The 110,910-nt window shown below is 44.4% G+C and overlaps 17 protein-coding genes across 20 annotated transcripts; 8 read left to right on the plus strand and 9 right to left on the minus strand.

Annotated features, from left to right (window-relative positions):
• Positions 1-1,773: 1,773 nt before the first annotated feature.
• Positions 1,774-7,494, minus strand: LOC133842296 (flagellar attachment zone protein 1). Its single transcript, XM_062275343.1, is given in 6 exon segments — positions 1,774-4,215; positions 5,141-5,395; positions 5,397-5,762; positions 5,819-5,963; positions 6,022-6,239; positions 6,294-7,494. Coding segments are annotated over 6 exon segments (3,795 nt in total). The 5' UTR covers positions 6,897-7,494; the 3' UTR covers positions 1,774-2,007.
• A 2,728-nt stretch (positions 7,495-10,222) lies between these two features.
• On the plus strand, positions 10,223-14,180 carry LOC133840120 (DNA-directed RNA polymerase I subunit RPA2). The gene is made up of 3 exons (XM_062271784.1): positions 10,223-10,583; positions 10,640-12,139; positions 12,286-14,180. The coding sequence occupies exons 1-3, from the start codon at positions 10,506-10,508 to the stop codon at positions 14,083-14,085; spliced, it is 3,378 nt and encodes a 1,125-aa protein (XP_062127768.1). The 5' UTR covers positions 10,223-10,505; the 3' UTR covers positions 14,086-14,180.
• Positions 14,181-14,691: 511 nt separating this feature from the next.
• LOC133850956 (AP-2 complex subunit alpha) lies at positions 14,692-21,873 on the minus strand. Its single transcript, XM_062287227.1, has 8 exons — positions 21,554-21,873; positions 20,484-20,890; positions 19,099-19,310; positions 17,987-19,032; positions 17,000-17,918; positions 16,647-16,930; positions 16,377-16,581; positions 14,692-16,310 (listed from the first exon to the last, which is right to left on the minus strand). Exons 2-8 carry the CDS (start codon positions 20,545-20,547, stop codon positions 16,233-16,235), a joined length of 2,808 nt encoding a protein of 935 aa, XP_062143211.1. The 5' UTR covers positions 20,548-20,890; positions 21,554-21,873; the 3' UTR covers positions 14,692-16,232.
• A 305-nt stretch (positions 21,874-22,178) lies between these two features.
• On the plus strand, positions 22,179-25,482 carry LOC133850959 (F-box-like/WD repeat-containing protein ebi). Its single transcript, XM_062287232.1, has 3 exons — positions 22,179-22,576; positions 22,663-23,948; positions 24,010-25,482. Exons 1-3 carry the CDS (start codon positions 22,519-22,521, stop codon positions 24,853-24,855), a joined length of 2,190 nt encoding a protein of 729 aa, XP_062143216.1. The 5' UTR covers positions 22,179-22,518; the 3' UTR covers positions 24,856-25,482.
• Positions 25,483-25,611: 129 nt separating this feature from the next.
• Positions 25,612-26,925, minus strand: LOC133850962 (ribonuclease H2 subunit A). The gene is given in 3 exon segments (XM_062287236.1): positions 25,612-25,884; positions 25,886-26,080; positions 26,082-26,925. Coding segments are annotated over 3 exon segments (1,026 nt in total). The 5' UTR covers positions 26,697-26,925; the 3' UTR covers positions 25,612-25,668.
• A 123-nt stretch (positions 26,926-27,048) lies between these two features.
• On the plus strand, positions 27,049-27,809 carry LOC133850968 (large ribosomal subunit protein P1). Its single transcript, XM_062287243.1, has 2 exons — positions 27,049-27,250; positions 27,399-27,809. The coding sequence occupies exons 1-2, from the start codon at positions 27,179-27,181 to the stop codon at positions 27,663-27,665; spliced, it is 339 nt and encodes a 112-aa protein (XP_062143227.1). The 5' UTR covers positions 27,049-27,178; the 3' UTR covers positions 27,666-27,809.
• LOC133850967 (uncharacterized) lies at positions 27,091-28,533 on the minus strand. The gene has a single exon (XM_062287241.1). It carries the CDS (start codon positions 28,459-28,461, stop codon positions 28,057-28,059), a length of 405 nt encoding a protein of 134 aa, XP_062143225.1. The 5' UTR covers positions 28,462-28,533; the 3' UTR covers positions 27,091-28,056.
• A 674-nt stretch (positions 28,534-29,207) lies between these two features.
• Positions 29,208-29,986, plus strand: LOC133850966 (uncharacterized). Its single transcript, XM_062287240.1, has 2 exons — positions 29,208-29,665; positions 29,719-29,986. Exons 1-2 carry the CDS (start codon positions 29,314-29,316, stop codon positions 29,946-29,948), a joined length of 582 nt encoding a protein of 193 aa, XP_062143224.1. The 5' UTR covers positions 29,208-29,313; the 3' UTR covers positions 29,949-29,986.
• A 64-nt stretch (positions 29,987-30,050) lies between these two features.
• Positions 30,051-33,166, minus strand: LOC133850727 (tetratricopeptide repeat protein 8). Its single transcript, XM_062286903.1, has 4 exons — positions 32,605-33,166; positions 31,681-32,068; positions 30,592-31,619; positions 30,051-30,532 (listed from the first exon to the last, which is right to left on the minus strand). Exons 2-4 carry the CDS (start codon positions 32,066-32,068, stop codon positions 30,314-30,316), a joined length of 1,635 nt encoding a protein of 544 aa, XP_062142887.1. The 5' UTR covers positions 32,605-33,166; the 3' UTR covers positions 30,051-30,313.
• An 8,323-nt stretch (positions 33,167-41,489) lies between these two features.
• On the plus strand, positions 41,490-62,095 carry LOC133836523 (protein expanded). Its single transcript, XM_062267061.1, has 6 exons — positions 41,490-42,867; positions 49,807-49,943; positions 50,011-50,156; positions 55,038-55,117; positions 55,174-58,810; positions 58,872-62,095. Exons 2-6 carry the CDS (start codon positions 49,852-49,854, stop codon positions 59,579-59,581), a joined length of 4,665 nt encoding a protein of 1,554 aa, XP_062123045.1. The 5' UTR covers positions 41,490-42,867; positions 49,807-49,851; the 3' UTR covers positions 59,582-62,095.
• On the minus strand, positions 44,001-44,674 carry LOC133836598 (uncharacterized). The gene is made up of 3 exons (XM_062267182.1): positions 44,579-44,674; positions 44,347-44,515; positions 44,001-44,267 (listed from the first exon to the last, which is right to left on the minus strand). Exons 2-3 carry the CDS (start codon positions 44,513-44,515, stop codon positions 44,089-44,091), a joined length of 348 nt encoding a protein of 115 aa, XP_062123166.1. The 5' UTR covers positions 44,579-44,674; the 3' UTR covers positions 44,001-44,088.
• LOC133836565 (protein croquemort) lies at positions 60,811-64,927 on the minus strand. 2 transcript variants are annotated; one of them, XM_062267139.1, is made up of 5 exons: positions 64,629-64,927; positions 63,013-63,174; positions 61,851-62,953; positions 61,702-61,792; positions 60,811-61,634 (listed from the first exon to the last, which is right to left on the minus strand). In XM_062267139.1, the coding sequence occupies exons 2-5, from the start codon at positions 63,139-63,141 to the stop codon at positions 61,479-61,481; spliced, it is 1,479 nt and encodes a 492-aa protein (XP_062123123.1). In that variant the 5' UTR covers positions 63,142-63,174; positions 64,629-64,927; the 3' UTR covers positions 60,811-61,478. The 2 variants fall into 2 exon arrangements, with proteins under 2 accessions (XP_062123123.1, XP_062123130.1); XM_062267146.1 differs by lacking the exon at positions 64,629-64,927 and adding an exon at positions 63,486-63,592.
• Positions 64,928-65,374: 447 nt separating this feature from the next.
• On the plus strand, positions 65,375-66,906 carry LOC133836588 (dnaJ homolog shv). The gene is made up of 2 exons (XM_062267171.1): positions 65,375-66,579; positions 66,640-66,906. Exons 1-2 carry the CDS (start codon positions 65,556-65,558, stop codon positions 66,693-66,695), a joined length of 1,080 nt encoding a protein of 359 aa, XP_062123155.1. The 5' UTR covers positions 65,375-65,555; the 3' UTR covers positions 66,696-66,906.
• A 62-nt stretch (positions 66,907-66,968) lies between these two features.
• On the plus strand, positions 66,969-70,526 carry LOC133836547 (uncharacterized). 3 transcript variants are annotated; one of them, XM_062267112.1, is made up of 6 exons: positions 66,969-67,482; positions 68,087-68,264; positions 68,316-68,495; positions 68,559-68,749; positions 68,814-69,461; positions 69,540-70,526. In XM_062267112.1, the coding sequence occupies exons 2-6, from the start codon at positions 68,115-68,117 to the stop codon at positions 70,297-70,299; spliced, it is 1,929 nt and encodes a 642-aa protein (XP_062123096.1). In that variant the 5' UTR covers positions 66,969-67,482; positions 68,087-68,114; the 3' UTR covers positions 70,300-70,526. The 3 variants fall into 3 exon arrangements, with proteins under 3 accessions (XP_062123096.1, XP_062123105.1, XP_062123112.1); XM_062267121.1 differs by having other exon boundaries at positions 68,090-68,264; XM_062267128.1 differs by having other exon boundaries at positions 69,527-70,178.
• A 778-nt stretch (positions 70,527-71,304) lies between these two features.
• On the minus strand, positions 71,305-87,141 carry LOC133836531 (uncharacterized). Its single transcript, XM_062267073.1, is given in 3 exon segments — positions 71,305-77,784; positions 77,786-77,949; positions 86,727-87,141. Coding segments are annotated over 2 exon segments (4,617 nt in total). The 5' UTR covers positions 77,942-77,949; positions 86,727-87,141; the 3' UTR covers positions 71,305-73,323.
• A 683-nt stretch (positions 87,142-87,824) lies between these two features.
• Positions 87,825-91,022, plus strand: LOC133836537 (mediator of RNA polymerase II transcription subunit 15). The gene is made up of 5 exons (XM_062267101.1): positions 87,825-88,065; positions 88,143-88,803; positions 89,299-90,025; positions 90,083-90,225; positions 90,283-91,022. Exons 1-5 carry the CDS (start codon positions 88,013-88,015, stop codon positions 90,850-90,852), a joined length of 2,154 nt encoding a protein of 717 aa, XP_062123085.1. The 5' UTR covers positions 87,825-88,012; the 3' UTR covers positions 90,853-91,022.
• Positions 91,023-91,909: 887 nt separating this feature from the next.
• On the minus strand, positions 91,910-95,542 carry LOC133836581 (Krueppel-like factor 11). Its single transcript, XM_062267159.1, has 2 exons — positions 95,177-95,542; positions 91,910-93,876 (listed from the first exon to the last, which is right to left on the minus strand). The coding sequence occupies exons 1-2, from the start codon at positions 95,246-95,248 to the stop codon at positions 92,596-92,598; spliced, it is 1,353 nt and encodes a 450-aa protein (XP_062123143.1). The 5' UTR covers positions 95,249-95,542; the 3' UTR covers positions 91,910-92,595.
• Positions 95,543-110,910: the final 15,368 nt, after the last annotated feature.

The following is a 110,910-nucleotide window of genomic DNA, read 5'->3' on the forward strand; positions in this document are numbered from 1 at the left end:
TTTAATAAATTAGATTACGCAGCCCAAAATCCGAAGAGACTCAGAGTGAGAGAGAGAGAGAGAGAGGAGGGGAGAGAGCGAGTATCTCGGCGGCGCTTGCTTAGCGCGAACTGCATAAATCTTGCAGGCCAAGAAGACTCGTAACGAAAACTAAGCAGAGCTGGAAAACACTCTTTGGTCTGGACTTTGGGACACGCCATGGCCAAGATTGCTTTTTCACAGCTTGTGGTACGTCCGGCTGTTTATTAATTTGACGTTCTGCAGCAGTTGCAGGCGCACAGCCAAGAACAGCTTTGCAGTTAACACCGCAACAATTTGTATACAATTTCTTGCCTGGTAGCCCTTTTTAGTGAGTGGGCGTGTCACCACCTCCCACAGCAATTAAGCAACGATGCTCGATTTCAAATACGTTTGGCTTTCATCTAATTATGTGCCAGCTACCAAAGCTCTGCGTAGCGCCATCTACATCCCAACATGTGCTCTACAACAAAAGCTGGCAATAGTGGACTTGTTGGCCAACAGATGGCGCCAAACTCTTATACGCTGTAAAGTATGCAACACTTTTACATCGGTTGCAGTTCGCTGCGAGTTGTATGAGCTCAACATCCTGTTAAACATGTTCGAGCCCCACTTCGTCAAACGTGTTGCTCGCTAGCACTGGAAGTGTTCATTTACACAGGGGTAAATGTTAACAGCAACAGAATGAACTGCTAACAGACATGTAATAACTGGATGACAGGCTTTACAGCGCGCTGTAAACGCAGGATTAACAGACATGTTAAGGCAGGCAATGCTTAAAGTTTGAACTCAGAGAAGATAATTGATAATATATTAAAATTTAATCAAATAAATGAATATTACGATTTTTAGAGGTTAAATTATAAAATAAATATTTAAAAAATCAATTTAAGCTGACTCTAACTAAAATTGAATTTTCATTTAAGTGAATAAAACTTCAACTTTTGCCAGACAAATTTGCAATTATATTGCACAAAGTCCCACTGACAGCGGCATCCTCTTATTTCATGTGAGGGATGTTAAAGGGCGGCCAAGGGCGGGACAAACTGTTGACAGTGAATGCTGAAGAAGACGACGACGACGACGGATAAGTTAATGTAGAATCTCTGTTCGTTTTAAAAGCATATGAACCTATGTTGTTTTTATGCCTGAACACTTTCGACTGCAAGCCGTAGAGCCAAGGGGGGATAAAAAGGGATGCGGACGCAGTACGTGGGGTTGTTGGCGTCTCTGAATTTGCATAAAACGAAGCAGATTTCGCTAACTAAGTAGTTAGCGGACTTGCAGCAGCATTTTCACTTGCATATGCACTGACGATAATGCGACACATGCCCCCGCTTCCCCTCCCCCTTCACTTACTAACCACGTCCAGCCAAAGAGGATGAAAAGGGGAGGGGCCACAATGTCATGGCTGCATGCGTGTCTAAGTGAGCACATGAGTCCCAAAGAAATCTATGCGAAATCCCGTCAACTGCGCGCATCTAATACGATGTGCAATCCCATCGCCCGTCTAAAATTAAGCTATTTTATTAGCTGGCTTATCGTAGAGCTCTTTGGGGATATGTTACTTTTCCAATCCAAAAAATATATGCCATCGAAAGAGATAAATTAGAGAATATAAGATGCTTGCTTGAATGATAAATTCGATAGTTAATCAATAAGTCTGTAATAGTTATAAATAAATACACTTTCTATTGTGAGTGTTGCACCAAGAGAGCTATCACCGTATAAGTAAATTGATTATTCACATGCTAATTTATATAGAAATAATTATAGAAATAGTTTATTTGGCAATTGATTGAATGTGACGCAGTTTTAAGAGCGAGTATTCGTATTCGTAATTATAAAGTAAATTCTAATGAACATATTCGTTTTGGGTATTGCAAGTATTCTTCTTGCTAAATTCATTCTTAAAGGGGTTTGCTGCTCGTTCTTTCTCATTCTCATTCATCTCTCTACAGCTTCGATTCCTTATTCACAGATTAACTCTTATTCTTCCTTAGGGCATTCATCGTTTTTTCCATCTTTTGCTTCGTTGTCTTCGGAGTCGTTCTCAGCTTTGGCATCTTCTTTAAATGCCTCCTTTTCTGTTTCTTGTTCTTTTTGCTGCTCACTTTCCTCCTTTTCCAGTCCTTCTGCTGGATAGGGAATCGCTCGTAGTCGTTGCACCATATCTTCCAGGGATTCTGCTTCATTCTTCGGCACATCGGAGACCTTTTCCTGGTCCGCTGTAGTGCTGCTGCTCCGCTTTTTGGTGGCATCATCGTGACGCAGTGCTGCACACAGCTGAGCAACCGGCTTTGAGCTGTGACTCCGATTAGAACTGCTGGTAGTTTTGGGTATAGCACCGGTGGACTGTTGCTGAATGGCCAGCTGACTGGATGTAGTGGTGACAGTCACACAGCAGGCAGCTTCATCGGTAACCTCGCCCACATTATCCACAATGCAACTGCTAGCAATGCTGCTGCTTGTGGCCTCCTCTGTGGGCATCGCTTGCTCCACCAGTTCCGCCTCCTGTCTGCGATTTGCTTCCCGTTCAGCAATGCGATTAATCATTGCAGTGCCACGCTCGGAAGTGTTGCTCAGGCGTGCGATTAACTCATTGCCTTGCTGCTCCAGACGTCGCAAACGCTCGGCACGATTGGCAGAGACGCGCTCAATATCCTCCAGGCGCTGTTCGACAGTCAAAGATATGCTGTTCACCGTTTCAGGTGTCGCTGTTGGAGTAGTTTCTCTGACCTGAGGCTGCTGCTCCCCATTATCATGACGTTCGTGGAGGGTATCCAATCGGTTGGCTAGACTTTCGCCACGTTCCGTATTCCTAGAGAGTTGTGTCAACAGTTGTTGGCTCTCCTGCTCCAGGCGCTGCAGACGTGCAGCTCGACGGGACGTGTAGGCTTCCTCCTCGGCGGTGAGTGGCGACTGCGATGTTGAAGGCTGCTCTTGGACGGCTGCTGCTTCCTCCTTGGGTTCCTCCTCGGTGTTGCTCTCAAAGCTAGCCTCGCGACTTGGTGCACGGCGTATGCGATCCAGTGATTTTTTAAGGTAATGTCCACGGTCCGTGGTGCGCTTGATCCGCGACAACAACTGACGAGACTCCTCCTCCAAGCGACCCAATCTCTCCGAGCGCTTGCGTGTGTATTCCTCTTCGCGTGGCGTCAAGCTGCCTGTTGCTGGTGCGGAGCTAGCTCGCGTCATGCGCTCCAGGCGCTTGCGATTGATGAACTCATCCAAGGGCACAGCATGTTGGGCTGGTGAAATTTCGTCCTGGAAGCGACAGAGCTGAATCTCGAGACGTTCACGATTGCCGGAGGTCTCTAACACCTGCTGAATTAGCGACTTGCACTGCTCCTCCAGCTTCTGAATGCGACTAGCGGTGCCAGCATCGGTTGCAGGGCCAGGCGAAGATGAGTCAAACTCAAGCTTGCCCCGCTGCCTACTGCGTGAACTGTGCGTAGCCTTTGGCACAGCGCCGCGGGAAGTCGACGCAACATCCTCCGTGTCATCGACCAGCTCGTCATCATCAGCTACATTCTCGATCTCATACTCACGCCAGCCACAAGTGGGTGGAGCGCTGTTCCAACGCAGCACAATCTCCTCGCCATCATCTTCTTGGGCAGCTGCCTGGCGTCCCGGAGATGTGCTCTGCATGCGCTTGATTTTACGTGTGTGCTCGAATTGATCCCTCAAGTGCTTGCGCCGGCAATGGCCAGATGAAGAGGGCTCCACAGCTGAAGCAGCTCCCACTGCAGCAGCTATTTTATCACCGCCCGCAGCGCGAGCGGAATCCTCATCGGACTGCGGCCCAGAGTCACTGTAACCGCTTTCCGCCGAGTGATTGGCATCCTCGAGCTTACGACGCGCAAACTCGCGACGCCAATCGTTGCACAGCTCCTGGCTCTCATCGTGCTTGACCCGGGCTAAGGCCCACTTGCGACGACAGTACTCCAGCTCATCCTTAAGCTCGCTAAGCAAGCGTCGCTTCTGCTGCAATTGATAGCGCAGAATTTGCTCCTGGGTGTGCAGCTGTCGATGCTGTCGCTGCATTTTCCCCACCAGGTGCCAGGTCTTTGTTAGCTCTAAGCTCACGGCACTCAAACGTTTCTCCTGCTCGTTGAGCCTGTTATCCAGGTGGCAGTTGAGAGTCTTGAGTCGATTCGTCTCCTTCACCAACGACTTTTTCTCCATAATCAGATCCTAGGTTGAACAAGGTCAAACGACAAATTAATTGCAATTCATTCAATAAAGTGCTGAACTATTGAGCGAGCTTCATATCATTTACTGTTTCTGCTACTTGTAATCTATCTCTTGAAAACTGAAGTATTTTTGAAGAAATATATAGATTAGCAACCTAGTTGAATGTCTTGGTGTTCGGTTTATAGTTTCCTAAGAAAAACTTAGCTAGTTTGAACTAAATTATATTAAATAAAAATTAACTCCGCTTCATAACCTACGATAGACTCCGATTAGATTAAATTTCGTTCTAAACTTTACTTTACTTTACCAACGTTTTCTTTATAAATCAGTATCTTTCCACAGGAATTTTGCTTTAATATTATAAGCCTTGCTAAGCTTATTTCTGAATAATTAGTTAATTTGTGAAGGCTTCGCTACGGAGTTTACTAGCTTATCAACCGACTGACCGCTCAATGCATTGCTGCTAATCCACAAGCCTAAAAGTATGCAACATGTTTTATGCTTGCCAACTGACCGATAAATTCAATTATGCGCACAACAAAACTGACTCCCACTTTCACTGCCTGTCTGCCTGCCTTGCTCTCTATCATCCATCGAGGGCAGCAGCACAGGACGTCAGCAATAATGAAGCGACTGCAGGTTAAACTGCTGCTGGACTCCCGCAGCCTGCCTGCCTGTCTGCTGCACTTCACTAAATAAAGCGCTTAAGTGAATAATGCAAAACTTTGCAACAGCCTCGGTCTCGGCGTCGGCCTCGGACTCGGTTCTAGTTTTGGTGGCACGTTCAGCGCCAGAGCAGGAACTGCTGAGGGCATTTGGGGGGAATGCTGCACTTCATCAGCTAACCGGATACGACAACTAACAAGCCCGATTGTCCGCAGCACTTGAGCGCAACACAGTAACAACATCGCTCCTCCCAACTCACCTTCAGCTTGATGTAGGTCTTGCTGACGCTCAGCTCTCCAGCCTTGGCTCCTGCTCCCACTCCCACTGTTGATGCTGCTGTTGCTGTTGCTCCTGATGTTGTGGCTGACACAGCTGCCGGCAGCTCTTCAAACTGCACGCGCTCGATTTTGTGGTGACTCAAGAGCTCCATCAACACTTTCCAAACTTTTGGCAAGTTGCCAATGATTTCTTGCGCCGTGGCAACTTTGCCCATAATTTCGGGCTCATGGCTTTTTTAACGAAGCCGCAGCTCCAGCTCCAGCGCCTCCGCTCTGCCTTCTCTTCAGCTTCCTGGCGCTAGGCTCCCGCTTGACACTGTCGGTGATGTCCTCGTTCATGACCTCAACAGCAGCAGGTTCCTCTCCTGCTTCTGGAGTTGGCGTTGCGCTGCGGCTTTTGTCGCTTTCCGCCGGTTGTCCGGACTTAGCCGCCTGTTCAACTAGCTCAAAGAGTAATTTGGGCAGTGTGGCACCATCGCTGCAGCTGCCTTCGGCTTGGGTCATTTCATTCAACAGATCGCGATTCTCCTCCAGCATTAGGGTCAAGCGATCGATATCCATATTATGCTTGCCATTGAAACCCATGACCAGCTGACTAAAGAGCTGAGAGAATTGAAAATGAGTTGAAGTCCGCATTGAATTGGTTAAACTATTCCTACCAGATTAACGGCGCTCACTTGTTCCTTGAGCACGCGCTTCTCGAACTTGTGTTCACCGCATTCCTCGCGCAACTTGGCCAGCTCCTCGTTGGCTGTTTCCAGCTCCTTGTTGAGCAGCTGATTGCGCTCCTCGAAGCTCTTTGTTCTGTAAATTGAATAAGACAACTCAGTGGAGGATTCTCTCTTTCTTATTTGCCACTTACTTCTCCTGCTCGGCAATCAGTTCGTCCTTCTTGATCGAGATCAAACGCTGGAGATTCTCGTACTCCGCTGCTGCGACTCTCTGACGCTCCTCGTACAGTTGCCTCAGCTGTCGTATGTTGACCAACTGACGCTCGTATTCCTGCCTCAGATTGTTGGACATAATCTTCATCTCCCGCTCACTGAACGAGTTCTCAATCTCCTGGAGCTTCATCTTGAGCTAAGAGTAACGTATTTAGTCAAACAAGTTTCCACATTCACTTGGCTAGCTAACCTGTGCACACTGCTCCTCCTTGACGCTGAGCATCTGCTTGCAGCAGCAGATGACCTCCTTGAGTGTGCCCACCTGGCGTTGCACCACCTCCACTTCACCCCGCAGCGACAGATTATCCGCATTGGCTAGCTGCAAAGCAAGTTGTGCATTGGCTAGTTCAATATTGGCATGTCGACTGCGACTGCTCGGATTCTCATCATCCTCATCCACAGTCTGCGACTCCGTCTTCACTTCCGGCTCTTCCTCTGCCTCTGTGGCAACCTTGGGCGGCTCTCCCGCTTTGTGCCGCAGTAGTTGATTCTCCGCCTGCTCAGCAGCCAATTGCTGACGCAATTTTGCCATCTCCTCGCGCATATTCTGCACTGCACTCAGTCGAGCCTCTCGCTTGCTTTGCAACTCCTCCTTGAACTCCTCAAGCGATTGTTCACGATCAGTTTCAGCTATAGTTTCTCCTGCTGACGCCTCATCCATGTCCGTTGTTGGCTTCTCCGTCGGCAGCTGCTGTAGAATTAGATTCTCATGCTCGATCTCAGTCCAGCGCGGCTCGTCACTCGACGTTGGCGCTGATTCATTCGATGTCTGCGTGGACTCGGCATTGCCCATTCTTGCCGAAGAACAAAGAACAATCCGCTGGTATGTGAAATGCAGTCGATTTATTGCACTTGTTGTTTACTTTGTGTTGATCGTTTGGTTTTAATGCGACTTTTCTTTTAGTGCCCCCCAAAGAGGCAGATCGAACACAAAGAACTGCTGCCAGCTGCGTTCTCCTTCTTCTTTGGTCTCGACGATCAGTTGATCCCACCGCGGTTCGTTTTAACTTGAGCACAACAAAAAGAACGCAACGCAACGCAATCTTGGCACAAACACACGCGCTATAGAATTCGTAGTACAATAATTCTATATATGTTTGATCACACGCGCGATTTCGCAATATTTATTGACTTTCACTTTTTACTAGCCAACAGCCAAAAACTTGGCCACATTTCAAAGAAGTCGCCCCCAATTCAAAACTCTGCGACTTCTCCAAAGCAACTATATCTATATATGTATGTATATATAGAGTATAGGTATAGGTAGAGGTCTTAGTTTGGCTGTTTAAGTAAATCTATAGTATACATATGATAATGTATATATATGTATGCTTGCGCGTCGTTGGAAAATTTTCAATTTTCTATCCGTCGTTCGTAGGAACTTTTCACACGGCCAGCTCGCAGAAAACTGAGCGCTTTTCTAATGTGTTTGGCTATTTTTAACCAACCAAGAAAAAAGTATTTCTCCCTCTCTCTCTCTCTCGGAAAATGCTTTTCTCACTGCACTATCAACACAAAGCTCCCCATCGATCTTGCTCAGTTTTATTTCAACAGGACTCTCTCTCTCTTTACTAATTTATTCCCGAACTCCTTGAATTATGTGTCCAAGTCGAGAGCCTATGCTATGCATTTTAATTAAATCAAATACTCAACATGTCACATGCATAAAATATGTTTAAATTTAGATGGACACGTCAAGTCGATCTAGAAGCATTCTGACTAACAGAGAAATAAAACAGTTGCCACATTTGATCAAAACAAAATAAGTTCTGAAGCGTGTCAGCATTTTTTTTTTCTTCTTTTCAGTTTTCTGTTTTCTTTACCTTGGCACTGAAATTTATGCAGAAATGCTGCAGCGATAGATTAAAGATCATCACATTGAGGCTACTAAATAAATATTATTATGATGAGAAAGTTCTTGGGAACGATGAAGCATGTGTGTATTTGCTTTTCAGAGCGTATCCATTGATACTCTATCGAATGTCAGACAAAGTCACTTTGAATTGTCTTAGAAACTAAATTTCTTATTTAGTATAAACATCAAACTGATCTAAATTTAACTATTTGAATTAAATATATTTAGAAAAAATACTCACCTTTATTTGGGAATTCCCAATGAAGAAGCTGTTGAATATTATTAATCCTTAAGGGAAATCTGAAGGAAATATAATATTAGTAATATAGCATTATTGCAAAGCAATTCTTAAGAGTAAGTCATTTAATTTCGAAATTAAAAATGATGAGGAAAGTAAACACATTTTTAAAACATCAAGGGTTGAATATAGCTTTGAGTATAAAGGGCTTTTTTTATATGAGACATGCTGTGATGCAGCTTGTGTTGTTTGCATTGTTTTTTCAGATGCGCTCGCACTAAAGTTTGGCAAAAGTTTCAAATGAAAATGCATTTTGCAACAGATTTTCCACTGGCAACGGCAATTTTTTGTTTTTTTCTTATTTTTTTTTATTTCAGGGTAACTTGGCCATTGTCGACGGCATTTGGAAAAAGTGGGAAATACGCAGCAATGACTTTGAATGAGCAAAAGAGAGTGGGACACACATTTGCTAGGGTTTCCTGACGCTAAGTGTCGCCCTCTCCCGCCGCAGCCCACGCAGCATTGTGTTGCCACCGGGAGGCGACACACGCAGCGAGCGAGGGAGCGGCGAGCGAAAAAGAGACAAAAGTGGGAGACACTCGAGGAGACAGCTCAGGCTTGAAAATGAAAATCAACAATGCAATTTGCCATGTTGCCTCTTTGTTAGCCCAGCCAGAAAAAAAAGCAGCTAGGAGATGGTTGAAGATCTGCTTAGCGACTGCATTATACCCTTTCCATTGTAATTAAAAATAAATGCATAATGAGTTTGGAAATAAATAAAATAATAATAATAATAAGCTTTTCAATGACAATGTCAAAGTAATAAAAGATCTAAACAAATCAAAAATATATTTTGAAGCTGTTAATAACCCAAATTGCAAATTCCAGATTTTTTATTAACTAATATGTTAATATATCATTTGATTATCCTTTATTCTCCCGTCGCAAACACAATGACAAACTCAATTATCCCTTTTCGTATTTCAATACAGGAAGCTAAAATAAAAATAAAATGTATGCGACCAAAAAACTTGCGCAACTTGCTAACCAGCCACGCCCATCGCCTGCTGCCGCCTCCTGCCGCTCATACTCCGCCTGATATACTCTTGATGTCTTTATCATCAAGTTTGGCCGAGATTGTTGCACCAGGCAATGTGCAGCAGCGAAAGTAACAAGCAAAGGAGCAAGGACAGTGCCAGCAAAAAGTTGACGCCACACAGTGGTGAGCATGAAAGAGGGAGGCAGAGAGAGAGAGAGAGAGAGAACTTAAGAAAATGTGCATTGTGTTCATTATAATGGAATAATAAACCGAAGCGCCGTCACTGCTCTTTGCTTGCGAACAAAAACAACAACAAGAACTTGGCTTGGCTTGTCTTTGACTAGCTGAAGTTAATAATAATCAGTAGGAGAAGCTCTCAGCGTCGTAGAGAGAGACTCTAGTAGTTAATTAGAGCTCCTTTCGAACGAAAATCAGTGGCAGCTAATACACACCTCACAAGCAATTGAACAATGTAAGCTAAAGGACTTTTAGAGTTATAAATAATGCAACAAACTTGCGCATATTTTGTGGCTGAACAACAAGACAACGAGCTGACTTCATTAAGGAGCAACACGTTGAGACTTCCGACTTTTGCTTCATTTCCGTTGCATACATTTTATACATACAAATCGTTACAGGACTTACGTGCTTCTGTCGACAACTGCAACGCGCACTGGGAAACACTTGAAAACACTTGCACATTTACATAATAAGCACAATACGAAAAAAATATAACAAAAAAGCACACAACACACACTTTTCACTTTGCACATTTTGGCGCGTAACACTTGTTGGATTTCCTGCAGAAAATCTCGCTAGCAGAAGGTAACGGCTGCATTTTAAGCAATACCTACATCACTGGAAAACACTTTAACGCACTTGCACATTTACATAATAAGCACAATAACAAAAATGATAACAAAAAAACACATAACATACACTTTTCACTTTGCACATTTTGGCGCCTAATACTTGTTGCATTTCCTGCAGGAAATCTCGTTAGCAGAAGGTAACGGCTCAAGTTTAAGCAATGCCTACGTCACAAATGTGGCACAACAATGCTCGCAAACTCATAATAACGCCGTGTGACGTCATAACGCTATGCCAGTGGCGCAACCTTCTATAATACATCGTGCAACGCAACACAAGTTGGCAGCTCTGTCGATAAGTTTCAACCGCTTTTATCGATTACATGCACAGCACGTGCAACGGACGAAAGCAGCAGTTTGATTTTTTGTTTATGCTGTTTTCTCACATAAAATATTAAATAATGGACAAGATGAAGGAATATCCAGAACTGACAAATGCGCGACCCGTATTCAAACAAATACCCAAGTCGCTGAACAAGGTAAATAATGAGTGCAGCCACGAAACGTAAACTGTAATCGCTTCTTCTATTGGCAGCATCTAGCGAACTTGGGAGCACCCCATGTGGACTCATTTGATGAGATGTTGAGTGTGGGCCTAGACAAATTGGCCAAGCACATTATACCACAACAATTCCAGTCACCTGCTGGAGAGCGCGTCTACATTCATGTGGAAAACATTTGGATTGCGAAGCCGGCGGTGCCAATGGACGTAATTGATGTGCGCACCCGGGAGATTTATCCGACAGATGCACGCCAACTGCATGCTACATATGGAGGCATGTGCAGCATACGTCTAGCTTGGAGTATAAACGGTTTGGAAAAGACGCCGATCAACATGGATTTGGGTGAAGTGCCCATTATGCTGCGCTCCAGCTCCTGTAACCTGCACAAGGCCAGTCCAAAGGAGATGGTGAAGCATGGCGAGCACGACAGCGAATGGGGCGGCATCTTTGTGATACGTGGCAATGAGAAAATCGTGCGCATGCTCATCATGACTCGACGCAATCATCCCATTTGCGTTAAGCGCTCCTCGTGGAAGGATCGTGGCCACAACTTCAGCGAACTAGGCGTCATGGTGCAGACGGTGCGCGAGGATGAAATGTCGCTGACTAATGTGCTGCACTATCTGAACAATGGAACCGCTCGCTTCATGTTCTCGCATGTCAAGCGTTTGTCCTACGTCCCAGTTTGCCTGATCCTCAAGTGCCTGATGGACTACACCGATGAGCAGATTTACAATCGTCTGGTGCAGGGTTACGAGTCCGATCAGTACTATCTGAGCTGTGTGCAGAGCATGCTGCGCGAAGTGCACAACGAGGGCGTCTACACCTCCGCCCAGTGTCGTTCCTTCATCGGCACACTTTTCCGATCGCGCATCGCCGAGGTGCCCGAGTGGTTGCCCGATGAGGCAGTCACTGATTTCATAATACGCGAACGCATCATGGTGCATCTGGACACAAATGAGGAGAAATTCCAAATGATTGTCTTCATGGTACAGAAACTCTTTCAATGCGCACAGGGCAAATACAAAGTGGAGAACGTCGACTCGGCCATGATGCAAGAGGTGCTGCTCCCAGGCCATCTCTACCAAAAGTATCTAGGCGAACGTATCGAGATGTGGCTGCTGCAACTGCGCAAATGTCTGCTGAAGAAGCTAAACACCCCAGACACGCTGTTGACCAGTAGCATTATGACTCAGTGCATGCGACAATCGGGAGGAGTGGGACGCTCCATTGAATCCTTTCTGGCCACAGGCAATGTGAACACTCGCACAGGTCTGGGACTGATGCAGAACAGTGGTCTGGTCATCATGGCCGAGAACATCAATCGCATGCGTTACATGTCCCACTTCAGGGCCATTCATCGTGGCTCCTACTTCACCACGATGCGAACGACTGAGGCACGTCAGCTGCTGCCCGATGCCTGGGGCTTCATCTGTCCGGTGCACACACCCGACGGCACGCCTTGTGGTCTGCTCAATCACTTGACGCTAACCTGCGAACTGTCCAAGCGTCCCGATCCAAAGCTGGTTCAGGTGAGTGACACAAGTTAAGGCAATGCCTGACTACGGAAAACCTCTTTATAGCGGACGGACATAACGAACGAGATGGGAGATAATTCCTTAATAAGAAATACGACTCTTTAGCTTACTAATATCATAATTTCCTTTCCCCTCCTTAGGCCATTCCCAAGCGTCTCTTTGAGATGGGCATGCTCCCGCTGACGCACCACAACTATCCGGATGCCAAGCTGTATGTGGTGTTCCTTGATGGTAAGCATCTGGGACACATCTTCCAAACCGATGCCACCAAAGTGGTTGAAGACTTGCGCTATGCCAAGATCACAGGCGCAGTGCCGGAAATGATGGAGATTGGCTACATTCCCTTCAAGAAGAATGGCCAATTCCCGGGATTATACCTGTTCACCGGCCCCGCACGCATGATGCGTCCAGTGTGGAACATCAAGTGGAAGAAGGTGGAGTACATTGGTACACTAGAGCAGGTGTACATGGAGATAGCTATCGATGAGAAGGAGATCTATCCAGAGTTCACCACACATCTGGAGCTCTCGAAGACACACTTCATGAGCAATCTGGCCAATCTCATCCCGATGCCCGACTACAATCAGTCGCCTCGTAACATGTACCAGTGTCAGATGGGCAAGCAAACGATGGGCACGCCCTGTCTCAACTGGCCCAAGCAGGCGGCCAATAAGCTCTATCGCCTGCAGACGCCAGCGACGCCGCTCTTCCGGCCCGTGCACTATGACAACATACAGCTGGATGACTTTGCCATGGGCACCAATGCGATTGTGGCTGTAATTTCGTACACTGGCTACGACATGGAGGATGCCATGATCATCAACAAGGCGGCCTATGAACGTGGCTTTGCCTATGGCAGCATCTACAAGTCCAAGTTCGTGGAGCTGTCCAAGAAGCAGAGCTACTTTGCTCGCCATCCGCACATGCCGGAGCTGGTCAAGTACCTCGACACCGATGGACTGCCGCATCCTGGCACCAAGCTGAGCTATGGTTCTCCCCTTTATTGCTACTTTGATGGCGAGGTCTCCACATTCAAGGTGGTCAAAATGGACGAGAAGGAGGACTGCATTGTGGACAGCATTCGTCAGCTGGGGAGCTTTGACTTGACTCCCCGCAAGACCGTCTGCATCACGCTGCGTGTGGCACGTCCTGCGACCATTGGCGACAAGTTCGCCTCACGTGCCGGTCAGAAAGGCATCTGCTCGCAGAAGTATCCCGCCGAGGATTTGCCCTTCACCGAGAGCGGACTCATACCGGATATTGTCTTCAATCCCCATGGTTTCCCCTCGCGTATGACAATTGCTATGATGATCGAGACAATGGCGGGCAAGAGCGCAGCACTCCATGGTGGCGTCTACGATGCGACGCCGTTCCGTTTCTCCGAGGACAACACAGCCATCGATTACTTTGGAAAAATGCTCGAGGCAGGTGGCTACAACTATTATGGCACAGAACGTCTTTACTCTGGCGTGGATGGACGTGAAATGACGGCGGATATATTCTTTGGCGTTGTCCATTATCAGCGACTGCGTCACATGGTGTTCGACAAGTGGCAAGTGCGCTCCACGGGCGCTGTTGAGGCACGCACCAATCAACCCATCAAGGGAAGAAAGCGCGGAGGTGGCGTACGTTTTGGTGAAATGGAACGCGATGCCCTGATATCGCATGGCGCCGCCTTTTTGCTGCAGGATCGTCTCTTCCACAACTCGGACAAGACGCACACGCTGGTGTGCCACAAGTGCGGCAGCATCTTGGCGCCTGTCCAGCAGATTGTCAAGCGCAATGAGACAGGAGGTCTGTCGTCCAAGCCAGAGACTTGTCGACTCTGTGGCGACAGCAGCGGCGTGTCCATGATCGAAATCCCATTTTCCTTCAAGTTTCTGGTCACGGAGCTGAGCTCGGTCAACATTAATGCCAGATTCAAGCTGAATGAGATCTAGGTACGCGGCTTTAGTTATCCATTTGTTGATATCCTTACTATAATATCCATTATACAATTATTTTTAATAAAGTTAACTCTTCTGATTTCAATTTTTGATTAACGGAGTAAAAGGAGGAAAATTTTAAAAGCAATAGAACAGAAGTTCTAACTTTGGAATGCTAATAGCATAAATTCAAGTTAGTAACTAACTATGAAAAATAATCGAAGGTTGCTGATTAGTTTATTGTTCATAATCAATGAATTGATTTAAACAAGAAACCTACAAGTCTATACAAAGGCTATATTTGGTATATTAATATAGCACTATATTCTAAATATACCAAAACGTAAACAATTTTAAACAATATTCCGATCGCGATTTTATCATTTGAAATTTCGATAGATTTTATTTATTTAAATACATGTTTCATTAATTTTACAGTTAAATTCCTGCATTTGCTATATGTAGTTTGTTTCTGTTTTTTTCGTTTTTCACTTTTTTGTTTGTTTTTTGTATTTGTTTTCAGTTAGTTGTATTTATTGTGGAATTTATTTAACAATTTAACTATTGCACCGTTTTAGAAAATCAATTTTCCAATTTGCATGCAAATAAAAGCTAGAAAAATGTCTTTGTATATTTTGTTTATTTATTCAAGTTATTCACGAATATTACTCATCATATTTGTATTTGTTCCTGTTGTGTTTTTCGTTATTTGCTTGCAACATTGTATGGCGCGCTTCATTGATGCACATTCGGGGGAATAGTTAATACTTGCTGATTGATATACATATACATATTATGCATTAATTAATATGATTATGTCAAACAAAATTGCAATTTGAATTTGAAGTCGAATTCGAATTTGAATTGATTTAAATTCCGAACAATATTCTCATCATAATATAGTTTATGTTTTTTTTTTTTGTTTTGTTTTTACATACATGTAGTATTCTGTATTTTTGTATAGTGTTTTATCTATGGTACATATATACGAAATAATACATAGTACAATGCTCAGGATCAATCGAAAATTTTCGCTATACGTATAATAATTTGTTTTCTTGTAATTTTTTGTCCCTTTAATATATCATTATTTTGTTTTATTATTACTTTTAGTTTGTTCAAGTTCAACAATGTATAATGTCATATATGTGTATGTGTTTGTTTATGTTGTGTGTTATGTTTAATCGAAAAATTTGTATGCGATTTTCACCGTCTAATTATTTGTCTATCATTTAATGAGATTTTCTGCGCATCTGCTGCTGCTTCTTCCTTCTTTTTGCTCCTTCTTTCGTTCTCTCCAATCTCACAATCAAAAAACACTAAACATTGATTCAATTATTTTTGTTTTTCGTTTTTGCCTTTATGCATTAATAATTTGTTGTGGTTTTTGTTGATAACATAACGAATTGTGTATTTATATAGTAGTTATTATTTCATTCCATTTATAAATCGTTTACTGCTTTTCGCTTTTATTACAACAATATAGTGTGTGTGTTTGTGTGTGTATATACTAGGTATATATATGTATGTACGTTCATATGAATCCGATCTATATATGCATATGTGTGTATATATATAGTAATATCCAACTGCTACTGCTTGTCATACAACATAATCTAATTATGCTTTTCTAATGAACTTTTTTGAGCTTAACATTTACAAAAAATTATCTCTCTCGTTAGCAAATTACAAAAAATAATAATAATTATTATAGTATTGGAAATAGGGGGGGAAAATCAGACGCATTCTTTAACAACTAACGCGATCAATAAGAGAAATCATAAACGAAAGAACATGTGAGGGAGAAATTCCTTTGAAACTGCAGTGTGCTGAGAGATGCAGCTTATAGTGTATACATGTGTGTGCGCGGGGTGTGCGGGTGTGTGTGTGAAGAGGTAAACATGTGGTAGTAGGCGTAGGGTGTGTGGGCGTGTCACGGAGCACATTGAAAATTAAGTCGCGTATATAGGTCGAGAGTTTGAGGAAACATTATGTCATATACTTTGCTTAGTTTTCATTTTTTTGGTTTTTGATATTTTCTCTAGGTGAATTTAAGATTGCGATCGTGGATTGTGCATTGTGTGTGTGTGTTCAAATGGTTCTCGCTGCAGTTGCTCCAGTAGACATGTCTCCACATGCATCGAAAGTGATTGCGCAATTGCTTAGAACTGATCCGACAATAGGTCGCAGATTTCTCGAGTCACAGTTTCCTTGCTGGCGCGAATGGTTAATCGGAACATCTGCAATCAAAATGTAAACATCGATTTTAGTCGAGAACGTGGCAAAAACTTGTGTAGGTGACTCACCTGTGCCTGCTTGTTGGGCTCCAGTCGCAGCAGACAGCCCACCTGCTGTGATTGCGTGTGTATAATGCCCGCACAGACCATGTTGTCGGGATTGGGATCCACCTGATCCAGCAGCTGCATGCCAAAGCCCATCAGCTTGTTGCGTGCACCGGGCAGATCCAGCGGCTGTGCCGCCTTGAACACCTTTTGTGCCCGCTGCTGTTCACTGTGTAAGCAAAAGTACGATGAAATTATAAGCGAAAATAGTTCAGTTATATAATCCAAGCTTACCCGCTTAGGTTCTTCCATCGGGCAAAGAAGGACTCGGCATTCATTTCGGTTGGCTCAAAGAACTTGTTCACCGTCAGCGGCAGCTTGATGCTGAACTTTTGCTGTGTGCCATTGTAGCGGAAGCTGATGTCAATGGTGGGTGCATCGGCGTAATCCTCGATGCACTCGGCCGTCAGCAGCTGCTGGATTTGTGCGCCCGCCTCGAGCGTTGGCTCTACGGCCTTCATTTGCACATTCAACTTGAGTCCCTCCTCGGCATTCCACTGCAGCACAGGATTGAAGTTCTGCAAGGGGTATACAAAAGGGAAGATCATTAATCCGACTACAATATTTGGCTAGAAATTTTAACTCACCGTCAGCGGCACTTGCGTCTTGTTGCCGTAGAAGAGACCCAAGCGGCCCAGATTCTGTCGGAACTCGGACTTGACGCCAATCTGCAGCATTTCGTTCTCGAAGAGCACTCCATTGTTCTTGAACAGAAACTTCTTGGTGTTGTACACCGCAGCAGCATTATTGTTGCCATAGATATCGCCCAGGACATCGATCAGTGTCGAGTTGCTGTTGTTGCTCAAGTTGTTGATGTTGTTGGCGGGCGGCGTGCTGAGGCCCAATAGATCGGCATTGGCATTGCTATTCAGTTTGTTGCTGTGATTCACATGCGTGTTGTTCTGCGTAATCGATGTGGGCGCCGGACTCTTTGATTCGCGTATCTCGTTCTCGGGCACACGACCCGGCTTCTTCTTCTTGAGCACGGCAAGAATGGAACTCTCGCGCTCCGGGAATGAGGGCATCTCCTCCAGAACTGTGGCCAGCACATCTGTCGATGCCACAATGCTCAATTGCAGATACTCGCTGGCACGCTGCTGCAGCTCCGCATCAGCGGAACGCAGATTGCTATGTTGCCTGAACACCTCCTGGATGTTGGTGCGTATCTCGGGGAACAGATTGATGAACTTGATGTACGTGGAGAGCAGCAATGCGCGCGTCATGGGCGAGCACAGATGATACTTGGAATGCAGCAGCTTGAACTGCACCAGCGGCGCCGAACGGGAGTCACCCGCAATCAGATTGCCAAATTCGCCCAAAATATAGCCGCCCACCTTGACCATGTTCTCATGGCAGGCGGGAGCCTGCAGTGCTTCGAAGACTGTCTTGGCGGCATAGCCCTGGACCTCCTCACGATTAATGACGATCTGGATGACACGATACCAGACCTCCTCGGACACATAGTCGCCAGCAATGCGAATAAGATTGAGTATGACATCGACGTACCTAGGAAAATTAAGAATTTATATTAGCAAAGAATTCTCTGGGGAATTAACAGCAAAATGATGTCTTACCAGGTATAATCCGTGGCGTACTTCTCGGCGAGAATGGCCACCTTGAGCACCATCTCCTCGCGTATGGAATAATCGGCCGTCTCCAAATAGTTGAGCATCTCCTGCACAATCTCCTCGGCATTGCCGCGATCGCACATCGCATACAACAGATCGACGGCCATCTGACGCACCGACACATCCTTCTCCATCTTCATCGACAGTATGACCACCTCCTGGTGCTTCTTGACCTCCTCGTGCGAGAACTCCGACGTTGCCAGATGGCACATCGACTCCAACGCCAAGTAGCGCAAATTTGTCTCGCGATTGCTGAGAAACTGGCCCAACTGATTGCAGGCACGCACCAAAAGATTCGGCTCGCTGTCGCTGTGTATGATCAGATTGATAGCCTCGAAGAGCACCGCATTCTTGGCGTTCGAATGCTGCACCTTCTTGCTCTTCGGTGGCTCCTGCGCCTTGTTCAATATGGTCTCCAAAGTCTCATTCAAACGCGCTCGCACACCAGCCTCCTCGGTCACCGGATTGTAGTTCTGCAGCAGGCGCAACAGCTTCACCGACAGCCATGGAGCTGGCACAAAGTAGTACGTGTAATCCTGCAGATCGGTGTAGCTGGCGGTGACGATGCGCGAGAGACGCGACACGGCCAGATTCACACAACCCTTGTACTCATCCGGATTGCGTTTGACGAGCGCATCGATCAACGAGGTGGCCGCCGTCACCACGCCCATATGCTGATCGTTGAGCAAGTGAATGATGCGCGAGGTCCACTCGCCGCCTGGAATGATGTCCGGCGAGGAGCGGAAGAGACGCAGCAGACAAAGCGCTGCCGATTGCTTGACCACATCCATGGTGTCCCCAGAGACCAACAGCTTGGGTATCTCATTCGAGAAGGACTCGGCCATGTCGCGGCTGCCAATATTGGCGATGCATTGGAGCGCCAGATTCACGTGCACCGGATTCCTCGACTGCAAGTCGTTCTTGATCGACTGAATGATCAAACGAATCAGATCGCTGTTCGTATTCACCAGCACCGAGATGAATAGATAGCCCTGCAAAAGGAATAAACGAATATTGAGTATCGATTATATAACAAATGTGCATAGCGATCAACTTACGATCTGCTTCTCTGAGTATTTGTTGGAGGACAGCAGATTGACGGCCTCCATGTGGCCAAAGTCAATGTCGTGGCCCAGCAGGAATATGAAGAGCAGCTTACACACATATTTCTTCTTCTGATAGCCATCGAGTGTTTTATCTCCTTTAAATTTGCTGCGTATGTTGGCCAGTTCTTTATTTATGCGCTTCACCTCCGCCTCTTTGCTTTTGCCTGTTTAATAAAAACAAAAGAAATTAATAAAGATCAAGATAACAGATTACAGATTTCCATTTCAATTAAAAGGAAATTAGCTAAGTGAGACCTTTTGTCAGCGACAAAATTAAAGTTAAGCTCTATATAGAAAGAAATATGTACATATATTAAATTTTCAGATAAAATATTTAAACAGAAAAAAATTGAAATATTCATTATAGACAGAAATAGAGATCGGCATAACATGTAATGTAACAAGTAACGTAAAGCGAAAATGCCCAAAAGTGGGATATTTATTTTGAGATCTTTTAAATTAAGAACGTACTGCAAAAATCAATATTTAATGAAACTTAAAATAGTAATCGACAGGATCAGCTTAAAAAATGTAGACTTTGTAAATGATAGAAGCTATTTATCACTTAAATTCGTTATGTAGTCTGAATGTGTGTAGAAATAGTATTGTTGACTAGATAGCGCCAATTAAAAATAGATTAGCGCTTTAATGTTGTTACTAACTCAGAGGGAGTTTTTTTTGGGAGAGAAAAGTAAAGTGTCAATGATCGAGTGTGAAGTGTAGACTTCAATTATAATTCATATGCGTGTAGTGTGTAGACTTGGTGTCCAATTGGAAATTGATTTGTTATTATTTTGTTGTGAGTCAGAGGAACTATTTGCCCGACACGATCCGCCGGAAGCCCCAACTCTCTCTTTCTTTCGTTCGCCCTTTCTAGCTTGGAGTACGCCCCCCTCTCTCTTCACACTCTCTTCCCCTTTGACGCGTACCAGTCTCCGCTTAACGCTCGTGGGAGAGAGAGCGGCCACGCAATAGATATGTCTGGACAGGCGAGTAAACCAGTAATGTGGAATGGTCCGTTATGTATTGTATGATAATCGAATGGAAGAGCGAGAGTACAAATAATTTGCGCCACACACACACGCACACATGTATATTTACACACACAGAGAGAAGTCGAGTTATAATATGAAAGCCGCCCCGCTTTGCTTTGCGGTTTGTTGTTGTTGTGGCTTCTGCTCATAATTGAAGAAGAAATGAAATGTCGACATTGACGCCCCTATATATCTCATAGTGAATTTTTGTATGGGGATAAGAAGTCTAAATAAATTGAATTAACTATTTCAAATGCTCTACTTACATTACAATAGTATATAGCATGTAATTTGTTTACTCACAATTTCTTATATCCGATATAAAGACGGCCAGGCCTCTCATGCCATCCCCCCGCACCGGCGCCATTGTAGTTAGCTTGTTAATTTTCGCTGGTTTTATGCAAACTCGGGGGGCGAAGAAAAGATCTGCTGCTGTTTCTGTGTTCTTGTTGAAGTGCTCTTATCGCTCAGCAACAACAACAGCAACGACGAGAGCGGACACGACAACGATTACGACGACAACGACGATTTGGAGGCAACTGGGCGACGTCGCCACTTGCAGCAAGCTTCCAAGTTGCGATGCTGCGAATTTGATTTACAAACTAAAATCACAGCAGCTTCTTTCTGTTTTTATTATTCTGCTCTCTCTCTCGACTTTTGGCTCTCTTTGCACTCTCTCTCTCTTGCTCTTTCTTTGTGTTTTTGGAGACCTGTTGGATAGATGAGAAATTGTTGTTTGGCAATCAATTGATATTGATATCGATAACAATTAAAATAGGCAAAAAAGCAAAAAGCTCTTGGGCGCTATTTGAACTTTTGACATTTGGCAAGCGAACGTTTACGCCCCTTCTCCTTCCCTACCGCCCACTTTTGACATCCGCCCCCACCACTCCGTTATATATTTGGCAAACGCGAGTTGGCAGCAATTGCACTGCTCACACACACACAAACACAGAGTCTCTCACATACACATACAGCAATAACAACATTTGTCTGATAACATTTTGCTTGCGGCGACCTCAGCACAACTTTTATCGCACTTTTCACTTGTTTTTAAAATAAAATATTAAACTTCAAGTCGAGTCTTATTACGAGACCACGATCAGTAGCTGCACCGGCTTTAGTTGCTTTTTGTTGTTACTGCTGTTGTTGTTGTTTGCTTTCATGTCACGTCTTCAGTCACTGACACGGTTGCAGTCGACGTCGACGTCAGCAGCGACGTCAGCTTTTTTTCAGTCTTCACAAGAACGACAGCAGCAGCGCCGCAAGATGACGAAGTCGTTTTATTTGCACAGACCACAGAGTTAATAAATACATCAGCGTATTCGTGGTATTTTTTTCAACAAATATTTTTAACACGTTGCTACTCTTACTTTTATTTTTTTTGCAATCACAAAATTATTGGCAGAGTTTGCTGGAATTTCGTGTCGAGTTGTTCGTTGGTCGTTTGGCTTTCTCACGGTTGCGGTTTCGTTTTGCTGCTTTTTGGCTTTTCTTTGGGTGTTGGCCGCGGAATGTTGAAAGCCCGACTTATTGTAGCACTTGTATGTAACGCGAGCGATTTATTATTCGATTTGCTGCTGCTTATTTTTAATTGTAAACTAACGCAAAACAACCAGAGCAGCCAGGCATTTCACGAAATGAAAATTTCTATTGATTTTTCCTCTACTCTCCTCTCCATGCAACAGCCATCTATCGGACGCAGTGCTGCAAAATGTGGCATAACGCCGCGCATTTTATTTGGCACAAGTGTTGCACAAAGTTGCCTGAATAACAGACAGCAGTGTGGCTGCAGCTCATCGAACTTAACAAAATAAAATTCAATGTTTTTTTAAAAAATTATATTATTTAGCAAATAAATAAAAAAATATATATACACAACAACTTTTACTAATTGTTTTGCTTTTCACACGACTTTAATTGGAGAATATACCATCATGTTTAAAATATACCACAACAGGCTAACCGCTAGCATTTCACAGCACTGCCGATTGCGACGCCGCCATTTTTACAGTGTGCCGAGTGCTCTGCGACTTATTTTGTGTGATTTTTAGTAGCGCGATTTATAAAATGCTAACGCGTTTTAAAGTTAATTAAACCAAGGACGATAAGCATTTGAGCGCGTAGAGCAAATAAAGTGCATGGATAACTGGCTAACAGCTTAGCTACGCATGTGTTACGTACTCTGCCAGCGGCGTGTTATCAACCGAATCAGCGCAGCCGCCATAAAAAAAAATCGACTGTTTTAATACATTTTCTAGTGACCCAAACAAATATAGCGAAGACGGAAGAAAATTGCAACAACTGCTGGGTGTAGTGGGCGTGTTAGCCAAACAACATGAGTTTCTCCAGCGACGAGGTGAACTTTTTAGTTTTCCGATATCTACAAGAGTCAGGTGAGCTCATACCCGCTTCCCCTTTGCCCTGCATCCCTGTCTCCTTCTCTTTCGCACTCACACAACTCATTTCAACGACTTTGCAGGTTTTTTGCACTCCGCGTATGTGTTCGGCATCGAGTCCCACATCTCGCAGAGCAACATCAATGGCGCCCTCGTGCCTCCTGCCGCCCTGCTCACCATATTGCAGAAGGGTCTGCTATACACCGAAGTCGAGTGGAGCGTGGGCGAGGATGGGGAAATGGCTCGTCCCATTGAGGGATTGAGTCTCATCGATGCCGTCATGCCCGAAGTGAAGCCGCCCAAACTGACTGTGAAAACGGAGCCGGGAAAGCCAGCTGTGGATGCCAATGCAGCGGGCGGCGGCAATGGGAACAATGCGAATGCCAAGGCAGAGATTAAGATCGAGCCGGGCACAGGCAATGCAGCGGGCGGTGGAGGAGGTGCAGCAGGAGCAGGTGGCGCTGGCAAGGCGGGCAACACAAATGCAAACAACACGCAATCCACAACGGGCAGCAATAACAATGGCAGCAACAACAACAACAATGCGGGTAACGACAACAGCGAGGTGGACTCGAGTGCATCAGCGAACAACAATGCTGCGGGCATAGCGGGCAATAACAATGGTGCGACTGGTGGAGCAGCCGGTGGCGCCACAATAGTGACAGGCGGTGGCAATGCGGACACAGCTGCGGCAAATGCAGTCGGTGGCAACAAGAAAGCGGAGCAGGGCACGGCGAGTAGTACAGGAGGTGGCAATGGAGCAAATGCCAGCAGCACAGATGATGCTGCATCCTCAACGTCCACAAATGGTAACAGCAGCAACGCCAGCAGCGTGGAGCAGCCCTCGAGTGGCGTGACGCCAGCGCTGCCAGCAGGAGCTAGTGGAGATGCTGCCAATGCAGCCAACGCCGGCCAAGCAGGAGCTGGCGTGGGCAACAAGGCGCCAAGTGGTGCAGCGGGCAACGCAGCAGTTGGACGTGCGCCCAATAGCGTGCAGGCATCGGGACCAACAGCGGCACAGAACGCTGTGCCCAGCAGCACCACATCGTCGGCAGGTCCAGGAGGCGGAGGAGGTGGCATTGCAGGTCCAGCTGGCAACGCAGCTGTCGAGGCCATGGACATTGATCAGAGCATTGAGATACCTGAGTCGAAGGCGCGCGTGTTGCGTGGCCATGAGAGCGAAGTGTTCATCTGCGCCTGGAATCCCAGTCGGGATCTGTTGGCCAGTGGTTCAGGAGATAGCACAGCGCGCATTTGGGACATGTCCGATGCGAATGCCAACTCCAATCAACTAGTGCTGCGGCACTGCATACAAAAGGGCGGCGCCGAGGTGCCCAGCAACAAGGATGTCACCTCGCTGGATTGGAACGTGAGTAGCAACTTTAAGTTATTCCCTCTTAAACACATTTTAAACCATGTTTACTTTACAGTGCGATGGCTCGCTGTTGGCCACAGGCAGCTACGATGGTTATGCACGCATTTGGCAGACTGATGGTCGCCTCGCCTCAACGCTGGGACAGCACAAGGGTCCCATTTTTGCACTCAAGTGGAACAAGTCCGGCAAATACATTCTGTCCGCGGGCGTGGACAAAACCACCATCATCTGGGACGCCTCGACGGGACAATGCACACAGCAGTTTGCGTTCCATAGTGCGCCTGCTCTGGACGTGGACTGGCAGTCGAATCAATCGTTCGCCTCGTGCAGCACAGATCAGCGCATCCACGTGTGTAGGCTGGGCATGAATGAGCCCATCAAGACGTTCCGCGGTCACACCAACGAGGTGAATGCCATCAAATGGTGTCCGCAGGGTCAGCTGTTGGCCTCGTGTTCGGATGATATGACGCTAAAGATTTGGAGCATGACACGAGATCGATGCTGTCACGATCTGCAGGCGCACTCCAAGGAGATCTACACCATCAAGTGGTCACCCACCGGACCGGGCACCAACAACCCGAATACGAATCTGATTCTCGCCTCTGCGTCGTTTGATTCCACAGTCCGGCTGTGGGATGTGGAACGTGGCAGCTGCATACACACGCTAACGAAGCACACGGAACCCGTTTATTCGGTGGCCTTCAGTCCTGACGGCAAGCACCTGGCCTCAGGCAGCTTTGACAAGTGCGTGCACATCTGGAGCACGCAGACGGGACAATTGGTGCACAGCTATAAGGGCACTGGCGGCATTTTCGAGGTGTGCTGGAACTCAAAGGGCACCAAGGTGGGTGCAAGTGCTTCGGATGGCAGCGTCTTTGTGTTGGATCTGCGAAAGTTTTGATCGTCATCGGCAGTAGCAGCATCAGCGGTGGAAACATTTGCCAGCTCCGCCTCCCAGCTAATTTTAGGTTACGTGTATTGAAGTAATCCTATCCCCCCGCCCTCCCCAGAACAGAAACCTGTTTCCCTGTCGAGTCAAGCATGTTGGGCGTGTTGTGTGTGTGGGGGCGTGGCAAACCGAGTTTCAATACGCCCCCCACCCAAGGCCCGAGTAATGATGAAAAACGCTTTCAACTTAGTCATAAGCTCCATATGTTTCTAAGTATTCATTTTTATACACAACTCGTTTAAGTATAATCCCTATCTTAACTTAATGCATTTTCTGTTATGCTCCTCCCAAAAGTTTCCCCAACACAAAATAAGTCTTATATTCGAACATCCTTTTTTTTTAATTAAACTAGACTTTAAGCGTAGAGCAAGAAAATGTGCATGCAAATCACGAGTAGTTAGCCGACAACTCTGAAGATGCCTCCTCCAGGCGTCCAGAGTTCGATTTCAAACCCGATTCACGCATACATTCGTAACAGTGTAACTGCATCCCAACGTAGTGTGTAAACGAAACTTATTGTAATGTTGTAAAGAATGGCGAGGACAGCTACAAATTAATTAAAGCTCAACAAAAAAGCAATTCTTTATGTGGCAGTTACTGGTTTGTGTCTTCGCTAAGCACTGATAGAAATACCTGCTATGGTTTGTGACTTACATAATTTGACGTTGTCGAATTAATTTGAAATAGTTACACGATGCATAGGAATGGTTTAATATAAATAGAGTTGTATATTTAGTTGCATAATTTTACAGAGTATATTAGATTCTAAAACTCGACGACATTGTCCAGATGACACTGCTTGAAGAAGCGACATTCCTCGCGCTTTACTTCTCCAGTCTTCGTAGTGCCTTTGAAGAACTTGGTCAGCTTGGTCCCTGCATATTTGGGTTTCTCCGAATCGGGCTCATCGAACTCCATTTCATAGGCTTTGTCCGCCAAAGCATTCTCCGCCGTGGACCAACTGAAGCGCACCAGACGGGGGGAAACCAAAGACCAGATCGATGTTCTCGGTGAGGAAACGTTTAGTTACTGGATCACCCGGGTAACCGCTGCCAAAGGCATTGTCCTTGATGACCAATCCCTCGGGAAACTTCCAGACTTTGAGAGCATGATCTCTGGTCACCTTGGCGCAAATACTCGCCGCCGACACAATTGGATAGGTGGAATCGGCCTTTTTTGGCCACAGTTATTTTAAAATTTGGAAAACGTTTGAGCAGCTTCTCCTGGTACTTCTCTGGAGGACCCACGGTGTCCACATAGACCTCCGCAATGTTGACGCCCGCATCGATGGCATGTTGTATGAGGCCCATGGCAGAGTCCATGGAGACCTCATTCAAGGAGCACTTTGTCCGTCGATACATGCTGGTGCTAATCACATTTGGCGATATGATCTCCACTGCCCAGCCAATGCAGCTGTTGGCGTATTCCAGCGTATTCAGTTCATTGAAGATGATGTCGCGCTTCTCCTCAGTCAGCTGCTTCGAATCCGCACAGCCCAAATCCACGAGTGCCTTCTTGCTCTCCAGAGGGCAGTAGGAGATGCCATAAACCATGGGACCCAGCACAGGACCGCGACCTGCCTCATCCACGCCCAGCATGCAAGGCTGCTCCTTGCAAATTGAAGGAACATCACTCAGGTAAACTGTGTTCTTGCTGTTCTCGCGCGCAGCAATAAATGGACCGAGGGACTTGAGTGAGGTAATTTTATCGAGGTTCTCCTTGGTGTCCTCATCTTTAGTTTCCTCTGCTTCAATTATAGTTTCGTTTTCTTTCTTAATTTCTACGTCTTCCATGTTGCGCGCGGTTTTTTGTTTACGTTTGCAAAATATTTATCGATAGACTTTGTTTATGTTTTGTTTGTAGTGCTGGTAAAAGCGGGTAAACGGTTTGCGCAGCCAACTTAACGTTTTAGATTTGTTTTCGCGCTCAGCCGTAAATGCGCCAAGTGTGATAATTTTGGTATATTATTTTTGTGAACTTTCTCATGTTGATGTTGTTTGCTTTTGATAATGACTAAACAGTAACCACCAATTTATATTACCAGCATTGTTTATGTTTACTTACAGTGTTGATAAGCGTAACGCGTTACAGTTTTTGACATTCACAATGTAACGCGGCTGATAATACGACAACCACAGCCAACTTAGCGTTTTGCGTTCTTTCCGGTTTAGGATTTTGTCCAGTGTGCTTGTTCTCCTTCGAGCTAAGGCCGATTATTGAAAATATTAATTTTTGGCAACTTGCACCAAATATTAATTAAGCTTACAGTACAACAATGACCACTAAAGCTGAGCTCGCATGCGTCTACGCCTCCCTCATCTTGGTTGATGATGATGTCGCCGTCACTGTAAGTTTGTGTTCTGCCATGTCAAAAACAAATCTGTAAAAAATAAACGCAATCAACAACATATTGTTATTGGTTGTTGCTTGCAGACTTGATTTAACGACTAATGAACTACACTCGAAACGTATTTAATTGTTATCGTTGCTTGCAGGGTGAGAAAATCTCGACCATCTTGAAGGCCGCCAATGTTGATGTTGAGCCCTACTGGCCCGGTCTCTTCGCCAAGGCCTTGGAGGGTATCAACGTCAAGGACCTGATCAGCAACATTGGCTCCGGCGTTGGTGCTGCCCCAGCTGGCGGTGCTGCTGCTCCTGCTGCCTCTGACGCTCCTGCCGCTGAGGCCAAGAAGGAAGAGAAGAAGAAGGAGGAGGAGTCTGATGTGTCTGACGATGACATGGGCTTCGGTCTCTTCGATTAAGAAGCAAGCACTTGTAACATACCTAAGCAACATCAACATCCCCTGCGTATGTAAAGTGAAGTTTTATCTTTCCTCAACTTTTTCGTACACGTTTTAATGTACTAAGAATGCGGCGTGGAAATATAATTGTTTACTAAAAAGTGACTCAATTTCAATTTGTATTTATTGTGGGTTCTGTGTTTACTTAAACTAAGCCAATCGATTTTGCGCGCTTTATGAGTGGTTCATTTGCATCAGCCCTGGTCTAATGGGCAGCGATACTATTGTGGGTTATGCTTAGAGCATGTGTGTGTGAGCTTAAAATACGTAATGATCCAGCCCTGGCGAGTCCGACTGCTGCAAGCCTTGTCCTATTGGCAGTTTAGAACATTTGTGACTAATATGTGTGAGCTTAAAATACGCCTTGATCCAGCACCTTGGCAATTTCTCGCAGCCCTGGCGAGTCCAGCTGCTTAAGCCCTAGTCCTATTAGTAGTTCTGTGGGGCACTTGTTGAGTGTCGTTTCATTGACCAAAAACTGTATGCCACCGCGTATCTCATCCGAGTCCGCACCCATGCAACAGTTCATGGTCACAGGCACGGAAACGTGCATCTCGGGGCTGTGAATTGGTCCATGGAGCATGGGAATAACACGCTCGTCGCGTCCCACATCGAATTGTACATTGTAGAGCGCCGGAAGTTTGCCCAGCTGTGTGATGAGCAGCATCCACTTGTTATCGAAGACGTGAAACACAAACTCTGTGTTTATGCCATTTATGTCGATGGCAAATTGCTTCTTGAAACCAATTTCACTCATTTTAAAAGATTTTTTAAATTTACGAAGTGTTTTGCCTTGTTTACAATGATGCGGCAAAAAAACAAAGTGACCACAGCTTGACGAAGGTGGAGAACGGTTGGTATGTTTTATTATTAAAGGTGGGCATAGTCTAGCACTGCCAATTGGTTACACTTAGCAGTATATTTTCAAAGTGCATATGAAGTGAGACGGGTCATTTTAAGTGGCTTGTTTTTGTGCGGTTTTAAGCGAAAAATTGACGGAGTATATGTTTTTTTTTTTATTTTTTAAGTGTTTAGTGTCCAGTGATATTATTATCGCTCAAATGTATAAGCAGTTTGCTTACAAATTGGAAATCGCAAATTGAGTAACGGCATTTTTGCACACACGAATGGCGGTGAAAACAGCTTGGCTTAGTAGTATATTTTCAAAGTGCGCTGAAAATGAGACGCGCCTTTTTAAGCGGCATGTTTTTGGCCGGGTTTACGGGAAAAATATACGAAGAGTGTGTGTTTTTTTTTTGTAATAGTTCAGTGTTATTTTTTCTTTAAAATACAAAACAATTTGCATACAAAATGGAAATAGAAAATTGTGTAACGGCATTTTTTCACATCCGAATAGCTGTGAAATGAAGTTTGGTAAGTGACAGCAGTTAAAAATTCATTTTTAGTATTTTTATACCAAATGCACATATTAGCCAGGGCTGTATAGACAAAAGCAAGCAGGGCAAAGCAGTGCTAATTGAAATATAAAAAACGCGTCAACTTTATCCGGTAGATGGCGTTGCTAGGACGCGCGTATTTAAAAAATGGTTGCCAGGGCGTTAAAGTTTGTTAAATCAATGGCTAGATTTTTGGGTATTAAGTTTTAGTCATGTCGTGCATCTGCTTGGGTCCCAAACGTGCGGGCAAAACGCATCTGCTAAAGGCACTACAAGAGCCAGACTCCATTGATGAGACGAGCTACTCCATGCCCACCATCGGCACTGGAATCTACCGCATACATTTTCCCGAGAAGTCTCCCAATGGCGACAAGCCGCGTCCGCCCGCCGATGCAGCTGCTACTCAAGCAACTCCACCTGCCAAGCATGCGCCAAAGTTTATTCAAATTCTGGAGATTGGAGGCAGCATGGCGCCGCTTTGGCGACAGAGTCAATACTTTGAGGACGTGAAGAAGCTCATCTATGTGGTGGATGCATCCAATCTCTGTCAGATCTCAGCAGCGGGTGAGTGGAGAGACATTTTGAAAGAGGTTGCCCATTAATGGATCACTTTGAAGGCGTGCTCTTCTACTCGATTCTGACGGAACCGCGACTGCAAAAAGTGAAAATACTGCTGGTGCTGACCAAGATGGATTATTCGTATCGCCAGATGCGCAACGAGGCGCTGCTCATGCTGCAAATGTCCAAGCTGCAGAAGCAAATACGCCAACAACTGACAATCGCAGAAGCCAGCGCAGTCACCAAGGTGGGATTGGACACCATTTACGAGTGGCTGAAGCGACCATAAGATGAGGTTGGGGATTAGGAAGGGCAAAGTTTAAATAAAGATGATGATACTGAATTTTAACTATGCAAATTGTTTTTGAAATAGTTTAATAACCACTTCTAATGTAATTCTTAGAGTCTCAATTCTAATGCCATTCTCAAGGCTTACAATTACTCTTACTATTCTCTCTTTGTTGTTTTGAGAGGCGTCAGGGGCGTGGTCATAGTTTTAAGCTGCTTACTGATTACATGAATATGCTCATCAAATCTCAAAGACCTAGCTCCTATAGCCTCCTACATCTAGCTGTTCAAACCAACGGACAAACAGACGTTCAGACCTAACCTAGAATATCCTGCTATTCAGTTAGCGGGTCTAAGGACCTTCAATTACAGCTTGTAGTGCAGATCCATGTATTGTAGATTGGCCACCACTTCGCTGCTATCAGGCTGCACATCCTTGGCAGCATTAAGGTACGACTTGGCGCCTAGAATGTCGCCGCTGTGGGCAGCGAGCACTGCCAGATTGTTGAGAGCGGCGCCATCGCGGGCATCGGAGGTGAGGCAGAGCTGCAGACAGCGTTTGGCCAGACTAAAGTCGCCCGATGTCTGAGGAAATAAAGGGAATTAAACATGGAGCAACTGCATCCACTGGGGAATATACTTACAACCGCAACAAAGCTTAGATTGTACCAAACATCCGCCTTCTGTTCCGGCTGCGTAGCCATGAGAAGCGCACGCTGAAAACAAGGCAGCACCAGATCTATCTGTCCGCCATACAAACAGCAAAGGGCAATGTTGCAATACAGCTCCACGGTGTGCACTCCCAGCGAGAGAATGCGGCGGTAATACATCAGCGACATCTCCGGATTGTTGTCGTAGAAGTAGCCAACGGCAATGCTGGCCAACGCCTCCACATTAATCGGTTGAAGCTTTGCCGCCAAGCGATACAGCTGCAGTGCATCCTCCTGCTGTGACATGGCCTCGTGGATGCGCGCCTGCTCCAGACGAAACGTCACATCGAAGGGATGCTGCTCCAGGGCCTGGCCAATCAGGAGCAACGCACGCTCCGGCTGCTTGAGACGCTGATAGAGTCGTGAGAGCAGCAGATAAGTGTCCGGGTGGGAAAAAGCTGCTAGGGATTGTTGAAGCGCGGGCTCCGCACGGCGTGGATAGTGTAGAGCCAACAAACACCTGCCCAGCTGCTGTTGCCACCACCAATCGGTGCGTGCGGGATTCGTGGGCGTGGCTAGCGAACCTTGCGCCGGACGCTGGCGCTGCACATCGGTCACCGCCTGGCACAGGGAATACGCTTTCTGCTCATCCGCCTCGTGGTAATACAGGAACTGAAACAGCGCCTTGACAATCGTTTCCCGCTCCGCATAAATCGTTGGGTTGAGTCGAGAGGCCTGGTAAAGCTTTGAGGTAGCGTCACCCACATTGAAGGCGGCCGCCGAAGTTGCGCGCACTCGGGACGCGGTGCCGCAGCGGGAGGCGGGTCGATTGCCAAGCGAGGAGCCCGGACGACTCAAAGCGGAGCCAGGACGCGCACTATTCAACCGTCCATCGCTGGAGTGCGTCACACTCGAAGGAACCCGTCGTTGGCTGGTGCTGGGACGCGGCTGAAAGGCGGTCTTGATACTGCTCCCGGGACGCGCCGCCGTTGCAATGCGCTCAAACTCCACCTCCTCATTGACTAGGGGGAGGAATTAGAAGTGAATTAGATTGTATAGTCAAAATTTCTTGACATTTCTTACCTCCTGCATCTGCTTCATCCACTTCGAGATCGTCTAAATAGACGCGTTGGGTCAACGCCCGCATCTTGAGTTGCCACACGCTCTCCATCAGCCACGTGGGCATAATTGAGTTGCTGCCCATGCTGCCTCCAGCTCCTGATCCCTCTTGATCCCGACGACGTCGCTGTCTGGGTCCAATGCGTTGCAAGTGCTCCGCTTGCTGTTGCTGTTGTTGCTCCTGCTCGTCATCTTCTCCTTTGGCAGCGCCGGCAAACATCTGCACATGGTTTTCGTGGCCAGCTTGGAGCAGCGCGTTGCAAACTCCGACGCAGGGTTCGTAGCTGCGACGACGGTAGAGCGAGACAGCCTTGAAGTACTGCAGCTCTAGGGTGGCCAGCGGTGAAGTCATCTGGAAATCGGGTAGGTAACGGAAGGAGAACAATAAGAAGCAGCAGGAGAAGAGTATAAAGCAAAGGAGCAGTCAAAGGAGTTGCCTAAAGAAGTGTATGAAATCGTCTGAGTTCTTTGATTCTAAGAGAAGTCATGAGAAAGGTGAAGAAAGTTTAGGAATAGTCAATGTGAAGGTAACAGGAACACTAATGAATTAAGGAAGAAATATAACTAAATGGAATCAGTATTGAAGGAACAGTCACAGGAGTAGTTAAAGAAAGCCATCGAAGTAAGGAACAATCCTTGCCTTAGTCGCAGTTCTTCTTAGTTAAGGTTCTGCTCAGTTCTCGAGTACTCAAAATTCAAAAACTCCGCTCTCAGTTCCTCGCATCTCTCCCTCTCTCTGTCTGCCAACTACTCTGGAATTTGAAAACCGGATGCGAGTCATTCCTTTGCCCCGTCTCGTCCCGTCCCGCCTCTGAAACTGCTTCGGTGCTTCCTGAGCTGTCCTCTGCCTGGCTTCTAATTTGTTCTATGCCCATCATTTGTACCTACCTTTTTTTTCTTCTTGTCCCTTTCGCTGTCCTCTTCTTCTTGTTTATTTTTTTGTGGTTATTTCTCTATTTTTTTGGTTTTAATTTTCAAGATGAGGTTTAATTTGTGCAATCCTTTCGCTTTGGCGTTCTTTTTTGTTGTGGCCCTGGCCGTGACTAGGTTGCGCTTTGCTTTGCCTACAACATTTTACCATAGCTCGCCGCCCTTCCGGCTTCTCCGTCTGTCTGGCTGTCTACTTGGAACTGCGGTTGCCATGACGGCTAATAAGGCCACAACAAATTAATAACCTGGCAGCTGACTCAGCCGCAGTCGGAGCCAAAATGAAATGAAACGAAAACCTTAACCCTAGCAACCAAAACCGCAAGTGTAGGGTCATGATTGACGCTGATTGAAGCTCCACTGATTGCAATTTAATAGACTCACAGTCATTACCAATTGCTATTAATGAAAAATGTTTTATGTTTTTATGTTGCAGAGACAGCAAAGTGCACATGATTGATGACGATTGAAGCTGAATTTAAAGGAAACTTAAAGCATATTGAGTGTTGCTTAATTATTTATGTATAAAATTCTAATTTACATACGTATAATTGAAGAAACTTGAATTGATTGATGTTGATTGATGCACGACTGACAGTAGTTAAAAAGACTTATGATATTTAGTGAGGATATAATTTAAAGAAAGTACTTGATTTTTTAAGAAATAATGTTATCAATCTTGATTGACATATGATTGATCTTGATTGATTCTTGAAATATAGTATTTAAAATGACTGTTGATAGATATTGCATGTGTAATTAGAGCATTTAAACGTACTACTTGTTTTTTTATTCTTGGAAATCTAATTGATTGATGGAGATTGACGTGCCAAATAAAAAGACTATTTGGCTCAGTCAACTCAGCACCGTGAAAAACTTTGTTTTCAATTCTAAGTAGTATCTTTTTGGCATTTGCACACTTTTTAAGCTTTGGGCTCAATCAAGAGGCTTGATTGAAATAGCTTGAGGCTCTCACTTTTTTCCCTTTATAATTTGTCAGTATTTCCCCCTCTGACTCCGCTTGACTCTAGCAATTAGCAGTCAGCAAAAGACAAAGGCAAGAAGATGTCGACTGAGCAAACGTTATGCAAAATTTGACACAGAATTGAAGCTGGGATTGAAGCAGTAAGGAGGAAGGTGAAAGGCGGAGGAGTGGGAGAAGGGGGGAAAATCAGCGAGAGCAAAATGCGGCTACCGGGCGGATGGCGTTGAATGGAGCAAGTTACTCAGAGGTAGCTGTTGTTGTTGTTGTCGCCGGTGTTTGACTCGAACAAATGATAAGCGCCAAATATTTGTTGATAAATGTTTGGAAATTAAATGAACGGCAACAACAACAACAACAACGACAACAGCAACGGCAACGGAGAAGCGACAACAACGTTGACGTCGACACGTTGAACTCATCGCGCTGGCATGCAAAAGCCAAATATTTATCAGCCTAGCCGAGGAGAGGGTGTATGTAGATACAGATACAACATGCTATAAGCTATATATCTACTTAGATGTATCTGTATCTGTATCTCTGCTATATCTATAGCTGTTTCTATGTGCGTGTCTCAGAGTGTTGTGATCAGCTTACAACTTGATGCGATCCGATGCGACTTGAATTTGGCTCCCACGGCTGCCCCCGGCATGCTAATTAAAATTTGAATAATTTTTGAATAGAGATTTCAAGAACTGTGTTTTTAGCAGGTTTTTTGTTTTCTGTGTTTGTCGTATGTTATTTTTGTTTTGTATTTTTTCTGAATGATATACAAAACGATATGAATACGAAATGCGTTTGCAATTTTCGGGGCAAAACTTATGGCTCATTATCTACTGACAAGATACATGTGTATCTTGTATCTTGTATCTCGCATCGAGTATCTCATATGTCGTATCTCGTATCTCTCGAGTCGTCGCAAGTCGCGAGTATTCGTATTCGAATTCGTAGCCAAGCTTGTGGCGCGTATCTCTCTCGTAGTTCTTCTCTCTGTTTCACTTTTAGCCAGTTTCCGTTGCCGTTGCCATTGCCGGCGTTCTACAACAACTACTGCAGCGTGTGCTCTACGAATAAGTGCTCTAGTTGAGCATGCGCAACTAAAGAATACCCTGTAGTTGAGATAGTTATTAAGAAATTGATTTACATGCAGTTAATGTAAGGACTATAAGGATTTTGAATAATTTACAAAGTAGCGAACATTTGAAATGTAAATTATTATTAATTTTACACTTTTTGTTTCTTTTCATACCGGCTACCCACGACTACATACTAAGTGTCTAAGCCGACTTTGGCTGACAATCTGGTATATTTTGTACTCTATAGTATATTTTAAATTAGGTATTATACTTGTTTCCATTCTGACTATAAATTTATTCAACAAAAACTTTAATCAATTTTGAACTCTTTTAGTTCTGCCCTCTATGGTATATTTTGAATGGTACTATATCAGTATACCAAAAATATAACCTTTTTTAAACTACAGTATTTTTGCGGTATATTAGATATATTTTAGGAATAATTCCGCATTGTTTTTACTTTCTTACATGTTTTATTTTAAATTTACAACTCTTTTTCTTAATGTAAAACCTTTCATTTAGAATTGGTTTAAATTTATAAGATCAAAAATCAAAAAATATAAAAAAAGTATATTTTTGGCCTAGTTTGCTTGTCACCTTGTCACTCATCTGCCTACAGGGTATTTCAAGTTGTATGCTGCATTTGCGTGCTTATCAGTTTGCCAAAATGCGTCAGCAGCCATTGAGCCTTTATCAGTGAGCCAGCTCAGCTCGTCAGACGATGACGCTGACAGTGACACACACACATTCACACAAACACACACACTAAGTGTCAGCAGTTTAAGCTATTTGGGTTTTTGACGTAGTGTTAATCATACGCCCCGTAGACAGCGTCGCAGCAGACTGGGCCACACATTCCACAGCCAGTGACTCGTGCGTCGTGCAATTCATAGTCGTAACTCTTAACTGGAGTCCCATTTCCATTTCCATCAACTCGAACAGCTGTCAGCTGGCCGCAATTTGGGGGAAGCTGCAACTGCAACAGCAACTGCAACTGGCGCTAGTCGCTAAGTCCATAAACCTGTCAAATGCCCAAACGGCGCTCGTAACAAATTCCACGCCAAAACTATTTCCTCGGACACATGTGAGAAATGGGCACGTAAACATGGGAACTTTTCTCCGTACTAGGGAACTCAACCGACAATTATTTCCTCGATTCCCTTCCAAAAAAAAAGGGCGTCTTTGGTTTCAGCAAACAGAACAGAAAACAGTTGAACTGACTTCTTGTGAAAACTATGATATCATCTTAGGAATTACTTTAGCAATATTCGATTTCAACAGACTTTCCCAAGTGTATCATAACTATTAAAAAAATCAATATTTATTACTACAAATATAAATAGTTGTGAATATTTCGAAAAATATTGGACTTATAGGTTTTATTCCTTATCCAACTTTGCTCTAGATCTGTTTTTGAATTCAATAAAATAATATAGAATAGTTTTTATTCTTTGCAATACTAAATTAGTAAGTTTTACATTTAATTTCAACAGCCAAAAAACTTTTAAACTTTAATTTTCGATAAATTCAGTATATTTAAATACCATATATTTTAAATAATACCTTAAAACCATTTAAAATACTTTTCAACTTGATTTCGACCTCGGCCAAAAACATTTAATATTTAATTAGAAATGTACACGAGTTATTGAGTAAATATTAGCAATTTTTGCATAAAAAAGCTTCGCTTTTAGCCGTGGTACTATTCAAATAGGCCAAATAATATTCAAATAGTTTTGGAGTGCCTCAAAACAAGCGTCATAAGTCGCATTTGTTCACACATTTTTGCCCACAAAATCAGCATAATGATCAAAGTGATAATCATGATGATGGGAATGATGATGACGATGATGATGATGATGAGGTTGCCAACTATTATTATTATGATCACATAGGTTATTTACTCAAGTGTTTGTGGTTTGTCGAACACGGAGATGGAGACGGAGACGAAGTTGGAGATGGAGATGGAGATGAGAACAAAAAGGAATTTGGATATAAATTGAAGAGTTATGAATATGGGAAGTTCACAACCACAACAGCAGCAACATCAACAAGAAGAAGAAGAAGAGAGGAGAGAGCAGAGGGCAGAGGGAAGCCATTGCGCTGGGATGCCAATCCCGAGGCTCTTTCGGCCATGTGGCCTGGCCCCATGTGCAATATAAACGCTCATTAAAAGCATAAAAAAACGCGGCAGCTACTGTACGGGAATTGGTTGATTTTGTCGATTTTTGCGAGAGACTCGCTTTGGCGTAATGCGAGTGAGCGAGATGGACAGACAGTCGAGTGGGGTAGCCAAGGGAGCGCGAGCGAGAGCGGGCATGCATTGAACTGTGCTGGAAGCTGGAAGGAGAGTAAGAAAATGTGCAAGAAAGCTGCAAGCAGCCTGCAGCCTGCAAACAGGTAAACTGACAACAACAACAATAGCAGCAGCAACAACAACAACAACAACAACAACAACAACAACTACAGCACTCGCCAGACATCCGTTGAGACTGCGCACGCGCGACGTTGACGTCGACGCTGACATCGCAGTCGCTGTCGCAGTCAGCGCTCGTTCGTCCCGTGCCGCATGTTCATTGTTGTTGCTGCTGCTGTCGCTGCTGCTTCCACTGATGACGATGCTAAAGATTGCAATCGCGTTGCGCTGCGCAGAATTTGTATCGCTGGCGAGTGAGTTACTTGTACATCTGCGCCCCCAACCCCAGCAGCGATGAGTGCGTGACACTCACGACTCACGACACCAACTCACGCGAATATAGAAACAGACATAATGGCAAAATATACTAAATACAATGAGCATAACACGCGCTCATCTCTAAGTGCAGCTTCGATTCTTTCATTTCATTGGAATTTATTTAGAACACATTTCAGAGGCAGCTTTTTTTTCTTGCTGCGTCGTTGTTGTTGTTATGGGCTTAACGCAGCAGCCACAAGCAGCAAGAACAACAACAACAACAACCACAACAGACACGCTGCATTCCAATGCCGAAAAAGGCAAATCCCCCAACACAAAGCAACAGCAACAACAGCAGCGCAGTCGAAATTTCATTGCATTTTATTCATCCCCTTCTTCTCCCCTTGCCTTTCCACCCACTTGCAGCTACAACTACAACGGCGCCAGTTTGCAGTCACCATTGAAACAGCATTGTTGTAGTTGTAGTGGTTGTTGTTGTTGCTACTGGCATGCGACTAGAGAAAAGTTCGGCTCGAATAAATTGAATTGAGCGAGATGCCGATGCCGATGACTGGAATTGGAGTGAAAGTAGGGTAGGCAGATTAGACACCGACTTCGACTTCGTCTTCGACTGCGACTTCAACTTCGACGCCGTCTCTTCTGACTCTCTGCCTAAAGTGGACATTGCACACTTACACACACACACTCTATACCCACATTCCAATGAGAAGCGAGCGGCAATATTGAAGAATTTTTTTTTTGGGTTTAAAAGCTCAATTTACTCTCATTATTTCAGTTTGGCAAATGTAAAATTCGATAGTTGGAGAGAATTTGACGGTCAGGGTTGAGAGCAGCCAATGAGCCAAAAATAATAATCAACAGTCTCCTCGCTCACTCAAGCAAAGAATGCATAGTGTAGAGTGGAGTGGAGAGTAAACAATGGCAAGGGCAAGGGCAAGAGGGAGATGGAGTTTGGAGTTATTCAGCATGCGATCTCTTTTATTTACATTTAACAGCAGCAGCAACAACTACAAAAAGCTTTGAATGCCATCGTTAAAGTCGAATAGGAAGTAAGTTAGTGTAACAAAAGTCATAAAAATACCTCAACCACTCGGAGAGTGACACAAGAGAGCAACAGAAGAGTGGAGAGAGAGAGAGAGGAGTGTCCATGTCCATTAACATTATCGTTGTGGTTGGGGTTATGGGTTGGTCGAAGGGGAGGGGGAAGGGAGAGGGCATGACTGGTCAACAATATTCGGTCATAATAAAAACAAAATATGCGACAACAACAATGACCACGACGATGGCGGCAATGAAGCGTAACGAAAACGGAGCAGCATACGCACACACACACACATATGGACACACACAAGCACTCACACACACACACGCATGTGATGGAGGAGAGCCGCAGTTAAATTCCAGGCAAGTAAATCGCCTCCTCGAATCTTGCAAAGGAATTTTTCTTGTGCTGAAACTGAAAAGTGACTGAAAACTTATGAATTAACTAAAGCTGTCAGTTTGAGAAGATTTTTGTTGGCAAGCTGGCAACATCCGCATCTCCGCATCCAGCTTGGAATTTCGAATAGAATTCCAGCCGCGACAGGCTGTGGCTGGCATTCAAGAAAACGAAGAAGAATCTCTGCCTGGCAGCTGGAGCAACGATCACTGGAAATGGCTAAGAGCCGGGTCGGGCTCAACTGACTTGGCCCTGTCAAATTGCGCGCCAATTCGGCCAAGATTCAGATTCAGGTCCCAAAACCTCAAAGCACAAAAAAATCAAGAAAGCAATGAACCGAGTCGGCTCGACTATAAAATACCCAGAAACAGAATGCAGAGAATATAAAAACGTAATAAATTTACAATTTGAGTTAATACTTTCAAGTAATTTTATAGCTTAAAATTTGTGCCGAATAATTAATAATTATATTTAAATTTATATTTAAAAGTAAGGGAATAACTCATATATATGAGCCTATAATACCCTTCTGCCGGGTATAAAAAAAGCAACGACATCGAAAAATCACCTTCAAGGAATTGCATAAAATATTTTTGTTTTGAAGACTTGGCCTCGACAGGCTCCAGCATCCACACACACACACACACACACACACACACACACACACACACACACACACACACACACACACACACTTGCCCGCTGTTGACCAAGAACGCAGCAGCAGCAGCAACAACAACAACAACAACAACCGGTCTTAGAACTAAAGAACAGCAACAACAACAACAACAGCAATGCGCATAGCAAATACACTCGAAGAAATCGAAGACCGCGCGCCAGGTTCCCACCGCAGCTCTCCCGTCTCCACTTGCTCCTCCCCCACCACCACACCACTCCACGTCCACGCCAACAAGTTATATGGCCATGGCGACCCCCGACCCGCGACCCGTCAAGAACATGGCTCCAGCTTCGTGTCTGGGTGCCTTGTGTGTTTGTATGTGCATGTGTCTGTGTGTGTGCCGCATATTTGAGCTTACAAACAAAAAAAAAAAAAAAAAACGAAAAAATTGGGAGGAAGAAAAACGGCAACAAAATAATTTCGAGTGTGCGTGCGTGCGAGTGAGCGAGACAACAAAGGGGATTGAATAGATGGATGGATCGAACGAACGCGAGTGCGACCGGGAGCAGGAGGGGAGGGCACAAGAGCAAAAAGAATCCAGCAAATCAAGCTCACATTATGCTGAGGAATGCGCCCAAGTGACGATATCGTAGCAGCAGCGAACGATGGCAACAGCGACGCAGGCAGAGCTCTTACAAATGGCCAGCGGGCAGCGAAGCTTCCCTTCTCACTCCCTCCGCAGTCGCGGCCATCATCAACAGCCATGGCTTTGCCTGCTCCACGTCTGTGTGTGTACGTGTGAATGTGTATTGGTATTTCTTTTGCGCGTTCTTCGCTGTTACAGTCGCAGTCTACGTCTCAGCCTCTGCCGCAGCCTGGTGTCTCTGCCGCCGCGGCCTTGCGTCGCGCTTTTCTCCTTTACTTTGCGATGCGCTTGCAAAAGTGCGAGCGCTTCAGCTTTGACAATGAAGTGGAGCGAAGGTCAGTGAAGAGAAATTCCAGTTATAAATAATTATTAAATGGATAATTAATATGTCATTACTCAAAAGCAATAACAAGGCATTTTACAAATATAATTCATAATTAACAGGTTTATGCATTACTCCTTTTGGTAGGTAGGGTATCTGCTGATCGACTTCGCTCATTCTTTTGGAATGTTCTTATTCGTTGGATTCGTGCTGGGTTCCAAATAGTGGTTGTTGTTGTTGCTGCTGGTGCTGCTGCTGCCAAGATAAAACATTGGAATTTCACTTACACACTGACATTTCAGTTAGCTACTGGGATTCTCCTTTGAAGTTTTTATTTATTTTGTTCAGTATTTACCTTTCTCGACTTCTTTTTGTTGTTGTTGTTGTTGTTACTTTGGCTGTTTTCGGTGTTGGTTTCTTTTCTTGCTGTCGTTGTTATTGTTGCTTTGCATCTTGAGCTGAGATTTGCAAATGCTTTCAATGAAAACAGCAACATGTAAGCAGCGAGGGGGAAGGCAATTGAAAGGGGGGCTAGTAAAGGTGCTTCACTACATGTGTCCATGTGTGTGTGTGTGTGTGCAGACAGAGAATTGTGCTGTTCTATTGTATTCAGTGAGTATTCTATTCTGCTTATAAGTCCAACACACAAGCAGCATACCAACGCCGACGGCGACAGCAGCAGCGTCGACGTCGCAGCCAAATTCTTTGCCAGCAGTTTTCAACCTTTCCGCTGAGCCGCCGCTGCTTCAATACAACAACTACTACAAAACGATCGGCCGCTCTTCTCTCTCACTCTCTCGCGATCTCTCTTTTAACAGACGCACACACACACACACACACAAGCAGAAAACCAGAGTGCTATCATGAACACGGCGCATTCCAATCTTAAATCTCAGTGGGAGATACACACACAAGCAAAGTAAGGCATAGATACACACATACGAACGTCTGCAAGTTGGAGACTCATGCACATGCACATGCTCACAAAAGAAAAAAAAATCGCTCGCTCGCGCTCTCATGCTGAAACTCTCTCGACTCGGACTTCAGTTTGATTTCTGTAGCTGGACGAAGCAGTTGTTGAACTACAGCAACAGCAGCAGCAGGTTGCGCGTCGTGTTTACACACAAACACGAATACGAAACACTCACACACACAACAAACAATTCACATACACTGAATTCGCTCGCACACGCACACACACTGCTGTGTTAAACATTCGCAGTGCCAGCTCAGAGGCAAAACGACGGCGTCGCGCGATCGCAACAGAAACGACAACTACAAAAACAACAACGACAACGACAGCGGCCCCATTGGAGGAGCTCTGGAGATTGTCGCCGTCGTCGCAGTCACAGTCGCAGTCTCGCATTCGCAGTGTGCGCGTTTTCGTTAAGCGTCGCTCTCGTTTCGTTCGTACGTTCGTTTGGTTTGTTTCGTTTAGTTTCGATTTGGTGGATTTTGGAATCAGATTCGAATTCAGATTCAGATTTAAAGTGTGGCGTTGAATTACAACAAAGCACAAGTGGCTCGCATTATTTCCATTGTGTTTTTTTACAAGTGCTCTCCCCTCAGTGTGTGTGTGTGTGAGTTTATATGTATATTTGGAAACCAAAAATTCTGCAGTGACTTCAACAAGTTGCTGCTGGTCAAAATAAATAGCCCCACAGAAAGTTGCGACCCAGCAACAACTCTACAACAACTACAACGACAACTCTACAACTACAACTACGAAAACTACAAATACACAAGCAAGCAAGCAAACGGCATTCTTTCGCGCAACAACAAAAAAGCAGTTGCCAAAGAGAGCACACAGCACACAAATACGAATACAAGCACACATACACAACAACATCATAAACGACAGCGCTCTCCCTTGCTCTCGCTGTATGCGTGTGTGTGTGTGCATGTGCAGCGACCCACAGCAACAACAATTTTGATTAAATCGTATTTGTGCCGCGTTGCCCCTTCCCATTACCCCCTTCAAACTCCTTGTTCGCGCTCTCTTTGCGTCGCGCACCAACAAAAACAACATCGACAGAGCGCCCACACAATCGCCAAGTGAGAGCCGCTGGAATGTGGCCCGACGTCGCCGTCGTCGTAGACTGCGCAGTCGCAGCGCGTTGTTAGTGTTTGACGAAGAGGTCAGCGCAGCGCAGCAAAGCAAAGCAAAGCAATAGCTTGTTGGCTGCCGACAACAACAAAACAAATACAATACAATTTAATTGATTGTCAGTGCAAAATTACAAATAAGTAAAAGAAACAAAAGAAAGTTTGTTAAAGATATTATTTGTGCTAGAAATACGTAAGCGTCGCTCGATTACTTTGGATTACGCGCTTAAGGCGCCGCTCCTGGGCTACAAAACTACAATAGCAGCAGCAGCAACAGCAAAAACTAAAACAACAACAATAATGCCGACAACTGCAGCGACCTTCGTTGGCAGTGCATAAGGTGAGTCCCCGAAAAGAAGAAAAGAGAACGTATAAAAGAGAAAATTGCCCAAAATGAGGGAGATTTGTGTTGTCGTTGTTGTTTGTGAGTTGGTGTGATCGTTGGGCATTTCTTTGGAATTTTAATTGCCTCCTCACTCGTAAAACACACCAACAACAAACAACAAGGCAATGCAAAATGTCTTATCTGAAGAGAACGAACTCAAGAAGCGGTCATAAAAGTCGCCAATGGCTCGCAAAACTTTTTAAAGTCCGCGCACTCATTGTGCAATTAATCACCTCGCAACACACAAAGCAGGCGTGGGGCGGGGTGTGCAAATAGCAGGTGTCGTAAATAGCAAACGTACGCGTGCGTGTGTGTGTGTGTGTGAGTACCGGGAATAATAGTAGGAGAGAGAGGCAACAACAAAAATGGCGACCACTGAAATCGAGCAGCTGATTTGCCACAACAATTAAATGGAAATGGGAGCTGGGAAGAAACAAGGCGACTAATTGAGCGTGCTTAAGCAGTAGGAGGGGGTGGAGGGGGTATCTGGTATACGCGTGGTGTAGTGTTGCACACACACACAAATGATAAACAAATGAGCAGAAACACACGTTAAACGCTAAAAACGATAAACGCTTAAACGATTGCCACCGCAGAGATGCGATATCGATATTCAACATACAGTTGGTGTTGTATCGGTTTTATCTGCATGTTGTTATTGTTGTTTGTGCTCGTTGTTGCTACGTGCCATTGTCGTTGTTGTTTTTCTTGTTTAATATTTATTTTTGCGGTTGCTGCGACAAATTGACAGCCGCCCACTGAACGGTTCGTGCGGAGGGGGGCGGGCGGTTGGCGGGCAACCAAGTCACACTTGACCTTAGCCAACAACAATACCAACAACAGCGACCGCAATTGGAAATATTAAAAACCAAAAAGACGAAATAAAAAATTCCTGCACGCCTTCAAGTATGCTTGAAGCAATTAAAATGTACAGCGAATTAAAATGTTGAATGACAGCAGGAGAAGAGGCAGCAGCAAAAAGTAGATATGATCGCTCGAAAACTATTTGGCAGGCAGCGACGTTGACTGCGACGCCAGCAGCAAAATTTATGCCTACACCAAAGCAAGGTAAAGAAAACAAAATGAAATGTTTCGCACGCCTTTTATTTTAGCATGCGTCGCACGTTGCGACGTTGACAGCGCGCGAAGTCAGCGCTGGCAGAGCGCTTGCTCTCATTATGGCTCTGCCTTGCCTAGCTGGATTGTAGTAGTTGTACTAGTTGAGTTAACTTCTTGCTTCACTTGTGCCAACTCCTTTGCTTGCATCTTCTTCGCAAACTCCTTTGCTCGCTTCTTCTTCGCCTGTCTCTTCAGCCGCCGTTTCTTTAGTCGCATTTCGCGCTCTTCATACATTCCTGCAAGCGATGAATGCAAAGAGAGCACAGCACGTTTTATAATGGAGCACGAAATGGAAAGTGGACAAAGAAAACTTACGGTTCATAGATTTCAGCAGGTTCCGCTCTTCTGTCAACCGAATTATTGTATTAAAGCACTTCTCAGAACTTTCGCGAACTAACCTCTCATATTCATATAACGCCATCACAACCTTATCGTCAGACTCAACAATTGGCGACTCTTGTGCTTTTTCTCCTTGATTTTCCATCTGTTTAAATTTAATAAATTAATTTAATACTGTGTCCGGGGGAAACTTCACCTGATTTTGTACTTTGCTGAGAGTTGCTGTAAGTCGAATGCGCTTCAGTGTTGTAAAACGAATGTGACATTTAGAGATGGGCACACTTCGATTTCAACGATATTTGTGTTGGAGGTCAGGACATGTCCACTTGTGTGTCATGTGTCAAACCTCGCCTAGTATAGTTTGATTATTCGATTATGCTTCGTCTTATTCTTCATTTTGCGCATGTGCAAAGACATTAAAATTGTTTGGCATAACTGGCACAACAACAACAACAATAATAACGAAACGTAGGGGAGAAACAACAAGCCATCAATTTGCCGCTTTTGTTTTGTTTGATTTTCTCCACACATTTTCGATTTGTATTTGCCAACAAAACACCAAGTTATTTATTTGACTGGGGATAACAACAACAACAACAGCAACGATGACAACGTTGACAACAACGACAACAGCTGGCGACTTCATAATCGGCATAATAATTTCAGAAATGTGCCGCGTCTCTGATGATGGTCAGTCAATCAAATCCATTAGCACAAAAAATGTTTGATTCGCATTCGCATTCGCATTCGAACTCGAATTTGAATTCGAATTCATGACAGCCACGCCCCAATTTGATGCACTTATTTAAGCTGTGTGACGCGCATCCGCTGTATCTGAAAGTATAACAACAACAAGAACAACGACAACAACAACTGTTGTTCCGAGTTAGCGTGTGAAAATGCCATCGCACTAAACTATTTCCCTCCCCATTGACGTCGTCGTCGTCGTCGTCAACGAATGCCAATTTGCCGTTTGTCGTAATTAAAAAACCCAGACACACGTAGAAGCGCGTCAAGAGTTCCAGCCAGCCAACTCATGAGCTAAAAATTCCACGTCAAACGTCGCCATTCATTACCTCGAAGCCTCAGCTTCCAGCTTCAGATCGCGATCGAATCGAAGGTGCTTGGAGAGATGGCGAGATGGAGATCGAGTTGAGCTGAGCTGAGCTGAGCTGTTGAGAACGGCGCAACACTTTCAATAGAACTCGAGTCCAGTTTAAAAAGCCACTCGGAATCAAAGACAAAGCACCACTCTTAGAATACCTCCAGTTCTCTCTGTGTGTCTGTGTGAGTCTTGGGTGCTATTATGTGTGGCTTAGATACACTTACATAGCTCAGAAGCTGAGTTAATCGACTACATGTAATACTCTAAAATTGTTGCTAACAAGTTCTTACTGAATATTTGTGGATTAGTGTTGGTAAAAATCCTAGAAGTGATCTTGTTATTCAGTTATTATTTATTGCATTAATACCAAACATTATTTAAATTTCCGGTATTCCATCTCTATAGATGATTAACTTTATTTTTTACAGAATATTTGTAGTTTAGAGATGTCATTGCAAAGAATTCCTGTTATCCATTTATTAATACTAAGCAATATTTTATGCGGTCTTTTAAGTTTATGGAATTCTATCTCCATGGATGACTAACATAAAAATTTTCAACATTTCTTTCGCATCAATCACTGATCTTTGGATTCAACTTTTATGAGGGTCTAACTGATTCGGTGTGATCGGATCGTTAGCGAGTTTTTCCCCCTCTCTTGAAGTTTATGATATTTCTAATGTTTATTGGTCAAGCGCTGATCGAGCACTCGGCGTACTCGATTATTCGACCGCTGCTCGATCGATCGATCGATCGACTCGCGTTCGCGCTCGCACATTCCAATTGCAATTTGCAATTCCACTTCCAATTCCAATTTGAAATTTATCCACAGATATTTCTATTTTCCGATTCGTTAGGCGCGATTCGTTTTAAACGTTTTAAAGCATTTATCACAGCTTCACCGCGCTTGATCCTCCCTCCTCCCACCCTCAGCTTGATCTTTGCGAGCAACAAACATTGGCGACAAAATCGCAAAACTCGAACTCACACACACACACACGCCCCGAATGAGCTCACTGCAATGGCATGCAGTTGACACAGCCCCAGAGTCGATTGGAACTGGGTGCCAGTCAGTAAGGTGAGGGGAAGGGAGTGGTGGCCTAAGGAACTGCTGTCGCTGCACAACGTGGCGTATGCGCAACATTTTGCTTTTTCTTTTCGTTTTCTGCTTAGACAGCACAATTTGGCCCGCTGGCGCTTGCGCCATTTAATTGGTTTCTCTGGTCTCCCGATACCGTTCCCTTATACCTCCCTCCCCTTCATCTACCCTCGCTACGTATAAACAAATTATTTATTGCCATTTGTTAATTGCTGATTAGCGTGTCTCTCTCTCTTTCTCTCTCTCCCTCTCTGCACATTTAATTGCCCCTCGTCGCACCTCAGATTCAGCTTCAGCTTTAACCCCACTTTCCTCGCCTCCCTCCCCGCTCAGTGAGATTGCTTCCGTCTGCTGCACTCTTCGCCTGTTGACTTTTATAATTAGCGTTCGTTTCGCTCTTGTTGCTTTTGTTATTGTTATTGTTATTGTTTTTTTTTTGCCGCCGCCCGCTCTCATTAGTCAATGGAATGTGGATAATTAGCCATGATTGAAATTGTTAAATGCTTTACATTTGTTTGTTTGCATTTCAAATTAAAAAACACATTAAAAACAAAACAAAATGAAAATAACTACGCGTAGCGCTCGATCACCGGTTTTTATCTCCGCGCTCCTTTTCTCTCTATTCCCCTCTCTTTCGCTCTCGCTCTCTCGGTCTCTGTCTGACTCACTTGCGAGCCCCCAAGCTGATCGCCTACTGCCTTACTTACTTTGTTGCCAATTTGCGATTATATAATGTTCAGTTGCGCGAGATCTGAGAACTGACCTCGCATCAGACAATACGTGTCGCATGTCACATAGATTTCTAATTCCCAATTAGGGAAATATAAGAGTTGTTATCAAAGAACTTTTGAAGTATAGAATTCTGGACTGGTTCAAGTTGTGTTAAGTACTATCTTAATTTGATTACATCTGAATATCTTAAATACATGTTCAGATTAATTTGGCTGGAGTGTAGTAGGGGGAAGTAATAATAATAAATAAGTATTTTAAATTGTTGATATTGTAATGAAATATTATCTCCAGCAATTATGATTACCGAAAATATGATTGCGATCGGATCAACATTGTTATTTGGTTTTGTATAACAAAAAAACGGAATATTTTGAATGAAGTATCTATATACTACATATATATATATATATATACTATATATACCCTTTGGTATTTCTTTTGTATACAAATTCGGTATATTTTTAGAAGTTTGATTGAAAACGGGAAGCGTATATCTCACAGTCGAATATAATACTATGTCAACATACCATATTAAGGCTGAGGTATATTTTAGTATTTCTACGGTATATTAGTTCGGTATATTTTTAGAATTTTGATTGAAAATGAAAAGCGTATATCTCACAGTCGAATATAGTATATAGAATATACTAGTACCATATAAAGCCTGAAATATATTTTAGTATATTAGTTCGGTACATTTTTAGAATATTGTTTTATTACATGTGCATAGCGGATATCTTACAGTCAGTTTTTTCTTATTCAGCTTGGCCACTTGGCATTGTAATGCCCGACTAGAAATAAATTCCTATAGATTCCGCATTTAAATAAATATCTTCTGGAGTTCCATTTGCTGGTTTCGTAAATCAATCCAGCTTTCTGTTTCTGTTTCTCTGCTGCTGCTGCTATTGCTGTTGCTTGGTCCGGTTTTGTTTCTCTTTCAGCGTCTGTTTCTGTTTTGTTGCTGTTGCTGTTTCAGTTTGTGTATCATGAAAATCGGCTTAGATACAATTGATGTATGGAGGGAGTCTGGAGTGTTGTGTGTGGATTGTGTGGACTCATATACATATTCTTGGTTTCTAATTTATGTCAAATGCGCGCTTTGATTGATGATCACTGCCTCTGTTGTGGGGGATTGAGACAGGTGAGCGGGGCGGGGCGGGGGACGTAGCGGGGGGCTGATCATATTAATAAGTCAGGGCGGTTCCGCATGAATTGTGGTGGCCACAACAGTCACAGAGTCAGAGCCAAGTTTTGGGCTACAGCATAGATAGAGCTGATAGCGAAACACTCTCGGAATCTCGACTTGCGCGAGACTCTCTCAACTTGACTCTGAATAAATTTATTGGACGTTGAAATTTATTAGACGGCTGCGGCTGCGGCGCACAGAAATGCGCCAATATTGAAATTTATGCGGCCGCTCGGTAGAAAACCGACGCCAAGTTCCCAACTCCGACTTGAAAGCAGACTCAAACTCGCACCCAAAACTCGAAGTCGAAGTCCATTGAGAGAGGCAGCCATACATACACACACAAACACATATATTGAAGGCAAGTCCATAAGTTGATTTGATTCGATTTGATTTTAATTTATGCATAAAATGCTTTTCTTTCATCACGAGGCAAGTTTCAGTCTCCAAGAGTATGCGTTTGTCTATGTGTGTGTTTTTGTGTGTATGGAACTTTCTTTAACTGAATTTTAATAATTTTATGCGCAACGCACGCACGCACAGCCGCCTAATCAAGTTTGTCGCCTAAGTCTTTCGTTATTGATTGGTGAAATTGTTGCCAGCCCCAAAAATAAAAAGCCCCCCGAAAACTAACTTTACTAAATAGCCAAAATACAAGAGACTAACTAATCAATTTCCCCTCTTCACTCCCTCTGCACGAAATAATCCCTTGCTGTTGGCGATTCCTCACTTTTTATAAAGTGAATTCCTTGCTATAGAAAATCATGTTCCAAAATTACAATTTGTTAAAGATTGAGATTTCTAATTGATGCAATTTTGTTTGGCATGAATCGGTTTGGTTAGAAAATATCTATATAAAGTAGAATTGTCTAATGAGATAGACAATAATTTATGCGGGATTGAAAAGGATACTTTTATAATTCTATTGCGTTAAATTCAAAGTACAAATTGAAGCAATTGTAATTGGTTCAAATTGAATACATGTTTAAGTTTATTTGACTCGGTTTAAGATAGTATAAGTACTATAAACTGAAAAGGAAAACAATTTTGGGACATTTTTTTCATTTTCTTTTTCAGTTTCACAATTTTATTATTTAATATAAGATAATTCTTTTGCAATATTTATTAGGCATTAAAAGGAATTATCTTTTACTACAATAAAAATGGGAAATATATTTTTCTCTTTGTAAGTAAGAAACTATTTTGCTAAGGTTGTCGTTACCGATCCTTACAATATTTTATTAGTTTTTTCTGTTTTTTTTTTTTATTTACTATAAATTATGCTACAACTTTTCTTTTCTTCTCCGACAACAGCAACATATTTCGAACGCGCGCGCTGGATACGGAAAATGATGCAGCATGCGAGCATTTTGCACCGTCAGCGCGCCCCTGGAAGTATGCGCGTCCTCAGCCGAGCAACTGTCACCCGGCTCCCGATTCTTGGCACTGAGGTGAGTAACGCAATATAGAAATGTATATATAGAAATATATTTCAAACACTCTTTCACTCTTCTGTAGACTTCTGGGCCAACAGCAGCCGAAAACTCTGTACTTCCTAGTCGATGCAAAGAGTCGAGTCCGAGAGGTTTACACGCAGACATGTCTGCACTTTGCCACGCAGGGCATGCAAGACACCGAGCTCTTTGGTCTGGCCGTGCTCATAGGTAAGTCTTGACTCAAATTCACATGTCGATATATGGGTTTGTGGTACGCCCCGAAAACAGAACGGATCTGGTCAGCTCGACTGTTCGACAGTTCGGACAGATGGGCAGCTGGCTGAAATGAAATGGGATGTTGGATGTTGGATGGAAGATGGGTTGGGATGGTGTTTGCTTGGTCGTGCCTTGCGATAAGGCATGAAAAATACAACTAATAAACATAAACCAGTCTTTTTAAAGGCTGCTCATCATCATCAGCAACAACAGCAGCCGCTGCAGCAGCAACTCACTTCTCCTCCTTCTTTTTCGTACCGCAAAACTTTGTGTGTTTTTTTTTTCTTTGCTGCTGCTGCTATGCCAAAACACATAAAAGTGCAACGAAAGAGTGAACAGAGCAGGTTGAAGTTGTGATACCCTAGAGAAGGTAGCACTTGGAAATTGAAGCTACAAATTGGCAGGGAATGAAGTAGACATAGTCAAACACACTTCTTTCTTTAAACCCTGTAAAAATGAGGAACTCAAATTTGATTGCGAAGTAAACTAATTTATAGATTAGTTAAGAATTGTATTCGTTAATTTCTGATACTTAGCTAAGGGCATTTCCTGCATAGCCTATATACCCAATGCAAGCACAGTTCCATAGGGCATGCGAAAAACAACAACGGCAGCCAGGAACGCGTCGTCGACGGCGAACAAACAATTTCAGGCAACGGGCAACAGACACAAGACACAAGACGCGTGTTCAGTAATTCAGGTAGCCGTCGCGCGTTGCATTAACACAAACGAATCGACGAAGACGACGACGACGACGATGGCGATGGCGATGGCGATGGCGATGGCGATGTGGCCCCAACGGAGCCAACACACAAGCAACAGAAGAGGCAGCAACAGCAGGAGGCAAAGGAGGAAACAGGAGGCAACATCCCGAGTTGTGTGGAAGAGGCTCCAGCAGCGAAAACGTCTTTGGCTCTTGGCTGCATGCGTCCTCCATAAACACACACAGACTAAGAAGAAGAGAGAAAGATAGAGAGAGAGAGAGAGAGAGGGGAGAGAGAGAGAGACTGAGAATGTGGTCAGCTCTAGAGAATTGCGTATACTCTCCACTGGAAATGCAACTGCACGATTTTGGAAAGGAATGCGACTTTGGCAATGAATATCTATTAGCTAAAGACCGATGACAGCTTGGCCAAGGAATGTGTGTGACAGACTGCGTGACCAGCTGCAAGTGCCGAAAAGTGAGTGTAGGGTATAGGGAAGCAGCAGCAGCAGCAGTAGAAGAAGAACTTGAGGCAAAAGCTGAGGAAGCGAAGAGCACAGCACGTAAATTTCGAATCTGGTCGCCAGGCAGCTTGGCAGCAATTTCGAAGCAGTGCAAAAGAGCGAGAGAGCGATAGAGAGAGAGAAGACTATGGAGGGAGAGAGAGAGGGGGTATCAGAGGGGAAGTTGGGCCAAGAAGAAGTTGCCACAACATCTTGAACGCAAGAAAGAATTTGGTATGCAGTTGGGGCATGCCAACGTCCTCGTCTCGATTCGTCGCAACTCTCTGCCCCCCTCCCCTTTCTACCTCTTCCACTAACAGATGAGGCTGTTGTTGATGCTGTGATTCTGGCTTTTTCAGACTGAGGATTCTTCAGTCGCGCAGCTATGAAATTGGCAGTTTGCATTTTGTGTTGCTCGCAAGGATTTTTGCCAATGTCAGTCGCTATAAAAGTCTCTCTATGTTTGTGTGGTTGTGTATGTGTGTCTGTGTGTGTGTGTGCGTGCTTGACTGGCATGCGGCTAAAGTTGCTGCCTCGTCCATTGCCATTGCCATTGCCAACGTCGTCGTCGTCGTCGTTGAATACTTTCGAGCATTTCACGCCGCGCTTTTCTTTCACTGCAGCCAAAATTGCCTTTAGTGGCAGTTTCTGTTGTTGTTGTTGTTTTATAGATAGCAATGTCAGTTTAGACTGCATTGCAGCAACTGCAACACGCGCAACTTGCAGCCAGCTACAAAAAAAAAGTTCAAACACCGCAACGTGCAAGTTCGTCGCTTCAGTCTTTCGTTTTTCTACGTTGCTTTTTTTCGGCGGATGCTGTCTTAGTCGCTGTCCTTTTTGGAAATGTGTCCCCTCTCTCCTTCGTTCCCTCTCTCTTGATGTCTGCCTTTTGTGTCGCAAATGAATTTCAATTTTATGGCCACGCAACGTCAATAAATTTCATCTTTATGCAAATTTTTGCATTGCACTTCGCTTCTCTCCTCCGCTGGCAGCTGCTTGGCAATTTGGCAACATTGTCACAGCAGCCAACAGCAGCCAGTCTCCACACAATGGGCGTCGCCTGCTTCCTGCCTGCCCCCCTCCCTCTCTCTTTCTCTCTCTTCACTTTTTGGCTACCCCCACTTGAGGTCTAACTTCAGCTTCTTCTTCTTCTTCTACTGCTGCTGCCGCTGCTGCTGTTTGGTGTTATTTTTAGCTGTCGCATTGCTTGGATTCCATTGCCGCATTCCTTTGCCTTGCCCGCTCTGGGCTGTTGCTGTTGTAATCTGTAGACCAACATTTTCTTTTCCATTTAATGTTAATGGCTCATAATCATTATTATATGGCGTTGACTTGTTCATCTTCGTCTTCGGGCTCTCGCTCAGCATCCCTGCTGCCTGCCTGCCTGCTGCTTGCCACGCCTTCTTTTACCCCTGCACCTCCCGCTCTCTGTTGTCCGGCCTTGCCTTGCCTTGCCGTTGCTGCCACAAAGCGAGCAAGGCAGCGAGCGAGCGACTGCTGCGTGCATCTGATAACATCGGAAATTAAAATTCTTTTGGTTTTATGTTCTCTTCTCCCTCTCCCTCTTCATCTCTCTTTCTTTCTACCTCCCTCCCTTCCTCCCTCTTGTTCCACACACAACTTGTTGTGTTTTTTGGGTTATTTTGCTGCTGCTCGATTATTATGGCTCTGACTTCAACTCGGACTTCAACTCGATTCTGTGGCGTGCCTACTCAAAAAAACAACAAAAAAGAACCTTTGAAAAATAAATCTGAAGAATGCCTGGGCAACCGTCTCTTTGCAGCTGTCTACAGTGCACACTGGGCCTCACCTGGCCCACGTCTTGTTCTTGCCACATTCCATTGACTATCTCCTTCTCACTCTCCCCCTCTCTCTCGCTATCGCTCTCGCTCTGTCCTTGTCTCACTTGATGAGCCTCTCGAGCTGAGCTCTTGTTGCCTGCTGCCGGAATCCCGAACGCATTCGAGGCTGTAATTTGTGTTGCATGTGTTTCAAATTGAAGATTTATTTGCCCCCCCTCACTCCTCTACTCCCCTACCCCCTCCCTTCTTTCCCTTCTGTCGTTGTGTGCGTGTTAATTGTAAGCGCTGTGGAATGCGTTGGAAAATATGTTAATTATTAGGCTTTTTGCCGCTGGCCACAAAATGCCCAACGCACTACTGTTGCACGTTCGGGTTGCACGTTGCACGTTGCTGGTTGCTGGTTGCGTGTTGCCAAAGGATGGCTCACACCTGCTGCAGGGATTGGGACAGAAATAGGAACAACAGCTCCTCACGTTCTTTGCCGAGTGAAATTTGAATGAGCTCGAGCGTTTTTTGTTTTTGGGTTCGGTTTAAAAGTTTTTTCTGCTGGTTTTTGTTTTGGGTTCGGGTTCAGGCCACAAAAAGAAATCGCTGTCTTGGTGTTTTCAGCTGCCACAGCCACAGCCACAGCTCGCTCTCAATCTCCTCCATCTCTCTTTCACTCATTTCCACCTCGACTATGGCCAGCCAATTGCTATCCCTCTCTCTATCTCTCTTTGGTTTGCTGCGTTTCTACCTGTTTTGCTGTTGAACTGAACTGCGTTTTCGGCCTCTTTGGTATGCACTGCCTTTGCTGTCTTTGACTTTGACTTTAGCTGCGAGTTGGAGTTGAAGTCTCCGTTTGAATCCAACTCAATTCCCTGCTCCATGCAGCTGCCTCTTTGCCATCGTCGTCGTCGTCGTCATTGATAGGCACTTATTCGGACGCTGATGATTATTATGATATTGTTGCTGCTGCTGCTGCTGCTGTTCGTTGTTGTTGTTGTTGTTGTTCACACACACATTTCCATTTCATCTTTTTTTTTTGCTGCTGCTGCTGCGGCTGCTTATAATTATTATTTTCATCTTCTTGTGCTGCTGCTGCTTCATTTCGTATGCAGGAATTCCAATTTTTCGTTTCGATGATGAAGTGTGTGTTGATTTTGTTTTTCAAGCATGCAACCGACATTCAACAACAACAACAACATCTTGTGGGCCCATTCGGTTACTCGAGCACGCGGCATGCCCTTGGGCTAAGACTGAACTCAACTCGACTCGGATCGCATCGCATTGAGTCGAAGCTGAGATCGAGTTGGGGACTGAGCGACCACGTCTGACATAGGGACTGTGACTGGGACGACAACAGGCTGACAACCTGACATGAACGTGTCGTCATCGGCCCTGTTTGACGTCAATGGGCCGCTTGTTTGCTGCCTGACAAACTGACAGCGCGGATCGGCCTGGCCAGGGTTTCAGCTCAAACTTCTTGCTTTTTTTTGGGGTCGTTGAGGGGCAACCGAGTGAGCAAGAGAGCAGGAAGCAAAGAGCAAGACGGAGTTCAGTTCAATTCAGTTCAAGCAGGAATAGCCGAAAGTTCATTTAAAAATTTTGACAAGTGCGACCTTGAAGCATGTCCAACAGACAGAGCTCTAACGAAAAAGTCCTGCGCTAGCGCTAGAGGGGAGTATTAACTTCTAGTTAATATAATGGTTCAATTGAAACTTCAAAAGAGTGGATGACAGTTTTTGTTGATCCATCAATAAGTTAGGAATTTTTTACTCTTAATAATTGTATCTTTCCTCAACCCAATATTCAAATTTCCTTCTCTTTCTTTTCTCCTTTGCAGATGGCGAGTACATGTTTGCAGATCCCGAGAGCAAGCTCTCCAAATACGGCCCGAAGAGCTGGCGATCCTCGCACACACACGTAAGAAGAGACTTAAACTAGTCGCTAGTTCAATAATTCATTTATTTAATCTACAGGGCCTGGATGCCAATGGACGACCTCTCCTGGAGCTACACTTTCGCGTGCAGTTCTACATCGAGAGTCCGTTCATGCTGAAAGATGAGACGTCGAGACACAACTATTACCTGCAGCTGCGCCATAATGTGCTGCAGCGCGAGTTGCCACGCGATCATGGTGATCAGGCGATGTTCCTGCTCGCTGGTCTCGCGCTGCAAGCGGATCTGGGTGATGCGCCCAGCGCAGGAGCCACCTCGACGACGACACCATCGACAACATCAACAGCAGCAGCATCCACAACAGGAACCACAAACAATCAACCAAAGGAGAAGTCAAACGAAGAGGAGGAGGAAGAGGCGATGGGAGAGGGAGCGGGAGCACTTGCCGCGGGACGTAGTCGAGCCACGGCAATGACGACGACGCTGCCAAAGATCAGAAAGCGTCTGAGCAGCTACAATGAACGCATGCTGCGCCTGTCCACGTACGTGACGTCCACAAGTCAGGCGGCTGCGAAGCGGGAACACAACGCTTCCTCATCGAACGCCAATGTCGTCCCCGTTGCAGCGGCGAGCTCCTCGGACTACTTTCGACTGGATGATTACCTGCCCCCAGTGTTGCAGACGGCGTGGGCAAAGACCGCTTTGCGTGCCTGCCACCGGGAGCATCAAGGATTAGCTTCAGCGGAGGCGGAACTGCTGTACATTCAGCAGGCGTGCAATCTTCATGAGACAATCAATGCACACACGTTCCGTATGCGGCTGGCGAAGAGCGAGGCTGGTGTGGGCAGCGCCTGGTTTGTCATCTATGCGAAAGGTATCAAGATCCTTGGAGGGGCAGCCACCGAACCAGCCACATTCCTTTGGCCCAACATTACGAAGCTATCGTTTGAGCGTAAGAAGTTCGAGATACGCTCGGGAGAAAGTCGCATAACGCTCTACGCAGCTTCGGATGAAAAGAACAAGCTGCTGCTGACGCTGTGCAAGGACACCCATCAGTGGAGCATGAAGCTAGCGGCGCGTCTGAAGGAAGTGAGCAAGCGCGAGGAAGAGGAGGCGGAGTCCCATTGTCTGCACGCCAGCTACGCCTGCTCCCGTAGTCTGCTGCTGCCGTATAAGAGCAAGAATGAGCAGCGCATATCGGTTATCTCGAGCACCAGTTCCAACACCACGTCGGGCATTGTCAGCGATCGCGTGCACTCTGAGGATGAGCTGGAGATCATGATCAATACGCCGCCAGCGCCACTCGCAGCGCCCTCAACGGAGAGTCTGGCGTTGGCCCATCTGCTGGACAGGCCCAGTGTGAGCAGGCAAACCTCTTCTGTGGGGCAGATGTCACTGAAGGACCTGGAAGAGCAACTGGCCGCCCTGAGCGTGGTCAATGTGCGCCCGAGCGAAACTCTAGCCAGCTGCAGTGCGCCATCTTCATCCACAACTGCCGCAGGGAATGCTTTGATTAGCAACTCGGGCAGCCAGCGCACGAATGGCAGCAACACCATCAGCGTTGTCAGTAATGCCAACGACTCTTCCACGGCCACAGACTCGCCCAGTTCGCAGCACAACATTGGATCGCAGTGCTCGTCCACGTGCAGCACTGTGGTGGTCACAACTCCGGCACCCGCTGTCGTTCATTCCACGTCGTCCAGCCTGGAGCTGGGCTTCAGTCACACAGCACAAAACTCCGCGCTCAGCGAGTCCAATCCCGATGACTTTCTGCCTTCCTCGGTACGTGATGAGACGGAGAGCGTGTCTGGCGTCTCCGGTGTCTATACGCTAGCTCACGGCATGGCGCCGCCCACGGAAACTTCGGGTGTTTATACCATGCATAGCAGCGAGCTAACCGGACAGTCCTCTGAGCTGGCCGAGTCCGAAAAGAGTTCACACTACGGAATTTTCCAACCCGCCAAGGGCGAGGCCAGCCATACGCATAGCGACTCGGTGGACGGCAATGCTTCATCGGTGAAAAAGTGCAACGAGTTCCGGCTGCGCTCCGATTCCAACATTAGCACAAGCAGTTCGTTTCGCGGCGATGGCAGCGATCCCACAGACAACAAGCATACGCTGCTCTCCGCCGAGGAGCTGACCAATTTGATAGTCGGACGCGGCACTTATCCCAGTCGGAAGACCGTTTCAAGTACCCTACACTCGGACTGCGACTATGTCACACTGCCCCTGGAGGTCGGAGGAGCATCGGTAGAGGAACTGCAACCCGAACTGCCACCAGCACCGCCGCCATACAGTGCCCGACACGAAAAGACCGGACTGTGCGGTCCGCCAGTTGTGCCACCGCCTCCTGTGCCACCCATGCCCAAGCCGGTGAGTGTGGCGCCCAAGCCGGAGCCACCAGCGTTGCCAGCACCACCTCCAGTAGTCCCAGTGGCAGCTCCCCCACCACCGCCGCCTACTTCGTTGCGACGTCGCGATCCTCCGCCGTATCCTACGTCCCTGAAACCGCGTCCCACCTCGCTCATCTCGATGGCATCCTCTGCAGCGCCAGCGCCCAGTGCCGCCGGCTCGTTGAGTTCGCTAAAGTCCGAGGAGGTAACCGCACGTTTTATTACGACCCGACCACAGATCAACATCCTCAAGGCGCACACCAGTCTGCTGCCGGATGGTGCCAAGCCCAGCTATGCAGCGCCAACGCATTATTCCTCCGCTGCCTCCTCCAGCGGATCGGTGTGCAGTCACCAGTTGTCGCAGCAGTCGCTACACAACTCCAACTATGCCGGCGGATCGCAGGCATCGCTGCATCATCACCATCATGCACATGGACACGGTGGCCATCATGCGCATCACCATCGTCACTCGGGTTCGGCGGCCATTGGCATACCGATAGTTCCTTATGGGTTGCATCACAAGAGCACCGCCTCGTTGCATCATCAGCCGCAGCCACCGCCGCAGCAAGCTTGTGTGCTGCTGCCCGTGATCAAGCCACGTCAATTTCTGCCGCCGCCACCGCCCAGTTTGCCCCGACAGCCGCCACCACCGCCGCCGCCCTCGCATCCCCATCTCGCGGGTCTCTACAGCAGTCAGTTGGCGCGCAATCAACTGGAGCTGTATCAGCAGCAGATGTACAGCGATGTCGACTACGTCATCTACCCCATACAGGACCCGGCCGTCAGCCAGCAGGAATACCTAGACGCTAAGCAAAGCTCGCTGCTTGCCGCCATGGCGCAGGCTCAGGCCCAAGCTCAAGCCCATTCCCAGGTGCAGTCGCCAGGACAGGCGCCGCATCCATATCTAGCCTATTCCGCTGGCTGGGATACGTGCAAGGGACACGCCATCTATCGAAGCACACCCTACCTACCCCTGGCACTGTCGACGCACTCGCGTTACGCCTCCACGCAGAACCTATCCGACACTTATGTGCAACTACCGGGAGCGGGTTACTCGCCGCTTTACTCCCCCTCGATGGCCAGTTTGTGCAGTTCGTACGAACCACCGCCACCGCCTCCATTGCATCCGGCAGCTCTAGCGGCGGCCGCAGCGGCAAACGCTTCCAGCCTCTTTGCGCGATCACGATCAGACGATAACATTCTGAACTCGCTCGACTCGTTGCCTATGCCAAAAGTGAAGCGTTTGCCGCCGCCACCGCCGCCGCCGTACGTCAATCGACTGAAGAAGCCGCCGATGCCAGCGCCCAGCGAGCAACCGCCGCCAAGTAAGTTCGATAAGGACTTTCCTTAAAAGGATACCCATTCATTTTTCTCCTTCTCTTGCAGTTCCCTCGAAGCCAGTTTCCCATGCCACGCTGAGCATGCTGCCGCCCAGGAAACCGCTCACTTTGAATCCCCACAATGCCAACAGTCCGCTGATTAAAACCTCCAGCGGTGCCCAGTGGGCCGGAGAGCGTCCCAAGCCCGATCTAGGCCTAGGCTTAAATCGTGGCAATAGCAACAGCATTTTAGCACAGCTGCAGGCCTCTGTGGCAGCCAGCCAGGCTGCGGCAGCCCAGGCGGCAAATCCTCTGGACATTGCACTGTTGCGCGAAAAGAGCAAGCATCTGGATCTGCCGCTTATCTCGGCGCTGTGCAACGATCGTTCGCTGCTGAAGCAGACCAAGGTCAAGGTCTCCAGCCAAGCGGCAGCTGGAGGAGCAGTTAACACCACAACAGGCAGTCCAAATGCCAGCAATGCTAGCAATGGCAGCTCTTCGTCTAGTGCAACGGGAACGGGAACAACGGGCACGCTGAACAAGGCTGCTCGGAATGGTGGCCGGACAACGGCAATCAGTCATCGCCATCCGCAGGACAAGCTGCCGCCGTTGCCCGTGCAGCTGGCCGAGGCTAACAACTATGTGTTGGATCCGGCAGTGGTGATGAAGCATCACCACAAGAGCTACAACTCCCAGATGCATTCGATGCATCCTCATCCGAATTCGCAGTCACAATCACAAACACAGTCGCAGTCACAATCGCAATCGCAGTCCTAAGCGCGTGTGGCAAGAAAGAGTAAGCCCGCTTGAAACTCCCTCTAACAAAGTTCCAGTGTTGTGAAATGTGGTGGTGTTGTGCCATTAATTGTGTGTGTCGATAGAGAATTTGCATAGCGAAACGATTAACGATAACAAGTCGATCACAGGGTGTTTCACGGCAGGCGCGCTTCCAATTTCTAGACAAAGAATGAAAGAGAGAGTGAATAACAAGAATTTTTGAATAAAAGACAAGACAATAAAAGGAAAGGACAACAACGACAACGACAACCTCAAATATGCATTCAAATATAGCAACAGAGAAAACCCAGTCTAGTCACTAAAGGAATGGGGATGCAGAAGAGAGTGATGGAGAGAGAAATGACAGAGCGAAACCGTATAAAAGACAAATGAGAATGATTGTGAGAATGGGAAGCAACAATACTCAAGTATAAAATACAAAACAACTTAAATTAACTAACTAAAACAAACACTAGACTTAATAGCAAACCAGTGAGAGTGGCCTCCTTGGCTTTACCACTTAGCTAGGCCAGTTGCGATTACTACTTAAAAAAAAACAAAACAAAAAAAAACGATATCGAAAACTAACTATTTCCGCCCAAAACAACTGTGATTGATTTTTTATTTTTTTTTTACAACTAAAACTTATATATTTTACAACTAACGAATAGTCAGCAACAACAAGACAAAATGAACAACTATGCAAATTTTTTTTAGCATGTAGACACTCGCATTAAGAGAGCGCCCACATTCCGCATTTATGAAACGCACGCACACACCCATACACACACACACACACATACAATGCAAGGCGCTAAGAGAGCCGAGTTCACTCTCGCTCTCTTTGCGCTTTGCTGAACGATCGCTGCAGTTTGGAACTTGTTTGGATCAATCTGCAGTTGTCCATGGAACTAAATGAATCTTAAAAGAGAGAGAGAGAGAGAGAGTGCGCGCCCTCGTAATGCCATTATTAATATCGTATATCTATGTATATGTATATGTAATTGCCTAGGCCTTGCCCCACCGTTTGTTTAATTATTTTCCATTCCATATTGTATTTGTATCGATATTGGAATTTACTATAATAACGAGTGAGCGTTGACGCTTCTGTTTTTATTATTATGATTTCGATTTGGATTTATATGATTATGTTTACCGATTACCAATTATCCCACATCGATTCACGATTATTATTTTTTACCCCTTGAATTTCATTTTTAAGTTGATGATTTTGATGCATATTATGTTTATATATTAACCCCCTTCTGCTCTGTGTGCTTCTGTCTGTGTATGTGTGTCCATTGTATAAGTATGTGTATGTATCATTGTGGTTGTGTGTTTCACAAAAGCTTGCGTAGGTTTTTCCAAGTTAAAAGCCTATAGCTAAGCAACAAGTGTCACACTCCAAAAATACATGCGCATTCTGTATAACCCGCATACACACACACACGCACAAACACAGGCACACGTAGCTATATGATATCAAAATCGGCCATATAGTATAGAGCTATAGCAAAACGCATATCCATATAGATTATATGACTACTATACGTGTATGTACTATATACTATACTATATAAAATTGAGTAAAAATCATGATTAATAAGTGTTGTGTTATCATTATTATTATTATTAGTAGTAGTAGTATTATTATCGTTCTTATTACAAAACTGAGATGTATACTAATTGCACAGAAGAATCTCAAAGGAGGAATGCCGCTGAAAGTGCACACTGTGCACTCGAATATAACAATTGAAGTGTAGTGGTGTATCACATATTTTGAAACATGAATTGTTAACAAACAAATCAACAAATGAACTAGCTTCGGATTAACAACTAGCTGGTTCTGGCACTTTGGCTATGATTGGATTACAAGCTAAAATGGCCACAAATACATTTAGTCGGTGGTCAGAATGTCCTCGTCATCAACTTCGGGGCGACGCACCCAGCGCTTGGTGATGGTCAACGCGATGCCCGTGACCAGGAAGATGCTGCCAAATACAATGCAGGCGATGCCAAAGTAAACACCATAGTCGGCAAGGTTGATGGCCAGCTATGAAGAAGCGAAGAATGCGAATTAGTAACTCATTATTCTGAAGAATATTTTAATCTCTGCTTACCTTGGCTGTGGAGGCCAGCTCGGAGCTCAGCTCGGCATACTGATCGAACCAAAACATGGGCATCAACACCTTCGGCACGCCACGATAAATGCTGCAAAAAGCAAACCAATGAGATCAGAGCTTAAGCAAGAGCTAATTTCGTCACTTACTCGTAGTCATCATCCGGCTCAATCATCATGTTGATCTGAATCCTGCCGTGCACTTGCAATGGCACACCTATTGTGGGCTCCACGGCCATGACAAACTCGTGCTTCTCCTTGTCGGGTTTCAAGCCGCTCACGGCATTCAAATAGGATTCGTCAGCGAGATAAAAGTGAGGGAAGGAAGAGTAAATAGGCGCCTTATCGCGACACGCCTTGCACTCGACCACGCCCGTCTTGGGGCACTCTTCGAGTCGCGCATCGCAGAAGCACTGCTGATCAGGATAATTCTCTCCCGAGTCCAGCGTCTCCTCGGTGCCCACCCAACGTGTGGCGGTCAGACCATGCAACTGCAACGTACCCTCCGGACGCAGATTCATAAAACGACACGCATCCGTGACAAAGAGGGTAATCTCGCCCTCTGTATCGAGTCGCGGTGGAAACAGGTCGCCCGTGGTTCCGTTGACAATGCCGCAGGGTGCCGGATAGAAACCAGTCTCGTTCTTTTTGTTCCAATGCGTCAAGCGACCAACATTCGAGATGTCATCGGTTCCTGTGTGAATAGTGAAGAGTCCGTCGTACTCCAACGAACCATTGCGATCTGCCAGCCAGCCGAAGCGCTTGTAGGGAATGTCAATCTTCGAAGTGTTGAACAGATTTAGGAAATCCGTCAGATCATCCTGATAGCCATCGAAAATCCATTCGTGCAACGGTTTCGTCGTATACAAAGTTCCGCCCTCGTGATTCATCATAAAGTTGATGATTTTCTTCACGAACTTTGGCATGTGACGCATCTCATCCGCCACAGTTGCTGTGATAGCATGAGCAGCGGTAATCATGTCTGTCAGTTTGCCGTTGGAACGCTCCTCATCAAAGAACCATGTGCGACGTTCATAGTACGAGACGGTGGCATTGTCATAGAACGTGTAGTTCTCCTTCTTGTGTTTCTCGAGGAACACATAAGGACCCACTTCATCGAAGTGCGGTTTGATATCGGGATTGCGTATATCCTCGGGATTGGTCCAGTTGAACATGTAAAACTTCAGGTAAATGGGAATTGGAGCCTCTAGCCAGCTGTCGTAGGTGTCGGTGCCGGGTTCGAGCTTCAAGCCCTGCAAAATATACACATGAATTTGTGATGAAAAAGGTAATTGGGAATTTCACTACTTACATTTTCCACTAGCTTGTCAGCCAAATCGGGCCACAGCACGACAAGGAGAATGCCCAATAGGGTGAACACTGATCCAATGCCAAAGACCCAGCTCTTGCGCTGCGTTTCGCCACAACACTTGCAACACATGATGAAATGGACGCTCTAGAGGATATGTTGCATCTGGAAATAGTAGGAAAATTGTAGCGAAATGGTTATACAATGTTAGCGCAGTCGTAAATCTAATCTAGCCAAAGATTATCGCGGAATTTTAATACACCTATTTTGGACACCAATTTTATTTGGGACAATCCAACTAAAAACAATTGCCCCCTTGGCAGCTGGCTGCTTATCTGGCAATACAACGCACTTAAAGTTGGCGATTAGAATCGAATTTAAATAGCATTTATCATATCTGCAGATGGACACATCCGTCGTGCACTCGTCGGTGCTGCGATTAGCACCGCAACTTGCGTACAAGCTTAAGTACTTACTAACTAGTTAATGGCTGTTGTTGCTGCTGTTCCTATTGCTGCTTAGTGGCACTTATTTGGCTGCTCTTGCGCGTGCTGCGAGCTACAGTGAACGCTGCCAAATCCAAGCAGCTACTGTGGCGACGATAGCTATAGCTTGCCTATTTGAATGAGGAAAGGCTAATCAGCAAACTCTAAGCCAGCTAATCTGAAGTGCATATACTTAACGGCTGCAAGTGATTGTGGATACAGGCTAAGGCTACAGATTGTTCAATATGCTGGCTACACTTGGCATTCATAGGATAAGACTAAAGTACGCTTTAATATACGAACTTTCAACCCACTTTGCAATAAGTTATATTGGGTACTTTGGAGATGTGTATATCTACGCTGTGTTCAAATTGCCGGCTTCTAGGTTTCATAGATTAGGGTATAAAGTGATAGTTAAGCCAGGAAGTCAATTGACTGACATAGCCATATCTATAAGATAAGCATAGAAAGTGTTTATACATACATGATTAGCTAGTTTTTAAAAAATGGGAATTTTTGACAGCATTATTTTCTTATAATTATTATAAGTAATAGAAATGTTGTGTTTAAATTTCAGCCTTCTATCTAGTTTAGGCATTGATTGTACAGTCAATTATATTCCAGTCCAGGCGACCTGCCTGAAATGGGTGTGTTGTGAACTCGAAGTAAGGCTTCTAGGTCAACTTCTACCGGCCTAGGGGGTATGGGTAAACCAAGGAAGCGACTTTATTATTTATAGCCGTGATAAGATTAGCACGGCAGGAGGCATTCACTGATTACAGCGGTTCGTATATCACGAACGTATACAGTATAAATAGACATTTAGCGATAAACGATAATGGCTAATCCTAATCTATCATAATAGTAATGTAATACCTAAAGTCCGTATCATTCTTAAATGCAACAATTAGCAACAAGTTCTTTGTTCTTCTGCTGTCTCTGATAATTATTGATAATGATTCAGGCTGAGAACTATGTCCGTTTCAGATAGCAATGCACCCTGTGATAGCGTTCCACCCTGTTTCAATGGGACTGCACTTGAAGTCAAGCTTAGCGTGAATCACGTAGTGACAACAAAGTCCGCTGTGTTTATTGCACATCACCGAGGCATGCTAAATGCCATTAATTACTCACCTCTTTGTTAACTGCGCATACAGACTGAACGTCTGGTTATCTTTGTCGCACTGCTTATTGCTAGTACTAATGTACTGTTATTATTGCACTTAATCACAGTCTGCTTCTGTTGTGTTTGATTCGCGCTGTTATCGCGGCAAAGAAAGCAGACACAGCTGTTCTACAAGGCACTTTAGTTACTCCTAAATGAACGCTGGAGGCAGCAGCTGTAACTCTTTTGACAGCTTAGCACAAACAAATTATTTTTGTAGAATATTGTTTTCAATGAAGCTTTTTTAAAGCTGTTTTATTTGGTACTCTGTGTTATGATGTGACCGTAAGTGGATTTTCTAAAATATACCAAACTACATAAAGCCCCTGGTATGTTTGCATATTTTTAACGTAATCTCATTAGTTATTGCCAATAACTTATTGGTGCGTATTTGAAAAACTACATGCTGCGCTGTATTGTCCTATTGCCTCAGTATTCTCACAGTAATTTAAAAAAAAACAACGAATTCAAAGAACGAGCACCGCCATTCGTGAACGAATATTGCCTCATTTATACTTGAAATATTATAACTGCTGATACTTTTTAGTACTTTTATACCAAACCATTATTATTGCCATTTTTGCTATTTGTAAACCGGCTACCAGTGTGACCGTTAAAATACTGCACAAGCGAACAGCTGAGTTGTTTGTGTTGGCAGGGTGGCAGCACTGCCACGCCGGCTCTGACCAATCAACGGCAACCACGACTCACACACACAAACGCAGTTAGCTTTTGCTTGTGATTTTTTGCCAGTCGTCGTGTTATTTTCGACGTGCGCTCGCTTTTGCTTCATTCATTAAAAGATAAGCCAAGATAATAATGTGCGATTGAATCAATCGTACTCTAACGCAAATCATTAACCACGTAGCATATAATACTAAAATAAATAAGGAAACATGCAGCTAATCAAGTGCTTGCTGCTCGTTCAACTGGCGGCGGTCTTCTTCTGCCTACTGCTGGACGAAGCGCAGGCGGCGGGCAGAGACTTCTACAAGATACTGAACGTGAAGCGCAACGCCAACACAAACGAGATAAAGAAGGCGTATCGCCGTCTGGCCAAGGAATTGCATCCGGATAAGAACAAAGATGATCCAGATGCATCCACCAAGTTCCAGGATTTGGGCGCCGCCTACGAAGTCCTCTCGAATGCTGACAAACGAAAGACTTACGATCGCTGTGGCGAGGAGTGTCTGAAGAAGGAGGGCATGATGGATCACGGTGGCGATCCGTTTGCTTCATTTTTCGGAGACTTTGGTTTCCCCTTTGGCAATGATCATCATCATCAGGATACGCCCCGAGGCGCTGACATTGTAATGAACATGTTTGTGTCGCTGGAGGAGCTATACTCAGGCAATTTTGTGGAAATTGTGCGCAACAAGCCGGTTATGAAGCCAGCCTCCGGCACCCGCAAATGCAACTGTCGTCAGGAGATGGTTACTCGCAATCTGGGACCCGGACGCTTCCAAATGATACAGCAAACGGTGTGCGACGAGTGTCCCAACGTGAAGCTGGTCAATGAGGAGCGTACACTGGAAATAGAGGTGGAACAGGGAATGGTCGATGGTCAGGAGACGCGCTTTGTGGCCGAGGGTGAACCACACATCGATGGCGAGCCGGGAGATTTGATTGTGCGTGTGCAGCAAATGCCGCATGCTCGGTTCCTTCGCAAGGGCGACGATCTGTATACGAATGTCACAATTAGTCTGCAGGATGCCCTTGTTGGCTTCAGCATGGAGATCAAACATCTGGATGGACACCTGGTGGGCGTGACGCGGGAGAAGATCACGTGGCCAGGAGCCCGCATTAGGAAGAAGGGCGAAGGCATGCCGAACTTTGAGAACAACAATCTTACGGGCAATCTCTACATCACCTTTGACGTGGAGTTCCCCAAGCAGGATCTGACCGAGGAGGACAAGGAAGGTGAGTTTCTAAACCGATAAAACTGATAATCAAAGCTTAATCCCTTCGCTTCTCTTGCAGCTCTTAAGAAGATACTCGCACAGTCGTCCATAAATCGCGTCTACAACGGGCTGTGAATGATTCTCACTTGGGCTGTACTTTAAGTAGATGTATTTATTGTAGATGTGTGAAGAAGACTTTGCTATAACTATAACTATAGTCTAGAGAAACTGTGAACTAAATCAATTTTGGAGGCGTACCAACAAGTCGCCACAACAGCAACATGAACAGGAAACAAGAACAGAAAAAATGCTAAAATAAAAGAAAATCTAGAAATTATAATTAAAACATTTTAAGTCATGAATTTAGTTAATAGTAATTTTTTTAAGCGCAGCTTTTTTCTTTGCACATGTGGCAGCGCTGCGGACAGCTGTGCATGGCGCAGGACAATAAGAAAGAAGGCCCACGCTTGGCAAAGAATGGTATTTTTATTTGGCGCATGTGGCAACGCTTTGAACAGCTGTGCATGGCGGCGCAGGACAATAAGGCGGAGAGAGTGAGAGCGAGCGCGCCTGGAAAGAAAAGTGCGTGACAGAGCGTTGAAAGTTTTCAGCAGTGCGAACGTAAGGCGGAAACAGCGCTGCAGCATTTTATTTATAAAAAATCGACAAAAAAACAAATTCAGTAAACCGAAAATTATAATTCATTTGTATTGCACAAATCTAAACGCTGTTGGCATTTAAAATACGCCCTCTAATTGGAGAACCGTTACACGAACACTTAACCTCAAAAGCAGCGTCGCACAATTCGCATTAAAAATTCAAGAGCAACATTTTTCACAGCCTTCGTAGCAGAAAACAGCAGCAGTAAGTAAAAAGCGCAAATAGATGATGAATGTCGCCTGATTAACCAAAACAATTCGAGGTGAGTCGCCAAGCCCCAATAGAAAATTGCAAAAATCTTTTCGCCACTGAGTAGCAGTAACTTCCTTCTTTCCCCTCCCCTGCTCATCCCTTTCATCCTTTTACATTTTTGCCTTCCCCCTCTCCGCCCACAGAGTTGCGCTCTTTTATCGATTTTCTTTGCTGCGCTGCCCCTTTTACACGAATTGACCCAAAAACAAAATAAGAAAGCTCCGGCCGTGTGTGTGCTCGACTTTAAGATACCCTGTAGATTTTTCGAAATATATATTTTTAGAAAATTAAAAATTGAATTTTAAAGGTCAATTTAATTTCAATATTTACTTCACAGTACATTTTACTTAAATCCAAAATAAGTAACTTAGATTTATATTCAAAGTAAACATCATTCCCTTATACCTTTCTGGCTGAAGGGTATCAATAGGGAAAACGGGTAAACGCTTCAGCCGGCTTCAGGTTGCGTGTCTGTATTGTGCCGTGCTAAGGGGCCGTACCCTTAATTAATTGGCCAGTTGGTCACTAGGTCCTTGTCCTCGCCTCCTCCTTTTCCTTTTATTTACTGCTCGAGTATTCAAACTATGTCACATTGTGCCTTGGACCTATTTCAGAAGATTGCACTTGCCCACGCACTGCTTGATGACATCCAAGCAACTTTTGATCTTCATTTTGCTGCTGATACCATGGCCACCGTCGAACGTTATCAAGATACTCTGCTCTCGAGATAACAGTCGCCTGGTGCGCAAGATTGTGCGCTCCAAGTGGACGCCCATACTGGACAAGCATCAGGTGAGTTCACAAAATAATTCTAAAGGATTGCCTTACTAATCAATTTAACAGGTGAAGTTGCCCTTGGAGTGTCCGCTGCATCCTTTGAGGGATGTCTTTGCACCGCGACAGGATGAGAAGCAGCGGGATCGACCCACGCAATGGACATGCAGACGTTGTGGCAAAAGCTTCTACCAGGAGAAGTATCTGGATCTGCACTTTGACACGCGGCACAAGTCCATCATCAATGAGGTATGAAATAACTACATTATTCTTTAGAAGATAGTCATATTTAACGCATTCCCATTTGGGCAGGCTGAAGACTCCGTTTGCTTGGCCGACTTTTGTGACATCATGCGTTGCGAAGTGTTCCAAACGGAGGACGCTTCGAGCCTCAAGTTTGGCGATCAGCACATCGTCACCGATATCGAAGTCTGGGGTGACTCTCTGGGTCAGAACTCCGCACTGGCCAAAGCGAATGCCGCCTACTTGAGTTTAATACCAAGGTGAGAGTTTAATACTTCACAAAAGTGCAAGGTACACTAAATGAAAGATAAATCTTCCCTAAAGAACTTCCACATTGAGTGCCACGCGTGCCGCCAAAGTACAAAATCGTCAATTACTCCAAGAGAAGCCAAGCCAAAGCCGTGAGCAATCGCAGCAGTCAGAGGCAGCAGCAACAGCGGCAACAGCTGCTGGCGAGGAGCCCAAGTCGGCGGCCGAGAAGCTGCTGATGAAGCTGAAGGAGCTGGGTCAAGCGCACTTAAAGCGCACTGAGCCAGAGTCCAAGTCGAAGGCAGAGCCGAAGCAGAACGAGACAGATGAGGAGGGCGAGGAACACAGCGGCGATGCCGAGGGCAGCGGGCAGCCGAATGCTGCAACCAAGACGCCGCATGGTGAAGGAGCAGAAGCAGCTAATGGCCAGGCGAAGGTGCGTGCCAACTGCAAGCCCGAGGAGCTGAGCAAGCTGAAGTCACGCTGCGAATTGCTGCTGAGAGGTTGCATTGGCGGCTTGCTGCTGTCGATGTCGGATCAGTCGTTCAAGGAGATGGAGGAGGAGATGAACAAGGCGGTCTGCTGGTACCTCACCTGTGATCGGTACTGGGAGGATGGCCCATTGGAACCACGTGCCTTTCCCTGGGGTCTCATTGTCATCCTGATATTTGTGCTGTCGACGGGAATTTGCTTCTGCTACTACATCATTTGGATACTGTTCGAGTAAGTGTTGAGCTGCCTCGCCAAGCCGGGCAGGCCCTGAGAGATTGTGATTGAGCAAACCCAAGTCATTTGTTTCAGCTCCGAAGAAACGACAATCAATGCCAACAGCCACTATGCAGGCGCCGCAGTCGGAGGCAGCATTTACATGCCTGCCCCCCATCATCACTACCATGTCGACTATGCGACACATCATCCGCACGAGTTGCAGCAGCAGCATCAGCAGCTGGACGGCGTCGCGATACCTGGTCGGACTGTCGCGGACCAGCAGCAGCAGCAACAACAGCTGTATTACCCGCAACAACAGCAGCAGGTGGCGGCGGCAGCGGTATCAGCGCGAGATTTGTACCCAGAACCAGTGCAATATCATCGACACAGTCCGCGACACTACATCGCCGATCAGCGTCCAGCGGGGGCAGCGTCGCTGGGCAGCCAGGGTACGCCCACCTCGTCGGCAGGCGTCCGGCAAGTGGGAGCGTCCTCCTCCAACGCCAACACGCCATTGCATCATCGTCACTCGACGAGCCTGGTTTACCCACAGGACATTTTAGACCGACGCGACTATACAAATAGCTCCAGCCGCTCCATAGCCACAAGTGTGGTTAACAATGCAAGCGCTGCTGCTGCTGCAGCTGGTGAGCCGCCGCGTCATTACAACACACATCCTCGACCGCTGGAGACGCGTCATCGACATGTGGGCGCCTCGCAGCAATCGTTGCGCACTTCTTCCTCCACGCACGAGATTGTGCAAAGCGAGATTGGTGGTGGGCAGAACGAGCACTACATATACGTGACGTATCCGCCGGATCTGAAGAAGCGCTACTTTGACAAGTACGAGTAGCCTAGACACGAGACACGGGAGCAACCAAAGAACGACCTCTACTAAGAGAGAGAGAGCGTAAAGGAAACGAAACCAAATACTAAAACGATAGTTGGACGAGAACCTTACCCCCAGTTGGTTTTTTACTTTAGCCTGCAAATACTAGATTTGTGAACTGTGCTGTTTTTTGAAATCTACAAAAAAATCGATTAAAATGCAATACATATTTCTGTATATAAGTAAAATGACGCCTAACGAATGCAATTTCAAATTCAAATATTACAATTTCTTTACTATGCAACACTATAACAGAACAGCGCTGCCACATCGCTGGAAAAAGAAACAAAAGCAATTGTGATGTCACAAGCTCCACCGCAAAAGTGAGTTGCCAAATGTCTGGAAGAAAAAAGAAGTTTCAGAAGAAAAGACGCGCGTGTTTTTCGGTTTGCAATAACATTTACATAAAACATTTATTTCAATCAATATTTTAGTTGCCGTTAGTGTTGTGTGTGTGTGTGAGTGTTTTGTTGTGTTATTCAAATAGTCACAATTGGACAGATCGCATCGCTTTGGATTATCGCATTCTTGCTTAGGCGCTAAAAAGTACAATGAAAAAAGACTCCATCGAGATGCACATCGCACACTTACATACATATAAAGGTAGGCTACAAATTTACATACATACAAATCTATCAAAGTGTGAATGTGTGGGTGAGAACATTAAGATTTAAATTTAGTACTGTTGATATTGGTTGCCATTTTTGAGGTTATGTACATATTACAGCTTTTTTGTTTTTGTTTTTTCTTTTTGTTGCATAGATATAATAAATATTATTACATTTAGTGGGCTAGCGCTTTGCATTTGATTTTGCTTTTGTACTAAAATTAAGCGTATTACTTTCTACTACTTTGATTTGTATCGAAAAGATTGCACAAAAATTAGCTGAAAAATAGTATAGTATTGAATTAATCCGAAAATTCTATACATATAAAGATTATAGCTAAACATTTATAAATAACATTTGATAGTGTGTTTACTAAAAGTGTATTTTGTTTTTGTTTTTCTTTTGTTTTTTTTGGTCCTTTGGAATGTGTTGCAAGAGAAATGACATCGTAAATTGTATATTATTTAATTTATATTTGCAATTTTGCAATTTTTGCTATAGGTGGTCTCACTTGATTAGTCTAATAAGTTAACCTAAACCATCTACTAGCCAACTAGTAGTTCAGGCACTGCCCTTGACAATGTTTTGTTTGCCCGGTCTTATATAAACCTAAACCATGGCGTATCGGATCAGTCCAGCCTAACGAATCTTCGAATCGAATTATCGGACTGTAACAAACCATTGTCTAAAACTCTATAAATATATAGTAGTGTGTGTAAATAAGTGTGTGTGTGTGTGTAAGGCCCAACCAATAATGGATCTACATTTTTATTTAATTTTCTATTTTTGTATATTCCCTCTCCTAACATAAATTGCACTATAAAACAAAACAAGTCTTGAACTAAGAACTGAACGCTAACAGGTCTCCAACAATAAGATCTAACAGCTCGTCCTTTTTTATTTAAATTGTTTCTTTTTTTGGTCTAGGCTGCACTTTGCTGCTCCCCAAAATGTGAATTTGTCGAAGGCAGTTGCAAAACTTAAGCTAACTCTATTCAACTATTTAAATTTAAAAACAACAAAAAACGTAGTTTAATCATCAACAGCGAATCAAGGGCTAGGCGATAGCGTGGGCGCACATTACGAAGGGGGCGTGGTGAAGGGAGGTAGGGTGGCCCACGGTCATCATGTGGTCTGATAAAAGGGCTGACCCTCGTCGTCATAATTACAGTGTGGCTCATGTTGACAATTTGTGAGCTGCGCGACACGCAAAAATCACATACACACTTGTATCTCTCACTATTTGTATCTCTACATCTATCAGTAATGTATCTGTATCTGTCTCTGTAGCTGGGAATGTATCTCGTGTATCTATGGCTGCAACAATCTGTTTTCCTTGCTCTGTGTCTGACCTCTGATGACAAGTGCTTTCAAATTGTTCGCTAAAATGCTGATAAACATTGCAGCGACTCCACTCGACTGTTTAAGCACCCTGTAGTCAAGATTAATGCATTACAAAGTTCAATTTGTAATAAGTTTTTGATAGATTCCCACTTTTTCCTTACATTTTGTCGACAGCTTCTTCATTCTGTTTATAAGAAGAGTGTACTAGACTGCTTTAGACCCTGTAGGAAAGATATGTTGTATCAGCTTCAGCTCTTTTAAATCATTCAATGAGTTTTTGCTAGATTTTTACTTTACTCTCTGCTATTGTCTCAACTTTTTCAACTTTTCTGCTATTCCATTTGACTGTCAATTGTATCTCGAGGGTATCACGAGTGAAATAACTCTATATATAGTATATGAAGATAAGTATTTATATGACTGAAATGACATATACGCTCAGTTTAAAAGCTAATTGCACGCGAGTGCGGCTAAAACACTTGTACTCCCAACAATCACATCACCACTAAATGTTCTACATAGAGTAATGGGTCACTTTTGCGTTTATGCCTCCCTCTTGCCCCCCTCCGCGTTCACCACAAAATAACTGCACTTGCTGCATCTAAATGCCGAGATTCGAAACAAAAACAATATTAGATTTGGGGGGTTTTAACACGATATTTGCATGTAAATATTGCACGGATATCTACAAAATAGATTTTTAAGACTAATTCTCTGCTCTTCTCTTTCTTTTTCACTATCGTTCTACTGCTCTTTCTAATTACAATTTAATTCTCTGCTCGACGTAATCGTAATTTATACATATTATCTAAATATATATTAAAAATGCCAAAAAATTTGATGTACATAAACAAGTCTTTTGAGATTCTCGAAATGTGTGTCTGTGTTTCTGTATTCAGGAATGTGTGTATGTGTGTGTGTGTGGGGATAATTTGAATCCAAATTTAAAATCCATTAGGCACGCCAGCGCTGAGCTCTTCGGTGATTCATTTACCAGTTGATTGCCTGGCTTAAACGTTCTTGATGGCAATTCCACCTATCGGGTTTCCCGATCTACGACCTCGGCCCTTGCACTCTGAACCCTGGACTCTAAACTTTTGTGCACTAAACTAGGTCGTCGTCGCTTATACTTCTTGAGCACTCGCTGGGCGTGATAGAAGCGACTGATGTTGCTCTGCACGTACTTCGAGTGCAGATACTTGAGGAATTTCCGCCGCTCTCCGCTTTTGCTCTTCTCCGACGGCACCTCGACCACTTCCTCGTGGTGTATGAACTGTGCTCCATCTGCCTCCATTTCGGACTCGGCTTCGGGTTCAGCGAGCAGCTCGATTAGTTGTAGTGTATCAGCCTGATCCTCTTGTTGTTGTTGATGCTGTTGCTCGCTACCTCCGTTGACCACACCGAGAATGTTCTCGTTCATGTCGCACTGCACCACATAGAGATCGCTGCTGTTGTTGTCGAATATCTCCGCAAGATTTATCAGTAGCACATCTGCGCCAGCTGCAGATTCTTCTAGATTCTTGCGCGTTTCAGCTTCGGTCTCTGCCTCGCAATCCTCGGGATCGGAGGCGACGCCAATTTGCTGATACATCTCAGCCAATGCCTCCTCCACGCTCAGCTCACGTTGGGGTTGCGACTCCGACTTGGGCTTCGGGGAGCAGGCGCTGTTTCTTATGACTAACTCGCTACTTTTTAAGGAACTATTTAAGGCAATTTTACTAAGGTCACTTAGCTTTGGTACTTTGCTGGTCTCCACCTGCTGCTCGGCATCTGATTTCGGGGGACTCAGTTGAGGTGCTTTCGCCTCCTCCTCATCGGCGTCGCCGTCACTCTCGAGTATCTGCTTGAGCTTGGCAATATCGTTGTTGGACACCTTCTCAAGCGATTCCTGCTGCTCCAATGCTGTATTCGCTGGCAGCTCCGCGCTTGGCTTTGGCTCCACTGCCAGCTCTTTTTGCAATGCGGCCAACTCATTGAAGTCGCTCTCCTCGCCCGAGCAGCTGCTGCTGGAACTACTCGCTGCCTCCGCCTTGTCCTCGTTGCTGCTGCTGCTTGAGTTGGAGGAGTCGTCGCTCGACGAGCTGCTCGATGAGGAGCTGGTCGTGGATGCTGACGAAGAGGACGACGACGAGGAGAGGCAAATGATTGTTGTGGCTGCTGTGGTGGTTGCCGCGGAAAGATCCTCCATGCTGTTGCGCAGCCAACGTTGGATTTCCAGCTGCTTCGCCTGCTGGGGTCTCATTTCCTCCGACTCCTCGCGCAGCTTAGCCTTGGGCGATAGATTGATGTTCTCCACATCGTCGAAGCCCTTGAAGCTGCCCAGCAATTCCACAGATTGCAAGCTGTGAATCGAGTCTCCGCTGTGCATATCTAGGTCGAGTACTGCGGCTGTCTCCGTCTCCATCTCTGTTGCTTGCTGTGGGGTTTTTGACTCAAGTGATTTGCAGTCTAGACTCTCTCGCACTGCAAAGCCACTCTTGATGACCGTCTCGCGACCTGTGGACGTCTCCGCCGAGGCACTAACTGCAGAGGCACTGAGTCCCTTGAGACTAGGTGGGCTCTGCAGCTGAGGTTGCTGCTGCTGCGGCTGTTGCACATACTGCATGGCGGACTGTCGCTTGATGAGTGGCAGGCGACGCTCCTTGCGCAGTGCCAACTGACGTCGCATGCGCTGCATTCGCTGTTGCCGCACCGAGGATTGGGCGAACTTGCGACGCAGCTGCTTCATCGTGCGGAAGTAAAAACGATGCTTGATCTTGGGACTCTCGAACTCGAGTATCTTGAGCATTTTGATGCGATTCCTACGTCTTCGAGCGAGCAATTTGCGACTGGCTCTAGCTGCAGCCTTGGCAGTTGGCATTAAAATTGGGGGAGCTGGTGAATTTACCTTGGCAGCAATTTCGTTGTTAGGCTCCGTTGTCTTTCGCTTGCGTTTGTAGAACTTGAAGCGCTTTGCATGCTCCCCAGACTCGCTATTGTCCGTAGTTTTCGTCCCTGTTTCGCTGTCGCTGTCCTCGATCTTGTGTATGAATGTCTCGTATTCCTTCTCGAACGTCGACTCGTTGGAGTTGCTGGTACCCTGATCAAATTCGATGCTGGGCTGAGGTTCAGCCACCGCCTCTGGGAGAGTAGTAGGAATGGGAATAGGACTAGTGAGAGGTAGAGGTAAAGCTAGTGGCAGCGGCTCCTCGGTCACAACAACCGGATCTCGCAGTATCGCAGCAAGCGCATCGCTATCTCCAGTCTGCTGTTCGTCGGACTTCTTAAGCCGCAGTTCGTCCAGTTCCTTTTCCACATCGAAGCTGCCGAAAGAGTCGTCGACGTGCGCCTTTTCGTGGTGATCGATGATAATATCGGGCAGATTGAGCTCGCTCACCTGCGGTTCAACGACAGCAGTGGCTGCCGGACCCGCGGGTGGTAAAGTCTCATACATGAAGCTAGAGGGGGCAGGAGGAACTGGAGCGACTGGCGCCACAACTGCCACCGCCTGAGGTGGCAACTCAACTGCGGATTCACCACGCAGCTGACAGACGGTGGGCAGTTCCTCCTCGTCGTCATTCCAGCTGGCCAGAAAGTCGCGTATATTCGAGCTGTTTGAGCTCGGAGCTCCCGGAGGGTTTTGTGTCTTGTGTCCCTGGGGAGCAAAGTGCGGAGCTGCTCCCGCAGTGTGCAGATCATAGCCCACATAGCTGTCTACATGCGCCTCCAGATTACTGAGATTGCTCATAGGCGGCTGCGCCGACTGAGCCAAGCAATATCCGCTGTTCGAGGCGGGCGCAGGCGCCACCGCTGCGGGCAAGGGACGCTTTCGGTATTGATACTCGAGCGAGGCGCCCGTCTGATAGGGTTGGGCACGATGCGATTGCTGCGCAGCGGCATAGCCCAGGTTGTCCAGGCTGCTGAGATCATTGTAGTAGGCGGTGCTGACGTTCGCCTCGAGGCCAACAGCACCCAAGCCTCCCATGTTCAGCTGCTGCACATAGCGCTGCTGCTGACTGCTGTTGGGCAGCGTGGGCGGCGTATTCGTGGCTGTGTTGGCGCCCCCTGGCTGCTGCACATAGCCATAACTGCGTTGTGCTGCCTCTGCATAGTAGAGATCCGTCGGATGCTTGAGCTTGTGGCCCGCATTGCTGGCGGGATATTGCGGCACCGAGCTGTAGCCATTGCTGCGGGGATAGTAGCAACTCTGCTGTGGGAAGGGCTGAGTGCAACAGCTCTGTCTGGCATTAGGAGGCGGCGCATTGTCCGCGGGATTGGGCCACATGCCACGCGCAGCGTAGGGTTGAGCGAGGTGATTGCTCTGATAGGGATTTGTGCCGGGATACTTGTCGTACTTGTAGTACAGCTCATTCCCAGCGCCAGCCACTGCTGCTGCTGCTGATGCGGTGTTGGGCGCAGCAACTGCTGTGGCATAAGGCAACGCTGAGCTGCCCACATTGCTGGGCGCACTTTGATAATCCACGCTCCAATGGCAACTGGCTTCCCTGGCAGTTGCCGACTTGCGATACGCAGACTCAGCTGTCAACTCAGGGGGACTGTAAAGTGGGGCAGGGGCGCCAAAGCTGAGCGGAGCTCCATTCGGGGAGTAGAGCGACATGGCGTACTTGTCGTAGTACGCAGACGAGCCAGCATTTGTCCCTGTGGCTGCTGTTCCCGCTGCAGTTGCTCCTGGACTGCCGTAGACAGCGGGCGCCAGGTTCTGGTAGCGACTGCTTGGCTTGATGGCCGCATAGCTTGGCTCCAGAGGCGGCAACTGTTGCTGTTGCAGCGCCTGCTGCTGTTGTTGGTGTTGATGCTGATGTTGCTGGTGTTGCTGCTGTGCATGTTGCTGGTGTTGCTGCTGCGCATGTTGCTGATGCTGCTTGTGTGCGCCCAGGTTCATGCCCATGCTCATGCTTAGATTGTGAGGTGACATGCTGTGGGTCATCATGCTCAGGTTGTGATATTGCTGTTGACTCTGGAGTTGACTCGGTTGCTGTGGCAACTTGTATTTGTAGGCCGCCTCGTAGGGATTGCTGTTGGTCGCGTAGTTGCCCATCGGCAACGGCATCGACATGGACATTTGCTGTGTGGGCGGTGGCTGTGCATAGAAGGGCGTGGCCGCCGCTTGAGGTTTGTTGCTGCTCGAGTTGCTGCCGAGCGAGTTGCCGAGGGAATTGCTCTGGCTGTTGCTGTGACTGTTGCTCCCAAGGGAATTGCTGTTGCTGCTGTTGATGTTGATGTTGTACTTGGCACTCGTCGCTGCCGCCGCCAGCTTCTCGTAGCGTGGCCCATTGTAGTTGTAGGCACTGTAATTGTACGCATCCAAATTGTAGTTGTAATTCTGATGATAGAAATGTTGTTGCTGCTGCTGCTGCTGATGTTGCTGCTGCTGCTGTTGTTGTTGTTGTTGCTGCTGCTGCTGATAGCGGTGCTGGGCATCGAGGCTGGTCAACGCTTCGCTGTAGAAGGGCGCCACAGTGGCAATTGTGGCCATTGGCATTGACGTCGAAGCCGTTGCCCCCCTCGTATTGCCCTCCCCCGCCTCCCCCGCCTGCTCCTGGTGTGGTTGGCGTCGTCGTTGCGCTGCCGTAGCCGCTGCTGGCGCTACTGCTGCTGCTGCTACCAGGGCCAGAGTTGCCGCCCACTGCAATGGCCATGGCGGCCGCGTCCATTTTGCCAGCTGCAACGACAAAGAAGCCAATTAATGAGAGTGATAAATGGCAGAGACGCAAAGAGAGAGAGAGAACGCTGCGAGCATGTCGTAAATAAACAAATGAAGGCAACAACTTGAAGCTTAACATGCATTTGTTGTCAGAATACCCTGTAAAAAAGCAATTGAAGTGCGGTAAGGTGGTATCGACTTAACTTAAATTTGAGGGAAATCGTAACAATTTAGGTTCAACTTTAGATTTATTAAATTTATAAGCTAATATACCCTGTAAATAATCATTTGAATATATTATAGACTGAAAAAATAGGAGTAAAATAGAGTAAGGCAGAATTTAGCGAAGTAATAATACGTTTCAAAGCTTAACTTCAAGCAAAGAGAACAATTTAAAGCTTTACATTTGCTTATCGAATACCCTGGAAATAATAATTTAAAGGCAATGAAGGATCAAGAAAAAGGAATAGACAAGAATATAAAGCACACTTTAGAGAACTCATAGTTTTGTATAATTTCAGGCTTAACAAAGTTTAACTTAACTTTATGAATAGCAACCGAAAGCAACAATTGAACTTCTTATACACATTTATTGCTCAAATACCCTCGCCTAAACATGTCAAAGTCAGCTTAGAAAAGTCTCAGCAAGCTGCTCTATTTTCGGGTTTCATAAACATAAATTTAAATGCTGGAATTTAATCCCGAATTTGACCCACTTCAAGTTGGCATTTTGATGAAATCTTAATGAAAACTTTGAGGAATTCCTAACAGCTTTGCTATGTAAAAATGCGAGACTTCTAGCTACTGCGATTTAGTGGGTGTGATGAAAGAATTTATTATACATGAAGTGAAAGATAAATTTTGATTGTGGTTGCTATTGCTTAATGTATTTCGCTTGGTTAATACTTCGAAAAATATGTTTTAAATTAGAGTTAAATCTTATACCAAGACTTTCGCTTTATATACTAACTGAAAATATAAATTCAAACTTTCTCGAAAGAAAAACATTAAGATTAGGAATTTCCATAATAACTAGATTAGGAATTTCCATAAAAACTAAACTCAATATATGATATCATAGTTATTGACCAATGATGAGTTGAAATGAAAAAATTTATAAACTAGAAACTAGGCAAATATTAAATATTAAATATTAATATTACTTCATATTTAAAAAGGTGCCTTACATATTATGTAGCAAAATGCAACTACCTTTTTTACTTTATGGTTCTAACAAGTAAAAAGGCTACATTTGGTATAATGATATAGTACTAAATTTAAAATATACCATAGAGTACAGAATATACCAGATTTTTGGACTAAGTATCTATATAACTGATACAATTTTTATCATTTAATCATCACAAACTTAAAATACCTTTCTACCCTATGTGTAGCGGGTATAAAAAGAAAAAGGACAATAGACTCCAGAAACGCCTCAGCTTAAAATAGGCAAAGCAATTGACTGCGATTGAGGTCGTAGTTCAGAGAATTCGATTATAGCCTGACTTGTGAATAGTTAATAATGTCAGGCAGGTAATCAGAGAGGGAGATTAACAGGGAAACGCGACTTTATCTACGTTTTTAGCTACGATTTTGAGTGCTACTTTAAAGTTGTCTCTAATTTAGGCAAATGAAACGCGCTTATTTATGTTATGCTCTTTGCAAGGGCACAAGAACAAAAGCAGACGATAAATATACACATGAGCGAGTGTGTATGTGTGTTTGTGTGTGTGTGTGGAATTATTCATTGTTTACAGTTGGCGCAGTCCCCCATAACACACACACACACACATACGCAGAGTCAAATACACACACACACACACAGTGCAGCACAGGAAAAAGCAATTATTGCATGGCATTTGAATGAAAAATGGAAAACCCGCAACCCTCTGGCAGGTAGCTTAAACAATTTGTTGTGCTCAGCTTGCTGTTGTTGTTGCTGTGCTCCTAGATGTCGAGCTAGTTGTTGTTGTTGTAGTAGTTGTTCTACTTGTTGTTGTTGTTGTTGCGGGTGGGCGACTTTAATGGTCATAAATGTCGCAGCACGCGCGCTCTTCTCTTGCCTCTCTCTCTTTCTCTCTTTTCTCTCTTTCTCTCTGGCATTCCTGCACTCCTCGCTTTCAAGTGTGTCACTGGGCCTGATGTCTAAATGCTGCCCAGGCATTTTACCCCCCTTCGCCCCCCTTTCGCTTTCATCCCTTCACTCACTTGCGAGCTCTTCCTTCCCCTCACTTTGCCCCTTTGACACTCTGTCAACTGAAACGCGCCGCGCGTCAACTTTGTGAAATGCGATTGTTCATTAAATATTAACGATTGCCACCCCTTCACTATGTCCTTCCGCTATCCCCCCACTACCCCTCCTCCCCCCCCGCAGAAGGCGATGGACAATGGACGACGACAGCACGTCTGCTCTTTCTATGTGCTCTGCTGTGCGGACGACGCTCAATGTCAACGCCCAACAGTCGATAGAAGTGCTTTGAAAGAGTCTGCTCGACTTGTAAATACGCTGGATAAATATTTGACATCATCTATGTGCAACCAATGCCACTTCAAAGCAGTTAGATCTCAAATCTTGGCGTGTTTCTTAAGTGATAGAATGGGATAAGTTTAATAGGTATTTTATTCTGAAAGAGAACATTATGACATCAATTTATCATTCTCTATTTCCAATTAAAGCACCTTCTGACCAGTTTCCTCCTTTTCATAAACACTTATTATAGCATTGAAACATATAACAATGTAGTACTCAGTAAATATGCTATAATCCCTATTTATAACTCTCCATATGCAACTAAATCAAATTCTAATCAGCTTCCTCTTTGTCATAAAAATTTAAATACATATATGAATAATTTTTGTAAATATGGTTTAAGCAGCAACAAGCAATCAAATTACATGCTTTAAATTTAATGGCTCAAAATTTCAAAATATTTTACAGTAGTTTTGTTTCATTGGAATAAAGAAACAAACTGTAGATCAGTAATATACAAATTGAATATTGCTATTTCTATGTTATCAGCTGCCTTTTCCAGTCCATATCATTCACTTAAAGTGGTTTTGCAGGGTATTCGAAAAGGAACAGAAGCCACAAAATGCCATAAAAGTGGGACACACACACATCGACACACACACACACACACACAAGCATATGCGGACTCGAAAATAATTGTCTAGATAATTGCGACTGACTGCGAGCTACTTTAAGCCGATAGCCAATAGATCTACCCTCGAGTCCAGACCAGAGACACTCTTCACTCTCCATTCCCTTTCACCATTCCCCCTCTGCCCACTCTTTTGTCTCCTGCATTCGAAATGAGCTGCGATGGGTTTTTCTCTTTTTTCCCATTCACTGACAAATTGACCACAGAGACAAAGACAGAGACAATGACCACCTGTGACCAGCAGACGAAGCAGGCAGCGGTCAGCGAAAGTGCAAGTTGCAGTTGCACTCGAATTCGATTTTGCCGTTGTTGCTGTCGTTGTTGTTGTGCTGTTATGTGCAGCACGCATACGCCCCGTGCGCCGTTGGCAGTTTGTGTGATAGACGCAGGGTGCTGAAGCTGAGGCAGCAGCAGCGGCGGCGGCAGCAAAGTACATAGAGGAGTACATAGAACCGTCGAGCACTGTATTCATTATGCTAATTCACTTTCATTCACTTTCGATGCGCGACTCCACGAATTACTCGCACTCATGTTAACTTCTTGACTGAGAGTCGACGCTTGATGCGTTGGCCAACTCATCCAGGCATTCTCACATTGATCGCCATGGGGGAAGGGGGCGTGGTCAGAGATTGCGGATGGCAGATTACTGGACCTTGCCACTAACCTCTGACCACTTGGACTAATCACAAATGAGCCGCACTACTACGCAGCTATATCGATGGCTTTTAGTGTAATTGAGCGTGTCCAAATGGGGTAAAGCAACCACACATCATTCTCATCCATTGCCAATATCATCGTCATCATCATTATCATTATCATTATCAGCATAATCGCGATCGAAATGAAAATGAATATTCAATACTCTCGTTAAAGGTTTTTTTCGTCTACTATTCAAATTACTTTTGTAGGTAAAAAGAAAGAAGTTGTTTCCTCTGTTTATCTGATCGTGTGCAGAATCTTGTCAACAGAACCTTGTTCAACAAAAATTCATCAAGTTTGCATTTTGAGGAAAAGGTTGTAGAAACTCAAATACCCTTATAAACTTTGCTGTTCCTTTGGCATAGTTGTGTGTACAGCGATGTGATAAATACATTTAAATTCAGTCAATTCTCAATTCATGTCAGTCTTTCAGTTTTTATTCTTCAAAGCAAAGAAAATAAATATTTCATTAACATCATTTCACTCAAAAGTGAAATAGGAATGTATTTTATGAATTTACATAAAAAAGTAAAAGAGTATCTCATGTGACACTATACAATGATTTCATGAAATTACATTAATCTAAAAGGCACAACTGCTGAACAGAATCAATAACATATGTGTATGAAAATATAGAATAGTAGTAAAAGAACTTAAAGTTATGTCTTCAACAATAAGTAACTTCATTTACAAATTTATAGGCGTTGATATAGAAAATATTAAATTGAACATATTTTAAAAGTAGAAAAATTCGTGTACGAAATAAACTACTGGGAAAAAGATTAGAGAATGTTACAATTCAATATATTTAAAAACAAGAACTATATATGAAATAAATTACGTAAAAGATTGTGAAACTAGAAAATTTTTGAATAAGAATAAAGAATTATAAAATTAAATTTATTTAAAAACTAGAAAATTTTGTAATGAATTAAATTTTATGATGAAGTTTAATTGAAATTTATAGAAAATCAAGGTAAAATAATAAGCACAGCTAAATAGTGGAATAATTTTGGACTTTATCTCAATCTTTTTTTTATTTTTTTTGTAAATATTGATCATAAAATACTAGAGAATCGATCATATTGTTTGAATAACTTTAAACTCTTTCTCTAACTACTTTATTTTTGTGTGAATATCTATACAATATTAAAAGAGTATCATGCGTGTTATTTCACTTCACTATAAAACGCAACGACCTCTGTGCAATGAGGCAAAAGGGACAGGGTATATTGAAAATCTATACATACGTAAGCGTATGGAAATCCAAAACGAAATCGAAGACGTTTCGCTTTGGGTCTGCGGCTCAAACTTAAACTCAAACTCGAACACAAATTCGAACGTCGTGCATATCGATGTGACTCTTGTGTCTCTTTTGCTGTGCTGGGTGCGAAGGCAGCGGTAAAGGCAACGGCAACTGAGACGGAAACCGGGCCAGATGTTACGATAGATTGCGATATTGATAGATTGCGTATACGAGGCGTTGAATAAAAGAAAAGTGCGCGAGCTGCAAAATGCAAAATAAATCAAATGCGACTTGAGAATCGCCTCAATTATGTTGCCATATGTTGCTTGCCCAAAAAAAACGCGCGCAACAGCTTCACACACACACACACACAGACACAGTATATATTTTACACTGACCGCGCTCGATAGTGTAGTATAGTTAAGAGGGCTGGAACTACGCGGCGTATGCGTAATTTTTAATTAAATAAAACACACAACTTCCAAGACGTGCAAAGCAGCTTTGTTTTTTATGGCTGCTGCTGCGTGCGACTTGCAGCTAAAACTTTTCCATCTGTTGCCGAGACGCGCGAGACGCAAAGCAACGGCATGTGACTGCGAATGTGAATGAGATGCGGTTGGCGTCGCTGCTGGCGTCGACGCAGACGCAGACGCCGGTACACAAAACAGAGCGGAAAGTCCTGTTTAACGGACGACAAAAAAAAAACAGAAAAGAAAAGGGTGGCAACGCTGCCACACTGGCACATGACAGGCCAAGTGTATTAGTGTATGAGTGTGTATGTATGTGAGGCTTTTGTTTGTGTGTGCGAGTGTTGTTGTTGTGCTTGGGAAAACAAGTGGTTGCCGTGGTGAGAAAACAAGTCAAGCGCCGGCTGACGAGGTATAAGCAAGACAGAGAGAGAGAGAGAAAGAGAGTGGGAGACAAGGAACGCTGGCGTCTCTTCTGCACATTTGACAGCTGCAGCTTTGGCGGAAATGAAGGCGTACACATGTATTCACACACACACACACGCTCACACAGCTGTAAGTCTTGCATGCACATGCATGTCTGCTTGCCTAGTAGTTGCTCATAAGCAAACATGACAGTCACCCCCTTTCCCCTTTCCTTACAGTGCACGCTCCCATTAACGGCCGGTGACGTTTCGAATGGCGTAGCATGACAAACAAGCGACAAGCGACAGGCAGGCAACATAAGCAAAGAGACAGCATTTGATTTTCCAGGTGGGGAATTGTAGTACCAAAAAAAAGTAAAGTAAATGCAACTGTAAAGCGAATTAAATCAAATTAAATTGAACGCAGCAGCAGCAACGGCAAAAAGCAGAAACAACGGCTACAAATTGAAAATATAACAACACCAACAACAAAACCGATTTGCGGTTGCTTTGCAAAAAGGGAATTGACAAAAACAAAAACAAAATGGGTGAAAAAAAAGAAAACAAAATAGGCGACAAACAGCGACAGCAAAAAAAAAACAACGACAACAGGCAACGGCAACCATAAAAGCAGCGCGCAATCAAAAGATAATAAAAAAGCCGCGATTACACTGACAGCCAAAGCAGCGGCAACAACAACAACAACACTAAACGTTGGCAGTGCTGCCCCACACACACACATTTATATATTGAGTTGTTGATTATGCATGCGTGAGTGAGTCTCGCAGCGAGCGCAAAGGTGAAACGAGAACGAAGAAGAAGAAGCAGCAGCACACTAGTGGCGTCAGCTGCGACGCCAACGACTCTGTCGCTGTCGCGGTCGCGAAAGAAGCAATAGCAATTCAAATGCAAAACAAATTTCAGAAATCGAACAGCGCAGCGAAACAAAAACAAAGATGGCAAGAAGTAAAGCACGAAAGCAAAAGAGACACAGTTGGAAACTTAGTCAGTTGGTCTGTGAGTGTGTGTGTGTGTGTCCAAGGTGGGAGGGGGAAAAGGTGCACGGCAGAAGCCACGATAAATATCGATTGAAAATCAATAGGTTGTCTCCTTCGTCTGTCCGCTTCCCCACCACCACCATATCCGCTCGTCTATCTCTGGCATTCGTAGCATGTACTGAAGCCCTATGCGCATTTCCAGTCCAAATTCCAGCCCACCGGCACACTTACATATGTAAATATATGTCGCTATGCATGTATACAGCTGTATTTACACACATACATCAATAACTACACATGCATGCGTATGTACTACACACACACGTGCGTGTTGCTTGCGTTGACAAGCTCGGCTTGATAATTTAAACACGTACGCTACCCCTGCTGCTGCTGCTGCCAGACAGACACACACACACACACACACGAATATATTCATATGTACATTTATACATATAGAGCAAAACAGATGGGGGAAAACACAACAAGAAAGAAAGTGAATTGTGCTCGACTATGCGATACCTACTAATAGTTTTTTAATATTAGTTCTATAAAATTGTTGTAAATTGTTGTGGTTTTTTATAATCATTAATACCAGAGAAATATGACCCTATTTTTGGACCTATACAATTCCATTACTCATCTGTCGAAATTTATATAGAAATGTATTAGTAAGGGAACATAGCTCATGAACTGTAAATATGCTTTCTGTAGCAATAACTCATTTCATCACCATCATAGTAGAATACCCTATCCCTTTATTGTTAGCGGGTATAAAAAGCAACAACTAAAATGTCAACACACTTTTGCTGCTGCTTTTGTTATTGCTGTTATTGTAGGTGCTGCTGCTGCTGGTCTTGTCATTGTTCTTGTTGTTGTCTCTCTGTTCATGTGTGCTTCTACGTGTGTGTGTGTGTGTGTTTTTGGGCTGTCGGTTGTAATCAACATTGTCGCCGTCGCTATTGGGGCGCAAAAAAAAAATGCCAAAAGAACAGAATAAGTAGAGCACCCCAAGATTGCGTTGACTGCGCTGTTGGCAGCATAAGCCACACTCAGCGCAAAAGCGACAGAGAGAGAGAGAGCGAGAGGGAGAAAAAGTGTGAGTGTTGGGTAGTGAGGTGAAGGTGGGGAGGGCAGCTTGAAGCCAGCGTATGCACTGAAGCAGCAAATAAACCACGTATTCACACACACACACTCGCACACAAAGAAAAGCTCTCGGCATTCATAAAGCATACGCTATAGTTAACATTACACACACGCATACCAATACAAACCTCAACAGTTTTTCGACATTTTGTTGCTATTTTCGCTGTCGCAGTTGCAGTCGCTGTCGCTGACGCAGTCGCTGCCTCTGCCGCTGTCGCTGCTCACTTAAACGTTCTGCCGACGCGTCGTTGTTGCTTGTTGTTATTGTGTTTGTTTTGTATCTGCTTTTTGATTATTTTGTTGCTGTTGTTGTGCTTTGTGCACTGTTACTTGTGATATAATTTGATAAATTCTGCCTTTTGGGCCCGTTTTATTTATTGCATTCAATTATCATTTTTTTACGCACTACACACAAACACACACTTCCACACTGGCAGCGCTGTCGACGTTGCAGTCGCTGCCGCTACCGCTGCTGGTGCTTGGCACAAATTTATTTGCCCCAAGGTAATGTCGCTGATAATACGCGCTCTTCTGCACTTTACTTTTTTTCCCCCGATTTATTTTTGCTTTATTTCTTTTTTGTGTCGTGTTTGTAAAAAGAGACGTTTATGAAACACAATTTTTGTATAATTTGCAAGCTAGAGATACAGATACAGATAGAAATACACACGTACACAAAACGCGACTGAAGCCGGCATTGACAGCGTTTCCAATTATTATTATTATTGTTATAAATATTGCTGAGGCACTAGGGGAGAACGCTGTACAGGTGGCAAGCAGCGTGGCGAATCCGAGCAAAAATCGGCGCGTAAATTGTACAGAACTAAATAACAACAGACGGCGACGACGACGACGTAGTAAATATAGCAGTAGTTGTAGTAGTAATATTAAACAAAGTTTGTAACAACGAACGCAAAGAAAATAAACACACTCAAACACACACACGTAACGAGACGCCCCGTAAAAAACACGAAATGAAACGGACGTGCGCTCTATCTGAAAGTCGAGATACGAATGCCAGCAATGGTAAAGCACACAAAACAACAACGGTGCGACGGCGACGACGACGACAACGACAGCAACGGCGACTGAGACTGCGACGGCAACTCTGACTGCGACTGAGAGCTAAAAGTTAAGAGCTGTGCTGAGCGCCAAGCACGCGCCAAAACGAAAGCTAGTAAAAGTTCGGGAGCGAGCGAGCGCTGTATGTGTGTGTGTGGGTGTGCAATAGTATGTGTGTAGTATAAAAACATATATTCGGTTGTGTGTGTGTCTGTTTGGAAGAACTTCATACAGGTGGTTTTAAAAGTCGTAGCAGTTATTTCATCAACAGCGGCATTGACAGCGTCAACAATACCAACAACGGCAACGACCAGCGGCGACAGTGCTAATTGAACACGACGTTCTTTATTTACAGTTAGCACAACTCCAGCGGCCGTTCCATAATTAGCTAGAATTTGTTTATTTTTCATGCCTGCTGTTTGGCGCCAAAGTACGCAGTTGGACAAGCTTGCCACTTTGGCTCAAATAGTTGAATAGAGTTGCCAGATAGTTGCGAGGCATGGCAACTACCTGTGGCATGCTTAAGTGCAAATAAAAACAGGCCTTAAATAGGTAAAACGTCGGTAGGCATAGCAGCAAAAATTTACATTGTTATTTTAAATATTATTTTTATATCTCTAAACAGCGTTAAAATAATTGATACTTGTATTTTCCTTCAACAGGTTGTCGCAGCTGTTGGAAGTTCACAATAGACGATGTGACCACCCGACCTACCTAGCAACAGCTGTGTGTGGCGTTGCCAGAAATCGTTTCAGTGAAATCGATATACATAGCTGGTTATCGAATCACAGCATAAGTAGAAAATTTTTATTGCAAAGTGACGCGTGCATTCTTCGCAAATTATTTGTGATAAAAGTGTTAAGAGTACAGTTGTATTGTTTTACTAACGAATTTCAAGATGACTGAAGAGTGGCAGAGTCAAAACTTTCGTCAGAATGTGATTTCCAAGATGTGAGTAGCGTAATTCAAGTGTTTTATAAAGTGGCTTGTTTTGATTTGTGGTGTTTGGTGTTTTTCCTCCTTGGCAGCCATGATTTGATACCGCAAGGCGGCAGTGAGCCGAACAAGAATGCCAGCGTCATGGAGAGTCACATTTTTCGCAAGTCTCGCAACAAGGATGAGTATTTGGGCCTGGTGGCCAAACTCTTCATGCACTACAAGGACATGTCTCAGCGCAAGTCAGCTCAGCAACAACAGCAGCAGCAACAACAACAACAGCAGCAACAACAGCTGCAGCAACAGCAGCCGCCGCCGCCCAATGCTGAAATGGGTCAGCAGAACATCATGCAAGATCCGTTGAATGCGCTGCAGACGTTGGCCAGCCAAGGCAATCGTAATCCGCAGCTGATGCCGATGTCTGGTGCACCGCAGGTACCTAATCAAATGGTGGCTGGCGGCCCTGTTGGCCCAGGTACCGCCTCAAATTTGCTGCAATCACTCAACCAGCAGCGTCCCGGGCAGCAGCAACAGCAGATGCAACCCATGCCCAATATACGCGGCCAGTTGCCACAGCAGATGGTGCAAGTGCAGCAAATGGGCGCGGGCAACGGACCCGGCGGACCCATGAATGCCATGGGCCCAGGACCAGGTGTTCAAGGGCAGGGACAGCAAGGCATTGTGCCCAACCAAATGGTGGGACCGGGACCCAATAGCGGACCCACTGGACCAGGCCAAATGTCGCCCATGGTGGTGAGCATAAATGATTGATTAATATTGTTGTTCAGTAATGATTATATTTGAGTATATGCATTTCGTTACTAGTAATGACTACTTTATTAGAAAGTGAATTTGTCAAGTGAACGCGTTTTGTATTACAAAAAGTTCATTAAAATGTATTCTTTTTTACTTAAACAGATGAATATCAAGAAAAAAAAAGACGAAAAGTATTTACAAAAAAAAAAACTCAAAAGGATTATTGGTTAAAAATTAATAAGAACAACTAAGGAAAAGCATTTAAGATGCAAATAACCATTGCCATGTAATTTGTGTGATATAATAACTTAATGATTTTTATGAAGTATGAATATTTATAGTTGAAATGTAACGTAATGTAGTCAAATTGTAAAGCTAGTATTGCTTTAATGAATTATATATAATTTGTATTATCGAAAATCTAAATCTAATCATTACCATGTAAAGTTTATAGTACATATAATAATTCCTCTCTGTTTACTCTCTTTGCAGCTGGGCATGAGTCCCATGATGCGTCTGCAGCAAGGCATGCAGGGCATGCCCTCGAACATGCAACAGCAGCAGCAGCACAACGTGGTGGGCGGTCCGGCGGGTCCACAGCAGCAGGTGGGCGGTCCAGCTGGGCTGCCGCTGAACGCCGTGAATCCAATGGGCGGCATGAACGTGAACATGGCACCGAACATGCAGCAAAAGCCTAACATGGGACCCATGGGGCAGACACCGCAAATGTTTCCCAACAATCGAGGTGGAGTTGTTGGCGGTGGACAGCAGCAACAGCAGCAGCCGTTTATGCGGTCAAGTCCATCGCCAGCGGATCCGCAACAGTTGCAGCAACTGCAGCAATTGCAACAACAACAGCAGCAGCAGCAACAACAACAGCAGCAGCAGCAACAACAGCAACAAGTGCAGCAACAACAGCAATTGGTGGGCAACCAAACGCCCACGCAACAGCCTCCAACTCCACAAATGCCAACACCTCAAATGATACCAAGTCCGGCGCTTGTGCCGCAGTCGAGTCCGCAAATGATGATGCCGAACTCGCAGCGCAACATTCGTCAGCAGTCGCCGAGTGCATCGATCAATACCCCCGGCCAGGTGACTGGCAACAGTCCGTTCAATCCCCAAGAGGAGGCGCTATATCGCGAGAAATACAAGCAGCTGACCAAGTACATTGAACCGCTGAAGCGTATGCTGGGCAAGATCAGCAATGATGGAGCCAGTAAGTAGCTTAAAAACATCTTAAAGAACTCAATTAATAAGCTCTCTTCTTTCCCAGATGTCGAGAAGATGACCAAGATGAGCAAGCTGCTCGAGATCTTGTGCAATCCAACGCAACGCGTGCAATTGGACACGCTACTCAAGTGCGAGAAGGCGCTGGAGAAGATGGATCTGTGCTCTTACTCCGGTCAGCAGTTTGGCGTAAGTTGAACAACTTTTCCCCACTTCTTTCTCTTTAATACTCAACTTCTTTTACAGAAATCTTCGAATCCGCTACTCGAAGTCATCAACACTACGCTGCAGAGTCCGCTGGCCAATCACACGCTGCATCGCACTTTTCGTCCCACACTCGAGCTGCTCTTTGGCACCGATATTTGTGCTCCGGTGCCCGCCAAGCGACCGCGTCTCGAGGACAAGAGCTCGCCCTTTGACCAGGACGTGCCGTATGTGCTGCAAGGCGAAATCGCTCGGCTCGACAGCAAGTTCAAGGTGAAGCTGGACACCACTGCGCAGAACAACAACAAAGCCATTCGATTGATCTGCTGTCTCGACGACAAGCGATTGCCCAGCGTGCCGCCCGTCAGCGTTAGCGTGCCCGAAGAGTATCCCTTCCAGTCGCCGGACTGTTCGCTCACCGAGCAGGAATACTCGGCCACGCCTTTTCTGCAAATGGTGCAACAGGCGCTGGTTGCGCGCATGTCCAAGCTGCCGAGGAACTATTCGCTGTCGCATCTGCTGGACACCTGGGAGATGGCTGTGCGTCAAGCGTGCTCGCCTCAATCGAAGCCGCGACCCATTTGCGAGCTGAGCGCCTTGTTGGGCGTTTAAATCGCGAATCTCCGTACTCCACGTACTTATAGAGGAGTATGGCGAGGATCTCTCTGTCATTATAGACTACACATCTACTCTAAATTGCTTATCGCTTATATATATAATTGGAATATATTAAAATCCGCATGGAGTTTCTCAACTGAAAATACACATTATGTATGCTCAAACACACCGACAGCGTTGGACGAATATAAGGAGATATCCAGGAATTTATTTATTACATTAATAGGATCTTCTGATGATGTATAAATCCAACAGTTCCTGAACAACAATCAAGCAATAGTTCCAGATTAGTAGCAGAAATTCATCTAGGATCTTCTTATGGTGTATTAATTCAACAGTTCCTGATGAACAGTAGAACAATCAAGCTGTAGTTCCAGATTAGTAGCAGCCCAGAAACAATTCATCTAGAAATCGCATCAAGAACTCATTCAAATCAAAATCAATTTACCAGTTCCTGATTGTAGCAGACACTTAAAGGAATTCATATCCCCATTTCTGAAGAAATCAAAATCAATTTACCAGTTGAATTTAAAAGAATTCGAATCCCAAACTTATCAATCCAAGACCTTCCTCCAAATGTTACTGAACAAAATTCATACAAAACCGGGAGTTCCAGAATGCTGAAGAAATTAATCTTTTAAACGTATAACAAAGTATAACACTGTGTGCCTATAACATCAAACCTTTTAATCCAAAAAATGTTATCAGAAGTGAAGGGATTCATCCCTTTAAATAACAATCCAGGAGTTCTTTAAGGAAAATTATATTAACCCAAAAGTTCCAAACATAGTGAATTAGTTCCTGAGTGGTAGCAGTCCCAAATTTTTTTAACATTTATGGAATTATTAAGGAATCTCTCACACAATCCCTTCTTAAGGAATTCATCTCTTGCACAATCCCCATATTACACCTCAAGAAAAGGAATTCATCTTTTAACCATTCAGCTTTATCATTTTCGGTAAGCTCATTTTCCATATTATTCCCTTGTCATTATTTGAACGTCTTTAATGCCCCACATCTTCGCATCGTCCCACCCAATTGATAGACTTGGTTTCAATTATTATATGGAAAATATATTTTCATATTTTTTTTCTTTTTGTTGTATCTTGAGAGATTTGGACTTGGTTTGTTGTCCATATTTTCCAGGCGTTTTCCACATGCGTGTTTCCATGCAATAAATACAATTTGTTGACTTAATTCAAAACAGTTGTGTTTAGGAAAGATTTACGAGCGATATCTAATATTATATTATATAGTATTGTACAATAGAAAATAGTTAAGAAAAAAAACTTAAATATCACAGATGTTGTAGCTATATACTTGTATATCGGATAGATGTAGATGCGCATGTATATATATTATATATAGTTAGAGGTGTTATCAGAGTTCTATAGTCTAGACTAAGGTGCTGTGTTGTTGTTGTGTTGGAATGGGATGAATGAATCCCACAGCGACAGGGATATTGAATATGAGCTTGATATATGCACAAATTATATATAGATAAAGATATATAGCGATAACAATAAAAACAAAATAACTAGCTGCTTAACTTAACGACTTAAGGACTACACCAGCCGAATGGGTTTTGGGATTTCTTTAGTTTTGTGTGTTTGTGTGGTTTTTGTGACTGGGCTGATGATACTGTCGCAATGAGATTGGGGACTATGGCTGAGAGTAGTTTTCTCTCTCGTTGTCTCTCTCTCTCTCTCTCTCTCTGTCGCTCCCTCTGTGTGTCTTCTATCGCACAAAGCTGCCCACGAAGCTGGTCGCCTGCTGTTGCAATCGCAGCAAATCCTGCGCGCTGTAGAGCTGCAGACTTCCACTCGATGAGGACGATGATGAGGAGGAGGATTGAGAGCAGCTCTGCATGGGACTCGCTGGCGCAATGGCGCGCAGCTGCAGCGTTGGCTCGCAGAGATTGGCTGCAATGGAGGCGGAGACAGAGGCAGGCGAAGATGCTGAACTGGCAACAGCAACGTTCCGATTGACACCATTCGCTTTGTCCTTGTTGTGACGCTTCACGTGCTTCGACAGATGATCGCTGCGCATGAATTTCTTCTGGCAGACGCCGCACTGGAACTTCTTCTCGCCGGTGTGTGTGCGCTTGTGCCGCGAGAGCTCGTCGGAGCGCGAGAATCGCTTGTCGCAGTTGTCCCACTTGCAGATGAAGGGACGCTCCCCGGTGTGGACGCGTTGATGCGCCTTGAGATGGCTGCTCTTGAAGTAGTTCTTGCCACAATCGGGGAAGCTGCACTCGTAGATCCTGCTGCGGGTTGCTGCTGCTTGGGCTGCGGTGATCCGTTTGCCAGGCGAAGCGGGACACTCGACAGCGGGGGAGGAAGAGGATGCGGCGGCGGAGAGCAGAGAATTGGGTTGTGCCTGAGCGGCAACTGTGCTGAGGAGCAGCAGCTGGGCTGTAGGCGAAGCAGGTGCAATGTAGAGTTGTGTTGTGGGAGTGGGAACTGGAGCTGGAGCGGGAACTGACATTGTTGGTTGTTCCGCTGGCGTCGAGTTGGCAATCTGTGGAGCGGGTACGGGTGCGGGAACGGGCAATGCCACCTCGGCGGCACGCTTGCGATTCATTTTGTACTTGAGGTTGCGCCAGACATTCTCCTCGGGATAATCATCGGCAATGGGTGTGTTGAAGGCGCCGCTCGTTGTGCTTGTGGATGAGATGGAACTGGAGTTGGAGTCGGAGCTGGAGCTGGAACTGTTCTGCTCATTGGAGGAGCTGACGGTGCCAACGCTGTTGACGCGCATGATGACGCTGACACGCTGAGCTGCATCCTGTTCCTGCTCCTGTTCCTCCTTCAGCTTCTCCGGTGGCGGCGTCAATGTGGCAGCTGGCTGCTCCAGACGCGCCTTTTTGCATGGTGGCGATGCATCTGTGGCATCGTCCTCCGTGTCCGATGGGTTGGGTGTGATGATGCCCCCATTCTTGTGGCACTTTTGATTCGCCACCAGCTTCAGTTTGGCCTTGAGCAGATTCTCGTTGACCTGTTGTTTGTCCTTGGCGACCTGCAATTAACCGGAGAGGAGAAAGGGGCATTTAGTAAGAGAGTTCAATGGGTTCAATAATCCCGCCCAGTTCATCAGCCTTTTTACATTCACTTTTCCCTGTCCGAGTCTGACCTACAATAACTTATCCGAGAGAGATAAATATGCGCTAATTGTGTGTGCGGGCGTCGACGGGTTAATATTGACTTGGTGACAAGGCCGTTCACTTTTAACCTTAACCCAACTGTGAGTTCAATGCTCGTCGAAATGTTTTTTTTTTCCTTTTGGGTGGCATTTTACGCCAGTTTTTTGAACTTGCCAAAGCCGTTTGCGGCTATTGGCCATATACATAAATAATGAGTAAAAGTTCATTGAAATTTTTGGGAAAACATTTTACGCACCCGCCTAAAAGCAGACAACACAATTTATGCTGGCGAGCAGCGCTGCAAGCAGCGACGCTTCAGGTGGCCGTCACTCGTAAAAGCGAACGTTGAAATTTTTTTATGGGCTCGGCACGTTGCCTTCTCCCCTAGTGCGTGCGATTGTGTGTGTGAATTGTTTGTTTGTTTGCTGAGATAAGCAAAAACCCAAAAAATGTGACATATTTTTTATGAGCTCGTCGGCTCGGGGCTTGGCACTGTTTGCTTTTTTGTTGTGCTTTTGCCGCTTTGCCGTTTCTAATTGGCAACTCACCTTCATACGCACACACACACACACTTAGATACGCAACTAAGAATGTGTTCTCAAACAAAGTTTGCTCTCTTGACTAACTACGTCAACATGACGCGCTCTCTTTAAAATACGCTCTCTCGCTCTCTGTGCGCTAGCAACAACAAGCGGGCGGGCAAATAACTACGACACACACACTTGGCTGTGGAGTCCAATGTTCGCCCTGGTGGCGTGTGTATGTGTGTGTGTGTTTGTATCACTCGCTGTGCATGCGGTGTTCACGTGAAAGCATGCTGACTGCGTGATCGCATTGCCTTAGACAAGTGGGAGCGAGATGGGCAACTTTTGTTTTTAGAAACGCGGCGAGTGCAAGCGAGCGGCAATACACTTAATGGCTTGCCTTGCCATGCCATGTATTTTTTTTGTTGCGTGATTTGTCAAAAGCGAAGGCGTCGCATTCACAGTCTCCTCTGTCTGGGGGCACGAAAAATGCGGGAATGCTGCTGCAGTACTGCATTTTTCGCATTTAATTTTAATTAGTTTGCACTGCATTCACACACACAATGAACTACTCATTTAGTCGTAAACACTTTGTAGGTCAATCTCTTTGAGGTTCTGAGTCACATTCGCTGTTCTTGCTCTCTGGACTTACGTTTTCCACTTGATTATCCCGCAGCGGGGGCGTTGCAGGCGGCGATGGCAGCAACAATGTATCCATATCCATTGTGTGATTAATTTTTTTTATAATATGTAGTATATACTTGATGTATATTTTGTTGCACTTTGTTGCACTGTTTTTCTTGTCTTTTGCTGGAGTATACTCTTAAGTATCTCTCTTTCACTGTTTGGGGGCGCCTCTTCAGGGCCTTATCACTTGCTTTTGTGGTTAACACTTAACACTTTTTGATTTACACAAGTTTATTTTATTGTGGAGCTTTTCACTTTTTGCTTTATTTTGTGGTGCTACTTTTGGAGAGCCCGAGTAAGCGAACCGAAGCGTTCAGAATTCAACAGACGAATGAACAACATTCAGACAGCGAGCTTCCACCAGACCATCGCAGTCGCAGTCGCAGCGCCAGCAGCGCACACACATACACACGCATCCATACACACACACACTGCGCGTGAGAGAGTGTGAGAGGGGAGCGCATGCTGCCGACGTAATCACTTGTAAGTGGGCAACCCACGATACTACAACAGACTTACTGGTGGAAGATGGAGAAAGAGGGGAGTCAAAATCGTCATCGACGGTGGCGGCGAAGCAACCAGTGCAATGGAACCGAGCCGAAGCAAATCGAAGCCATGCCGAAGCTTCGCCGAAGTTCGACAAGAGGACACGAATCGGTTCGCCTGGTGCCTGCTTCTGCCTGCATAGCCTCTTTTTTGTGTTCCCCGCGTCTCTTTTCTACCTTGTGTCAGGCATTGAAAACGTGGGCAGCAGCAGGCAGCGATACTTGATGTACATTCTTCGCCCCCGCGTTTGCCTGACATTCACTAGAAGCGTGGGGCCGTTTAGGCGGTAAAAGGTCAGGTCTGTGACCACGCAGGGCTCAAGAAGACAGCGTGAGAGAGAGGCAGAATAAAAGAGAGACACGCACACACACACACGCACGAACACAGGCAAGCATGCAGACCACGTAACGAACGCATGGACGTCATCAGCTGTTTACCTCGCTGTGTTTGACGGCCACAGGGTGTGTGGTGTGTGCGCTTGAGGGGGGAAATACAAAATTCCAATGGGGCTATCTATTCATAGCTGCTGTTCATGCACATGGAGCGTGCACAGCAAAGGCAACTGTGAGATAGACAGAGAGAGGGAGATAGAGAGAGACAAGCACCCATAGACACACCCCGAAGCCATGGCTGAGTCTTAAGTTTGAGGCCTGGCCATTGATTGAAGCTGGAGCTGAAGCTGAAGCTAATGCTGAGACTCGAAGCTGACGCATTTGTTGCTACGGAAGTTCGTGATTAAGCGCTTTTTTTGCTTCGAGACAAGCAAAGTCTCAAAAAAACAGGCTCGTACTTGGGAATGGCCAATGGCCAGACAGGCACATGGAAGAGCATTAAAATCGGCTAAACTGCATATATTTGCATATATTTGTATTCACATTAGATCGTCGTCTGGCAAAAGGGGCAGCTAACATTCGAAATAATGCCCAGACGCAGACAGATTTTATTAATGGGCAAAGCCCGAGTATGCGTGTGTGTGTTTGTTTGGGGCACTGCAGCGCTCAACAGATGAGATGTGTGAGAGAGCATTGCCAGATGCAAAACAGATCGACTCTAATCAAGCTCCAATTAGAATTTCACAACAAGGCTGGACATGTCGTCTAATTAGTCCCACTTAGAATTTTATATTCGCAATTAGCAGACGTTTAATGAAATGGCAACATTTGCAATTTGTGGCTGGCAACGCTGGCCGCAAGCCCGTAACAGTTTCTGAAGCAAAAAGGGGCTCGTGCCACTCACAACACAGCAAATCGTCGTCAGAGAGCCAAAATGTGGAAGCGAGAGAGCAACATCAAACAGCTGTGACTATTACTCTTGCGCAACAACAACAAAGACAAGAGGAGGGAATGAGAGCCAACGACGACGATGAGCGAAACCGAAACTAGCACGCCATACAAAACACGCGCGACTTTTCTGCTGAGAGAGTATTTGTGTGTGTGTGTGCTTGTGTGCGCCTCCGTCTGTGAATTATCATACTGTGTATCACGCGTTGACCTCATGATGTTCACGTGAACATTTGTTGATACTCGCCTGCTACGTTGGGGCCGTCGTAGGCGAGCGGGGAGGGCGGCAAAACGACGTCAGCAGCAGGCGGCGTGTCTCTGTTTCTCTATTTACGTGCATGACTGTGCCAAGCGGCTGTATGTGAGAGGAGAGTGAGTGTTTGTTGCTTGCTTGCTCGCTCGCTCGTTTGCTTTGCTTGCTGACTGCGTGTTTTGTTTGTTATTGGAAACGGAATTGAAATTCGTGTATGAATTTTTGTGTGCGGAACTCAAGTGCAGTTCACACACACACATACACGCACACATACAAGTGTACATGTGTAATGCGGATGCGTGGGCGTGTAAGTGGGACGCTGCACATAGTGCAATGGGTGCGAAAAGTGCGAAACGCGCAATTCAAGCCTACCCCATTGCCAAAAGAGAGAGGAGGTGCGCCCCACCCATACACGTTACTTCGTACTACGTAGTAGGAGCATATTAAAGTACAGTATGTGCCTGCATGTATTGGTGTGTGTGTGTGTGTATTTATTTGCCTTGAGCTATGTTCATAAATACGTTTCAATTTAATCAGCATTGCGAGGGGGCATCTAAAATTAGCAAGAATTCCGGTTCCAGGCGACAGCCGCAGCCGCAGCAGTTCAAGTTCAGTGCGGGACTTTCTTTGTACGCTTGTCGCCTTGACATGCATTTGGCGGCCACCTACGCAGCGAGCACAGCCCACGCGCCCGAACTACCCTTGAGCCACCCTGTGGCCACCACCCAACAACAACTGCCACACATAGTCCACGTGCCCACGCACGCACCTTCCTTAGTGCACGTAGGCCTCAGTCAGCAGCAGTAGCAGCAGCGCGTAGAGTTGCCAGACTGGGAGAGAGAGAGAGCGAGTACACTCTGTAGAGTGGGAGTGTGTGCGTGGGAGAGAGCGTAGGCGACAGAGAGAGAGCGCTGCTTTGACGTAACCTGAATGAAATGTTACGTCGCCAGGCTCTGAGCCTGTGAGCCTGTTGTGCGCGTGTGACGTCACAGTCAGCCATTTCTCCTGTTGCGCGCACAAAGGTCACACAAGAAGAAGATAGCGGCCAATGACGTCGAAGGGCCTTCGAGTCTGGGTTCAAGGCCTTTGCAAATGCTTTATTAATGAGCTTGCCCCTAAGCTGCGTCAAATGTGAGAGTGTATGCATATGTGTGAGTGTTTGTTGGAGTGTGGTTTTTGTCTTTTTCCATTCGATACTCAGAGGCGTTGCTCGCGTACGTCAATCACAGGTGAGCGTGACGTCAGCTGATCGCCCATCGCCCAATGTCCGGAGCATGAAGCCAACGAGTGCTCAGAGTGGTAAACAACCCATCTGCAGATATGCTCTGTGCTACGCTATGCTAGATTGCTATAATTTGACTCGGCAACCAATTTTCTATTTCATTCCCATTTTCAATTTTCAATTTTCATTCAAGTCATTCACATTTCGCTTTTCATTTTCACATTTTCGTATTTTTATACTCGTACATGTTTATTTTGTTGGGCTCTGCAAATTTTCAATTTTTCTTGGCATTCACTTGCGAATCCACGAGGTGGGCGGGGGGGAGTGAAGAGGGGCTTGCAGAGGGGTTTTTGGGTAAAACCCCTGAACTTGTCTTTGCCTCGCTTTTGCTTCACACGCGCCAACCAAAAGCGAAAAAATCATAAAAAAAAAGCATCTGAAAATTTGCCTCCATGACGTCACAGCTCGTGCCCATCGTCGTCAAACTCGTGACAATGCAACTAACCCCCCTCCACTCTTCCCCCCTACTGCTCTCCCTATGGGCCTGTTGTTTGTTTGTTTTTTAAGGTGGCGTTACCTGAGGCCCAATAAACCAAATGAAATTTCGTTTAGCGAAATTATAAATTAAATAAGCGCTACAAATCAATTTGTCGAGCGATAGCCAAGATACAGATAGATAGATTGAGCTTTTGGTTGGCCCTGGCCCCCCCTCCCCTTTCCGCCCCTCTCTCGCAGATTGTCTGATCCATTTATAATACTCGTGCTGAGAGTTCCCTCAGCACATGTATCTGTATCTATAAGCACTTTGTGTGCTTATGTCTTGCGAAAGATAAAGATTTACCATAAACATTCAGTATCTGTTGTAGTCGTAACCTACTTAGCGTCCAGTTCTCATTATATTAAGCGTATTGCGATTATATTATCGGAAATAGAGTTTCCTTAACCTGCTGAATATTGTTTGTTTGCGCTATATATATGGTTATATCTGTATCTATCACACATATTTCGATAAGATAAATCCATTCTGACAGTTTCCTTACTCTATTATCATATTTGTTTATTGTACGTCTGTATTTTGTTTGCTTAGCTGGATCTTTAGGTTATATGAGCAGACATCACGTTTCCTGAAAGTATTTCGCTTTAGTTTAGTTCGAAACTGGTTGAAAATGGGAGGAAACTACTGTACAATATCTTTGAAATAAATTACACTCTAATTACTAAAAGAAAAGTGCGAGTCACTCAATAACAAATTAGTTTATGACGGCAATCTTCCTTATCGATAATATTTCTGCAACTGTACTATCTTACAACTAACTATCTCTCTAAATCATTTCAACTTCTCGATAAGATTAATGCTGATCTTGGCTTAACTTTAATCTTTGCCTTTATGTGCCTGGTGACATCTTTAAGAGGTGCGAAAGATGTTGAACCTTAGCTAGATAAGAAAGCTAGATGAACTTTAACTAATCCTAAAGCTTTTTCTCAGTCAGATTTCAGCAAATTTTTAGCTTTTTTCCGCAGTATCTTAATCTAGAAGAACCGCATTGTATTCTGTAGTTCCCCTCGATAAGATATTTTATCTTTTACTTCCAGTTTCTTCTCCACACATTCGCTGCTAAATGTATTCAACTCTCGGCAGATCGTTAAACATTTCTGTTCTACGAGGTGACCACACCTTAAATACTAGAAAAGTTTCCATTGCGTTGTAATAGTTGTTTTCTTTTTTTGTCGCTTACAAAACATTAATTGGGTGGCGGTTGCCCAAACTAATCCCTCTCCCTCAACTCCTCATCTCTCGGTTCAGTTCATCTCCTCCTCGCCTCGTCTGCGATGCGTTTGGCTTTTGTTCCGGCCTACGTGCCGCCTAACGCGTTGCTTTTTGCTTTTTGGGAGAGAACTCTGATGAGAACTTGACTTCAGTTTCGGTTAAATCGGAATGTAAACAGACCGCATCGAGGGAGAGAACCAAGTGGTGACCTTCGTCGGAGTTCCCAATGGAAATTTACGATAGCCTCAAGGCCCAGTTCCCTGCTCTCGACTCGAGGTCGAAGCATTGTCATATAATCCCCAGCAGAAGCAGCATCTGAAACATCTTTTCGTTGTTGTTGTAGTTGTTCTGATCGCCTTGGCAGAGCTTATTCCCCTCTACCTGAGGTGCCATGGATGTGTTCTCTTTATTTATTCTGGCCGCCTGACCTTGGCCCAGTTCCTGCCCTTGCCAAATGTTCCATCTGAACTTGAAAGTTGTCTTGTCGTCCATGGCAAGGAAGAGGAGGCAGTTGACTGTCCCTGAACCGGTTCGCCATTAACACAATGCCTTAATGGGGTAATGGCAGTTGCCTATCATCGTGAGTCTTTAGCTCATCATCATCTTCATCAGCTTCGTTGTCGTCGTCATCATCGTGGGGAATCGTGAGTAGTAGCAATTGTTGTTGATGTGCCGCAAATAACAATAAAATATATGGCACAAACAAAAATAAATCCAGAGAGGGAGAGCGAGAGGTGCCAGCGGGCGGATGGGGGATTAGCCAGATACGATGGGGATAGATCAATAGACGGATAGCGAATGGTTCTCTATGACGAGGTCGTCGTCGTCGTTGTCGTTGTCGTCGTGTTGTCGTTTTGGCACGTGAACTCAACGTGAACAGCAAACAGAGAGCACTGAGAGCAATAGAGAAAGAGTGTGAGAGGGAGAGCTACACAGACAGAGAGAGAGAGAGAGGGAGACTGAGAGTGAACATAAATACACAGAGAAATATATTCAAACCGATTCGTATTCAAATAAAATTGAACTCAAAACAAAACGGAAATTATTATTAGATTATTTATTCTGAATTCGATTTTAATAATTTTTGTTTATCTAATATTAAATAGAATTTATTTAACTTATTTAAAAAAGAAGAAATTCTTAAGCTAAATTTTTATTTTAGAGTTGAAAGAATGGAAATATTTCTGTTGCTGTAAAAAGAAATCAAAATTTGTATCCGATTTTCAATGGAATACAAATATTTAAAAAAAAGAAAAGAAATAAAAGAGTAGAAATATTTGTGTTGCTTTTATTGTAAGACCATTTCATCTTTCTTTCATAATGTAGGAATGTAATCGAATATATTTTAATACCATTTCATATTCCTCTTCACTTAAATGTCAACTTTTTCTGTCAGTGTAGATTAAGCGCGTACAACGCGAGCGAAGACGCCAAGTTATTGCGTTATTCACAAATTTGCATGACGTGCGCAATGCTTAACAGCTGCTGTCCGTGTGGTCCGCCCGCCCGCCGGATAGTCCGTCTCTCTGTCCGTCCGTCCGTCTGTTTATTACGGTCCATCCCGTTGTCTGTCTGTGGGGCCGACAAAGGCCAAACGACTTGAGAGTGTAACCCTATGGGCGATAACGAGGAACTCAGCCTCAGACTCAGATTCAGCCAGCTGGCTGGCGCATGGTCAGCTTGGTCAGCTTTCTGATTACGATTGAAATTGAGGTTTGAGGCGTGGCCCCTTGGCTAGCTTCGGTTATCGCGGCCGGAACGTGAACGTCGCTCGCTTATCGCTTATCTCGCCCCCTTTCCCACACTCTCGATTACTCGAAGTCGCGTCGATTGCGATTCCGATTGCGATTGCGTTTGCCATTTGATATGACTGTACGCCAGCTCTCAATGGATTGATCAATGGTCAATGGCACCTTCAATTTTGTTCGTAGAGCGGGGAATTTGTTTATTTGCAGTTTGCAGTTTCACTTGTGGGCGTGAACTCTGCGTGACATTCGCTTTTTGTCCCTGAGCTACTTGTGAATGAGTCGCTCTATCTGTGATTGCCGAGCAGGTGCTTGATTGCTTGATTGATTGCTGATTGCTGATTGACTTACTATGGAAATTAATACAATGTTTGCCTTTTAAGATTAGTCCGCGATTTGCCTTCCGTTAATTTCCTTTAATGATTGATAAACTCTTGAGTGTGCAGAGTCCATTTCATAAATTAAACCAAGACCTTACTCTATTTACTTAATTGAAGAAATTCAATTGACTTATTAGTGTATATTTGTCTCTGCTTCACTGATTTATAATCTAAAAAGCTGCTAGACGATGTTTTTCGCATTTACATAAGACAGCTAACAAAGCTGTTTACTTTTGTTTTGTGTCCCGAGTTTTCTTCAAGCTCTGATCATTCTCTAGTTAGCTGATGTCTGTTTTTTCTTTATCACTGTAAATTATCATTATCATTTATATAAATAGAAATCTATTTTTAGACATTTAGGGCTTAGACTGTTTAATATGTTTGCTAAATTGTCTGTGGTTTTCTTTCAATTTCCCCTCTTCGCATCCTATCGAACAAGTTCATAGACTTTGAACGTAACTTTTGTTAATCTTCAATCGAATTTCATAAGGTTATGATTTATTAGTTTAAATAGCCAAGAATTTAATTTTAGATTCGTGTGTCAAATGAAACTATTTTAATGCAAATGGCATTTCTTTTATTCAGAGCTTTTCTGAATCGAAGTGTGTCATTAATTATGCAAGTTATTCTTTGTATTATTTTAAATTTAAATTTGTTTACCTATTTTTAAAGTTGTTCCCCCTTTTTCAAGAAAAAACCCAATCAAACAATTGGAATGCAATGAAAGTCAGTGAATAGGCATTGCGATAAACAAAGTTGAAACTTTTCGCATTAATTGAAGATACTTGTTGATTTATTAAAGAAAAACTATTAGTAGGAAAGAAAAAACAACAACTTTTGTGCTCAGTGCGCACTCGACTCGCTTGAGATGATTTGAGATGATTAATCTTGAGGAATATGTATTATTTAGTTGTGAAATAAATCAGCATGAGTCATGCGACTAACAAAATAAATACAACAAAAACGAGTCACAAGCAACTGCTGCTGGCATCGTTTGGTTTTAGAAGGTTTCTTATATAAGGCGTGAACAATTTTCAACACGGATGTGTAGAATTTAACAAATTGCCGCGTGGGCAAGTCTATCAATCAGCTGTCAGTCAAAAATTGAAAATCAGTCAGTCAATCAGCAATGAATCAGAGTCAGTCTGACAGTTTTTTAAACATACAGTCCTAAAGTTGACATACGAGTAACTCAATCTGTCATCAATCATAGGCAGCTTGTCAATTATTCAGTCAATCAGTTGGTCTAATGAAAAAGATTGACTTTGATTGACTCAGTAATAGCTGGAGTTCAATCAGATAGTCAGTATGCCAGAGAAATCTGTAATTCATGTATATGGCCGTCAGTCAATAATGCTGTAGTCAATCACACTTTTAGTATGTCAATCATGCAGTAAATTTATGTATAAATCAGTCTTAACAGTTTGTAAGTCAATCAAATCAATCAGTCTGTCAATAACTCACGCAATTTTCCAGTTCGCCAGTCAGCAGTTCAATCAGGCAGTCTGTGGGTCAATCCAGACAGTAAGTCAGTCAACCCAGCAGTTGTAAGTCAATTATATAGTCCATCATTAATACAAAATTCATTAAGATTTTTAGTTGTGCATCAGAATGAGGACTCAGTCAATAATTAGTCAATGTAATTAGACAGCTTGCCAGGTAGTAAACGAATCAAAACGTGCAATTCGAAGTCAATCACTCGCATAGTCAGTCATAAATCCAAACTTAGTAAGTTAATCTTCAATTGTGCATCAGAATAAGTTTGATTGACTCAGTCAATAACTTATGCAATTGGCAAGTTTGTCAGTCAGCTCAATCAAGCAACAGTTGTGAGTCAATCATAAGCAGTCATATATCAGTGATTGGCTCAGTCAACAATTTATGAAAGAAAACAGCTTATTAGTCAGTCTTTTAATGCTGTCAGGTAGTAAGTCAATGAAGCATACAAGTTGTAAGTCAATCATAGTCAGTCAAAATTTAGTAATTATCAGTTGTGCATCAGAATAACTTTGATTGACTATCACTAATTCATGTAATTCATGTCAGTCAATCACTTACGCTATAGGTCAATCAAACAGTAAGTGAATCAATCGACTGATCAGTCATCAGTTTTTATCTAGACTGTTATTGGTTAGTTTATCGCACTGCTGACTCTGGCTGGCTTATCTTGGGTTTATTTGGATAGCAGCTACCACATGACGTATACGCCATGTTGTGTGCGCTGTGAGATGTGAACGCGATTGACAGTTTCGGGGCGTTGCTTGATATTGGCCTCGTTTGGGGTTTTGGGTCGATAACTGTCCCTCGCAAGTGTTGATTTATTATTTTCGTTGTCGTTGTAGTTGTCGTTGTCGCTATTGTTGTTGCTGTCTGTGTTCTAATTGTTGTTGTTGTAGTTGCTGTTTATGGCGCCCTTAGGAGGCTCGTTGCTCGACACAAACATAACAATGGAAACAACCCAAGTGCGCATTCCCAACTCACCTAGTCAATTGTTATTGTTATTGCTATTGTTGTTGCTATTTCTGTGTGTTTGTTGTTGTTGTTGTTGACATTGTTTGCGCCCAAGTGGGCGAGCTTAGTCGATATATTTCAGTTGTGTCTGTGACGAATGTTGCCGCATGTGACGATCGTTGCGAATGTATTCACGAGTATGAGTATGAGTGTGAGTTTGAGTGCATGGGTGCGTGTGAATATGAGTGCGAGTGTCGACGTTATCGCAGTCAACGGCTTGAAGTGATTACTCGTCGTATCCACGCACTCATCGAGTGTCCAGCACATTCCCTTCTTTTGATATTGATACTGCTGCTGCTGCTGATTTGAGATGGCAGCGTGACTTTTAATTCAATTAATTACACTTTAATTAGTAGTCGCAATTAAGGTTTAATTGGGGCAAGAAAGTCCTTGATTTGCAATTGATTTAGTTGTACATTAAATTGTAATCTTTATTAATGGTTTCTCTGTTTGAAGTGCAAATAACTTTAAATCAATTTACCAATTCTTATAGTCTAGAACTTCATTAAACAATAATGATAATTGATATAAATTATACATTAAAATGTATTTATTAACAGTTGAGAAAGAAAGTTCTTAAAGTTTAATTGGGTTTAGTTGGAATTGAATTAGTTCCACTTCAAATTAAAGTTATGTTAATAATTGAACGAGGGAAAGAAACAAATTTGATTTAAAATCCAATTAGTTTTTCTAGTAACACTGTGCAAAGTGAAAACAACTTTAAATACTTTTCGCATTTTTACAGACTTCAACTTGCACAGCGGAATTGAATATTGTATTTACTTAATAATTATTTGTAGTCATTGATTGATATGCAATTTTTTAAAATACATTAATTTCTGGTTAGATTTCTAATCCCTTATAATTCAATTAGTCGATCTTTAATCTGAAACTGCTTTGAATTAGAATGAAATTAATCGTACGTTAATTTGTAATTTATAATTATAGTTTCTCTATTCAAACTGGAAAGAACTTGTTTATCAATTAAACATGTTTAGTAACTTTAACTTCTAATTCAATTAGCTTCGATCTATCGCAAGAATTGGTAACGAAACCATTATGAAGGTTTCTCTCAGCTTAACTATAATAAGTGCTAAATAAACATTAAGGTGTTATTTCAAAGGCAGCGCTTTTAAATTTTAATTATAATTAATTCGTTGCTTGGCAATGTTGCATGTTCAATCGTAATATTTCTTGTTTAAGAGACAAAGTCCCTAGCGTCAGCACTTTTTGTTTTATTAAGCTTAATAGCTTAAATAATATTTCTTTTAATTTACACAAAGAAAATGAATAGTGCTTTAACTAAAGTATTAAATTTTATATATTCATGATATAAAGTCAACTTTTTTCAGTTAATTTCAATGATCAAAATGTATAGTGCTTTAACTATATAGTAAATTAAATAGTTTTTCAGTTAACTCAGAAAATAAAGCAAAACAAATTAAATTTAATATTAAAGCATGATAACAGCTTTGGTTGTTTTTTAAGCTCGGATATAACGATGTATAACTATTCCTCGTAGTATATAAATTTCCCAGTAAGAACTTTAACTGGTTTCCCCAGGAAATCTCCGATTCCCCTTTCAATTGTCGTTAGATTGATTTGAGGTTTCTCCCATCGCTAGACTTGCAGCGTGGAATTCCAAAATTGGGAGTCAACATTGACTAAATGACCATTGTCAAAGTCATGGAATCAATTGAGCAACGTTGACCAAAAAATATATTGGCATTTATTTATAGACAGCGGAGACAGAAGCAACAACAAAAGCAACAACAACAACAATTACATGAACAATTGAAGCAAGTACAAAGTCGCTGACTTAGATTAAATTCAATTGAAAGCGCCGATCGACTTATCTGCCGACAGCAGTTGCTCCGACTCCTCGCTCCCCTCTGAGAAACAGAGAGAGAGAGAGAGAATTGTGCATGGACGTGTGGCGTGCACAGATCATCTCCGATGCGATCTTCGAGGGGAGGCGGAGGAAAAGAAGCTGGCAGCAACAATTTAGCACATTTTCATATTGTTATACCCGCTAACCAAGAGGGTAGAAGGGTAGCTTTGTGCCTCCAGGAAATGTGTGTAATAGACAGAAGTCAATAAAGTATATATATTCCTGATCAGCGTCAACAGTCGAAACGATATAGATATGTCCGTCTGTCTGTCCATCTGTATAAACACCTAGACAATAAGAGATAGAGATATAATTCTTTTTCGACAACAAGATAAAGATTGTTTCAAATTGTTGCTACAGTCGCGATTTTTGATAAAACAAGACTTTATGATTCCTGAAAATTTGATTGTGATCAGATAAAAATTGTAGAAGTTTTTTTTCGCTGACAATTTGGTATATTTTGGACAGGGTAGTACTATATACCAAATAAATTTCAGTGCGGTATATTTTGTGCGGTATATTAAGTTTGTTTATTTTTAAATTAATTTTTCTTGGAGTATAAAAGAAACAATATACCAAATACAACCTTTGGTATATTTTCAGTATTTTTGTGGTATACCAAACTTTTTTTCGTTTATTCAAATGTGTAGCGGGTATTTCATAGTCGAGTACACTCCACTGTAGCTTATTACTTGTGTGCAGTAGTTGCTAGCAGAGTTGAACAGACTTTTAAGTTTCTTAGACGCACTTTACATTCATTGCTAGCCTTTTCACAATTACAGGGTATTAGCTAGTCGTTGCTACTTGGCTTTATTTCTTTGTTTGGGGCGCAGCACGAGCAGAAATCGAGTCGCCTATTTATTTATTTTTAGCAGCTCGCGACGCGTTTCCATAAACAAATAATTAAAAATTGAAGATACCAGATTTTTATTATATTTATTTATTTATTACGTTGTTGTTGTTGTTGTGGTTGATGCATTTGTTGTTGTTTTTTACGAGCGAAGCGTGCAGAAGGCAGAGTCCAGAGTGGAAAAAACTAAACGAAAATAAAGCAAGCAGAAAATTAACATTGATTCGCACATTTTGGCATCGTGATTGTGAACTTCTGTGTGGGGTGGCGGCATTTTTTTAGCTCATAAATCCGATCGGATGATCCGCAAACATAGAGTTGCCTTCCTTTCCCCCTTTCCCCTTCTTTCATTCTCCCCCTTTGACTGAGTTCAGCTTAAACATTCAACACGCATACGAGGCGTTGGCACTTGGCAAGGACAACGACAACGACAACGACGACGACGACGAGGAAGCAGCAATGAGAGACAGCAAATAAACAACAAGTCGAGCAACTAAAAGGTCAACGCGCAAATTCACGATACGTTGAACCAGCCGCAGACCCTGAAGCCCCCAGACAAATGCCCTCTACAATAAACGCCGCTCTCTTTTACTCCGTCTCTGTCTCACTCTCTGTATCGCTGTCTCCCTCTCGATGAGTGTAAAATGTAAAGCAGGCCGGTCGTCACAGTATCAGCTGAACAGCAATAACTCGACAACAACTCAGTTAATCGACAACCTTAAAACTCTCTTGGCTGAGCTGGCAAAAAGTGGAAAAGTTGAATTGAACTTTGAAATGATGTCATGCTCCGGCATGGGCAACGCACAAAATCGGAAATAGATCGTAAGCGAGTGCGCGCAATCGATCAGCGATCGACGATCAACGATCAATGGAGAGAGAGGGAAGAGACGAATTATTCCAGTTAGTTGGCCAGCAGGTGAAGGTGATCGCTGAATAATGATCACTGTGCGATCAGTTGCAGTTGTGATACTTTAGAGCAGCACAAAAAGGAAAGGAAAGTGATCCCCACCATGATTTGCGCATTTTTACTTAGATCGATCAGCACTTTCGATTACTCAAGTGGGCCAGGGGGAAAAGTCCAAACACGCGTGTGGCGAGTGCTTCAAATTAGGACATCAGAAGGTCAAGATAGATATAGCAAGTTATCAAAAAATGAAACTAAAGGATAACAATTACTTTAGTTAGCAGACTTTAGATTAGAAAGAGTTCTGTTCTGCTTCCCAATGACTTCTCAAGGGGAGCGAGCAAAGCGAGGCACAACATGTGTAGCATGAATGATGCGAGCTGCGAGCTGCGAGCAACAACTGAAGGTTATCAACGATCGCGGGAGCGAAGACAAGTGCTGAGGCAAGTACTTGAGCCAGCCAGCATAATAAACAACTTCAAACATGAATGCGAAATATTCTCGAACATTTCTGCTGCTCAAGATTGATAACTCACTTTCAATTTGATTTATGTGGAGCACTTTTCATAAATTTGAATATTTGATTAGAGTAGGTGAATTTAGATGATAATCAAAGAGCTTGTAAAAATATAATATAGCTTGTAAAAATAATGTATTTATGCTTACAAAATATTAAAGGAGGAAAGAAAAAAAAAGAAAGTTCTCTTGTAGTTCGGAATGTGTTTGAGATAAACACAATATTAAAGTATATAAGAAAGTTAATAATCCTTTTAGCAAAAACTTATCATAATTCAGAATATGTTCGAAATTCAAATCCCAAAGATCGTGCGCAAAAATGCTGAAAATCATTTTAATACAGTTTAGCAGGCGAATGATTATAATTGAACCCACTTAATTATATCGTAACAAGTAAGAAAACCAAGTGCGCTCGATAGTGCGATATTAATTTGAAAATATACCGAATTAATATACCGCAAAAATACTAAAAAAAATATCAAAGGCTATATTTACTATTTCGATATAGTACTACTTTCAAAATATACCAGATTGTTAGCCAAAGCAACTAAAATCTGTAGTAATTAGGGGTTTTGGCCCATACAAAAGTATTTCTTAAATAACTTACAGTTTTCAGCTGAAAATTACTTATGATGATTTTTTTTATTATCTTGTGGTTCCCTTTGCAATAAGCATAAATTCTAAATAATCTTAGTTCAGTTCTAAATTAAAGTTAGCCGCAAATTAGTTTGCTAATTTCTTTTTGCACAAAGCATAAATGCAAATTGATTCATTTATTTAATTAGTTCAATATAGTATTGCACGCTTCAATTCATTTCATTAGCTACAATTTCGCCTACAACAAAGTTCTCGAGATTTCTCCTTACGAAATTTCCATTAAATATTGCTTTTAATCCACCACTAATCATTGTCCCTTTGTTGCAATTAGCCAGATTTGTGTTGTGGCTTGTTTAGTGCTTGTGCAAGCATTCAATGCTGACCTTGATTAAACACAATACCCTAAAAAGAGAAAAATAAAATAAAAAAAACAAGAGGCAAGCTAGCAGAGTTGGCCAAAAAAACCAGTTAACATATTGTTGTTGCTGCTGCTGTGGCTTCTTCTGGTGTTCGAGCTCTTCTCGTGTTGTGTTGCGAATACGTTTTAAATGTTTAAAACGCCATAAATTGGCCCGAGTGTTGAGTATTTCATCAGCTTATTTGATTGTGCTAAAAATAGCGGCGTTTACTTTTAAACGTTGCCAGCTAGATAAGCGAAAGGGCCTCAAAGTTGCCATTGTTATTGGCTGTGGGGTCGTATGCGTGATATGCTCACAGAGAGAGGAGCACACTGATTGATCATACGCAGCGTGCGCCAAAAAACGAACCTACCGCAATGGCAGCTGCCCCACACTTAATTAGCGACTGTCGAAGGCGAAGAGAGTGCAAAGTGGGGCATAGAAAGAGCGAGAGAGGAGGTGTGAGAGACAGAGAGAGAGAGAGAAAGAGAGAGAGAGAGCGAGATCTATTGCATTGATTTTTTGCTTAGTTGTTGTTGGTTTAAAAATAGCGCAGAAAGGCAATGAGAGATGATCGCAGGGCGCTTGGCCAACTGGACTTTGAGCCAAAGCAAAAGCAAAGCGAACATTTTGTGGGCGTTGCATTCGCCGTCATGTAACGGCACAAAGAGAGCGAGAAGGAAGGGGCAGAGAGTGAGACAGAGACAGAGACAACAAAGTGGGTAAAAATAAAATGCATAATTTCTGTTGATTGCCGATCGCAGTTGCTGGCTTTGGGAAACTGTCTTTTTGGCCAGGCTTTTTTTGCATTACGCTTGGCTCGATTTGTTTGTTTGTC

This window comes from Drosophila sulfurigaster, chromosome 2L (assembly GCF_023558435.1).
Source record: "Drosophila sulfurigaster albostrigata strain 15112-1811.04 chromosome 2L, ASM2355843v2, whole genome shotgun sequence".
Taxonomy (NCBI): Eukaryota; Metazoa; Arthropoda; class Insecta; order Diptera; family Drosophilidae; genus Drosophila; species Drosophila sulfurigaster.

What these genes read in the sequence shown, in the direction of transcription:
- LOC133840120 (XM_062271784.1), top strand. Translation starts at nt 10,506, where the DNA reads ATGGACAAGATGAAGGAATATCCAGAACTGACAAATGCGCGACCCGTA. An exon ending in TACCCAAGTCGCTGAACAAG is followed by an intron (nt 10,584 to 10,639) that starts GTAAATAATGAG and finishes TTCTATTGGCAG; the next exon opens with CATCTAGCGAACTTGGGAGC. An exon ending in CCGATCCAAAGCTGGTTCAG is followed by an intron (nt 12,140 to 12,285) that starts GTGAGTGACACA and finishes TCCCCTCCTTAG; the next exon opens with GCCATTCCCAAGCGTCTCTT.
- LOC133850966 (XM_062287240.1), top strand. Translation starts at nt 29,314, where the DNA reads ATGTCGTGCATCTGCTTGGGTCCCAAACGTGCGGGCAAAACGCATCTG. An exon ending in CTGTCAGATCTCAGCAGCGG is followed by an intron (nt 29,666 to 29,718) that starts GTGAGTGGAGAG and finishes ATCACTTTGAAG; the next exon opens with GCGTGCTCTTCTACTCGATT.
- LOC133850959 (XM_062287232.1), top strand. Translation starts at nt 22,519, where the DNA reads ATGAGTTTCTCCAGCGACGAGGTGAACTTTTTAGTTTTCCGATATCTA. An exon ending in CCGATATCTACAAGAGTCAG is followed by an intron (nt 22,577 to 22,662) that starts GTGAGCTCATAC and finishes ACGACTTTGCAG; the next exon opens with GTTTTTTGCACTCCGCGTAT. An exon ending in TCACCTCGCTGGATTGGAAC is followed by an intron (nt 23,949 to 24,009) that starts GTGAGTAGCAAC and finishes TTTACTTTACAG; the next exon opens with TGCGATGGCTCGCTGTTGGC.
- LOC133836588 (XM_062267171.1), top strand. Translation starts at nt 65,556, where the DNA reads ATGCAGCTAATCAAGTGCTTGCTGCTCGTTCAACTGGCGGCGGTCTTC. An exon ending in GACCGAGGAGGACAAGGAAG is followed by an intron (nt 66,580 to 66,639) that starts GTGAGTTTCTAA and finishes CTTCTCTTGCAG; the next exon opens with CTCTTAAGAAGATACTCGCA.
- LOC133850967 (XM_062287241.1), bottom strand. Translation starts at nt 28,461, where the DNA reads ATGAGTGAAATTGGTTTCAAGAAGCAATTTGCCATCGACATAAATGGC.
- LOC133850968 (XM_062287243.1), top strand. Translation starts at nt 27,179, where the DNA reads ATGACCACTAAAGCTGAGCTCGCATGCGTCTACGCCTCCCTCATCTTG. An exon ending in ATGATGATGTCGCCGTCACT is followed by an intron (nt 27,251 to 27,398) that starts GTAAGTTTGTGT and finishes CGTTGCTTGCAG; the next exon opens with GGTGAGAAAATCTCGACCAT.
- LOC133836565 (XM_062267139.1), bottom strand. Translation starts at nt 63,141, where the DNA reads ATGTGTTGCAAGTGTTGTGGCGAAACGCAGCGCAAGAGCTGGGTCTTT. An exon ending in CTGACAAGCTAGTGGAAAAT is followed by an intron (nt 62,954 to 63,012) that starts GTAAGTAGTGAA and finishes TATATTTTGCAG; the next exon opens with GGCTTGAAGCTCGAACCCGG. An exon ending in AGCTGGCCTCCACAGCCAAG is followed by an intron (nt 61,635 to 61,701) that starts GTAAGCAGAGAT and finishes GCTTCTTCATAG; the next exon opens with CTGGCCATCAACCTTGCCGA.
- LOC133850956 (XM_062287227.1), bottom strand. Translation starts at nt 20,547, where the DNA reads ATGGCGCCGGTGCGGGGGGATGGCATGAGAGGCCTGGCCGTCTTTATA. An exon ending in AATACTCAGAGAAGCAGATC is followed by an intron (nt 19,033 to 19,098) that starts GTAAGTTGATCG and finishes TTCCTTTTGCAG; the next exon opens with GGCTATCTATTCATCTCGGT. An exon ending in AGACGCAAGTGCCGCTGACG is followed by an intron (nt 16,931 to 16,999) that starts GTGAGTTAAAAT and finishes TACCCCTTGCAG; the next exon opens with AACTTCAATCCTGTGCTGCA.
- LOC133836523 (XM_062267061.1), top strand. Translation starts at nt 49,852, where the DNA reads ATGCGAGCATTTTGCACCGTCAGCGCGCCCCTGGAAGTATGCGCGTCC. An exon ending in TCCCGATTCTTGGCACTGAG is followed by an intron (nt 49,944 to 50,010) that starts GTGAGTAACGCA and finishes ACTCTTCTGTAG; the next exon opens with ACTTCTGGGCCAACAGCAGC. An exon ending in CAGCGAGCAACCGCCGCCAA is followed by an intron (nt 58,811 to 58,871) that starts GTAAGTTCGATA and finishes CTTCTCTTGCAG; the next exon opens with TTCCCTCGAAGCCAGTTTCC.
- LOC133836581 (XM_062267159.1), bottom strand. Translation starts at nt 95,248, where the DNA reads ATGGATATGGATACATTGTTGCTGCCATCGCCGCCTGCAACGCCCCCG. An exon ending in GGGATAATCAAGTGGAAAAC is followed by an intron (nt 93,877 to 95,176) that starts GTAAGTCCAGAG and finishes GGTTAATTGCAG; the next exon opens with GTCGCCAAGGACAAACAACA.
- LOC133836598 (XM_062267182.1), bottom strand. Translation starts at nt 44,515, where the DNA reads ATGGAAAATCAAGGAGAAAAAGCACAAGAGTCGCCAATTGTTGAGTCT. An exon ending in CCTGCTGAAATCTATGAACC is followed by an intron (nt 44,268 to 44,346) that starts GTAAGTTTTCTT and finishes CATCGCTTGCAG; the next exon opens with GAATGTATGAAGAGCGCGAA.
- LOC133836537 (XM_062267101.1), top strand. Translation starts at nt 88,013, where the DNA reads ATGACTGAAGAGTGGCAGAGTCAAAACTTTCGTCAGAATGTGATTTCC. An exon ending in CAGAATGTGATTTCCAAGAT is followed by an intron (nt 88,066 to 88,142) that starts GTGAGTAGCGTA and finishes CCTCCTTGGCAG; the next exon opens with CCATGATTTGATACCGCAAG. An exon ending in ACTCCGGTCAGCAGTTTGGC is followed by an intron (nt 90,226 to 90,282) that starts GTAAGTTGAACA and finishes CTTCTTTTACAG; the next exon opens with AAATCTTCGAATCCGCTACT.
- LOC133850727 (XM_062286903.1), bottom strand. Translation starts at nt 32,068, where the DNA reads ATGACTTCACCGCTGGCCACCCTAGAGCTGCAGTACTTCAAGGCTGTC. An exon ending in GGATGAAGCAGATGCAGGAG is followed by an intron (nt 31,620 to 31,680) that starts GTAAGAAATGTC and finishes TCCTCCCCCTAG; the next exon opens with TCAATGAGGAGGTGGAGTTT. An exon ending in ATCTAAGCTTTGTTGCGGTT is followed by an intron (nt 30,533 to 30,591) that starts GTAAGTATATTC and finishes TTATTTCCTCAG; the next exon opens with ACATCGGGCGACTTTAGTCT.
- LOC133836547 (XM_062267112.1), top strand. Translation starts at nt 68,115, where the DNA reads ATGACATCCAAGCAACTTTTGATCTTCATTTTGCTGCTGATACCATGG. An exon ending in CCATACTGGACAAGCATCAG is followed by an intron (nt 68,265 to 68,315) that starts GTGAGTTCACAA and finishes TCAATTTAACAG; the next exon opens with GTGAAGTTGCCCTTGGAGTG. An exon ending in ACAAGTCCATCATCAATGAG is followed by an intron (nt 68,496 to 68,558) that starts GTATGAAATAAC and finishes CCATTTGGGCAG; the next exon opens with GCTGAAGACTCCGTTTGCTT.